Source organism: Pezoporus flaviventris, unplaced genomic scaffold (genome assembly GCF_033815535.1).
Source record: "Pezoporus flaviventris isolate CSIRO_AGI_PZ_B2104156 unplaced genomic scaffold, CSIRO_AGI_Pfla_v1 ptg000254l, whole genome shotgun sequence".
In the NCBI taxonomy this organism is placed as follows: Eukaryota; Metazoa; Chordata; class Aves; order Psittaciformes; family Psittacidae; genus Pezoporus; species Pezoporus flaviventris.
Window position 1 is genome coordinate 187658 of NW_026892801.1, and position 137025 is coordinate 324682.

Here is a 137025-nt window from a genome sequence, read left to right on the forward strand (position 1 = left end):
AAGCCCAGCTCCCCCAGCCTCTCCCCACAGGCACCCTGCTCCAGTCCCTGCCTGTCCTGAGGGCTTGTTGCCAAACCTACTCCTGCTTGCCAATAGCATTCCTGAACTGGGGATCTGAAACCTGGATGGAGTATTCCAGAGCATCCCTTCCCTTGTTCTGCTGTGCTCCTGCTCATACAGCCCACGATGCTGCTGTCCTCCTGTCGTGGTTTAAACCCAGTCAGGTAACTTGTTCACTCACTCCCAGTGAGTGGTGCCGAGCTGACAACAATCAAGGTCCGTGTCCCCCCCCCACCGGGGTTCTCCCCTTCCCCACTCCCGGAGGAACGGGGAGGAGGATCGAAAAAGTGCAACTCCCACGGGTTGAGACAAGAACAGTCCAGCAACCAATGTACACAAATCACCACCGCTACTATCAACTACAACAATGATAAGGGAAAATAACAAGGGAAGAGAATACGATACCACCGGCCAAGAAAACGAGTTCCACCCGGAAGCCCGTGTCCTTCCGGGTAACTCCCAGTCACCCCCCACCCCGGGCATGACGTGCTGTGGTATGGAATACCTCCCTGGCTAGCCCGGGTCAGGCGACCCTGGTCTCTGCTTCCTCCCGGCTTCCCCTCCTCCCTGGCAGAGCATGAGCCTCACAAAGTCCTTGGTCAGGGTAAACATCACTTAGCAACAACTGAAAACATTGACTTCACCAACACTGTTCTCAGACTGGAAGTCAAAACACAGCACTGCACCAGCTACCACAAAGGAAAAAAAAAAAAAACATGACTGCTACTGCTGAACCCAGGACACCTCCCTTGCTGCCAGGGCACACTCTGCCTCCTGTCCAGCTCCTGCCCACCCAGACCTTTCCCATGGGCTGCTCCCAGCCAGGCAGCCCCAGCCTGTGCCATTGCAGGGGAGTCCCCTGCAGGGACCCCTGTGTCCCCTGCTCCCCTGCCCAGGACACCCTGAGAGCTCTGCAGCGCCCACCCCCCCCCCCCCCCTCCCCCTGCCATCCCATCTCCCCACACCAGCACAACAGCCCCGGCCCTTGGGCTCCCCAAGAGCTCTTTCTGCTCCAGGCACACAGCAGCCATCCCAGAGCTGGAGCAGCCAGAAAGCTGATTTCATTCCCCTTCATTCCTGCCATGTGAAGACACATCACAGAGAAGAAGTTGCTGCAGGATCATTTTTTTGCCTTAAACAAAATGAGAGACTCCCAATGACATAAAGTCTGTGCGTCAGGCAAGGTGGGCAGATACTGAAGAAGCCTGGGATGAAAATTGACATGTCTTTGAAGACAGCAACATAACAAGTGGAAAAAGGAAAACAACTGGAAAGCAGAAAAGACAGACTTGGCCTGGCAGGACCTACACCCGCAGGTGCTGAGGGAACTGGCGGAAGTCATTGCTAGACCACTCTCCATCACCTTTACCAAGTCTTGGGAAACGGGAGAGGTGCCTGAGAACTGGAGGAAAGCAAATGCCACTCTAGTCTTCAGAAAGGACAAGAAGGAGGACCCGGGTAACTATAGACCGGTCAGCTACACCTCCATCCCTGGGAAAGTGATGGAACACCTTATCCTTGGTGCCATCTTAAGGCATATCAAGGATAAGAGGGTTATGAGGGGCAGTCAACATGGCTTCACCAAGGGGAAGTCATGCTTGACCAATCTCATAGCCTTTTATGAGGAAATAACACGGTGGATGGATGACGGCAGAGCAGTGGATGTAGTCTACCTTGACTTCAGCAAAGCTCACAGCTAAAATGAGGAAGTGTGGACTGGATGACCAGGTAGTGAGGTGGACTACGAACTGGCTGAAGGAGAGAAGCCAGAGAGTTGTAGTCTATGGGGCAGAGTCTAGTTGGAGGCCTGTAACTAGTGGAGTGCCTCAAGGGTCAGTACTGGGACCAGTATTATTTAATATATTCATCAACGATTTAGATGAGGGAATTGAGTGTACTATCAGCAAGTTTGCTGATGACACTAAGCTGGGAGGAGTGGCTGATACGCCAGAAGGCTGTGCTGCCATCCAGCGAGACCTGGACAGGCTGGAGAGTTGGGCAGGGAATAACTTGATGAAATATAACAAGGGAAAGTGTAGAGTCCTGCATCTGGGCAGGAACAACCCCAGGTTCCAGTATAGGTTGGGGAACGACTTGTTAGAGAGCAGTGTAGGGGAGAGGGACCTGGGGGTCCTAGTGGACGACAGGATGACCATGAGCCAACACTGTGCCCTTGTGGCCAAGAAGGCCAATGGCATCCTGGGGTGTATTAGAAGGGGGGTGGTTAGTAGGTCGAGAGAGGTCCTCCTTCCCCTCTACTCTGCCCTGGTGAGACCGCATCTGGAATATTGTGTCCAGTTCTGGGCCCCTCAGTTCAAGGACAGGGAGCTGCCGGAGAGAGTCCAGCGCAGGGCAACGAAGATGATAAAGGGAGTGGAGCATCTCCCTTATGAGGAAAGACTGAGGGAGCTGGGTCTCTATAGTTTAGAGAAGAGGAGACTGAGGGGTGACCTTATTAGTGTATAGAAATATAGAAATATATAAATATATAAAGGGGGAGTGTCACGAGGATGGAGCCAGGCTCTACTCAGTGGCAAACAATGATAGGACAAGGGGTAATGAGTACAAACTGGAACACAAGAGTTTCCACTTAAACTTGAGAAGAAACTTCTTCTCAGTGAGGGTGACGGAACACTGGAACAGGCTGCCCAGGGAGGTTGTGGAGTCTCCTTCCCTGGAGACATTCAAAACCCACCTGGACACATTCCTGTGTAACATTATCTAGGTGTTCCTGCTGCTGCAGGGGGATTGGACTAGATGATCTTTCGAGGTCCCTTCCAATCTCTAGCATACTGTGATACTGTGATACTGTGACAGCAGGCAGCGTATGGCTGCTGAAACACATCCAGTCACCAGCTTCCTCAGAGCATCCTTGAGCTCCTGGTTCCTCATGCTGCAGATGAAGGGGTTCACTGCTGGAGGCACAACCCAGTACTGCACTGATACCACCAGATCCAGGGATGGGGAGGAGATGGAGGGGAGCCCCAGATACTGCTGGCGTTTCAATATTCCAGTGCTCCCAGTCCCTGCTGCAGGTGCTCCCAGTATCTCTCAGTCCTTCCCAGTGCTCCCAGTCCTTGCTGCAGGTGCTCCTGCTCATCCCCCATCAGACCTCCTTGGTCTTTCTGGGGGGACACCCCAAATTAGGCACCCCTCTACTCTGGAGCTGCCCCCCAGCTCCCTGATACCACAGGGGAGCTGGAATGCCCCATGGGGAGTAGTTTGGGGGCAACAAGGAGCGTTTTGGTGCTGGTGGCTTTTTTTGCAGCTTTTTGGGGGCATCCCCATTTGGGGTGAGGATGTTTGGTGGAGCTCCTCCAGGATTTTGAGTCCCCTGGGTTCATTTGGGGTTGGAGGCTCTGGGATGATGGGAGGGTGCAGGTCACTTTTGGGTTACCCCACTTGGGGGTTCTGCCTGCTCTTGTGGTGCTTCAGGGAGATTTGAGGTACCCCCAGGATTTAGGGAGGCAGCACAATTGCTTTGGGTGCCTCCAGGGCCCTTTGAGGGGGCAACATGGTTTTGGGGTGCCCCTTTATTGTGGTGCCCCTTTTGGGGGGGGCCTCTGCCTCCCTGAATTCTCTACTGAATCCCAAGTGGATTTGGGGTCCCAGAGCATCTTGGGGGACCCCCAGGGTGGATGCTGGGGGGACCCCACTTTTTGGGACACCCTTTTTTTAGCAAGTCTGTGCCACTGTGCTGAGATCACAGCTTCTCCTCCCTTCACAGCATGCACCCACAATGTTTCAAGCCAACACCAAAACAGCATTGCAAAGTCAAAGAACACATACCTGGATGCGCAGGGCTGCCATGGGAGATGCAGCCTCCCAAGGGAGGGGTCTCCTTTGCACTGGTTACTGCAGGGCTCTGGCTCCTTAAATAGCCCACGCTCACTGTGGGGACCCCGTCACAGCTCCTCTGGGCACCCTGAGACAGTTTCCTAGCACCCTCACAGGTGAAGAACTTCCTATGATCTCATTTTGATCTCCCCTCGCTGTCAGGTTAAAGTTGCTCCCCCTTGTCCCATTCCCACAGGCCCTTGTTCTCCCTAGAAGAAATGAGGGGAGATCTATCTATCTATCTAATCTATTTATATCTATCTATATCTAATCTATCTATCTAATATATCTGTATCTATCTATATCTAATCTGTCTATATCTATCTATCGATATCGAATCTGTCCATATCTATCTATCTCTCTATCTCTCTATCTCATCTCTATCTATCTCTCACCCTTCTGCTGCAGCAATCGCCCGCAGGGCCCGCACCCTCCCCCCCCCCCCCCCCCCTTTTCAGTGGGACGGCTTCTGTGCATAGAAACACGCGCGCACCCCGTTTCGTTTCCTATTCTCCTTCCCTTTCTGCCCTCGGTTCCGGTCTCGCTCTCCCCATCCCTCCCTCCCGCTTTCCGTTACCGGGCTGTTTCTCGATCCTGTTTCTCGCCGCCGGGGGCCCGCCCGTCTCTCCTGTCCCGCAACGCTACGGCTCTGCCGCTGGGGACGTGGACGTGCATGCCCACGCCATGCGGGTGCGGAGGTGGGTGAGTGCTGCGGCGTCTGCGGCACCCCAGCCGCATCGGCTGCTGTATTTCAGTGTCAACATAACCCAGCCTCAATGACAGGACACGAAGGAGAGTGATGCGACGATGCGAGGGACCAACCTCGATCCCCAAAGCACGCTCCCCGCTGTGCACACACAGCCCCGTCCCACCCCTCCAACCCAGCAAACGAAACCCGCACCGCACAACCCCTATTCTCACGCCAGGGGCCACCGCCACTGCCCGGTCAAACGCCCCCGCCAAGGAGAGAGTGTCCCGGGAGGGAAGGAAAACCCAAAATCCCCCCCAAACACCCACAAAACCCTGAAGCAAAGAACAATCACACCCAGCAGGCAGTGAGGCTGTCCAGCCCGTATTCCTTTATTGCAGCGCTGGGGTTGCACTGGGATTTCTCCTCGCAAGTGCTCCCCAGTAATAGTCTATCAGTGCACAGTTTAGATTTTCTTAATACAGAACTATTACTTTATGCAGAAACTGTCAGAGAATTAGTTAGCATTCCCCCCTCCCCCCCCCCCCCCCCCAAGCACTGGGTACGTTAGCCATGAGGTTCGTTATTTCAGGGTCTCTGCTGCCGTCTATTGACCTGTTGCTGGAACTTCAGTCCCTCTGGTGGTCCTTTACTTCCTCAGAGGGGTTTTCCTTCATCACTTGGCCTTCAGTCACCTTTTAGCTTAAGCATGCACAGGTTCTGTTCTGATTATATAAGCTCTCTGGACTTGCTTCAGCCTTTGTTGTGGTTGTTTCATATGGACAAAGAGTCTGTTTTACAACATAGTTACATCCATCCTATTCTAGCAATGTGGTTACATTTTCCAGGCCTTCCTTACAATAGATTTAATTTGTGAACAACCAAGCAAACCAAGCAATCACTGGATCAAAATACAAGTCAACAAAATTAAAAGTCCAACAGTTATCACAAAGATAAAAAGTTGTTTTAACCATGCAAAAATTGGAAGCCAAGATGTGATTTTATCCCATAATTCTTTAAATCCCCAAGAGGCATCATCTTTAGTTACCTCATGTAGGGCCTTTAACGTGGTTCCAGATGTCCTCAATACCCGTGGAAGTTCTTTTGTCCTGATCTATATATGTACAACAGCTACCATTAATCACAGCACAAACTCCTCCCTGGGAGGCGTATAACATATCTAATGCCATCCTGGTTTGTATAGCTTTGTATATAGGAGAGACTTGTTATTTCTTTCTGTTGTGCTATCAGGGCATCCACTGTATTATTTATAACAATTCCTATGGTTGCTGAAATATTGACTAGTGCCTTTTCTAATCTCTTACTCCTAACTAAGGTTAAAAACCATCTGGCAAACCCATGGAAAACCAACAGTCTGTCTATCAAAGGGTTGAAGGTTCGTTTAGTATGTTTCCAAAAGGACCTAACCAATCTCACCTTTAACTGGGATTCAACTGATATATGGGGAAGAAGTGGCCCCTAGGCACATTCTCCTTTCCACCTCAGGGGTAAAACCTTTCGGGCCTTCTTGCCACATAACCAATACCATTCTTCAGGTCCTTCAGGTGCTTTCTTTACTCGAGAATAGTGTCACCAAGTCAACTGTTCTCCAGTCTTGATTGCAGTAAAGGTTGGCACCTCATAAGGTCCATTCCACTTTTCTTCCAGTGGTTGTCCTAAAAAAGTTTTAACATATGCCCAATGTGTTGATTGGTCCAAACCCCTGTTTCTAGTACTTAACACAGTTTTGTGGAGTTTGTTCAACTCTTTCCCTAAGGCTATTACATGCAGGTCCCTGATACCCGGTTCCTTCAACTCTCGTAGCTTTCTCCCAATATCCTCAGACAACTGTCCTAAAAATAAAGATCTTCCCTCCTCGTCAGAGCGATCCTGGGTGGTATCCCCTGGGAGAGATCCCATAGCTTCCCGTAAAGGGGCTTGTATCACCAGCCCCATCTCACTTCTAGTTCTTATCAGGGAGAACGTGGGCTCTTCAGGTTCTCCCACACTTCCCCCTTTGGGTGTTACAGACTCGGGGGTGCCTGAAGTGGAAGGCGGAGCTGGAGGGGCAGGAGACACATGGTCCTCCAACCTCTCGTCCCCTTCCTCTGATTTCTTAGACCCGGACTAGTTTACTTTTCCCCACTCTCTTTTTTCCGACTCCCTTTCCTTTTCTAATGTTAACACAAATGGATCCTGGGCAGCTAAATTAATCTCACATTCTTTTTGCCACCCTGGATGATTCCGCAAAGTAAAGAATATATCTGCATTTAACACTTCACCCCATTTGCGATCTCAGACGACTTATGGGGTGCCCCCTTATAGCCAACCTGGCCCCCTACAGATCGATCTTGCCCAAAACTCCATGTAGAATGCTTTTTTTCCTTACCAGAGGTCCTCGCGTTGCTTGTGTTCACAAGATTAATGCATATTCACTACAATGCTCGGAAGTCATTCCCACGAGCGTGCTGGTATCTCTGGGGTGCTCTGGGGCTGGTATTTCAGTCTTCGCTGCCATCTGGTGTCGAAATGATTTCTTCCCGTTCTACTTAGCTCAGCTAAAGCTCCTCCTAAGCATCTGTTGGGTTCAGATACCTTTAACCTAAGCATCCTGCTCTGCTTACTGTTGGCGTTGTACAGTGATTTATCTTATACAAAGTTCCTTATCATGTTCCTTGGTCACAGTTCACAAGACTGGGCAGCATCTGGAATGCAGTGTTTAAATTCTTTGTCTCACCGTGGCCACCAGAAGAGACAGGATGTTCCTGCACAAATGACTGCACCTGATCCTGGGGCTGACTCAGTGCTGAGAGCTCTTCTGCAGCCAAATGGGGATTGTATTTTACAGTCAGACAGTCACAGCCTGGTTTGGGGTGGAAGGGACCTCAAATCTCACCCAGTCACAACTCCCTGCTGCAGGCAGCACCACCTTCCACTAGAGCAGCTTGCTCCAAGCCTCATCCAGCCCAGCCCAGTGGTGCTGCACTTTGGCTTCATTCCTTGTCCCAGAAGCCTTGCTAGTGGGCATTAGGGCTGAGTTCCAGTGCTTTAGGAGTCAAACCCCTCTCATAGGATTCCTCCCCAAACAGCCTCTGCCCCGTCCAGAGCAGCATATGGCAGCCATTGTCAAAGACAGAAAAGGTCATTTTAATCTCAACAGCAACAGCAAAGCTGCAGTGGGTGGGTGGGCGGATGGGGGCAGCAGGAGTGCCAGGGCTTCAAAAAGCAACAGGAGGCTGGCACCTGCAATGAGAGAGTCAGAAAGCACTGAGAAATCCACAAAGGCAGGAACAGGCATGACTTGGTTCCCCTTTCCTTGGCCTTTACAAGGAATTGTGTTGCACTGAGAAGAGAGAGCAATTGCAGGCACTGGCTGGGGGATGGCTCTGGCACCTTATCCTCATGGGTGATGCACTTAGAGAGCCATTCCCATGCAGAGACACACAGTACCCCTGTGCCATGAAGCAGGGCTGGGTGGGGAGCCCCTGGGGAGCTGCCATGGCATTACTGCCAAACCCTGCCAGCAGCAGTCCCCACCATCCCTTGCCAGCCAGTTGGATGGACTCTTCCCAAATGGGAAGACTACCACCTCTTGTAAGGGGACAGGGAGAAAGAGGGTGAACCTTGGTGACAGGGCTTCTGTGGGCACTGCAGAACCTACTAGACCCTCCTCCTCACCTATCTCCTGCTCCTACAACTGGGATGGCAGCAGCACCTGAAGTGGAAGCTTTCCAGACAGAGTGGGAAGGTGACCTTACACTTGATCCGATGGGAATGAATCCTGGTCCGTTTTTACAAAAAGGAAGCAGAGCATTTTACAAGAAGGAAGTGGACCAGGACTAGAGGGGCCCTGCCTCCAGCCATGTGCAGGACAGGGACAACCAGGTTTACTGAGACTCCCTGATTCCCATCCATGAGCTGATCCATTGGTTAGAGAGCCCAGGAGTGACCAGCAGCACCCGCTCACCCTTTAATAGCCCCATGTGGCCAGTGCGAAAGTCTAACAGAGAGTGGAGACTAACAGTAGACTGTCGTGGCCTGAATGAAGTCACACCACCATTGAGTGCTGCCGTACCGGACATGCTAGAACTTCAGTATGAACTAGAGTCAAAGGCAGCCAAGTGGTATGCCACGACTGATACTGCCAATGCATTTTTCTCAATTCCTTTGGCAGCAGAGTGCAGGCCACAGTTTGCTTTTACATGGAGGGGCATTCAGTATACTTGGAACTGACTGCCCCAGGGATGGAAACACAGCCCTACCATCTGCCATGGACTGATCCAGACTGCACTGGAACAGGGGCAAGCTCCAGAAGACCTGCAATACATTGATGACATTAGCTTGTGGGGTGATTAAGCAGAAGAAGTCTTTGAGAAAGGGAGGAAAATAATCCAAATCCTGCTGAAAGCTGGTTTTGCCATAAAAGAGAGTAAGGTCAAGGGACCTTACACAGGAGATTCAGTTTTTGGGAATAAAAAGGCACCGTGACTCCTGGAGCACCCCTGTTTGCCCAGTGGCCATGGGCTCGATGCTGCCACCATCACAAAGCCATGGCTGTCGCTGTGGAGACGCCCATTGTGATGGGGCCCCCACGGCAAGTGTGGGCTATTTAAGGTGTGAGAGCCCTGCAGTAACCAGTGCAGAGGAGACCCCTCCCTCGGGAGGCTGCATCTCCCGTGGCTGCCCTGTGCATCCAGGTACGTGTTCTTTGACTTTGCAATGCTGTCTTGGTGTTGGCCTCAAACACATTGTGGGTGCGTGCTGTGAAAGGAGGAGAAGCTGTCAGGAGATGTGCTGGTGCCATCCCAGCTGTAGGAGCAGGGGATGGGTGAGGAGGAGGCACTGGGCTTGTTCATGTGCTTGGAGCTCACCTCTGCCTGCAGAGGTGCTGGGGACAAAACAGGAGCCTTCTGTGTGCAGGAGCTGCTGGCTCCTTCCTCTTGGGCATGACATCAGGTTTGGAGGGTGTGCATGGCTGGTGCTGCAGGAACCCGGTTGTTGTGTGTTCTGGACGCTGCTTCTTACTTAGGCGTGTTCTGCTTGGGCTCATGCAGTTTAGATACAAGTGACCAACTGCCCAGAAAGCCTTGGCTTTAACCTAGACATTGCACAGTGCCTGAGATTAGACGACACAAATTGCCCTCGCCACCAGGGTGTGAGATGAAGGCACCCTGCTGTTCAGATCCACTGCACTCTGTCGGTTCCCAGTTGCTGCAGATTCTCTTGGGAGTTCACTGTGACAGGAGCTGGTTTGCCTGAGGACTGCAGCCAAAGCTGTTCAGAGGCAGCAGCAGCTGTTTGCTGTATTAAGACTCCTGGGTGCATTTAAAGACATGACAGACTGGCTGTGGGGGTATTTGAGAGCAGGCACACTGCTGCGGGAGGAGAGTGTGCTGCTTTATCTGAAGAGCATCACGCTTTAAAAGCACCCCCTCCACTTATTCATGGCTCTCACCATCCGTGTGCAATTGAAGTGAGAAACTTAACAGATTTCTTGTGTCCAGGGAGAGTGTCATAAGGGGAGAGCAGGTATCCTCAGTACCCTAAGCAACATCCAAAAGCAAGCAAACCCCATGAATTGAAACATGAATTACTTTGAATTGCTTACTATTTTGTGCAATGAAGGCTCTTGAGTTTGGTTTTCCTAGGGGTGGCCAAAGGTGATGACAGGCTTGTGTGTCACTGGCAGCTTTTGCAGACCATTGTCTCCAGCTGTGTTAAAGGGGGCTCTCTTGTCCAGGACATGGATTCTGTTTCACTTTGCTGCTCCTGCATTCTGTTCCCTGGCTGGAATGTACCCCTGACTCTGAATTTATGGGCCCTGTGCCTTACTACTGGCAGAGCTGAGGATGTCATAAAAGGCCATTCAAAACTCTTCCCCAGCAGACAAATCCCTGCTTGTAGACCTGAAGAGGTCCCAATTGCCTTTTGCTATGAGCTTGACCTTGTGTTCCATTTCTTGTTGAAATGCAGGGGAAGGGAGAATTTGTGGTGCTCAGGGGCGCAGGGATGAAATTTGCACATCACTTACCTAAAGTATTCCAAGCTGAGTGGAACAGAGTGTTCTGTTTACCTGGGAAGAGCAAGGACCTTGAGTCTCCCCTGGAGCTTTCTGCCAGCCGCTCCTGGTAGGACCGTCTTTGCTGGCTGTGATGCAGAGCACACTTGTCACATCTTGCCTGGTCTGCACTGGTCCAAGGTCCTGTTTAGTTTGTTCAAAGGTTTGTTGTTACTTGAGACGCCATCTGAAACCGCTCTCTGGGTCGCTTGGCAGAGAGGGCTTACAATAGACTGATTTTGGATGTGCATTCTCCAGAACCCCACAGCACCTGCAGACTTTGCTGGTGTCCTGTTGATCCCCCAGTGACAGTGACATCCGTCTTGCCATTGCCATAGAATCATGGCAGTGTTTGGGTCGAAGGGACCTTAAAGCTCCTCCAGTTCTGTCTGCCCGCAGCGAGGGCTGGGGCGTCCGCGTCCCCACGGGGCACACAAGAAGGGTTCTGTTTGACCCTGCTTTATTGGTTGTCCAGAAGAGTTTGTGCGAGCGCGTTCTGTGACAGCACCGCTGCTGCCTTTGGATCCGTGCCGCCCATGTCCCTTCTCCCCACGGACCTGTGCCCAAGGCTGCAGCCCAGGGGCAGGTCCCCGAGGCTCCAGGCGGCCTCCTCCGCTGCCGGAGCTGAGCCAGAGCCCCCGGCCTTTGCTCGGGCCCTCAGGATCCCTGGCAGAAGACTCGCTCCGAGGCCCCCTCCCGCCACGGCCGTGCCGCGCTTCACGCTCTGCGCCTGCGCACGCAGGGACTCGGACTCGGGCGCGGCGCGCTGAGCGCAATCAAGCGCCGGAGCCCGGACTACAACTCCCGGCGTGCCCCGCGCGACGAGGGGGCACGCGCTGATTGGCTGCTGCGGCGGCAGAGAGCGAGAGGAGAGAGGGGGGAGGGAGCGGGGCGGGGCTGCAGAGGCCGGGAGGCGGGGCCGGGCGCTCCGAGGGGCGGGGCCGGGCGCTGGGGAGGGGGGTGCGGCTGCTTGGGCGTGTGGGGGGTGCTGGGAACCCACCCCGGAACATCCCGGAGGCAACTCGGGAGCCCTGAGCACAACCCAGAACCTCTGCGGGACAACGGGAACACCTTGAGAACATCCGGGTGGAGCTGGGAGTGAATGGGAACCCCCAAAAGCTACTGGGAAGCTTTCTGGGGCAGCGGAGGGTAACTGGGAACCCCGTGTGAGTCTATGAGAGCCTGGAGGGGGGAGGGGGGAGGGGGGAGGGGGGGGGGGGGTGCTCCTGGGAACCACTGAGGGCAACCCAGAACCCTGCTGGGGGCAACTGGGAGTAACTGGGAATCCCTCAAGAGCCTCTGGTGGCAACTGGGGCTAACGGGGCACCCCTTGAGAGCCTTTGGGAGACCCTGGAGGTAACTGGGAATCCCTTGAGAGCCCTGGTCAATCCTATGGAACACGCCTAATGCAGGTGCTGAGCCCTGCCTACCCCTGCTTGTGGCAGCCCCAAGCAGAGCCTGCTCCCCAGCCCAACCAGTTTGGAACTGGGCTGTTGAGGAGCTGGGCTGCCCAGGAGTACCGGTGTGACCAGTACCACTTCAGGCTTCTCCACGGCCAACATCCGACAAACTGGGGGTTAATGGGGTTCTTTATTCCCATCTTCCCCCAAGCAGGGAGCATTTCCTCAGTCCCGACTCTTTTAAACAAAATTTCTCTCCTTCCCAGCAAATCTCCATTAAATCAATGGCAAATCCGTGCAGAGCTGCTTCTCTGAGTGCCTTGAACCAGGAACGGACCTGCTGCAGGACAGATACTGAGGTGAGGGCTCCTCCTGGCCTGGCCTTATCCCAGCTTTATTCCCTTATTTATCACGGACCAAGACCCTGATCTGCTCGAGGCCATGGGGCACAGCCCATATCCCTGCACATGGCGACTCGGACATCACAATGACCACGGGGACCAAAGGGAACGCTGATTCTGGAACACCCCACATTCAGGTGTGCAAGGCCTCAGAACCTGTCACCGGAAGCAACAGGAGATGACAACTGCCCCATGGAACACAAGCTACCGCATGTAGGTCACCATGGAGGGCACCACGTGTAGGCAATGCCCAGCACCAGCTTTCTGTCCTGGTCCCTTGTGTGTGGGAGCAGTGGCTGGACGTTTGCACTTTGGGAGCTGGTTTGTGGGATGCTTCAGAGCACTGCCCAATAGGCAGTACACAGAGGGAGTTTTAGGGGGCAGAGCAAGGGTGGTTGGCCATGTTGGTGGCACTCTTCTGGTGCCCCCCTACAGCCTTGTTGCTCGTGGGTGGGGACAGCAGAAAGTGGCTTGTTCCTCCTCATGCCCTCCTCACACGCTTTCCAGGTGTTTGGGTGTTAAGAAAGGTTTTCTCCAGGCATTTGAACCCTTTTTTAAGGGAATCATTGAAGTGAAAGGGGGTGATTAACCCTGCTGCATGTGGGCTTAGGGCTGTGGTTTCTCATGGCCTTTCTCCTTCCAGAAAGGCCAGGCTGGAGGAGGTCACTGGGCAACAGCCAGAACTGTCCAAGCTGTGATTTATCAGTGTTCAAACAGCCCTGCCTCTTGCTTCTGTCCCAGCCTTGGCTGAAGTACCCCATGAGGCTCTAGTCATGGAGCAGCATCTCTATTTCCAGCCCTGGCTGCCCTAATCCAAAAGCATGCCTCTACCTGTGGCGTAGCCAGCTCCTTCATGTCACTGGCTTGGGCAGGATCTGGCATCTGCTCCAAGGGCCACAGAGAACCAGAGGGGAGATAATCCTTCTGCTCCTCTCCAGAGCTGATCCCGACCTTCCCAGCACCTGCCCAAGCCCCTTCCCAACAGCACTAGGGTTTCCCTCCACTCCCACCCGGGAAGGGGTGATGGAGAGAGGGGCTGCGCCCCAAAATAGCAACATAAGGTGCACATAAGGGCAAGGTGCAGGGGAGTGGTTTTGCCTTGCTCACTGTCCCATCTCGCACTGTCTGGGCTGGAGGAGGTGGGAACAGGCCCCCTCTGCAACCCAAGCTGTATATATATATAGACATATAAAATGTAATATGTATATACATTAAACCCAGCACCCCATCCTGCAGCAGGGATGCACAGACATGAAAGGAGACAACCCCTCCCCTGCACATTTGGTTTGCCTGTCCCTGCTAATCCTCAGCAATCCAACATGATGGGAGACCTGTAACCTCATCACGGTCCATAGTGGAGTTTAGAGATGAATTGCCAGAAGAACCAGCTACTGCTTGCGAGGCTGGAGGGGGAGGCTTCCAAGCTTGGAGGGTTTGGGTTCCCCTTTCCAGTGGTTGTGGAGCAGGAGCAGCTCCAGGACATGGTCGCATGTCCTGGTTCCTGTGTGTGGTGCTTTTCCCTGCTGTGCTGGTTTGTGCCTGTGGAACACCCTGACCTTGGCATCTCTGGGCTAGGGCTTGCATGATGCCATGAGTCCAGGAGGGGGTATTTAAGGAAATAAAAGCCCCAAACTTCTCCAGCCCTCTGTTGTTTGCAGGGGGTTTTGTCCAAGCAGCAGGACTAAAGACAGGGTGGGGTTTGGGACTCAAGCAATCCCAGCACAGGAGCACACAGGTCCTGCTGCTCGGCTCCTGAGTGTGTGATGGCAGAGCTGAGCTGTAGGGAGGAAGGATGGGAAGAAGGGAGGAAGGAAGGATGGAAGAGGAAAGAAAAGCAATCTACACTCATCTTTCCCTTCCCTCTCTCAGCCTGCAGGGGTAGTGGCCCTGCAGCACCAGTGAGCGCATCCCATGCTGTGGGATTGCTGACACCAGGACTCCCTTCCTTGTCAGATGGAAACAGCCCCTGGGCAGGGCTCTGCAGCCCTGCATGGAACTCCCAAGTACCACTGAGACCCAGTGACGTGCCCAGGGTGCCCCTGCCTGCTGCTGGCCCCGGCCCTGCTGACGTGAGGCCAGGCTGATGCTGGGGACTATATCAGTCAGTGACAGGCAGGAAAGGAATGCGTGGAGGGAAGCCAAGTGCAGGCTCCTCTCGGAGCTCCCTGTCGCCTCGCCTCTTATGGAGAGGAGCAGGAGGGAAGAGGGACCAGGAGCAGCTCCCGTTATGGAGAAGCCCCGAGGAAGCCCTGGCTCACACGGGCATCTAGTGGGGCCCTGGTAGGACACGGGGAGGGGAGAACATGCCTGGAACACGCCATGGGGACAGCCCTGAGACACAGCTTGGAGCTGCCCGACCATGGTGGGACAGGAGGTTGTGTCCCCACCACAGCTGTCAGGGGAGGTTGGTTTCCCCTGGAGATGCACTAATTCCCACCCGGGTTTAGGCTCACTGTGCACAAGCAGAGAGGCTTGTTGCACTAAAGCACACAGATTTAAAACCAGCAGGACCACAGGCAGGGCTGGCACCTTCACATTCCTGCTGGAGAGGAGGAAAAGGAGGAAGAGCTCACAGCGGGTGCTGGTGACTTGGCTGGGAACAGCCAGGCCATTAATCTGGGGCTTTCCATGTTCCTAATCCCCATTAGCACTGACCCTTGATGCTTGGGGTCAGCCAGCCTCTGCCAAAGCCCTCATGGGTGCTCAGGGCGGCTGGGGCCAGTGCTGGTGCTTCAGCCTTTGCCTTTTGTGCAGGCTCATTCCCCGATTCCCATGTTGTTTCCAAGACAAACTGAGTGGGTGGGAAATGTGCTGCTCCCTGAGCCCGGGAAATGGCTGTGGGGAGGGAGCAGCATTGAGCCAATGTCACTGCACTGGTAGTGCGGGGCAGGAGGGGTTTTTGGTTGTCAGCTGCAGGACAGTCTTGCTTCATAAGCAACAGAAAATGATGCTTTAAAGTACCATTCCCCATTACCCTGTGCAGCCACAGCGAAAAGCCTGAAGCCCTGGCGAGCCTAAAGAGTGGGTGGGAACCCCCAAGCAGAGGGGCGAGGGGCTGGGGGCAGTTTGGGTGTGCTGATGGCACCAGCAAGGATGAGCATCCACCATCTAATATTTAAAGCCCCTTTCCAACAGGTTGGTGCTGCCACCACCGAATAGTGCTCAATTTTATGAAGGATTTTTGGGTAGATTTGGGGTCCTTGCAGACTTCGAGCATCTTTGGCACAGGAGCAAGGTCCTGGTACCGCCCAGGTCCACCTTGAACACCAAGTGAAGTTTCCCGGGGCAGCTGAGCGCGATGCCCCTTTGCTGTAGTACATGGTAAAAGCCTCTTTGTGCAAAGCTGCAGAGCATGAAGAGGTTCAGAACCTGGGCAGCTCAGCACAGTGACAGGTCAGGGCACGGCTGAACCCCCCCCCCCAGGATCAAGTGCAGGTCCCTGGGAACCTCCCACTGGTGCCAGGGAAACAAGCACTCCTCTTTCCCCTCTGGTACTGCACTGGGCAAATATTTGCTTTGAGAAGTGCTGCCTTGCCCCAGGCCCCACAGCCAAGGCCAGCCCTGGCAGGAGAGCTGCTCACACGAGGCAGCAAGGCTGAATCCTGCTCACAAACAAACCGTGCTCCTTATCGAAGGGAAGCAGCCAGCCTGGAGCTGGCCCTGTGCTCCAGGGATGCTCTGCAGGAACGTGGGAGCCTCCTCAGAGCAGGATGGGGAGGTGCTGCCACAGCCCATGGAGCTTGTGGGCTCTGGGGAGGGGACACCCCTCCTCCTCCATCCCCTCCTCGGCCACCTGCATGGCCAGGAAATCATCCAGGGAAGGGAGACATGGGGCCAGAGGGAAGGTCTGCAGCACCCTGGGGTGCCAGGAGCATAGGAGAGGCATGCAGGGTGCTCAGGGGTATTGGGTGTCCATACTGGGTTTGGACGCCCCAGGGGAAAGGCTAGAGATAGACCTGCAGAAGGAAGAGCACTGGGAAGGACTGGGAAGCTGCTTGGAGGACAATCCCAGCCCTTGTTGGTTTTCAACCCCTAGAAATCCACTTTTGGCTGGCAAAGGGCAGGTGGTGGGAGCTGGGCAGGAGTTCAGGGCAGGAGCCCCTGCAGCAATGGTGGTTCTGGCTCTGCCCATGCTCCCCGGCCCTGGCCTCCGCAGTGCTGGGAGCTGGAGCAGCCCTCGGCGCCTGGGACACTGCCCTTTGTTTCAGAGAATAAAGTTAGTGCTGTTACTCAGCCTGTCGCTATCCCAGCAATTCCTGCCTCCACTCCCGCTCGGCAGCAGGAAACATTCCTGCCTGGGGGCTGCCAAGCAAAACATGCACCAGAGGGATGCAAAGGGATGGGGGCTGGCAGCACCATGGTGGCTTCCCTGGGATGGGCATCCCCCCCTGTCTCTGAGGTGGTGCCTGTTTTGCATCCCCTAAGATCCCATTCCCAGTGTGGGTCACTGAGTAACCCGTCCTGGGATAGCAATAATCCATCCCATCAGCATGACAGGTAACCTGTGGTTCCTTGGGTGACCAAACAGCAAGTGGTGGACATGGGGACAAGGTACGTCACCTCCAGCGTGTCCCAGCCAGAAGGCATTATCACCAATGGCCACCATGAAAAGTTCTGCTGATGCCAGTGGGATTCCACAGCCCTGCCCTGTGGACTGGTTTGGTTTTGCAGCCTGGTTTTGCTGGGAAAGAGGATGCAGAGCCTTCAGGATGCAGGAGCTGCCAGACTGGGGGGCTCCTGTGGCTCAGCACATCCAGCCTGGTGGTGGCAATTCCTCTTTCAGTTCTTGCTGCTGCCAGTGCAAAACATGAAACTGAAACCCAGCAGTGGGGGGAGGCACCGGCACCCTCCTCCTGCACCCATGTACAGGGGAGGCCCTGATGGAGGAATTTAGGTTCTACCAACCCGTGTCCTACCCAGCACCTCCTGCTCGTGCTGGACTGGGGCTCTGACACATTGAGCAAGCCCTGTTCCACCCTTCCTTTGGCATGGTGCTCTCCACTCCCACCACAGAGCATAGCATCCTCCCCCCCTTCTCTGTAAAGCCCCCAAGAGCAGACCCCTGCCACATGCATAGCCCTAAACCCCACTGCAAAGCCTTGTGAGCACCAAACCAGCTTTAATCCAGCTGAGCAAAGCCCAAGCAGAAAGCCTGGGGCAGTGCACCCGCAGCTGGGGCTCTGCGCCACGATGCCCAACCTGGGAACAAAGGGAGGAATGTCCCTTCCCAGCTCTGGGGACATTAAACAAACCCCAAGAGCCCATTCTCTCTCTGTCAGCCCTGCAGCTCACCCGAGCTTTGATCTACAGCCCAGCACAGCAGATGGAATAACTCCCAGGGAGGGTTTTGAATCTGGTTCCTGCTGTTTGCTTCTGGCAAAGCTGCTGTGAGAACCCCAAAACACTCTGTCCATCCTTTTGAAGCCCTTCTGAAATGCATCATAGGGTTGTGTTTTCCCCTCCTCCCTTCCTTCTGAAAGCTTTTCAGTCCTTCCTACCTCTGGAAATAAACATTTGAGGTATGGCTGCTGAAGCACAGACCAGCTCAAAGCCTGGACACAGCCTCAAGGTAAGCTCCAGGGCCACAACCCTTTGAGCTCCCATCACCTGCTGTGCTTCCAGTCAAGGATTCTAACACAAATCCCTACCTGCTGCCAACAGTTCCGCCAATGTGAAGCTGTATTTCCACTGGAGAAGAGCTGCCGAGGGCTCTGGGGAGAAAACCTCCTTTCTGCGGTGTCCCTGGGTCCTGGGATGCACAGAGAAACAGCCACATTATTTTCCTCCTGGCTTGTCAAAACACAACAAAACAAGTAAAAAGGTAAAAGCCTCACTTAGCTTTGCCTGACACAAGGTTGGCTGATCCTAAGCGAAGCACAATATTCACACTCACTGCAGCTGATGCTCTTCAGGAAGCCAATTTAGCCTTATAATTGCATTATAACCCAAAGTTATTTTAATGTTGCTCTCTCTCTCCAAGAGATAACCCCAAAGTTAGATATATATGTATATGTATGTATGTGTGTATATATGTATGTATATACACACACATGTGTTTAACACTAAATGGCTGTAATTTCCCAGACTGCACACAAAAGCCCACACTGGGAGAAAGTATCAGGATACAAAGGGTGCTGTAATCTTGAAAGACCAGAAGAACAAGGCATGGTGAAGGGAATTTCTTACCTGCTGCCTTGCTGTACTCCTGTCAGGCCTGCCCAAGCCATGGAGTCATTGGGATGAGTACAAACAGCACCTCTGATAGCAAATAACCCGGCCCTGCTGTGGCTTTAGTGCTGTGATGGTGGTGCAGATGATGCTGCATTACTGGGCTTGGCCTCAGAGAGGTAAGAAGGGGATTTTCTAGGCTCACCTCATCTCACCGTGCTTCATGGGATGGAGCTGATGCTGGCAGCAGGGTCACCAGCACTGGGGACAGCAGGATCCAACCTCTCCAGCATGCACATGTACACGAGGTAGCTCCATGCCATGCTGACACACCCGACAGACATGTGGGGTGATGGTGGGGACCCACATCTCTCCTTGGGTGGGCTTGTTTGGTCCTAGGGTAGGACACAACTCACACGCCTGTCTCAGAACACGTGTGTGCAGCGGGAACGCTTATCCCCTCTCCCAGGAAGGGAAAGGCTGGATTACCCCACCTCAGCCTGCGTTCAGCGTGTGGACACCAAGTCCTTACCCTGGCTGCCCCTGTCACAGCTGGGTACGGTGTCAACCACCACGTGGGGGACAGGCACACGCTGCCTGTGCACAGCTCCAGCCCCTGCGGCACTGGCTGCAGAGGAGCCAGGCAGATGGGTATCACAAAGCACCTCATCACTGCCTCTTTCCAGGCCATGTCCTACGAGGGGACAATTAAAAGGTCTTCCTTTGGTGTGACACATGGCGTGGGGACTCCCAGAGCTGCTCGGTCTGGTTCAGGAGCGTGATGCTCCCCTGACACCCCCAACCCTGCGACCAGCACCCCACTGTGGAGCCCTGGTCCTGCCCTGGCTGTGGCAGCAGGAGGGTGCCTGGGCCCCTCCAGCCCTTCCCAACACCCAAAACCTCATGCTGCCACTTCAGCTCTGCCTATGGCACCTTCTGCACCTCTTCATGACATGAAGAACCAGCCCCAGTGCTTCAAACACCTCCTGAGCTCCCGTGTGACCTGAAGTCAGCCTCAGGGCAGCCCTGGGTGCCCAATGCCCTCTCCATCAATAGTGCAGCTTGAAATCATTCTCCAGTTCTCACACAGCTGGTCCTGCCTGAACTCACCTCTGCATCCTTCTTGATGGATCTGCCCAGTGCATTCACATGCCTGTGCTGGGAAGCCCAGCTGAGGGCTCAGACCACTGGGGAGACCCTGGGGAGTGTCCAGCTCATGCTGGGTGGAACCAGCACATGCATCTCTCCTGTTGCCTCATCCCACAGCCAAGTCCTCCCTGGGAATGGCCCTGGGAGCACTGGCCCAGCCTAACCGTGCATGGGTGATTGAGCTCAACTGGCTCTCAGCCGCTTGGCTGAGATCAGGCAGGATTCCATTTCCCTTGCCATAAGGCAGGAGGATTGAGGTTTCCAGGAGAGCTCAGTGCTGTTTTCCTCATAGGCAGCTGTGCCACATCTGGACCTCCCTGGTGAAGGTGGATTCAGATCCAAGTCCCATTACAGGAATGCCCAGAGCCTGGGATAGCCAATGCTCACTGCTCACCAAGGGATGTCCCAGCATGGAATGCAGGAGCTGGGGTGCCAAGGGCCAGGCTCATCAGTGTCCACGCTCCCTTTGGAAGGCTGCAGGGAGGAGCAGGCTCTGCTGGCAGCTCCCGAGGGGAACGCTTTGTGCAGACGATTGATCTTTACCCCAAAGGCAAACGCAGGCAGCTGCGGTGAGAGCAGAGAGAACCAAATCCAGCCCAGCCCCGGGGATGCCGCAGCCTCCGTGCAGCGCTGGCGGCTGGGGGAACCCTGCGGCCCCACAGCAGCCTGCCAGGCTCCCCGGTCCTGTGCAGGGGCTGAGGGAGCAGGGGGCACCCACTCTAGAAGCAAGGAGGAAAGGGAGTGATGCAGCAGCCACCGATGGGGCTCATGTGAGGGTGGATTCCTCGGTGACAGGATAGCGCCAGAGATCCTGGCTTTCCAAGGTTCAGGCAAGTGACAGCTCCTGTGGGATGAGCCTGGCTCCCTCCCACCCACAGCACGGCCAAGGAGCCTGGACCCTTTGCAGTGCCAGGGAGTGGAGCAGCTCCTTGCCTGCCCACAAACACCAGCACCCAAACACCCTGCAGCACCCTAGCTATCAGCTATGAACCATCAACTGCCCAGGGCAGAGGGACCCTCCAGCCCATCCTGGCAGCTCCTAGCCACCAGGTTTTGCACCTACCTTGTGCTGCATGGAGCTGTTGAGGCTGTTGCATGGGGAAGAGCAGCATGCCCTAGGAGCTGGATGCATTCCCTTTAGTCCAGTCAAGAAGACACCATCCCTATTGCTGGGGCAGGATAGTGGGACAGAGCTCGAGGAGCACTTGTGGAGACAGATTTGAAACTGTTTTCCCCCACTGCAGCCCGCTGATCTCCCACAAAAGCCCGGGCTATCTCTTTTATTCTTCCCACCCCAAGCAGCAAAGAAAGAGATCCTTGGTGATAAGAAGCTGGGTGGATGGCTTAGAGATGAGGCTTGGTTTTGGCACTGGATAAATCATGCTCATCCAGCTGGGAGCTACTGGGAAAAGAGAGATCAATCATAGAATCACCAGCTCATTTGGGTTGGAAAGGATCTTAAAGCTCATCCAGCTCCAACCCCTCCCATGGGCAGGGACCCCTTCCACTAGAGCAGCTTGCTCCAAGCCCCTGTGTCCAGCCTGGCCTTGAACACTGCCAGGGATGGGGCAGCCACAGCTTCTCTGTTCAACCCATCCCAGTGTCTCAGCACCCTCACAGGGAAGAACTCCTTCCTACGAGGTCATCTCAATCTCCCCTCTGGCAGGTTAAAGCCATTCCCCTTGTCCTGCCCCTGCAGGCCCTTGTCCAGCTTCCTTGTTGGCCTCTAGTGCTGCTGCCCCAGAGCTGGATCAGGACTGCAGGGGGGTCTCCCCAGAGCACAGGAGGCAGGGGCAGGATCCCCTCCCCGAGCTGCTGCTCACACTATGGGGGTGCAGCCCAGCACGGGGCAGGGGGCAGAATCTGGGCTCAAGCGCACAGTCATGGGCCATGGGGAGCTTCTCATCCACCAACACCCCCAGGTCCTTCTCCTCAGGGCTGCTCCATTCTATGCTTGTGCTGGTCCCTGCACTCTCCTCACTCCCCTGCACAGCCCGGGATGGCCTTGGGCAGATGAGGTTGGACGTCAAGCAACCCGCCTGGATCAAACAAATCATCAACTAAATAACCACCAGGCAATTACTGCCATTAGCAATGCTGACCACCTTCAATTCCCTGGGCATTAATGAGAGGTGGAGGGCACCCAGCCGCTCCCAGGGCTAGGTCACCCATGACGTGGGATGGGGGCGAGGATGCTCTTACTCACATCTCCCTGTGCTCTCCATCACGGGCACCTACCGAGTATGAGCTGGAACAGCAGCATCCAGCCCCAAACGGGTTCAAAGGCTCTGCCTTTGGGAGGGCACATTACAACACTCCTGAACTGCTTGTGGTAGGAGCAATCTCGATGCTGCAGAGGACATTGGTGCTCTACATCCCTTGCAGGTGGGTGTCACCATAGGGAAGGGCTGCATCCCCTCCTGCCTTCCCACCAGGCACCATTAGAGTTGGGTCTTAGCCTTCCAAGGATGGCAGTGCTGCTCATCTCCTCACCCAGGCAGTAGATCACCTTTTCAGGGACTGATTCCTCTTGAGCTCCTTTGTGGTTGAGCAAACCCTTCTGTGAAGGGGGGATTCCTCCCTCACTGCTCCACCAGAGCATGCAGGGAATGTGTAGGGCTGCAAGGAAGGAGGAGGAGCAGGAGAAGAAACTGGCTGAACTCGTTACACTGGTGATGTTTGGAAAGGGTGGTAAGTGCTATGTTAACATTATGTCCAGTCTTTAAGGAATGCATCCAGGATTCACCAGGCAGCAGTAGTTAGGTGAGTCAGGCTGCGGACATGCGGATTTAACCAGGATTTCAAGCCCAAGCGACCTCTAATTGCATAGTAGTAGAGGAATGCTTAAAGTAATCAGCTGTTCCAGCCGTGCCGGCCCCATGGCTATGATGGGGGGGAAGGGAGGAGGGCTGGAGGGGTGTCCTGCATCCAGCCCCTCCTTGGATTACAAGGCAAAAATATAGGGCACGCAAATACCCTGGGGAACGCGATGCTTGGTGGCTTTCCCTTTGAAGGGAGGGTGACACTGCTCCTGCTGACACTGGGAGTTGATAGCAGCATGATAAGCAGGGTAAACACGCTGTGGTAGCAGGAGAGGGCAACCATCAACCACCCCAGTGCTGCCGGCTGAGAGCTGCCCCATCTCCATCCATCCTTCTGGCTGGGAAGGAGAGGTGGGTGGCTCTGGCGCTCTGGAGGAATGCTGTGAGCTGTTAGGATTGAGAACGCGTGTTCTTGCTTGTACACTGAGAGAGATAACCCATTCCACATCACCTGCACCTCCCCTGGCACTGCTCCAGCCTAACGCCTGTCTCCAAAACTATGGCCCCACCTACAAGAGGCGTTCTTTCCTGGAAATGCCCTTGGCGTCACCAAAGGAACGCACAGCGGGTCAGGGGAGGGGGTGCAGGAACACCTCATCCTTGGCTGATCTCACGGCTCAGATGTGCCGATTGACTTTTTTCCCTCCTTCCCCAAGAAGACATCCCTTAGCTCCAGTGGTCAGGCATCCCCAGTAGTACCTTGGGATGCCAGAGATGATTTCTATCACATTTGTCAGAGCCACCGAGTCTCTACAAGCTAAAATGGGCAGCCAAGCACAGGGATCCACCCAGGGGAGGGAGCAGCAGCTGGATGCTGGGCACACAGCCATTACCACCAGTGCTGCATCTCCCTCCTCAGAGCAGGAGCTCCAGAAGAAGAGGAGCAGGGAAGAGCAGGGAGCTGGTGTTGGCTTCTGCAGAAGCACAGAGGAGTTCTGGGGGGAGCTGCGCTGCTGCCCTGGGCAGATCAGGCTCTGCACAAGCCTCTGGTGATGGCTCAGGAGGGAAGGGAACACCTGAGCCTGGATGTGCAAAGTCACAGATGGGAGAAGGTGGCTGATGAAGGGGGTTCATGGAGCTTCCCACTGTGCCTCCTTGCCACCAGCGAACAGGTCTGCAGCAAACTGCCTTTGGAGCTGAGCAGTGCCAATGCCCCACGCACAGAGTGGGGGAAAAAAAAGCCTTTTAAACCCTCTTCCTCCTTCTCCAACATGAGCTGAAAGCCTATTTGTAATACAAGAGCCTGAACCAGAACCTTCAGCAGACAGCAGCCAGGAGATAGGGCAGGAGAGGTCAATGAGAGAGCAAGCTGCAGGGCTCTTCCCATCAACCTTCACCTCCCCAGGGCTCAGGACTACAGCAAAAGGGACCAAGTTGGTGCCATCCTCCAGCAGCTCAGCTCTGCCACAGCCCTCCTGGTATGTCCATATCAATGAAGCATTTGTCTCATGCTTGGCACAAGGCATGAGAGCACAAGGGTCCGTGCGCTGGATCGCCCAACACAGCTATAAATGGAAAGAGAAGCTGCAGACAGACTGTTCTCTCACCCTGCATCATCTCAAATAGCAAAGCGAGCACCCGCGCTGCCCCAGCAGCTCCTGGGGAGGAGGAGAAAACACAGGTGGACTACAAGAGAGAGACTAAATACACACACCAAGACACAACTTTGATACAAAGGCTAGGTCTAGCACTGTGCCTGCATAGAGATGGTGCCACCCTTTGAGCAGATTGAGGGAGATTGGAGCAAGATGCTTCCTGCATTACACAGATCCAAGACAAACTACTCCTGTTTCAGTGATCCTGCAGCACGGCTCCATGTCCTTCCAGGAGGAAGCTAACCATGGGCAGGGCCGCAGCTGTAAAATCTGCATTGCAAACCCTGGAAATGATCCTGCTGATACAACACCAAATGGTTTTGGCTGCATTTCAAGGCATCACCCCAGCAGCCCTTTGCAGGGGTGCTGCAGGGCACATGCTGTGCTCACACACAGGCTGCACTATGGGCTTGTTATCCAAGCTGGACACTGTCAATGTAACACAGACCATCCTCCTACAGGCACACCACCGTGGTCTATCCCAACACATGCCTTTCCTCAGAGCGAAACTCCAGATCCAAGGCTGAGAGCAGCACACACCAACACACCCAGCACTGGAGCCCAGATCTCCTCCACCAGATACTCAGGCACATCCCAACTTGTCCATCAGCCTCTGTTCAAAGAGAAAACAAAAGTGACAGGCTACAGGCTGTGAGAAGAGAGATGTTGGCTTGGTTTGGGTTTGTTTTTAATTGGCAATTAACAAAAGAGGGATCCAACTCCCCACTGTAAACATTGATACCTCCTTTCTGATCACTACTAGTACTTTCCACCAATGTCCTTTTGTAGCGCCTGATCCGCTCCAACAATGAGAAGCCGACTCTGTCAGGGCTTTTGCTGCTCAGGGTCACAAATCCAGAGGCAGTTTATGAGCATCAGCAGCACTGACCATTGGCACTGAGAAGACAACTGAAAGACTAAGCTGATGCTTTAGAGCCACGCTCAGGGAAGGCAGCAGCTTTGTGCTGTGTTGTAAGAATCCCCTCTCACTGCGAGCAGGTTGAGAGAAGAATCAGCTTGGCTAAAGCAGAGTCCTACTCAAGCAGGCGACCTAGACACGGTCTTACATGGTGCCAGGCACAGCAGAACAACCCAGACCTGTCATCAGAGCGAAGCTCAGCCCTCAACAGTAACCATCTGGAGATGCAGAGCCAGCAAGTTTGCTCCAGAGAGGGACTGGCACATCAGCAGTGATTGCTGCAGTGGAACCAGAACTGCCTGTAGCTTGACAAGGGGAAGTGAAACTTCATCTGAAGCTGGAGGGCAGCCAGAGCTGGAAGAGCGTGCACCCAGCTACAGGCAGGCAGCTTCCAGCTATCACACAAGACACTGGCCTGACCATCAGCAGATCCAAGCTCCTGTGGGAGACAAACCTTTCAAAGCCTCCCCTTTCCAAGAGGAACCATCTAGCAGGTGGGTCAGCTGCACAGGAATAAGCAACTCTCAATCACTCAAGCCACCTTCTGCTTGAGAACAAAGCCATAGGAAACACAAGTCTCCCAGTACCATTCCCAGCAGCAGGGCCCACAGATCACCACCAGCACCAAGCAGGCTCCATGTCAGGCTCCCTCCCCCAGCAGCAACTTGAGGAGCTTCCAGGAAAAGGGAAGATGCAGAACACTAAAGAACACCCTTATAAATAGAAACCTTCCTCACCATGGCAGTGACCTGCCAACAGCGACACCCTTCCCAGGCTCCAGTTCCTTCACTTGGAGGGACTAAGCAACCCCAATGCACTTGGCCAGGTCCAGAACCAGGCTTGCTCCTCTTGAGGCAACCAGTTGGTTCTCGGTGGGAGGAGGGTCAGCATCTCACACCACACTGCCCCCATGGACAAGCAAATAAAAACCCAACAGATTTGAATACACTGTATTTATTTGCAACAGATTCTAAAGAATCTAGTGAGTTTATGTCAAGCCCATCGCATGACAAGTGATACAGGTGTAGGGGAAAAGACATTTAAAACAAAACCCAAGCGTCATTCAAGTTACTGGAATCTTCCACTTGCCCCCTCGCAGGAGGCAGCACAGGATCACCGCAAGGTCTAGAAAAAACTCAGGTTCAACCCACTCATAGGAGTCCCACCACACACACACTGTAAATCAAAAGTGCAATCTCAACATAAGTTGCCCTTTAGGGAATCTTTCTGACATCTGAAAGGGAAGGAGGGAATCTGTTCAGTGTGTCCATGTGCCTGCAGGTAAAGCAGCCTGTAAAAAATAAGCATGCTACAAGTTCAACTGAGATTTCAAATGAAAGCAAAAGCTATCTCCCCTTGCAGCTGTGAAGGCTGCATCCTTTGGATCTCAAAAGCAGCCCTTAAACCAGTTTTACCTCGCACTGGACAAAGCTCAAGCTCCCACCACAGGGACCAGGCTCTGGGCACTGAGAAGTTCCTGGGCTGTGGCACAGCCCACACACCAGCCTGGCCCATGAAGGCAAAGCTGTTCCACGGGAAGGCAGTTAAACATATAATAACAACAATGTTAGTGACACTTCTTCAGCTCTAACTGAATCGGAAGCAAAGCTGGACCAATTTCAAACACGTTAGTTCATGGTAAGTGCAAGAGCCCCCAGATCGCTCCCCCCAACCCCTTATGCCCAATCCCCAAAGAAGGTAGCAATCTGGCTATAGACATTCCAAGGATCTAGTCTTTATTAGAGCATTCAATCTGCCCAGCTAGTACAGTTGTGTCACAACAAAACAAACCCCAAGATAAAGATACTCAAATACCTCGGAGGAAGCACCATGGAGTCACAGTGTTCCCAGAGCAGCATCTCTAGGGAACACCTGCTTTGCTGGCCCACCTCTCCCTCCATGCATAGTTAAAGCAGAGATGATGATTCCAGAGAATGGGCATGGCAATGCAGGCACTGCAGTGAAAGACTGTTTGATGCTCCAGACACCTGACTACTTCAAAGCCACGTTTGGCTGAGAGAGCCAAACCCTGAACACACAAGAGGGTTTGTTAAGACATACTTTTTCCCCTAAGGCCAACTGACCTTTGCATGCTCACCCACCCCCCCCCCAAGCTCCATTTCTAGCTAGGGAATGAATTTCAAATGCTATCAGTAGCTCACATGTGGAATCACATTGCTGGAAATCGTCTGCTTCTGGAGATAGGCCCCTGGCAGAGGGAAGATCCCCACCACAGGACACTGGAAGAGGTCTGCCTATCTCCTAGAACACCACTGGCTTCAGCCCCCAACACAGCAACAGCTGGAGATACCTGACTAGTGAACAAGTTGGTTTGTGCTTCAAAGGACAAGCCTCATCTCTCCAGATAACCCAGCTGGTCTCTGGCTTTGTGCATTAACACCACACTGCACGCCAAAAACCAAGAAAAATCAGCAGCATTTCAAATTCCCCTACAAAACACAGGATTAGGTAGAGGAGCCCGGGGCAGGCTCCTGGACAGATCGGCCTCATCGTTCCTGTACATGATTACACTTTGGCACTGCAGACTTGAAGTAAATTCCTATATGTATCTCCCTGCTGCCTCCTCTCCAGACAGCTCTGCACAGCATTGCCCACCATGCACTCCCCCTACCCCACTTCTATTTTGGCATTTACATGGAATCCAAGCCCACCCCTGTTAATACAACTCCACTTGGAGAGCTCTTTGCTCCAGCTGGCCCTTCACAGGCAGAAGCCATGCCAGAAAACCTCAGCAACACGTAACCTGCAGCCCCAGTCATGCTTCAGCAAGGTTACTAGAAATGATCTTATGACCCCCCCCTCCCTCCCCAGCAGAAACATTTGCCTCTTCAGACACCCCCACTTGAGCTCCTGGGATATCAGCCCCTGCAGAGGTTTACAGTACAGTTGTGTTTGTATGGTTACAGGCACTTAAACAGGATTCTTTGGTCCTTCAAAGGAATTCGCCACTCTGGCTCCTAACTTCAGAAGCCACAAGTCTGCACACCCCTAACACCTCCCACACTAAAAACCAGCCCCGTTCAGAGCCATTCCAGGGCAGTGCAGCTCTACCTTAGTGTAATTCTACAATCTCCCCTTGCACACACCCCCACCCACCCCCATGACCTCCACAATTCAATAAGCAATTGAGTCTTCCTGTAAACGTCCAGGTCATCTGGTTTCCATAGCACTGCACTTCCCATCACAGTGTACAGGCCTCATTCCAACAAACCCAGGAATGAGGCACTCAAGTCCAGGAAGCTTCTTTTCGTTGCAGTTCTAGGAAGGTTGGTTGCTTTGTCTCTTTTTCTTGCCCCCACCCTCCCCATTCCCCCCAAGGTATGGGATTACCTTGGAGGAAAGGCCCTGAAGTCTGTTCTGGCTCAGTTACAGGGAAGCCACGTTGGGTAAGACTGATTGCAAGGCAGGAAGGGCTGCACGTGGGTGACATAGTAGTTGAAGTTTATTTCACTGACGTAAGGGGCTGGCTGGTAGTAGCAGGTAACGTTTGTGACCGTGGGGATGATGTTCTGCTCAGCCAGGACTCTCACAGCCAGCATGGCAATGAGGTTCAGGGTCTGCCTCCTTTCGTGTCCCATAAGACAGACTGTGCTTTCATTGACCACCCTGTGGAGGGTCATCAAATAGTCATATCGTTTGTTCTCCATCCCCACAAAGTGGCTCTGAAGGTAGCACTCTAGCTTCCTCTGCTGCTCACCGATGTCAGAGAAGTCTATGAAAAACCTGGAGCACATGTATCTCTGGAGCGCCTTCATATCCACTTCTGATTTGGGCTTAAATCCCCTCACCAAGAGGTTGCAGTATTTCAGAAGCCCCCCACCTCTGATCTCCTCTGGGTTCCTCGTGGCGATGACCCTGTTCCGGAGATGGTCCATTGCCTCCTCAAAGTCCCCGTACATGCTCTCCCCAGTGACCGTTGGGTGGAAGTTCTCGGCCATGGGGTTCTCCGAGCACTCTCCGAAGAGCAGAAGCGAATCCAGGATGATCTGGAAGGAATCCACGCTGAACTCGAACTGCCGCCTGAGGGAGTCCACGAACTTGAGCTCCACGTTCTTGCCGCTGTTGTTGGAGAGGGATATGAGGCTCCAGCGGTCGGTCTCATTGCACACCTTCACCAGCTTCTGCACGTACGCCTCCTTCAGCGTCATGGGTGTGATCTTGTCTTTGTTGACACCTTCGGGGAGGAAGTCAAGCAGGCAGTCCATGACCACATCTTTAACAAGCTGGAAGACGTCTTCGGTCTTCAGATCCACACCAAAGATGAGATCCAGGTCTTTGTACCCCAAGCCACTGTCTTGATGTAGAACGTGACTAGCTGCTGAACCATTCAACCTGACGTTATGGACTGCAATTCCTTTCTTCTCCAGGCGACTACGGACAACCTGAGATATGGAGAGAGTCAGTGAGAAGCAAGAAAACATTCCTGGAGCAGCCTGGTTACAGCAGCAGGATTCACTCCCGTCACTTAATATGGGTCACTCCAGTGCAAGACAGTGAAATAAAGAGCTAATCCATCAGAAATAGGTCACTTTGGAAAGCATCCAGAGTTTTGCCAGCAGCCAAGGGGTGGTTCTCCTTTACTTTTTCCCTTGCAGTAGAGGTCTCCTACTGCACAAGTGGCTCTTTGCTCTTCCCCTCCTTCCCCCACCAAAGCCAGGTTACCTGCACTCATCTTTGGGGTGGTCTCTGCTCCCTTCATCCCCCCCTCCCCAGGTTGCAGCCTTTCCAAGCATCAAGAGAGCAGCCATTCCAACAAGGATTCCAACTAGAAGGCAGCAGCAAAGTCTACAGCTGCCCCTGGTGATTTAATGACAGTGGCTCACTCCTTTCAGCCATCCCCTTTGCCTGTCAAGATTCACTAAAGGCAAATCAAGATGCCAGAACTGCTCCAAAGCCCCAGCCAGGCACATGCAAGTTCATGTCCTAACTAGTAAGTGTATCCTAACAATTTCCAGTGTGTCAGAGCTTCGCGCTGCACTTGGCATGCTATCAAGCACAAGAGACGGCTTTCATCTTGCGGGTGTTACTCCAGTGATTTTAATGCTGCCTGCTCAGTCCTGGCACACCCACCAGTACCTCCAAAGCTTTGTTCCTTCGGAGCAAAGCTGAATCACTTGCCCGATTACTTAACATGCAAGAGGCTGAAATAACCCCAAGACCATAAAATAAACTATCTAGACACCAGCTTATAATTTGAGTTTAACTAAACTCAAAGATCCCAGGAAGATTAAGTTCACCTCTTCCCATCTCTCATCCTTTCATGTTCCTCTCCAGCAATTACCCACTGCCCTGGGAGCCCCAGCGAGCCAGCCAGCTCCCCCAGTGCCCAAAGCAAGGCTAGAGCTTGAAAGAGCAAAAGCTTGGGATACAGATGGACAAATCATATCACTGGGAGCCAGTGCGACCAGGCGAGCTCTGCCAGGCTGTCCTACTTTGAGAGGCCCCACTGAAACTCAAAGCTGGGAACCTGCTTGGTGGACACAGCCCTGAGCAGGTAGTTTGGGGGTCACCAAAGTGTTACAGCTCCATGGGTCTCAGCAGGTATCAAACTGCCCCTCAGCAAACAGCACATCTCTTGATACAAATTGAGGAGTGGTTTTCAACAGGGACTTGGTTAAATCTCATGATGCAGCTTCTCCACTGGTGTTTCCCTATTGCTCCCCGACATAAACCACTGCTGCTTGGTCCAGAAGTGCACCCAGGCTCTTTGCCAGCCCAATGGTGACAGCCACATGCCAGGCAACAGTTAACCAGCAAGCTCCCAAGTCCCCATCAGCACATCCAATCCAGCCATAAAAAGGGCTATTTCCAAAGGCAGAGAATCTGGAAACTGAATTTACCCCTGGAAGAGACACAGGGTTATTCCCCCCTATAGAACAAACATCACAGAGGCCACCAAGACAACTCCTGGTGCGTGTCTGGTGCAAAGTGATCAGCTGCTGGAGCTGCTCACCCAAGGCACAGCTCCAGCACTACTTGTGGAGTTGAGTGTTGTGCTATTGGGCTTAGAGAGAGAAGACAGAAATCACAAAAGTGCCTGCTGCAGAACTCGGGCCAGTGCTTTGAGAGGATCTCAGTCCACATTAACTTCCTAGAGCCAAAGAGCACCGGCTCAAGCCCTTTCTGGGCACAGCTCAGGACCAGCAACACCACAGACCCATAAGCTTCAGACTCATAGCACACCTATGAGAGATGTACTCAGAAAAGGTGGAACCCCCCCCCATCTGCTCAAACGTGCTTTGTCCCAAATCACCCCAAGGCAGCTCCAGCCTGCAGCCTCACCACTGCCCCCAGTTCTCCAGCCGGAGCACATCTCCCTGGCTGCAGGCAGTGGGCTCAGGTATGTGTCTTCCCCAGAGGGTTGGATATTTACAGGGTTAGGCAGCTGCTGACCTGCTTCCCAAAACAGCACCTCACGTTATGTGTGGTTCACATAATTGACTCTGACAGGCAGGCAGGAGCAAAGCCTGCCTGCATCCTGACCAGCCGCTTCCCACCTCCCACAACAACAACAGCAGCACGCAATAAAGAACTGCCTTTTAGGTTACTCGTTTCACATTAGTCAGCCCTAAATACAGGGTCTGCCGGTGTGGCTGGTCCGAATGACAGCCCTCAGTTATGTGGTGCCTGAAGTTGCCAGTAGCAACATCCTTTTCAGCAGCTCTGACAGCAAATGCCTTTACTTTGGTAGAATTAAGCAGTAAGACACTGTGGAACATCTGATGCTGCACCACGCCAGGCTTCGCTGGCCTTGCACAACCTGAGGGCAATGTCCTGACAGGAGCTCTCACACTCACTTTAAAGTGTCAGCAGCCAAGATTTAGCACTTCTGCCCCCACCAGATGCAGCAGGAACTCGAGGCATTGGGATTCACAGAGCAGCCTTTCAAATGTCACCTTCCCATTTTCCAGGCTCTAGCAGGAATATTTCTCAAGGCTTCAGAATCCCAACGATGGGTTTCTTGTGAAAGCCAGGCTGGGGTGAGCTTTGTGAAGAGCCCTTTTAATTAGAAGCCAACATGCCCGATTTTACATTTGATGAGTCATTACTGAGGCATGAAGTTGCCTCCCAAATATGAATATGCATCAGCTTATTTGAACTACATCCTTAGTTCAACATTAAACACAGTTATTACCTTATGGTTAAACTAACAGGAACTGTTTAGCAAGACAGTATTGGGCAGGCCCTGGAGGATACAGATGACAACCAAAAGGCCACTGACACTCGATCTAACACAGCAAGCAGTAACTGCTCCAAGACACCAGCCCAACAAGCCCACCAGCATGAAGCAATCCTATGGGAGCAGCTCTGGAGAACCCACTCTGCCTCAGCCACCAAAACAGCTCAAGAACAGGAGGGCTGCAGGGTGGGAGCAAGTCGAGCAGGATCAGGCATTAGGAACGCGTTCATTTTCCTATACAAGGCTATTTCAAGGTCGGTTTTCCTAAACTTAGGCATTACCGGGGAGGGGGCAGCAGCCACACCACCGACACCAACAGCACCGGGAAGCGGGACCCACCCCTCCCGCACCGGGAGCCCGGCCCTCAGCCCGCAGGGGGGGCCGGGCTGGCCCAGGGCCCGGTAACCACCGCCTCAGCACTTTGGCTCCTTCCCGCCCCCCGCCGGGACCGGGGCAGAGTCCAGCGGCAGAGCGGCTCCTCCTGCCCCCGCGGCCCCGCGCTCACCTGCACGATGGTGCGGGGTCGCACCGACAGCGTGGGGAAGTTGCCGCGGCCGTGGATGGGCACGGCCTCGCCCAGGATCTGGTCCAGCCGCTGCACCTGCTCCCAGGACAGGACGCTGAAGCGGTCTCCGCCGGGCTGCTCCGCGCCGCCCGGAGCGGGCCCCGCCGCCGCCGCCGCCAGCATGGCCCAGCCCCGCCGGAAGAGCCGCGCCGATCACCCGGAAGCGGCGCCGGAGCACGGGGGGGGAAGCGAAGGGGAAGCCGTGCGCGGAGCACAGCGGGGCCTGCAGGCGCCGTCAGTGCCCGGTGCAGCCGCAGCGCCCGCCCCGCCGCCGCCTGCCCCAGCACTGCGGGGCCCCCGCCGCGCCGCCGCTTTACATAGCCCCGCCGGCGCGGCACCCATTGGCCCGGCCCCGCCGCCAATGGCCGCCCCGCAGCGCCGCCTCTCCCGCGCTCCCATAGGCCCAGAGGGAAGGGTGGGGGTGAGCTGATGGCCAATTAGAGGAGAGGAGGGAGGAAAGAGGCGGGGCGAAAGGGGAGGGGGCGGGGCACGGTGGTGGGGCCCCGCCTTTCCGGCTGGCGCTGGTGCCAGCGGTGATTGGCTGGAGACGGAGCGCGGGTTACAGGGGCGGCGCGCTGGTGCCGTCGGTACCGGGTGGCACCCGCGGGTACCTCGCTGACGGCTGTTGACGTCTGTTGGTGTCCTGTGACACCCACTGATGTCCCGTTGATACCCATTGATACCCCATTGACTCCCCATTGATGACCGTTGATGCCCCACTGATGCCCTTTGATACCCATTGATGCCCATCGATGTCCCGTTGATAACCGTTGATACCCATTGATACCCCATTGACTCCCCATTGATGACCGTTGATGCCCCACTGATGCCCTTTGATACTCATTGATGCCCATCAATGCCCCATTGATGGCCATTGATGCCTACTGATGCCTGTTGATACCCGTTGATACCCATTGATATCCCATTGATGCCCGTTGATACCCACTGATACCCATTGATGCCCCATTGATGCCCATTGATGCTCCAAGGTCTGAAACCCCATTGCTACACCATGGCCTAGCACCCCCAGAGCCCAGTGCCCCCTGGCCTGACACACACACACATACACACCCCCCCCCAGCAGTGTCCTCAGGGACTCACTGCAGCACTGCAGCAGCTGCATGCAGGGGGCTGTGCTACCCAGGACACACAGGGAAGCATCCCCTGATGATGGGATCCACCAGCTTGGGATGCTGAGTAGCCCCTGCCCCATGGCCCTGCTGCGGGCCAAGCCCCCGCCTCCTCCTCAGGCCATCCCTGTTCTCTGCCACCCATTTCCTTTTATCCCAACAATTCCCATCCCTTTAAAGAGCTCATTTCTCCTCAGCAGTTAACAGACAGCTCCAGGAGGCACCTCCCTGCCGCGCTGCTGCCCTCGGGGAGGCTCTTGCAGAGCTCTTCCAAGCTGTCTCCAAAGCCCAGGCAGGTTTCTCCCCTTCCATATCCCAGGGGTCTGCCGCTGGAAGCTGCAGGAAGAGTAACTTAAGTGATGGGCCATTTGGGTTTGGGCGGAAATGAGGTGTTCAGGAGCACCCACAACTGGGGTTGGGGATAGAGCAAGCAAAAGGGTGCCCCAAGCCCTGGTCCCTTCTGAGATCCTCTCCATCCCAACAGCCTGAGTGGTCCCCAGGGGTTTCTGGGGTCCCCTCTACCAGGGTCCCCATGTGAGGATGTTCCTTGTGCCACCATGGTTTGCTCTCTGGCATTATTGTGGGGATCCATTCGAAACCTCCACCAGGATTAAATGCTGCTCCTGCTCACTGCCAGCAAGGCTTCAGACGGGTGCAAGAGGAGAGGATCCCTGCTGGAAAGTGATTTTCCAAGGAACTTAAAAAAACAGGAAGGCTGCCTCCTGTTGCAAACCAGTTTTGGTCCTGGCAGCAAGAGCTGGATCAGGAAGAGCTTCCCAAGACACTGGGAGAGGGCAAATGGCTTTAGGGATCTACCAGCCCATCCTGGAAGGACTGGGGTGCAGGAGGCTGGTGATGAGCTGGGCTAAGAGGGACTGGAGTGCTGAGGGCCTGTTAAAAGAGCTGCTCCTTAACATCCATCACCAAACCATTATCCCAAGGAGCCACCGGAGCTGGGAATGGCACTGAGGCTACTTCCTCCCAGCTCAGCAAGGGCTGATCCAGGCTTCCTTTGTTTTGTTGGCAATTAAGGACTAATCATTGTCTGGGGGTGACACTCAGGTGGTGCCCCTGGGGTGGTGGCACAAGGATTGCAAAGCCCCTTTGAGGCTGTTGGAGTGGGGCAGGGGGGCTGTGGTCCTGCTTGATCCACGGATGCAGGGTAGCATCCTGATGCTTGCATCACCCCACTGGGACATCAATGGGGTGAGCTGGGATGCCTGTGGGGAGGAAGGGGCAGCTCTGGCAGGGGTCTGGAGAGGGGCAGGGGGTGAAACCCAACCTGGAGGTGAGGAGGAACCTCAGGGACTCCCTGGCTCTGTCCCGCCCTCCATTAAGCAGGGTGTGAGCCAGCTCCCGGAGCAAGCAGAGGGACTGAGCCCTTCTCTCAGAGGCACCAACGTCACCCAGAGCACCTAAGAGAGCAGTAGGATGGGGTGGTGCCATCCTCCTGCCCCATTCCCATGGCATCGCCACCCTGCACACCCCAGGCTGTCCCCATGCCCATGGCTGCTGTCCCCACACATGCACCAGCCACCTCTGGTCTGTCTCAAGCCACACTGTGCATGTCCAGGCTGTCCCCATGCACCCCTGCGCACATCCCTGCCTCCCCATGTCCACTGTGGGTTGAGGAGGTGGAGCCCTTCTCCATGGCCACATCCAAACCCCGCTCCTGGGCACCTCCAGTGTCCATCCACCACCCAGCCCCGCTTGCTCGCACACAGCCTGTCCCAGAGGTGCCACCGCTGCTCACTGTCCCCACATCCTCACTGACAAGGCACCCATGGCCCTGGCTCGGTGCCACTGGCTGCCTCCATGGCCCCAGTGGTCACAGTTGCCCAAAGAAGGGGCTTCCCCATGGTGAGCCCTGGTGTTTCCTGCCCAGCATGAGGGATGCCCCCATTCAGGATCCCCAGGCTTCAGTCCCCACCTGGAGCTAATGACAAGTGATGCTGTTGGGACACCCTCGCCCTGGAGAGGAGGCACTGAGATGAAAGGGAGCGTAGGGTGTCATTACTGGAGGTGACACAGAGCTGGGGAATGGCCCCATCACCTCCCTGGGCTGCTGCCTGGGGAGCTGGGGGCAACATGCACTGCTGGGGCAAAGGGACAGGGACCCCTGTCCCCAGAGCAGGGCAGGGCAGGGACTGAGCTGTCCCCTCCAAGCTGCCCATGGTGTCACTGCTCCCATTCCCTGCTCCTGTGTCCCGCTCTCGGTGGCTTCCCACTGACCCCGAGTGCTTGGTGTGATTTGTGCTCTGAAACCCGTGGCAGGAGGTGACCATCTCAGCACCACTCACCTGAGCTGGGCACGGGCTCTCCCTGCACTTGGCACCACCAGGACCCTGACATGCTCGGGGGGGGGGAGCAGAGGGAGCCAAGGGGTACAGAGGGGAAGGGCATCACCAGCACAGGCTAGGCCCGGTCCTTCCCTCCTGCGTGTGTGTTGGCAGTTGCTCAGCGGTGACAGCCCAGCCCCGCGGGGATCATTACTCCTCCCTCATTACGAGGAGTTATTCACCCTTTGAGACAGAGACAGGAATACCCTGGAAATGCCTCAGTTTGTGGGTTCTTGCAGTAAAGGTGTGACTGGGACCAAGGGGGGCTGCACGTGATGCTTGCTGGCACGTGGGGGATGCGCGGGCAGCAGCCTCTGTGCCTGCACAGGGGCCATCCCCTGCCTCCGGGCTGCGCTGGCACCTCTTGGTGCTCCTGGCACTGGGATGGCAACGCTGCTGCTCCGGCACAGTGAGGACGGAGCCGAGGCCCATTCCTGACAAATCTTCCTGGCTCGGGTCCCCCATGCCCTGGGCATGAGCCTCCCACGGAGACTGTAGGGACGGCACCCACCAAACCAGCCCCACCATGGGCCATATGGCATCGCCTACCCCACGCTCCATCTCATCCTGCCCAGGGACCCCTTGGCAAGGGGGGAAGCCCTGTGCTGGGGTGGCCACGTTCTGGCCCAGGATCACGGGGAACCCTGGGCCTCAGGTATGTGAAGCACATGAGCATCACCAGCGCTGATGCTGGAGCTGGATGGCAAGGGCCTAAGTCACAGCCTCTGGAGTCAGAGCTTTAACGTGCAGCGATGAGACATGCTCCTACTGCAAGTGACAGCAAAGAGCTCCAGGGCACCCCCAGCCGGGGTGGAGGTGGGGTTGATGAGGGCTTGACTTTAGCCAAGGGGTCAGATGAGCCCCCTCCCCTGGGCACACAGCCCCCAAACCTGTCTGCAGTGTAGGCAGGGACCCCAGTGCTGCTGCAGCAGGACCCTGCCCCTTCAGCCACAGCAGGAAGGCGAAGGGCTAACACTGAACATCCCAGTGGGAATGAGGCCTCCCAGGATGCTGTGGCACAGGTTGGATCCCAAAGAGCTGGAAAAAACTCTGCTAAAAATTACCATTAATTTATTAGAATATTCATGATAAAAACCCAGATTCTCTTTATACGTGTTTGTCTTTCCTTTAGATACCAGAGAATCCGCATTGCTTTGTTTCCCTCCTGGACACAGAGCAGGGCAGCAGCAGCGCAGGCAGCAGGGGGGCTCTCGCCCTGGTGTGACAGAGCCACATGGACACCAGGCCCCCACTGTCCCCATTGGGACGCGGCGCCCACCAGGGCAGCGATGACATGTGGCAAGGCACAGCGTGGGGAGGGCTGGTCAGCACCCCACAGCACGGCAGAGGCAGCCCCATGGTGAAGGGTGGCACATGGGGGCAGGCTGGCACCACAGGGAGCGCTGCCAACACCCAGCCAAGCCATGTGGAGAGATGGGGCCTTCCAAGCTCAGGACCCCCAACCCCCCCAGCCTGACCGACCCCTCCTGCCACCCTCCCCAGTGGCCCCACCATGTCTCTTCCCCAGCTCCTCATGGCTGCAGGGAGCGATACAGAACCCCCCTCTGTAGTCAGCTGAACACCCACATGCCCCCTCCCCACACCGGGGAGCCTGGACCCATCTTTGGTTAAGGAGCAGCCAGTGCCGTGCAGGCACGGGGCGAGGGGCAGAGAGTCCCATGGGGACGGGTGGCAGCGGTTCCAGGAGGGATGGAGAGGCCCAGGCTTGCAGGGCCGCTCCGAGCGAGGGGCCCCAGCTCCCCCCTTGCATGGCTCTAGGATATCTATTGAACAAGACCTGGCGTGAAATGCAGGGCCAGAGGAGCTCTGGGGGGGAAGCGGCCAAGGCGGGAGTAGCAACGTGACCCTGAGGTCCCCGGGAGGGTCCCTGGTGTGGAGCCTGGCTCCTGTCCTCCTACCTCTGCTCCAGAGCAGGTAAAGCACAAGCCAGGGAGAGGTGAACCTGTGCCATGGGGCAGCCTTCACGGACACCCCCAACTCCCTGGCCAGAGCCCACCCTGTGGGCAGCCTCCAGGGAAGCCCCTCCAGGGCACCTGCAAATGCCAAAGCCCAGCCCTGGCGGGTGAATTGTCCGTCACCCCCAGGCTGAGGAGCTCAGTGCATCCCGGGGGCTCCTTCCCCTCTCCTCGGGGCCAGCCCAGGGCACGCTAGGCAGAGCTGTCCTGGCGATCCCAGTCCATCCAGGACAGTCTCCCCTTCCTGAAGCCGGTGTGTAGTGACAGAGGAAACCGAAAGGGAGAACAGAGAAAGATGAAATGAAGAAAGAGAAATGGTCTGGAGGCGCGTGAGACTTCACGCGCTGGCTACTGCCCCTTGGGGATGAAGGGCTCCCCCTCCTCAGGCTCTGGCCGAGGCCCTGGGTCACTGAGGCATCGCAGCATTCGCTGGTTGCTGGGGCTGTCACCGGTGCCTGGGGTGAAGACATCGTCAGTGCCCGGGGAGGAAGGCTCCTTCACCCGCATCACCAGCCCTTCCTCATCCTCCTCCGGCGAGGGTGGGAGCCCACTGCAGCCCTTGGGCTCCTCATTCATCAGGTCCACGGACTCCGGGGACTGCGGCGAGGCTGGGTCGATGGTGATGATGGGCAGGTTCTCAGAGTCTGCCTTGGGTTCATAGGCCAGAGGGTCTGGGGAGGCAGAGAGCGGTGTTACAGACAAAGGGGGTCAGGATAACCCAGGAGCCCGGATGTTTGGGGACTTCCACAGTCCGTATGGAGCGGTCCCAGACAGCCCCGAGCACCACTGGTGAGGGCTGAAGCTGCCCTCTGCTGATGAACCACCGGCTCTACAAGCACCAGCACCACACTGCCACACCCGACCCGTCACACCCCGTCACACCCCGTCACACCCCATCACAACCCGTCACACCCCGTCACACCCCGTCACAACCCATCACGCTGTCCCCAGAGCAGGAGAGGACACACGGGACAGGAGGAACCAAAGATGGCAAAGCAAAAATGGGTGATGGAGAAGCTGTGAGTCCAGGACTTGGGACTGAGCACTCCTGGTCTCCTCCCCAAAGCACGGCCAGGAATGTGGTTGTGGATGGAGCCAGCTGAGCTCTGGACAGAGCTACCAACCAGCCAAGCTGAATTCCCAGTGGGATACATTCCAGGAAGCAAGTGCTTCAGTCCCCTGGCCTGGTTGCTTTGCCCCAGGGGAGTGGGATGGGGATGATGCAGAGGAACTGAGTAGGTGCAGAACAATACAATCTCTGAGTGCTTCAGCACCCAAGTACTGGGGGTGCCCAGGAAGGCACTGGCAGTGGTGACCCCCCCTCAGTTCAGTCCCACCTACCTGAGCCTATGCGAGCCCGGGACATGGTGGGTGAATCCAGCCTGTGAGCCGGCACCGTCAGGTAGTTGTTCATCTGGAAGCAGAGCACAGGGATGTGTCCATTGGGGTGGCCAAGGTAAATGGGAAAGGGGAAGTGGGGAACTGACCCCAATGTCCTTCCCAGGATGGGAAGCCCCCCTCAGCTCCTCGACCTCCACCCCCTGTGCTGGCAGCCCTGCCCCAGCACCCCCTTGGCACCTTCTGTTCCAGCTGCCGGACCTTCTGCCTCCGCAGCAGCATCTGGTTCCAGGCCTCCTCATAGGGGTCGGCCACAAGCGTGTGCCGGTTGTAGGATCTCAACTGGGAAAAGGCCCCAAGAAAAGGAGACGGGTTAAAAAAGAACACATGGAAAGGCAAAGAAAGGTCCCCTTGGAGATGGCTCAAAGAGCCACCAGTGGGCAGAGCGCGTCCAGGGAACCTCGTCCTTTGCGTGCCCAATTCACCCACCCTGGCCCAGCAAGGGTTTAAGTGCTGGGCTTAGACACCAACCAAGCCAGCATCCCCTGCAGCACTATTCCGGCTCCATTCCTGGAGGAAAAGCCAGACCAGGAACACACAGGGCAGCAGGGCACAGGGTGAAGGGCCCTAAGAGCTCCTGGTGGGAAGTGGCTGTGGGCACCCCCGGGGAAGCAAAGCAGGCACCTCACCCTCTGCCTGGTTTTCTGCAGGTTGTTGCGGAGGATTTTCCGGATTTCCTCCTCCTTGTCCTTGGACAGGGCAGGAAGGGCGCGCTCCACAGGGAGCGTCTTGGGGTTGATGTTCCTGTGTGGACAGACAGGATTCAGCGTGACACTGCCATGGCCATGACAGGACAAGTGGCTGCTTGCCCTGCAGCATGTTGGGGGGGGGGGGCAGGCAGCCAGGGCTGAGGAACTCACTGGATGGACACAGTGGAGACAGCAGAGGGGATCTTGCCTATGCCCCCGCTCTCCACCAGCTCAATTGCCTGCTTCATCTCCATCTTATGGTAGAACGCGATGAGCTGGGGCTCCTTGGAGCGCTCCCCCGCGATCAGGCACTTCTTCACATACTTCTTGTTGAAGCGATTCAGCCTTCCCAAGCACAAGGGGAAAGGAGGAGCAGAGACATCAGAGCTCCCCTGACCCAGCACCCACTGCCTGCTCCTCAGCCCTGGCTCAGGCCAGCAGCAGATGTTTCAGTGCCCCCCAGCACAGGTCAGGCCAGGCTTCCCTGGGCAGCCTCCAGAACACCCAGCACCAGCTTGCACCCACAACGGGTGGTCCTGAGCTCCTGCAGGGACTGGCCACTGGCAGCTCCTGCACTGCTGTGGAAGTGCCATGGTGAAGGGGTGCAGTACTGCAGCCCCACCTACACACCCCAGGTGGAGTAATTCATCAAGGGGGGGGTGTATGTGGATATACAAGGCCAGGTTGGATGGGGCTCAGAGCAACCTGGTCTGGTGGAAGGTGTCCCTGCCTGTGGCAGGGGTTGGAGCTGGATGAGCTTTAAAGTTCTTTCCAAACCATTCTGGGATTCGATGATTACAGCCCAGGAAAAAGCCGGGCCAGGTGGTGATCCAGACACTTCCCCCACAGGTCCCTCAAGTCACCAAACCTCCACACTCACTTGTCCTTCCAGTGGTGATGCCCGTAGTGACCACAGATATCTTCGATCCCTGTCAGAAGGTGATCCAAAAACTGAAAGAGAAGTTCCAAGGTGTAGGAAGCTTGCGGGGCTGTTGCTCACTCTCTCCCCATCCCAAGACCCATGCTGACACAGGGGGGAGGGCACTGAGGGTTGTGGGTCCAGGCTGGGCCGGCCTCAGGAGGGCAGCACTGTCCTACACAACCGGGCTGCTGCTCTACCAGGTCCAAGGGAGGTTCTGGGTCACAGCAGGCACTGGATAACACAGACAGGGAATAGCCCTTTCTCCATCCCCCTTACCTTGGGCACTGATTTAGGGGCAGGTCCTGCTCTGTAAACCTGCCTGGTTACAGTGATGGAGGTGGCCAAAGCAGAGAGAAGAGGACTAAGGTGGTGGAGAAGGCCCAGCCTGTAGGTTACCTGCGTGTGGATCTCTTCGTTGATGGAGCGCTTTGTCTCCTGCTTCTTCTTTACAGCCAGCAGGTCCACCAAGGGCCGGATGGTCATGCCCTAAGGATCAGGGATGGTGGTCAGACCTCTTCCCAAGGCACACCAGTGGGAGTGGGATGGGTTCAGCAAAGCCAAACCACGGGCCTCCACGCTACCGGTGTCACTTGGCAGCCCCATGAGCTTTTGGAGAAAGGGACAGTGACAGTGTCTGGGATGAAACTGAAACAGGGGAAGTTCAGGTTAGATGTAAGGAAGAAGCTCTTCCCTGTGAGGGTGCTGAGGCGCTGACGCAGGGTGCCCAGAGAAGCTGTGAATGCTCCATCCCTGGCAGTGTTCAAGGCCAGGTTGGACAGAGCCTTGGGTGACCTGGTTTAGTGTGAGGTGTCTCTGCCCATGGCAGGGGGTTGGAACTGGATGATCTTAAGGTCCTTTCCAACCCTAACCATTCTATGACTATGATACAAGGAACAATCCCCTTGCTCTCTGAAAGCACACTGTGACCACTGCATGCCACCAACCTGCACGAAAACGGTGAAGAAGATGACTGTGATGATGGCTGTGAGGAACATGTCCCTCATGCCAAAATGCCTGTAGTCCAGGAGGTACCCGAGGGAGAAGGCGATGGCTCCCCGCAGGCCCCCATAGGCGATGATGAATTGGTCTTTTGGTGTCAGCTTCACAATTCGGAACTTGTTGATGAACCAGGTGAGGACCAGGACACCTGAGGAGTGGGACAGGATGGTGAAGGATGCTCTCCAGTCTCCCCTGAAAAGACAAACTAAGGCCTCATGCCCCCCAGAGCTGCCCATCACCCAGGACCATCCCAAAGGCCTTTGCCACCACACTGACACTCACCTAGAACCCTTGCAATGAGGCAGAAGAGCAGTGTGCTGATGACAAAGGTCCAGTTCCAGTAGTGGTGGCCAGCCACAGTGGAGACACCCAGGAAGATGAAGATGAGGGTCTCGCTCACACTGCTCCACATCTTGAGGAAGTACTTGATAGTGGTGTGGGACTTGTGGGAGATGTTGGCTTCTACATAGGGCCGCATGACCACACCGGAGGCGATGAGCCTAGGGGCAAGGTTGGGGCCCTCAGCAGCCATGGGAACATGGGGACAGCCCCGACCCCTGGCCCTGCAGCTCCTATACCAAAACCCAGAGCAGGACAGGGCTTGCAAGACACCAACATCAATTCAAAGCCTCCAGAGAAGGCAACAGGAGGTTTCTCCTTCCCTCTGGTAGGGCAGGAGTGACCACTGGAGCTCAAAACCACATTGTCTTGAGCACTCACCAGGCCTGCCTGTCACTGTGTGCCCAGGAGAAAGGGCATTGGGCTGATAGCACCCCACGATCTGTAGGACAACTCAAGAGAGTTGCTTCCCTCATGTGTCTCCCTGCACATCCTAGCTCAAACACACCTCTGGCCCTTACTGGGCATGTACTGGCCATGCTGAGACAGCCAGAGGGCTGTGGTTGCATCACCTCCAAACGGTCTTGGGGCCAGGAGGGCACCACATCCCACCCATGCCCAACTCACGCCATGATGCCAGAGAGGTGGAAGAGCTCAGCAGAGAGATAGGCCATGTAGCTGTAGAGGAAGACGAAGAGGGGCTCGATGACTCGGATGTGGGAGGTGAAGCGGGACGTGAAGGCAGCGATCACCCCATAAATGACACCCACGAAGACCCCGCCCAGCGACACCACGAAGAAGCTGAGGAAGCCGAGGATGATGTCAATGATGGTCACCTGCTCGAAGTTGGCAAACTCCTCAAAGAGGTGGTAGAGGACCTGGGCAGGAGAAGGGAGATGAGGGTTCAAACGGTCCTGCTGCCAAGAGACAACCTCACCTCAGAGGGGACCTGCATGGGAACACTGCATAGGGCCCATATGTAGGCCCATAGGGCTCACAGGGACACGGTGCCATTGGAGAAGTGTCTGGGACAGGTCTGCTCCCCAACACAGCTCCGACCACTGTCCCAGGGGCCTTCAGTCAAAGTGTGAACCAGTCAGAGCCTGCTCCTGTTTCCCAGTGAGTAGGTCAGGACAGATCCAGGCTGGGGGACACTTGACAAAACCAACATCTGCCCTGTTCAGCCCAGAGGACAGCCCAAACCCTTCATGCAGCTTTAGGGCACCCTAAGGGATGGCAGTGCTGGCAAGCAGGGAGAGGCCCAAGTGCCAGCTCCTGCCTACCAAGGCTGGGTCCTGGTACATGAGCAGGGACAGACGTGAGAGCAGAAGGCAAAAGCATTCCCTAGGGATGGGAGCAAGGACACAGATCCTGCAGGCAGCCCCTCTGGTGAAAAGGGCGGGGGGGGAATTGTCTGGGAAAAGCCCTGTGGTGGGACAGCGTGTTCCTCGTCAGCAGGAGCCTCGTCAGCAGCCAGCTCTGGAATGGACAGCTGGGATATGGGAGAAGAGCCAGGAAAAAGCCGTGGGCTAGAAGTGAATGCAGAGGTCAGCTCTGCAGCAGGAGAACGGCCAAGCCAGCACCTGCACGCAGATGTCCTTTGGAAGCGGCCTGGTCCCCAAACCTTCCAAAGGTCTGTGCTAAGCTGCTGCTCCAAGGCTGGGGCTGTGGGTGACCTGGGTGGGATCCAGCCTAGCCACAGCCCCTGGGGCTCCCCCCTTGCCATGGCTGGGCCATGTCCTGCCCTCCCACCTCCTTGGTGCTGCAACCGGAGGACAGGGAGGAAGACCACACGAGGAAGGAACAGGAGGGAGCAGCAGCTCTGTGGCAGTGCTGCCCAAACCAGCACCAGCCCAAGCTCCTGCTCGCTTCCCCAGGCACCAGCACGTCAGCAGGAGGCAACTCAAAGCGGGAGAACAGACTCCCAGGAGAGCAAGGCACCAGGAGCAGCCCTGCTCTGCGCTGGCTGAGCGCATGCTCCTGGTCAACCCAAACCACCAAGTAAAATGCTTCACCTCAACCAACCTCTGCAGTGCTTTAAGCCACTATATTTAGCTTTGCATCCGCAGAGGGTTAGGAGCAAGACGAGCTGCTGCAGTTTGGTTGGCAGGAGGCACCTGGAGGCTGGGAATGACCCAGTCTACAGCTCTGCCTACAGGGATTGACTGAGAGCTGCCAACCCTGGTGCCAGCACCCAGAGAGGCTCCACCAAAGCAAAGGCCATCCCCTTGGCCGATGCCCCTCATCCACTCACCACCGTGACGGCATCATTGAGCAGGGACTCCCCGAAGACCAGGATGTGGAGCAGCTCGTTGATGTGGATCTCCTCAAAGACAGCAAGCACGGCCACCGGGTCCACAGCCGAGATGATGCTGCCGAAAAGCAGGTTGGCCAAGAGGCCAATGTGGTTGAGGCCAGGGCCACCGAGCTGGCACACGGCATACATCAAGCCACCCAAGAAGAAGGCATTCCAGAGCGTCCCCACCACGGCGAAGATGAGGATGGTGCCCAGGTTCTCGGTGAATTGGCGCAAGGGGAGGAAATAGCCGGCATCCAAGATGATGGGTGGGAGGAGGAAGAGGAAGAAGATGTCTGACTTGAGGATGGGGGGCTTTTCACCCACCCCTTTGATGAGGCCCCCGACCAAAAGGCCCACCACGATGAGCAGGCAGCTCTCAGGAACAATGCTGGACACTGAAGGGATCACATGGAAGCCTGGAGAGGAGGAGAGAGCAAGACACGTCGCATGAATGGAGCATGCTCTCTGTGGGAGGACACCCCTGCAAGAGTCAGCGACCAGTCGCAGCCCTCCCTGCGCTCTTCAGGATCCTCTGTGTGCCTCAGTTTCCTCTTCCAAACCCCTTCTTCCTCATGCTGTAAAGTGGAAACTGCAGCCTCACCAGACCCACATCCCCTGGCATTGCTTGATCTCAGGCCAGAAAGTGAGACCTGGCACCAGAGTTTACCAGGCGGCAGCCACCCATGCCCAGTGCCCCTCCAGACTCCGCTGGCAGCTGTGTGCAGCACACGCAGTTCTCCCAGCACAAGCTGTTGCTGGCTCCAGCTCTTCCATCACAGCTCCTCATCCCTGGCACACGTGGGCTCTGGCATTTCCCTCCTGTCAGACAGCAGCCTGCCCACCGGCGCTGCTGCACCCGGTGTGCCAGGCTGGCAGGAGGCAGCCGTGCCCATCCCCACATGTCCCTGGTGCAGGGGATGGAGGGGAGATGGTGCTCAATGGGGCTGAGGATGTAGTTGGAGCTGCTCCTGCAGCATCAGGAGGTTTTAGGTGGCCACTTGCTGCTCCCAGGCATGGAGAAGGGACAGGACACATCAGGGCTGCTCCTCGGGGTGGAGGGTGAGAGGAAACTCATTTCTCCCTTTGGGAATCAAAGCACAACCCCGAACGCAGGTCTCTGAGCCAGCCATGACCCACTGGGACAACAGCCACCCACCAAGCTCCCCCTCTGCAACGTGGGCACCTGCCTGCAGGGCTGGGCGCGCTGCGTGATGACAACCACGAAGCAGCACTTCAGCCAACGCACCAGTGCCCACAGAAGGATTTTGGGTTCCCTGGATCCGCTCCCAGGCTTTATAATGATTATTTTGAAGGGAGGCACATTTGCTCCCTGGCAAGGGAAGCAGTTTAAAATAAGGAACCCTGCTTTGGCATCCCGTGTTCCTCTGTTCCTTCCGGCCTGTGCCATCTGTGCATGCATTCACTACAGATTTAACCCTCGCTCTCTAATGAGCCACCATCCTGTTGCTGGTATGGAGCTGCTCAGCATCAATCTCCAAGCAAACTGCTTGGTGGCCTTCTTCAGGTTTGGACATGAGAGGAAGCCCATGGGAGATGGGAAGCATTGAAGCTCTCTCCCAGTGCTCTCCCAGTGTCCAGCCACCAGCATTCAGGGACCTCCTGGGCTGGAAATGATTCCTGATCGTTCCTGTCTCTGACCCCTCAGCAGCTCACATAAGCGCTGAGCACCCCAGATCAGCCCTGGCACGGAGCTCCCTATGGGAGGGGAGTGATAATCCCTGTTCCAAGCACAGCTCATGCAAACACCAGGAACAAGTGTCCCGTTCCAGCACTCTGGGGCAATTATCCACCCCAGCACACACCAGCTCTGGGCCACAGTAAGATGGAGAGTCTCACAAGTAGGGAGAAGCCCACAGAGCAGTTCTTGCTTGCTAAGTAGGTTCAGTCATGACTAGAACACAAACGGTGCCAATTAAGCAGCTCTCACTCCTTCCCCACAGGGCCCAGGATGCCATTCCTTTGGAACATTTGTGTGCTGATGTGAATTCAGTGGCTTAGAACCTTCTTGTAGAGCCCTAAAAATACACTCACACGGGCTGCATTTTAATTATGCCTTTGATTTAGTTGAATCTCATCCATGTTTTGCTCCTTGCTTGCTCTGCTCAGTATTTTTAGAGCACTCGGAAGCTGATCAGTACCAAGCTGCTGCTGGGATCCTGCTGGGATCCTGCTCCGGGTGCTGGGCCAACATTCTGCTTTGGGGTGGGGGAGCTGGATCAGGACTGCAGGGGGGGTCTCATGACAGCAGAGTAGGTAATAGCCTTACTAATAATGCTAAGCCATAATAACCCCCAGGTTAAATCTCATGGGGGCCCTGCTGCAAACTGGGAGAAGCGCCCACTGGGCTTTGGCTGGTTTCTCATGGCAGAGAGGTCCCATGAGACCCCATTTCCATGAGGGCCCCCCAGAGCCCCCAGATCACCAGCACAGGCACCCAAGCTTCTTCCTCTGGAAAACAAACTCCATGGGAGCAGTTCCCCATCAACAGCATGACACAGCTCCCAGACTATTAAAGGCAAGACCAGTTGAGTAAACACCAGCACTGAGAGCTTGAGCAAACAAGGAAAAGGGGATTCAGAAGTGAAGAGTTCCTATTAAGATGGCTCCTTGTCCTCATCATGCATGTGCCCAACATGGGAATCGCTCTCTGCTGATCCTCAGCTAAGGCAGAAAGGTTCCCTACCAAGGGGGAGCCAGGCTGCTGTTCCCAAGGTGGATGCTGTGCCATGTAAATATTTACTCCCAAGCAAACAGCTTGGGAAAGCCTCTGACCTATGTGTGGTTTTCTCCTTCCTCAGCTGCTTGTGGGTTACTGCAGTCCCGGAGCATGGCTTGGATGCAGCGCCTGGCTTTTACATAAGCTCCATACAGCAGCAGCTGCTCCTTTGCTGCCTCATGACTCCAAACCCACCGTATCTGATCTGCTTTCATCCTCAGCCTGGGCAGGAAGAGCCTGAAGGGATATGGAGGTAAGAGAGGCAGATGGAAGGCTGCTGGGCACCCAGCCCCTGCATCCCACCCTGCTTCCAGAGAAGAGCTGGGTCCCACACAAGCATTTGCCTGCAGTGATGTTCTTGCAGTGGCCCCATGCCCTGAGCTGCTCTGAAGGCCAGAAGAGGAAGATTTCCAGCTCTCAACCCAACAGCAGCTCTCAAGGTGCTGGGAACCCACTGCACACGGAGCAGGGAGCATCCCCCTTTGCTCAGCCCAGCCTCATCCCACAAGAGAAAGCCCCAAGGCCAACAAGCGCCATGTCCTGCAGCATCTGAAGGTCTCTGCCCTCTCCACCCCACAGCATTTCCCCGTCCCAGCCATGCAGAACTCCTCCCCCCCCTCACACTGGCTGCTGCAATACAGCTCCATATGGCACGAGACCCAGGGTCAGGCTTAGAGCTCTGGCACTGCTCCCCTGGTTTTAAAGACCTCTCCCAAAGCACACAGTGTTAATCAAACACTTACAATGAAAGGAAGGAGGCAAAGCCTTCACACGCTGCCCTGCTCAAGGCCAGGTCATGGGGAGCTTCTCCTCAACCAACACCCCCAAGTCCTTCTCCTCAGGGCTGGAGCTGGAACTGTGAGAGCCCCTGCAATGTCCATGGCCCTGACAAACACTGCTGTCCAGGGGGGATAACTTGCTGCTGCTGGAGGCGGCCTGAACCATGAGACAGTGGCCCAGCCCTGGGGACTACAGGGTCCCCTCAGGGCCAGTGCCCACCACTTGGACCAGCATCACATCCTCCTTAGAGCTGCAGGTTGAATTTGGCTGGGATTAACGTCCCCTCAAAAGGAATGTGATGGAGGAGGGATGAAAACCCACCCAGTGCTTGAGCTGGAGCTGGGTGAAGAGAGGGAGGAAGGAGGGAAGGAGCACGTGGCATGGCTGGAGAGACCCAGCACATTCACAGTTAAGTGGATTAGAGCTTCTCCACCCCTGGAAGCCCTCCAGGTGATGCTCTCTGCAGCCCCAGGCACCCATGGGTGCCCGTCTGGGCTGCAGGGTGGGACCGAGCAGCCTCGTGGCTTAGGTACAGAGAGCACTGCGGTGCTGGAAAAGCCCTGGGAGAAGGCACGGAGTCCAGGAATGGGGAGCAGGCATGCTCAGACGGCTGCCCTTCTGAAGGACACTGCAGAGAGCAGGGCTGGAGGAGACACACGTGGCTCAGCAGCACCAGGGCCCCTCCAAAGGCCACTCTAACCCTTCAGGACACCAGGCGGGCAGGGTCTGGGGGCTGGACAGAGATGCTCTGTGCCACCAGCAAAGCTGTCACCCCCTTGGTGAGGGATGCAGGTGGGTATGGACGCCTGCCATGCTCCCGTGGGACACAGGGACCATGGGGAGCCCCGACAGGGCAGTGCTTTGCTGGACGAGCCCCAGAGTCACTGAGGTGGCACCAGCCATGGGGACGAGTCATCTGCAAAGCATTCCCCTGCTCCATCCCTTCCTCTTTCTCCAGTGAGAAGCAGCAGGCAGGGAGAAGGTCTGGGAATGGGCTCTGGGGTCTGCAGAGCACAGAGAGCACCCCCTGTGTTTTGGGGGGCTTGAGGATGTGGGGCTGAGCCCCTGGCAGGGGGCTGGGAGTGTGTCTCAGCCCTGCTGTGTAATGGAGCTTGTAAAATGGAGCTGGATCCATGGACCTGCCTGCACAGACAGGGGGCAAGGAGCCTGGGGAAGGGCACAGAAGGGAAGCAGTGTGCACCCAGCACCAGCACAGATGTAATGGGCACATCTCGAGGGAAGGGGAGGAACTAAACAGCTGGTGATTTACACCTAAAACTAGAGCGAGGCCAGGCTCCTATCACCCTGCAAGGGGAGGTGGGAAACCCAGGATACTTAAATTGCATCCACGGCATCTCACAAGCTTCACCGTCACCTCCTGCCACCGAGCACCAAGGCAGCCAGGGATGGCACGTGTGAGGCCCTGCAGCAGCTCCAGCTTTGCCAAGCTCTCTTCAGCTTCACCATGGAGCAAGTCCCAGTCTCCCAAGTGCTCTCCTGCAGCTCTCTTTGGGCTGGTGTCAGCAATGTGGCTTGGATGGGGCAGCCTCTTAGAGACACATCAGATGGCGTCAACGTCCAGAAGGGAATAACTTTGATTTTCCACCCCAAAAGTGACATTTCCTGCTTAGAACTCGACTTGTTTTGTTGTTTGGTTCAAAGACAGGTACAGAACAAGCTCCTACGCAAAACCATTTCCTCCAGATCAACCCAAATGCTTCATTCAAGCCTCATTATTTTCTTGTCACTAATTACAAAGCAAAGCCAAGGAGCGGGAAGGGAATTAATTACAACTGCTTTTTGTGACTCACTGAGTTAATGTAGATACCACACAGGGGCCACGCAGCCAGCACCCACCCAGACCTCGCTGCAAAACAAGCACAGGGAGAGAAGGGAAAAGCAAGACATCCAGCCCTGATCGGGGGGATCCCTCTTCTGCACCCCAGCCTCCCATGAGCAGGGATGTAGGCAGGGAGGGAGATGAAGCCACAGGGTCTGTGCGCCCTAATGCAAAGTGCCCAGCACAGCCTGGCTCAGCTGGTGCCCAGCCAGACCTCAGTGCTGAGCTGGATGCTGCAGTCAATAGCCATTAACACCCATTGCTAAAGGTACGGCTTTGTTTTCCTTGGTGCACCATGTCCCTTTGCTCAAACAGTGGGTCCCACCTCAGGTATTGAATTAGCCCTTGTTTCCCCTCTCTTGCCACCATTCTGCAAACAAAGCAGAAGCAAAGGGAAGGAGTTCCTTGCGATAGGAGACCCAGAGCCGCCTGGTACAGCCTCCAGCTCCTCAGTCTCACGCACTCAACCCCAAGGCCTGTGGCGAGGCAAGCATGCATGGGAAAGTGACCTGCCCGCACCCTGCCTGCTTTCCAGAGGAGAACAACTCCGATAGCACGGGGCCAACCCGCGAGGGAGTCAAAACCCAGCAGCTACAGAACAAGCAGCAGACACTGTCAGGTACAAGCATGCAGCTGAGCCACTCAGCCCCAGCACTGAGCGTGCATTGGCCTGACCCCTGCAGACCTGGCAAGCACTCCTGCAAGCCAGCTTGGCCAAGCTCTTGAAGTACAGCCATGTTAGCAAAAGCAGGGATCCTGCTGGGCAGCACCATAAGGGAAGAGCCCTCCATCCCAAGCAAAGGGCAGACAGCATCCCTGCATCCCTACCCTGTATCCCTGCCAGGAGCTGGCAGGGTTTGCAGCAGGGCTGCGACGTCTGATCCCTTCCCAGTTGCACCATCCTCCTGCAGCAGCATTTTGCAGCCTGTTTCAACTGGCAGACCCTGAATAAACCATCTGATGGAAGGGGAGACAAATCCAAACACCCCCAAGGCAGCTGGATAGAGCAGGCAGGCACTTGCCTTTCCCACTGTCCCCTAGAGACCTTTGGGGTGCAAAGCCCATGCCCCAGGATAGGATGAGCAGAGAATAAGCTGCAGCCAGAGCCTTCCTCCTCAGAGGCACGCTAAAGGCTCCCTGTGCACACAGGGCATAAGCAGGAGTGAGGCTGGTCTGTCTCTCTACAAGGTCCAGGGCTAAGGAGAGGACAGCTCAGAGCTGGTCTGGGGTACAGGGCCCTGCTGTTCCATGCCTGGAACCTTTCAGAGAGGAGGTGAGCAGGGGGGCAGAGTGATGTAAAGCAGGGCAAAGACTCTTCTGGTAACTCAGTGCCTGCAGCAGCATCATGTAGGAAAGTGCCTCTCATCCTCATCACTGTGCCAGAACCTTGCCTTCCCCTGGGAGCACCTCCCTGCGCCCCATGGGCTGCCAGCTCTGCCAAGAGCAGTCATTCGCTGGCTCCAGAAGGATGCAGGGGTGTCAAACATGACACCCCATCACTGCAGCCCCCATCCCAGGCATGAGCTATGTCACCCAGTGATGGTGATGGCACTATCTGGAAACCATGGGGTTGCTCCTTTCGGGTAGGGCTGGATGTGGAGATGCAGAAAGGTCTCAGAAAGAGGAGCAGCCTCGGGAACACAACCAAAGGCATTGCTGCATGCTGCAGCAGATGGAATGACGAGCTGCATGCAGATGAGCCCAGCTCTGACACCCCCCAGGAGCCAAACACTCCCCATTGAGAGGGAAAACCCATTTGCTCTGCCCAGAGCCCTGCTGGAAGGTGGCAGGGAAGGAGGCTGCTGCGCTTCAGGGGCTGGGGGCCCTCGGTGGCAGTGCTGCATAGCGGGAGGAGGATGCAACAGGAGAGCTCTGAATCATCCGCAGGCACCCTGGCTATCAGCCTGCCAGGACGGGCAGCCCCTGCAGAGAGCTGCACTTATAAACAGGCTGTTTACACAGAGCCACAGATCTTCAGTAGTAACAAGGAGAGAGGCCTTCTTGGGGCCCGGGGCAGGCACAGCACCAGCTCAGCCGTCAGCACAAAGCTGTTTGCCCACTCAGCTTCTCCCCCATGCAAAGGGGCTGTGTCCCTTTCTTCTCCCAGGCACCCAGCATGGAACAGCTCAGGCTGAGCTGAGAGAGCTCAGCCTCCCAGGAGAAGGCACCTGTATGCTCACGTAACACACTGCGGTGCAACCCATGGACAGGGGTGTAGTAGAAACACTTGAATACTCTCTTTCATTCCAAGAGCAGGCAGAAGCAATGCAGCAAAGTACACACCCTCATTTTACCGCCAAAGCACTCACAAGAAATTAACAGATCAATTGGGAGTCTTTTACAGAGCTGGTATTAATTTCCTCCCAGCTGTAAAAGGAAATGAGAGACAAAAGGCATTAAATGGATTTGCCCAAGTCCCCAAGTGAGCGGCACGAGAGCTGGCGTGAGAACCCAGCGGCTCCCCCTTTCCAGCCCTATGTTTAGATGTTTCTCCTTTAAACCAGAAGAAAAGCCAAGGACACACTGCAAGAGAAGGAGATACTAAGAAAGACCTATTAAAGACCGAGAAACATACAGTTTCATCCACAGCAACACCATATCAAGTAAGGAGGAGCTGGAGTCAACTGGAGATGCTGCTGTAGCAATCGCTGGTGGCTTGGGAGGCTTCAAGTTTGGTCCCATCACATTGTGAAGAAACCCCTTGCAGATCCAGCTGTGCTGAGCACAGCAGCTCCCCTCCACCCTCCACCTCTCTCCAGCTCTATAATGAGATGCTGCAAAACCCAATGTCCTCCTCTAGAGGAGCAATGAGAAACCCGTCGAGGGTTTGGCGCTACGTGGCCATTAACAACCTGCAGTGATTCCGGTAACCCCACTCCCTGCTGACTGCATTCCTCTAACGGGCATGGTACAAGGCTGCTCCCAAGCCACAGGCTGAGATTAGCAAACCTGTTGGAAGCCCTCAGGCATGCTCCACACGCAGGTTTTCTAAGGTGGGACCATATGGATCCTTACCAGCCTTTGGCAGTCACGCAGCAGGAACCGGGCACACAGGTATGGAGGCGAACAGGGACAAACTGACATGCAAATGTCCTGCTGCTGTGGCTTCAAGGCTCATTTTAACCTTTTTCCCACCATCTCCCATCCAGAGCCAAGCCAGCAAGCCTGGGTTCTTCCTGCCATAGCTCTTTTACCCCAGAAAACCCAGTTCTCTATGGCGCAACAGCATCCTCATCCTGTTTTATATCCTTCAGAAGTATCAGAACAGCGACAACTTGAGCATTTGGAGCTAATAAAAGAGTGTCTGGAAACACTGCTCCAGCACAAGGGAAAAGGGCCAGGAGCTAAACACAGCTCTTCCCAGGCTGCATCATCTGGATGCCATGAATAGCTGGGCTAGGAGAGGTCAGTGCAACACATCTGCCTCGAGCTGGGGGTCTCCTAGAACAGGATCCTCCCAGTTACTTTCTGCATGACGCAAAGCAAGACTGCACGCTGTTTAACTGAATACTGAACTGCTCTGGAGCAGAAAAGACTCCAGGCCTTGTGAAGAGATGATTCCTGCTCACCCAGAGTACGGCTCTATGGTTCCCCGCAGCTCCCTGACCTCAAGCACATGGCGCAGCACACACGGCTCCTGCTGGCCCTTGAAGCCTCGGGATAAGTTAAAGCTGAGCCAGCCCAAGGTGAGCAGGGTCAAGCTCCCGAGGCAGAGCAGTGCCAATCGCCCTTCCCAGGAAGGGCAGATTTCCTACCGGGAAGAGGGGCAGGAAGGACAAACAAAAGCTTTTCAGGAAACAACCTGTTGCTCCCCCCTCCACCAGGAGGGAGGAGGTAATTGCAATTAGCACTGATTACTACCGGGCTTTGCAAACCCAGACAAAGCAACACCGCTTGCAGCACCAGGTTGAGAGCCAACAGGAGCACCCAGGCACCTTCTCTTCCCCAGCTCCTGGCAGGAGCTGCCAGCACGAAGAGATCCCACCGCCTGAGGCACCCTGGTGAGACCAGGAGCTGGAGAAGCATCCCCATCAGATGCTGTTTCCAGCATCCCCTCTCCAGCCAAGCGAACAGAAGTGCTCTGGGAGCAGATGCTCTCCCCTCTCGGCAGCACTTCACAGAGAGAAGAGCCTGTACCTTGCAAAATGCATCCCCCAGAGACCAAGCTGCAGTGGGAAAAGTGCTCCCAAGGGAAACTGAGGCACTAGTAGGGCTGGATACACCAGCTCTTCTCTTTAAAGGTGTATGCACATGTGGCATTTGTACTCCAGCAGCAGGATGGGAAGCTGCCTTCTCTCCATATCCATCAGTAAGAATTTGGATGTCATGACTCCAAACTGCAGCAGAATTCCAGGCACTGGGAAAGGGAGTCTGCTTCTGCAGATTTGCATCTTGCAGCCTTGCTAAAGGGAGTGGAATGACTTCCCTGCCAGCACTCACTAGCAAGTGAATTTAAAAGCTGTCCCTCAAGGTTGATGTGTTGTGACTTTCTGGAGACAAAGAGCATCGATGCTCTGACATGTATGAGTCACTCTTGGGCAACCCAAGGAAAGCATTTGTTCTCTTCCCGTTACAAGAGGTACTTTGCATTCTCCAACCTTCCACTCAAAACATCACCCCAGCTTCAAACAAGCCTTTGGTCTGTCATGCCCCTCTCAAATCCATCACCAAAGGGCATCCCAGCACCAGATTTATTCTCACTACTCTCCTCCAAGCACTGATCAATCTTTGATCACACCTTTTGTGCCAAACACACAGCAACGTGTGCGTGCACGCCCGCCTGCAGAGCTCTGCATTTCAGGTCTTCCTTCCCAAGCACAAACACGTGTTCTGCCCCAGGAAAGAGCAGGAGAACAAAGCATGCCAAGATAGGCGTCCCTCCATTAACACACAACTGGAGGGTGTTGGGAAATTAGAGAGAAGAGCAAAACATCAAGTGCCATGTAGAATGGCAAATGCAGAACTTGCCTCTTTCTCATGGAGTCACATAATCCCAGACTGGTTTGAGTTCAAAGGACCTTAAAACTCACCCAGCTCCAACCCCTGCCACAGGCAGGGACCCCTTCCACTAGAGCAGCTTGCTCCAAGCGCCTGTGTCCAACCTGGCCTTGAACCACGAAATGAGAGGAGCAAGCCTGAATACTTGGTTCAAGTCAACCCTTGCCACAACCTCTCTTCCCTTTGAAGGCAGCCAGCCCAGATTTCAAACCACTGAGGCTGTTCTCAAACCTACCCCAGCAGCTTTGAGTCCCAATGGGTGAGAAGAAACTGCTGACAAGCCAGGCAAGGCAAGGAAGCCAGCACATGGGAGAGGTGTAACCCAGCTCCATCTGTGTTTTCACAGAGCATTCCGGATGGATTTCAGCTTTTATTTGAACAAACGAAGCTTTGGGGAGCCAAAAGAGAGAAATAATGCAGAAAATCAAATGTTTACAAGGCAGCTGCAGTAACTCATCCTCATTATTGCTTAAAGTTTCCTCTCATACCCACAACTCAAATGCTGCTCTAGTAAAGGCCTCACTCCTGCGTGACTCCTACAGCCCCATCATCTTTGCAGTGTACAGCCAAATCGCAGGGCTTGCAAGATGGAAAAGGGAAGGGATTATGTGAATGAAATACTCTTTCGAAGCCTAATGAGCTTCTGGCTTATACAGGAGCCACTGAGATGCCTGTCATGTCTGCAGAAGGGCTCCAGTCCCTTGGTACCACAGGTTTGTCACTCACAGAACTACTCTCTCCCCTTCCCTCCACCACTGTGTGGCTTCCCCTTCTCCCATGTGTGATTCTCAATCCCTATTTAGCCACACTAATTATGGACAAAAGACTGGTAGACTGGTTCTCCACCCCACTTACTCCCAAGGGAGCTCCAGCACCTCTGGCTGTCGTGGATAAGCCGTGGTTGGATGCCTGGGCAATGCGGGATGGAGGACATGAGCCAAACAGTGGTGTGTTCTGCTCCTACCCCACAAACCAGCCTGGCTCTGTTGGAGAACTCAGGGGAGGGAGAATGCCACAGCATCTCCCTGAAAGCCAGACCAGCACCCATGTGGGCTCTGGCCACTACAGGACCTGCAAGTCAGCACCCCCATCCCACCCCTGCACTGGGTGTCCAAGCCTTCCTTAATAAACGGGATGAAACAACAGTTTCAGCTCCTGAGTGGCCTCAAGGTGCAGAAAGCAGACCCAGGCATCACTGCAGGCCTGAGGGTCCCCGTGGGGTGCAAAGCCAGGGCTGCAACCCAGGGTAATCATGCTTTAATGGACACTAGGGCTCACCGGGGAGGTAGCAGCAGTGATTTCAGACATCTTCAGCTTTTCCCACTCCATCACCACCCTGTACTTCACAGCAGGAATCTTTCACTTTTCCAGCCCTAATTAATGTAATGGTTTTCTCAGATCCATAGAGGGAACAGTTTGGAGGGTTTTTGCTCAGGCATCAACAACGGGCAGAGCAGGGAAGGGGAAAAACATGCCATGGCTGTTCTTTCTGAGATGGCAAAGCAGAGAGAAAGGGAAACCACAGCATGTGTTTGGATTATTCCCCAATAAGGAAGTGGGAATGCAACAAGTCTACATTAGAAGAGGTTGTTTAACTTCATTACCATCACAATTTACACTTCTGTAGCACCAGCTGCATGGGTATTTCAAAATACTTTCCTAACATCTATTCATCGAGCCTCAATTCCCCGCAGAACAGGCACAAGCTCACCAATACAAACCGGGAAGCATGTGGGGTGATCTCACCACACAGCACCTTGCTATCTGCACCCACACGTGAAATCAGCCATGGCTTTAAAACAAACATTCCCCACATCAACCAGTCCCATGGATCCAACTGAAACAACCCCGACACCTCCATTCCTTCCCACCAGCCAGGCTTTGCTGATGGCCATCCCCAGTACAGCCCAGAAGAAGCCAATCTTGTGGTGGCAGAAGAGAACCCCCGGTGTGCTCATCCCATCCACCAGACACACAATTCCAACACAAGGACAGTGCTGGGCCAGTGCACATCTTGGGAAGTTTCTTTGCTGTCCCCTTCCCAACCCTTGGAGGTGGCACCAGCAGCCATGTCCCTACACCCCACACCAGTGGCTCTGCTCCACATCCGGTCTCCCACATCCAATTCCTACATCCTGTGCCATGTTTCCTGCCCTACTTATCACATCCCCCACCCCAGCCAAACCAACCCTCGAGTCCATTAACCGACAGGTCCCTGTGAGACCTATGGGTTGGCCCTTCCAAAATCCAGGGTTTCAGGGGAGTGGGCTGCTTAAAGCATCCAGAAAGCACCCAAGTGTTTTAGCAGCCAAATCTCACTGCCAGCCTCTACACGTTTCTCTAGCTTGAAATCATCCCTGCTCCTCCACGAGGCTCCACAACCCCACTTGCACCCATCATGTTTCGCTCTTCTTTTCCCAGCTCCTATCACCAGCCCACAGGCCCTGGGAACTTCCTTCATCTTCTTCCTCCCCAGACAGCATCACTGGGGACAGTTGGTGAGGCCAAAGGCAACTGCCACCGCCAGAGCCTGACGCCGGGATACCCCATGCCCGAGATCTGTCACCAAACACCCCCAAAGCAGCAGCGCATCCCCACATACCACAGAGCTCCCTGCAGCTCTGGGCCCCCTTTCTGCTCGCTCAGCACAGCCCCTCCCAGCCCAACAATCACACGCAACAACCAGTCTGCAGGTACCAGTTTGGTGCTGGTTGGGAGGGAGGGAAGGAGAAGGAACACCCTGACAACAGCCTGACCCAGACACACACTGAGTGCTGTGAAGGGGGGAGAGACAGCAATGACTCAGTTCTTGCTACAGGCTCCAAGCCCAAGTGGGGCACTGCATCAGGCAGCGAGCTCGCGTCTAGCGCACATCAGTGAGCAAAAGTAGGGTAAGAGCTCAGCTCTAAGGCAGTGCCTCATGGGGACCCTCTGCAGTAACAGCCAGCATGGGCACGTAGGACATCAAGTCCTCATGTACTGGGATGAGATGGAGTTCGTTTTCTCCGTAGCTGTCCTCTATGTATTAGTTTTCCCCACAGTGCTGTGTGCTGGTGGCCAGGAGGAGAACACTCCAATCTGGCCACTGCTGAGCAGCACTCCACAACAGCAAGGCTGTCTCCAACATTCCTCCCTTAGCAGGAGGCTGGAGCTGGTCAAGATCTTGGGAGGGGACACAGCCAGGACAGCAGACCCCAACTGACCAAAGGGACATTCCACACCACAGGATATCTGCTCAGCAATAGAAGTAAAGAGAAAAGAGGAGGACCGGGGACATTCCTTACTACAATGTTTGTCTTTCAGAGCAATCACTGCTGCTTCCTGGGAAGTGGCTGGACATGGCCTGCTGATGGGAAGTAGAGAATGAATCTTCTGTGTTTTCCTTTGCTTCCATGTGTGGCCTTCCCTCTTTCCTTATTTATCTGCCTTTTTAAGAGTTTCTTCCATCTCATTTTCTCCCCACCCTCTCCTGCCAGGAGGGAAGGGACAGAGCAACTTGGTCGGCACATGGTGTCCATCCAAGCCAAGCCATCACATTTCACTACACACTTGAGCAGCAAAGTGGAATGGCCAGGATGCTCCGAGGATGCTTGGGAAGAGGCTGAAAAGTCAATTGGTGCAGACAGACAACAGGAAGGCAGCTCCTAATGCACTATGGAAATGACTGCTATGCTTTGCGGCTTTGGAAGATGTCCTTGGGAGACACAGGTAACCCTAATTCTTCTCCAAGAGCTGGTGCTCTGACCAGGAGGCCACAGCCAAAGGCGTGCTAACCACAATCTGTTATTTACATTCCTGACTCACTGCTTCCCTTCCGCCTGAAACGGAGAGATCTGAATTCCCCTGAACATCTCCTGGAGCCACGTCAGCTCCTCAGTGCCAGGAAATCAGGTTCTTGTGCCCTGGCCCCTTCCTACCACTCCTTGGGCACAGAGGGAAGGAAACCCTTACAATAGCCTTGCAAACCCTTGCAGACCAGCACAGAGGGCTTCAGGCCTGGGTAGTTTATGTTTTCTGACCTTGTGCAGCAGTGCAACAGGTTAAGATAATGTCCGGTTGCAACCCTCAGCCGGGAAGGCTTCTCCACTTTTGCTGGCCAAGTCAAGCCACCCCCAGATGTGGTCTGCACATGGCTTTGTAGAGGCACGGTTGTAGCTATCCCTCACCCCCTCTTCTCCTACTCAGTCTTAAAATACCGTGTGAGTATGAAGTGAAGCAGCCGGCACGAGCATTCCCCTTCTCATCTGGAATTAGCAAAGCTGAAAGAGCCCATGGCTGTAGGACACATGGGGGTAACCAGTCCCACTGTTCCAGAAAGCTAGCCCTTCTCACATGTGAATCCTCCAGGAATCAACAAAGACTGTGTCAAGAAGGGAAGGGCTCCACTCACACCTTTGATTCCCCAACCTAACTCACACTCAGGGCTGCTGGAGACAGGATAAATCCTCTGGAAAGGACTGTCTAAAGTGTCAAGAGTGATGAGGGGAAACTGAGCAACAGGACAAGGGTCAGGCTGTATCTCCTAGCCCAGAGGAGAGCCCTGTAAAGACTTCTGGGCTCCAAGTGGTCGTCCTGCACTGTGCGCAGTGTGTGGGTGACACCCCAAAGCCACTCACAGGGGTGAAGATTCACTTTTGCAGCAACATGAGGCTCAATGACCAGCACTAAGCCAGTAAAGGGGTGTCTGGAGGTTGGGGAGAAGTTGGGGCAGGTGGCAAGCTGTCATGCACAGCCCATGCTGCACACTTGCCCCTCTTGGAGTAAAGCTGTTCCCCCTTTGCATCAATGGTTACACATGAACAGGACGGGGGGAGAGAAGGCACTGCTTCTGCTCACCATCCCCCTTCCTCTCTAAATGGCAGCTGGATGCTCCAAACCCTGCCTGCTTTAGGGAGCCTGGAGACTTGTGCGTCTCATCCTGCCCTCACAGCTTATATCACACAGGCATAAGAGCTATCCCTGGGTGGAAAAAAAGGCTATTTTGCTGCTCTCAAACAACATCTTCTGATCCAAGGTGTCACTGATGGAGCCAGTATTTAGACAGTGAGCAACACAAGCAGAGCGAGGCTGACAGTTCAGCTGCACCAGCAGCTTGGGAACCCCACACCAAGACAAGGTGAACAAGCAACACTCTTCCCTTCACAACCCTGGAGAGGAGGCCAAGCAGAAGGATGCTCCAGGACTGCTGCTGAAGCCCCTGTGAAAGGGGTAGGCAACCCAGGGTACGGATTGTGGCATAATTCACATCCCTGGAGGGCTGCAGAGCACCTGCCATCTCCTAAGGCCCCTTGCCAAGTTCACAAGGCAGCTCCTCCTAAAATATACCCCCTCATCCCCTGCCTTGCGTAATGCTCATAGCACGGAAGAACCAATGGGGCTCAGCTCACCGCCAGAAATAACTTCTGCAGCACACCCAAGCCCTAACTTCAGGCAAGCAGCAGCTTCACGCAGCCTCACTGATGGAGGGTCCCCACAGGAGGGGCACAGGCAGCGGGCAGCGATGTCCCCAGTGTCCCCCCCCCCCGCGGAGCCGCTTTCTGCTGCCCATTCTGGCGCTTTCCAGCCGCGGTTCCTCGGAGCAGGGCGCAGGCCAGCGCCGCTGGCCCCTCCTTTCTCCACGAGCTTCCGCACTGATACTTCTGCTTCCATCACTCCCCGCGCTGCGAGGCAGGAGGACGGCAAGCGCAGTGCAATAGCCCCGAGCAGCTACCAGAGGTCGCTTGATCCGCGCTGGGAGAGCCCTTGGAAAGCAGATTGATTTGGCGGCTGCGTTTCGCGCGAGGCACCTTCCAGTTAAACGCACCTTAAATCGTCGTAGGCAAAGCTGGGAAGGGAGAAACCCACCTGGATCTGCCCCTGCCTTGCCTCCCAGACAAGCAGGAAGCCTTTGGCTCTGAAGCGTTCGCTCCCCTGCATGTAAATAAACCACCCAGGAGGGATGTGGAAATAGGGCTCTGCTGCCTCCGCATCCCCAGGGGGCTGGGAAGGGGATGAGGCAAAGCTGCGAAGGGAGAACTAAGCTGGTGGGGGTATCTCGTACCCCGCCAGGCCAGGCCAGGGCACAGTTTCCAACAAGCACCAGCTTCTGAAGAGTTCCCAAAGCAAGATTTCCATGGGCAGAGCTATCCTGAGCATTCTTAGATGGCTGGTGGTGATTGAGAGGCAAAATGAAGGCAGAGCTGCCTTCCCTCCCAGCACTGCGCTACGGCAGAACAGGCAAACGCTTCACCTGTCCTGGCTTTGTATGACCACTGGTGGGACCGGGGCCAGCCCAACCTCCCGGCTGAGATTTGAGCTGTATCCCAAAGTTACATCACTTTGGGATATTTCGGTTGCTATCGATTCAGCTGCACAAGTTTGGAAAACACTTTGTCAACAACCCCCACCCCGGCAGCCGGATGCTTGCCCAGAGAGGGGCATTGCAGAGGGTGACTTTTCCAGCCCTCTGGCCCCTGATGCTCCTCAGCTTTAAGGCAGGAATCCTCTGGATGCTCTGCAGCAGGGGCAGCTCCCCTCTGCTTTGCTATGGAGAGGGAGGAAGGGGAGGCTGGGGCACCGGGAGGTTTTGAAGTGACTTCTCCAAGGTTACAAAATCTATCTGTGGCTGAGAAAGGCAGGAAACAAACCGGATGCATCCTCCACAGTGCCAAAGGGAGGATAGGAAACCAAGCAGGGGAATGCTCAAGGGTTGGGGAGCATCTCCAGCCCTGTTCCCAGCCGGTGAAATGCGCAAGGCTGTGTTGAGCAAGGCCGGGATGTTGCTGCCCTGTCTACCAGGCCTTGACAGACCCAAGGTCGCGGGGAGAGCAGTGCCCACCCCTGCCTCAGGGTGCCTGGGGGGGATGCAGGGGATGCTCCGGCAGGTCCCTCCCTGGCGTGCTCTGGCAGTCCCACCCTGGGGTGTCTGTGCTGCCCAACCAGTGACTGCCGCCCTGGGATGCTCCAGGAGAGCCCTCCTTAGGATGCCTGGGGGGTCCCACCCTGGGATGCTCCAGGGGATGCTCAGGGTGCCTGCTCCTGGGGTGCTGGAGGCTCCCTCCCCGGTGCCTTTCCAACCTACCCAGCTTCATGAGGCAGGCCAGGAGGATCCAGAGGGAGATCTCGAAGGGGATGCGGACGTGGGTGTAGTCAATGCCCAGGACGGGAAAGGCTTTGCGGGGCTTGGCGTGCTCCTCTGCCGAGGCGTTGGCCGGCTGCCGGTGCAGCGGCATGATCTCCTGGGCAGAGCCGGGCGGCGCCGTGGTGAAGCCGCCGCTCTCGCCCGCGGGCAGAGGGGCCGGGTGCCGCTGCGGGGGCTCGGAGTTGGCCTGCAAGCCCTGGCCGGGCAGCAGCGGCCCCAGCAGCAGCAGGGCCCAGGGCAGGGCGCGCAGGGCCGCGGCGCCCATGGCGGCGGGCGCGGGGGGCGGCGGGGCGCTGGGCCCGCCGGCGGCTGGGGCTGGAGCCGCCCCGCCGAGCGCCGGAGCGAGCTGGGGCGGCCGCGGAGCTGGGCACATCCCACCGGCGGCGGGGGGCGGGCGCAGCGGCGGGGCGGGTGCAGGGCGGCGGGGAGGGGAGAGCGGGATGGAGGGGGGGTTGCTGCGGGGTAAGGGGAGCAGGAGCGGGGACTGGTGCAAGACGGGTGCTCTGTAAGGCCGGGGGTCCTGCAGAGGAACAGCGGGAGCGCTGATACAGGAGGGGAGCGATGCAAAGGGGATGCAAGGGTGAAGACGGGGTGCTTTACAAAGCCGGGTGCCCTGCATGGGAACGGGGGCTGCTGGACCTGGGGGTGCTGACACAAGAGGGGTGCAGTGGAGGGGGAGTGCAATGCAAAGGGGATGCAAGGGTGAAGACGGGGTGCTTTACAAAGCCGGGTGCCCTGCATGGGAACGGGGGCTGCTGGACCTGGGGGTGCTGACACAAGAGGGGTGCAATGGAGGGGGAGTGCAATGCAAAGGGATGCAAGGGAGGAGATGGACTGCTCTAGAAAGCCAGATGTCCTGCAGAGGAACGGAGGGGTAGGAATGGGGCATGCGGAACCTTGAGCTGCTGATACAAGGGGGGTGCGGTGGATTGGATGTGATGGAAAGTGGAGATCAAGGGAGATGGGGGGGGGGACACCTTGAGGTGCATGATACAAGGTGGGGTACAAAGCGGTGAGTAGGGGTTCCTGTGGAAGATGGGGTGCAAAGCGAGGTGCAACTGCAAAGTGGGACTGGAGCAGAAAAGGGGAACTTGGAGCGGTGGGTACTAATGGGAGAAGGAGTGCAGGGCAAAGGGGGTGTATGGAGGAGGAGGATGTGATGCAAGGAGGGGAGGAAGGTACAACACAAGGTGGGTGCTCCTGCAAAGGGGGTACAGCACAAAGGGGAGCAGAGAAGCAGGAGGGTGCTCAGGCAAGGTGAGATGCATCTGGAAAGGGGGTGCACAGAGTAGAGGCAAGCAGTGGGTGAGGGTGCAAGCCTCAGAGGGAGATGCAGTGCAAGGTTGGGTACAGGGAGACAAGGGGGTGCAACACAAAGAGGATGCGCATGGAGGCAGAAGCTGCTGATGCAAGGCTGGATGGAACGAGGCCCTGTGGGGAATTACAAGGAGGTAATTCCAGTCATGGAGATGGGTGGGGTGCAAGGAGCCAAAGGAACCCTAAAGAAAGGGAGGAAAATGCGATCTGCAGGATGCGTGGACTGGCCTTGTGGGTGCTGGCTGCTGGAGGGGTGCACTGGGGTGACACCATGCCCAGCAGAATGGGCCTGGCAGGGAGATGGTGGGTGCATGGCCCAGGTACCCTGGGCCACTGGGGAGAAGAGAAGCCACCGTGTTTGCTGCTTCGAGAGGGCCAGCCATGAGCTGCAGAGCCTCATCACAGGGGAGAGCTCTGGGTGGCAAGAGGTGCAAAGGGATGACTTCCAGGGGTATAGGATGTGGTGCTTGTTGGTACTGCCATGCCCTTCGTCCCAGTCACCGGCGAAGTGTGAGTCACCAGGAAATCTGATGAGGCTCCAATAAAATCACTGGAGTAGGGAGGGGGGGGTTGCTCACACTGTGCAGCAGGGATCAGCCACCCTTGTTTCTTGGCTCTGCTCCATCCTCACATGTGTGTGACCGGAGCAATCAAAACCAGTTCTGAACGGATTGATTTGCTCAACTTGAGGGGCTAAGAACCCTTTTGGTAAAGGTGCAGCCCTTAATCCTTGGGGGCCCAGGGTGTGGGGAGGACATGAGCCCTTGACATGCCACATTGCAGCTAAAACCAGAGCTTTGGAGGTTACACTTGCTGGTTTGCACCAGCTATGTTATTGGTTTAAGATGGTATCAGCTCCTAAAGCGCGGGTGGTTGGAGTCGCCCCGGGAGGGCTGCAGGGAACGTGGCCCCTTGCCTCCCCTGCTACAGGCAAAGGGCACAGCAGCCTTGCTGCTTCATGGAAATCATCAACCAATGTGAGACATCCACTAAAGCAAGTCATTAGGCTGAGCAGGAACCAGGTAGGTGTGTCAGTTCCTCTCTTGGTTATGTTCTGCACACTCAAATTGAGCTGGTTTAGCAATTAAGCAAGAAATCCTGAGCATTTCTGGCTTTGAAAGGGCTTAGTCATATCTGGGTGAGAAGCTGATCCTGGCTGACAGCTTCAGCTGAAGCAGGACCATGCTGTGGGAGACGCTAAAGACTCAGGAGAAAAAGGGTACAATTCACCTGTACCTAACAGTGGCCTACAGGAAAGCTGGAGAGGGGCTTTGGACAAGGGCCTGTAGGGACAGGCCAAGGGAAATGGCTTTAACCTGCCAGAGGGGAGACTGAGATGAGCTCTTAGGCAGAAGCTCTTCCCTGTGAGGGTGCTGAGGCGCTGGCACAGGGTGCCCAGAGAAGCTGTGGCTGCCCCATCCCTGGCAGTGTTCAAGGCGAGGTTGGACACAGGGGCTTGGAGCAAGCTGCTCCAGTGGAAGGTGTCCCTGCCTGTGGCAGGGGTTGGAGCTGGATGAGCTTTAAGGTCCCTTCCAACCCAAACCAGGCTGGGGCTCTATGAAATAACCAGGTCAGGTTTCCTTAGCTCCTCGTGCCTGGGTCGGTTGGCAGCTTTGGTGGGTCTGAGCTGGGCAGGAGCTCACTGCTGGATGTTTGCCAGTGGTGGATGCAGCATCAGATGAATCTCTTGCTCCTTTGGTACCATCCGTTCCCAACTCACTTGGCTGAGCGCCGTCTGTGTTCCTGAGTTAATCCATGAGCACTGCAGCTCTCTGGTGGTGGAAATATCCCCACCAGGATCTTGGGGCTCGAGCTGCCTTGCATCTTTAGTTATTTGTGTCTCCTGTGTTAGGCTCCAGTTAACTCCAGCTTCTCATGGCCCTGCTAGAGATCCCCCCTGTGATCCATGGAAGTTGACCATCCTCACACTGGGAGGGAGCATAATTAGGATTAAGCTTCTTAGCAAAGGGAAAGCAGGATAACTGTATGAATGGGCAGAGGGAGCTTTAGAAACATGCCATCAAGCAAATTACTTAAATTCTAATCCACCAGAGCTTATCCTGTTGTATCTTGGGGTGCAAAATCAGACACTGTTCATATCTGAGTTTGGAATTGCTTTCCTTGGCTGCTGGAAATACTTCACACCTCCTGCCTCTGAGCAGCTCTGCAGTGAGGCACCTTCTCTGACTCATACAGTGGTGTTCCTCCAGGCCCACAGGTGTGTTTCCATATAAATCCCACAGAATTCAGCCCTTGTACTGTGAGAATCCTCCAGGAAGCTTTGATATTCTATAGCAGCTTTGGTCAGAGGCTCTAAATATTCTCCAGCAGATGTTAATCATCAGCAGGAGAACATCATGCACATGGTGCACAGAGTCAAAGCCATGTCACAGAGACCAAAAGGGAAGTGTTTTCTAGAGTCATGCAACAGATTGGCTCAAAGAAGAATGGACTGCAGACTCTGCTGGCTCCAGGAATGTTTCTATACATTTATAGTCCATTTCTGTATGACACCCAGCTCTTTCCTTCTGCATTTATTTGCTGAAGATGAACTCAGCACCACTACTTCCCTCTCTGCTTCCACTTTGCTGCAGTTCCCCCATCCCCATTTTGCCTGTGCAAACTGGGTGGAAGTCTGGCTTTGTGTCTCAGTCAAATGATAGTCTTTGTCTCTGCTCGGCTTCAACAAACAGCACAGCAAAGTGGCAAGTAAAGGCTGTTTTCACCCTCCAAGTTCCCTTTGAGCCTGACAGCAGAACCAGCAAGCACCTCCTTAACTTCAGACACTTTTCTGTCTCGGTTCTGTCTGTCACCAGCTCAGAAAAGACCAAGCTCCTGTGCCCCAGTTTTCTTTCAATCAGCACGTAAAGCTTCCATGTCAAGGACATCCGAAACCTGCCTGATGTTCTGTGGGGAGCTTTAGATCCACATGAGTACAGCATCTGAGGAAAGATAAACCCTGCTGTAAGGTTGACGCTGATAGATCCCCATTATTATTTGTTCAATTAAAGAACTCCAGACAGATGCAGAGGCAACAACTATGTCCCTTAAAGAACTTTGACAAGAGCTGAATGAGTTAATGGCTTATGAGAAGCAGACAAACTATCACAGCTGATGGTTGGGCTGTCATTTACGAGCCTGGGGTATATGGAAGTAACCATTGACAGACCAGAATGTGCACCACATAAGGACCACAGAGCCCATATAATGTCAGCTTTAAGGGGCTTTTTGCTCCTTCCATTAACGCAGAGCAGGCAGGCAGCAGTTTCCTTCTGTCACAAAGGAGTCACGGAATGAAGCTTCATTCAACTTAATTCATTACACTTTATCAATAGACTTCGGAATGTTTAATTGTGGAAATATGTTATATTTAAACTATATTTATTTCACACACCCCGTTTTCTGAGGCATGCGTTGGGATAACGGGGACTGGTGGAGATGCCACTTGCCTTGGACAGACAACACGGCCACCACCCATTCCAGGCGGCCGGAAAGTCAATGGGAAGCCTTGCAAACACTGCCACCCCCTGGCTCTCCTTTACATCCCCCAAACCCATCCGTGCTGCAGTCCATATCCCCGAATTCCACTGGGAAACCCACCGCGCGCGGACAGGGATCGGCTCTTCCGCACCCTGCTGGAGGCACGGAGCGCTGCGGCCTGCCACTAGGCCGCCATGGCTCCTCCTCCGACTACAACTCCCAGCAGCCCCTTCGCGGCGCTGCACTCCCGCCTCCCCTCCGTGATGATTGGTAGAGCCCGCAGCGAGGCGCTGTGCCCTTTCCCATTGGCTTGCAGAGCTGTCAGTCACGAGGTGGCCGGCCGCCCGGAGGGCAGGCCGTAGGACGTATTCTCGAACGCGAATTACGCCATTTGCGTGGAGTCGGGTTAGCTGCTGGTGCGATGGGGGTGGTGGCGCAGTTGGCGTGGCGCATGCGCAGAACCGAGCGGGGCGAGCGGCGACGGGGGGTGCTGCTGAGCCCCGGACAGCTGAGGGGGTAAACAGGGGCCGGGCCGGGGTACGGCGGGGCCTGCGTTGGGGGCTCCGTGGGACGAGGTCCGGGGCTCGCGGTGCTCCTCCGGCTGCTCCTTCCGCGTGTCCTGCGCTGCCCCCTGCATGGATGGAGCCTCGCAACTTCCAGTGCCCGCGGCGCTCGGGAGGCCTGACAGGTAACGGTCCCAGGGCCGGCCCGAGCCCGCGCAGCGCCCCCCGCCCTGTCAGCGGCCCCCGTGCCCGGGGCGGGTGGGTCACCGGCCCCGCGTCCCTTGTGTCCCTTTCCTGACGGTGCCCCGCTGCTCTCCCTCTCTTTCCTGGCGGTCACCCCCAGCCCAGCTCCCATCCCAGGCACTCCCCACACCTCTGTTCTAGGAGCCTGAGCCCATCCCCATTGAGACCCCCCCGCTTTACCCATCCCCCCCATTATCCTCCCCTTTATCCCCCCATTTATCCATTGCTTCTCTACCCTTCCCCTCCTTTATCCATTCCCTCTTTATTTCTTCCTCCCCTTTATGCAGCCTCCCCCTTTATCCAGCCTCTCCCCCTGCTAACAAGCACCTCTTTCCCCTTTAGCCCTGATGATACCTGTATCTTCTGGCTGGTCCTACCCCCTTGCCAGGTTCAGCCTCTACTTCCTCACTCCTCATTCCCCCTCCTGCATCTGGTGCTGCCCTGTCCTCACTTTCTCCTCCCCTTTACTAAGGGCTGACTCTGCCCTGCTTGCCTTTCCCGTGCTAAAGTCTTCCCGTGGAGCTTTCAGTGAGTGTCCTGCAGCCCTTTCCCTTGGGAAGCGGATGAGCCTTTTCTCTGCCAGCGTCTGCTGCCTGAACTCCTTCCTGCAGCTCCTGGACCATGTGGGTCTTGCCATTAGCCTGTTACTTGTGCTGGGCTGGTGAAGGGTGGCTGGAGGATGGCTGAGCTATAACCACCCCATGGGCATAGCAGAGTTGTCTGGACCCGGCTGTCCTCTTCTGCTGGCTCTGTCAGCTCTCAGATCTACCTCTTCTCCTGCCCACCTCTGTTGTAAGCAGCTGCTTCCTCTTTTGTTGGCTGGCTCCATCTGTCCTGAGGAGTGACTGCTGCTCCTGGTGACTCCTTCAGCCATAGCAAAACCTTGTTCTGAGGTGTCTGCTGCTCACCAGGTCCTTGCCTCTTCTTTCTGAAGGTTTGTTAAAACCAATCTCTATGTATCTCTCTTCATTTGATCTGTGACCTCTTGGAAAATCAAGGTAAAGAGGAAAGGGAAAATAAGTGGTGAGGTTAAAGTTGGGGCTTAGGTGGTGTTTGAATGGGTGATGTCATTTGTGGATGCTTCAGGGCAGGGTCAGAGCAAGCTTCCTTTGGGATAAGCTGTGTGTCTGCAAGGCTTGGAGCATGCAGGGTGCTGCTTTTTTCTTCAATGACCTTGAGTTTGGAGACTGGGAAACTTGGGCTCATCAAACAGTGAGGAGTTGGGTTGCTCATTTAGTGTCGCTCATTCAAGAATGATCGCCAGAACTCCATTTGGAAGTGGACTTTTCCAGGAGCTGAAAGGGCTCGGAAGGTACTGTCAGTGTCAGCCCAGAGCTGGAGCCTGCAGAGATCTCTGCCTTGTTAATTTTTGACTGCAGGTTTAAAGGCCGAGTGTTGCGAAAGTTCTTCTGCCTCTGGAGCTTTGCGTTACAGGAGCAGAAGAGGCCAGGAGTGACCTGCAGCTGACTGCACCTCTCTGTGCTTCTGGGTGCAGTGTGAGGACACTGTCACTGTGGCTGAGGTGACAGCTGGAACTAGAGCCCAGGTTTTGAGTCCTGCCTGGGTGTTCCAGGCAGGTTGAGAACAGTGAGGGATAACAGAAGGTTGTCCTGCCTTGGAATTGAGTGCAGAGATGCCCTTGAAGGGGGAGAGAGAAATATGCTCCAGTGTCAGCTAAGGGTCATCATCCCTTATGTGTAGTCAAAGTGAAGCTCCTTGTGGGGTCATCACTGGTAGCAATAGTGCAGATTGATCCAAAATTGTTCTGTGTCACTGGGACTTAATCCTCTCATTTCAGCATGAGTTGGTTGAGCAAGTTTTGTTCAAAGACAGAGAGCTGCATGAATGGGTTAGGAAACAGTATGTCTAAAAGTTAGGGGTTTTGCTGAAAGAGGAGCATCCTATGCCAATTTACATGCCTTTACTGATAACAAATGGCCAGAGGTTTCAAAGGAGCTTTGTGAAGCCTATAGGTGGATGAGAAATTGGAGTCACAGTTGATTCTTGTCAAAATACTGATGTGTATTTTCCAGAAGACCTACAAATCTTGGGGCATTTTATGCTTTATGCCATGGTCAAGTCATAATGTAATTAGAAACTTGTTCTACATGTACAGTGGTGTGGTCAATATAGTCTTTAGCATTAGGAGCAGCCCTGGGAGAAGGACTTGGGAGTGTTGGTGGATGAGAAGCTCCCCAGGACCCATCAGCGTGGCATGAGCCCGGGACCCCCCCATGTGCTGGGCTGCACCCCCACAGTGTGAGCAGGAGCTCAGGGAGGGGATCCTGCCCCTCTGCTGTGCTCTGGGGAGACCCCAGCCTGCAGTCCTGATCCAGCTCTGGGGCATCAGCACAAGAGGGACGTGGAGCTGCTGGAGGGAGTGCACAGGAGGCCACGGAGCTGCTGCGAGGGCTGGAGGAGCTCTGCTCTGGAGCCAGGCTGAGAGAGCTGGGCTGGGGCAGCCTGGACAAGAGAAGGCTCCTGAAGGGGAGTCCTTAGAGCAGCTCCAGTGCCTAAAGGGGCTGCAGCAAACCTGGAGAAGGGCTTTGGACAAGGGCCTGTAGGGACAGGCCAAGGGGAATGGCTTTAACCTGCCAGAGGGGAGACTGAGATGAGCTCTTAGGCAGAAGCTCTTCCCTGTGAGGGTGCTGAGGCGCTGGCACAGGGTGCCCAGAGAAGCTGTGGCTGCCCCATCCCTGGCAGTGCTCAAGGCCAGGTTGGACACAGGGGCTTGGAGCAAGCTGCTCTAGTGGAAGGGGTCCCTGCCCGTGGCAGGGGTTGGGGCTGGATGAGCTTTAAGGTCCCTTCAACCCAAACCACTCTGGGATTCTATAATGCTTGTTTCATATAGGATCTCTACATGTGTTAACTCAAGAACTAAGTAACTGTCATATTCATGGTGTGCGTGAGTCAGGGATTGCGACCACTTGTAGCTAATGGACAATGTCTGATGTGGAAAGAGACAATTTGGGACTTCCTGTGATGCCACGATCATTTCAGGTTGCCAAAGTCTTTGCAGTGGTGGAATACCTGTAGAGCAACAAAACCCCCCAGCTCTGTGAAGGCAAGAAAGGCTCTTAGAGTCTTCTCAGCCAAGCATATACAGCACAGCCTTGGATGCTGGTATTGGCATCTTTAAAGTCAGTTTTGGTTTAAACTCTGGCTTATTCCACTTTGTCAAGCACAGGGTTGATTTTGTGGATGATCTTCTTGATCTATATCTTTTAAGAAATAAAGTTAAGATGTGTTGATGAGCTGTTCAGAACACCTCTGAGTTACTGACAGTGACCTGTCCAGAGAGTTGGGAAGCTCCACAACACATCTATAACCCTAAAACCACTCGTATGTGCTTTGCTGCACTCCCCTGGCCAGTGGGAGAAGGTATCAAATGCTATGGCAGAGGAGACCTGGTTGACAAGCAAGAGAATTTGAGTCTTTCTTCAGGAGTGGTAGGTTTTGAGAGGGTTGAATGTTTGAGGTCTCTTTGGGGTCTAAAGAGCAAAAGAAACCCAAACTGCTCTTACAGAGGAAGACAAGCGGGCCCTGGCAAGGAAGAAATCAGCTGGATGCTGCCTGGAGAGGGGGACTGCAGATGGTGGTTGGAAGTGTTGTAGGGAAGCTCTAAGAAGAGTGAGACACTGAGATCTGCTGGAATATTGTCCCTCATGTCTCTTGACAGTGTACTTTGTAATAATGGGTCATTCACTTCTCTGGGAAAAGTTGGTTAAGTGTCACTAGTCACTGATCACAGGCAGTGGGGTTGGGTGGCTGATGTGTTTAGTAGGGCTACAAAGAGGGAGGGGAGTCTTGGGATATCAGCTTAGAGGTAAGAATTTCTTAGAGTCCTTGGCCTGAGGGCTGAACTGTCAAGGTGTCACAGTGATGGAGGGTCTCTCTGCCCCGTTGTAGCTATGGATGGAGAGAGCATCTCTGTACACTGGAGGGTTTGGTAAGGAGGGCAGTCTGTGGGGATCCAGCCCAGGAGAAGGGAAGGTAGAGGCTTTTTAGCTGGAAAGGATATCTGGATTCATACTGTTGTGGTTTAAGCCCACCCAGTAACTGAGAACCATGCAGCCACTTGCTCACTCTACCCTTTCTTCCTTCCCCTGCTCCCAGAGGGATGGGGAGGAGAACCAAAAGAATGTAACTGCCTTGGGCTGAGATAAGAGCAGTCCAGTAACTAAGGTATAACACAGATCACTGCTGCTGCCACCAATAATAATAATGATAAGGGAAATAACCAGGGAAGAGAATACAACCGCTCACCACCTGCTGACCGGTACCCAGCCTGACCCAAGCAGTGATCTAGCCCTTCCGGGTAACTGCCCCCAGTTTATATACTGGGCATGATGTGCTCTGGTACGGAATACCTCTTTGGCTAGTTTGGGTCAGGTGTCCTGTCTCTGCTTCCTCCCAGCTTCCCCTCCTCCCTGGCAGAGCACAAGACTCAGAAAGTCTTTGGTCAGAGTAAACATTACTGAGCAGCAACTAAACATGAGTGTTATCCGTGCTGTTCCCAGGCTGAAAGTCAAAAACACAGCACTGCACCAGCTACTAAGGAGAAAAATGACTGCTACTGCTGAACCCAGGACACATCCCTGCATGCTTGGTCTATCCAAACCTGGAGCTGCTTTTTTGAATTAGCAGTTCTCTGTCTTGGAGAGCTTGGCAGAGAATTGTTCCTGGAAAGCACATCCTCATGGATATCTCCAGCAATGGAGCTTATCCAGCCCAGCTGGCATGTGTATGTAGATTTGGCCTTGGAAACAAGCAGCAAGGGGTCTCCCCTGTGCTTACCTCTGTGCTGCAGAGTCCAGAGGATCCATCTGCCCTTGTGCTGAGGTGCTCTGCTGCTTCCTCTCCCTCCCATGCTTGTGAGCTCTTCAGAAGGCAGTTGGTGGTGTCTGCTTATAGACTCCGTCTCCATGCAGAAGCAGAACAATACCTATGGAAAACCAGAGGCCAAGTATCAAAATCTGACCACTTCATCATCTTACTACAAGAATTAGCATGAAATACTGATGATCAAACACAGTCATGGTGCTGCAACTTGCTGTTAACCCTGGGAGGGAAGCAACTCTTGCTTACCATGAGAGTGAGTGAAGGTAGAGGTGCTTAAAACATGAGGTGTCCTCCTGGTGTCTTTCCTGGAACTACTTCTGGAGTAAAAAGAATATGGATTAAATACACTTGTGATGAACTAATATGTAGGGAGTAGCTCAGTTTCAGGCTGACCAGTGGATGCTGGGGGAGTGTGCCTTTTGTCTGCGTTACATTGGATTGATCCTATGGCTACCCTGAAAGTCCTGCTTGGAAGCCCGCTGCAAGAAACCTGGCTTTTCTGTTTGTTTGGATGGTGGTTCTTGCTGTCTATAGGTCTAACAAGGTTTCTGTGTTCATGGAGGAGCCAGCTGTGTTAGGAAAGCAACTGAAACTTCTACCTGGAGCAAACTCTGCTGTCAGGAAGAATGAACTCCTGGTGCTTCCTACCCATGGGGAGATGCCTGTGTATGCACACTAGCAGGTTTTGGGAAGCAAATGGAAGCTGAAGCCCAGGGCTTCGGAGCTCCTGGGATGCAGGAACTTCATGGTTTCGCTGTGCACAGCAGGTCTGCCTCATTCTACAGGCTTTAAATTATTTAGCTTAGTGCATTAAATATGGAATTCCATTAGGAGGGTGGCAAACTCTCATTCCTCCTGGGTATACAACTTTCAATAATCACCCCTTTCCTAGTGCTAATGTAATTGGGTGTCCAAGGGATGGCACTTGATGGGTGGCTGATTCCAAAGACACACTTAATGTCGTTTTTGGGGGGTTGGTTTTTGGCTGATAATCAAACGTAGTAAATGAGAGAGGAGAGGTGGCCACAAATATCAATGCCTTCTTTACTCACGGTGTAAGAGGTGGTGAGGCACTGGCACAGGCTGGACAGGGGTTGAACCAAGCTGCTCTAGTGGAAGGTGTCGCTGCCCGTGGCAGGGGGGTGGAACTGGATGAGCTTTAAGGTCCCTTCCAACCCAAACCAGGCTGGGATTCTATGAGTGGACACAGAATGGTTGGAGGCAAGCTGTGAACCAGATGCTGCCCTGGACTGGCAGGGTCTTTGGCACAGAAACATGGCTTTTCTAGGCTGAGTAATCCTGGAGTTCTGCTTGGTGGGTATTCCTCTGCAAACTCAGGATGTTCTTCAGTCTTGCATTGCTCCTTCTCATCCTCGAGTTTCTTCAATGAGACTTTATACAAAGCTTTTCACTTCTTAGCCACTGCTACTGAAGTACTTGACATTGTATATGACTGGCCTAAGGTTTGTATGCCTGCCTTTACTTTCTTCCTGTTCTGTCCTGCAGGTAATTAAATGCCCTCTGTGTGGATCTTTGCTCTGGTGGCATGCTTGGATGTACAGCAGCTCTTCCGATAGCTTCTTTTTGTCTGCCCCATCACAAGAAGATGGCAAAAGCAAACATTACCAGAGACATCATCCACAGACAGATCAAGGTATGTGTTAGCCAAGTGTTGCTCCTGGTGAGTGGACAGCACGTAGAGGATTGGTGTTCATGGCCTGGGAAATACTCGTGGTGTTGCCTTTACTTCTGAAAAGACCTCTGCTCTTTACATATTGATAAGCTGTGTAAGAAGCTTAAGAGAACAAATACATAGGACTTGTTACTATCCTTAATGAAGAGGTAGGCTGAAGTATGGCAGAACAGGAATATAGCCCTTCTCCCTAGCAGGAGCTCCCTGTGCTAGTTTGACATCAGCAGGTACGTTCCTTTTGAGTACAAGGATGAAGAGAGGAATACAGCTACTTGTGTTTGAGCACCAAAAGGACTCTTAGCTCCCCACATGAGCTTTCTGTCTGCTGCTTTCTGTGTTCTCTTTGTGTGATCTTGCCATCAGAGGTATTTTCTGACTGCAGTAAAGCTAATGATCTGTCTCAGTCTTCTGGCTCTCTTTCTTCACAAAGTGCTGTGTTGCTTCCTCTGTATAGAGAAAAACTTGTCCTGTGGTCGCATCAGTCATCTGATGGCTGCATTTGGTGAAAGATCTCTTAACATGAAAGGACCAGCTACAGCAGACACAATAGACAATTATTGCTTGGACTCGGAAGCCTTAAATCACTTGCAGCTTTGCTGGTAATCAGCATTCATGCAAGTGGGCTGGTAGTGGCCAGAATAAGGAACTAGGAACTTGAATTCTCTCTCCACTTTGCAGTTTGGTACCACACTTTGTGGTATAAATTTGTGATTTAATCCATGTATAGAGATTTGTTTTGCTGCTCTAACAAGGAAGGGATGGGTCTGTGCTTAGAGCCTTAGCCTGGCACTCTTTCACACTCTCTGCTCTCTTAGACTTTGATGCCTGACCTTGGGAAGATTTCTAAGTCTGACACTTCCTTGTAGGAAAAGCAGAATCCCACAAACCTTAAAGCCACTGGGGTTGCCGTAACAAGGCAGTTAGAACTGCTGCACCTTGCACTGTGCCTAGGAGTGTTTTGGGAATGTTATCGTATAAAAAGTGATTTGTCCTACAAAAAGCCTGTTTTGCTTCTCCTTTCCCCCTTTCTTTCTGTCTCCATTTTGTTTTCCAGTAGCTTTTGCTGTGTGGAGTTCATTACTTCATATGGGGCTGCAGAGCTGTAATGTGGTGTGCCAGTTCTCTGTGACTGCTAGCATGTTCCTAGTCCCTAATCTAATGTTTAATGCCGGTGCTCCCATCTCTAAATGGTGCTAATGAAGACTTAAGTTATCTTCACCTGAGTGTAGCATGGCACGAGATGAGACCAAGGAATGAACCTCCTTGGACATTATATGTTCCATTCAGAATATGACTTGCATTCCCTGTTCCTCAGGCCTGCCTCTGCAGTTGGCCTTCTTTCATCGAAGCCATCTGCTCATGCATCTGCAAAGCCTGTGAGATCACAGGGGAAACAACTGCCCTGCTTTTCTTCACCTTCATTTGTACTGACGCAGTCCTGTGGCAGCTGCTCTTCTCCCTGTAGAACAGGCTGTGCTGTGGCACTGCAGCTACGTGCTCCCACTCCAGTCCTGCTGAAAGAAGCCATCTCTAAAGGATGCTGTCCAGTGATGTGCCGTAGTATTTGCCCTGTGGTGGTGGTGGTGCTTCAGGGCAGGATCTGTGCAATGACAGACGTCTCCTGAGCAGCTGTGCTTTAGTACTGCAGTGGCTGCTGAAATCCTTGCCAAGAGATAATGACAGGCATTGCCAAGCTCTTTTGTATCTCCTGGTTATAGCTTGAAGTAGGCACAGTATTCTGGCCTAGTGTGGGCATCAAACCTTGTCTTGGCCACACAGCTGGAGCTTAGCAATGAGAAAAATGTCACTTTAAACCAATTCAGGAGCAAGAATTACACACTACCTATGTGGAGATGATGCAAATGACGTCTCCTTCCTACTGGACAGGTACTTGATGCTATGGATACCCCAATACTTGGCAAGGTCCCAGCTTGAGTTTTGAACCTTCTTTTAAAGGGCAAAAGGAGTGTTTTGTTTGCTGTAGTGAGTGTGCTGCTTGTTTGCCTCCCAGGAGAGGGGTGCGCTGGGCTTCGAGCGACACTATCATGTCACCGACCCTTTCATTCGACGCCTGGGCCTAGAAGCAGAGCTGCAGGTAAGTGGGTTGTGCTTAAAGAGCAATCAGGGCTACTTGTACAGCAGGAGTATATGAAATTCTCTCTTGTATGGGATAGATGCTGATTACTTAGTCCCCTAGACTGCATTAGAGCCAAGAATAGCTCAGTGAGAGCTTGTATGAGCTTTCTGCATTACCTAACACACACCTACAAGAGCCTTTAACGAGTGTGTAGCAGCTAATCCCAACAGTGGTGCCTGAAGAAGGCAACTGTCAACTGTTCAAGACACTCAGCTGGAATGTTGAAGAGGGTAATGTGTTGCCTAAAGAATAGGTTGTTGTATTGCAGTCTGACACGGCTTAAAAAGATCTTAAGATTCTCTTGGTTTGGGGGAGGATGGATTCTTTTGTTCCCCTTTTCAGTTGCATCTCCTGTGTTAAACACTGCTCAATGCTCCCTTAGTCTTCCCTGGGACAGCTGTTAGTTCATTTGGATGGAGATGGGTTATACAGTCACCCAGCAGCAAGGTGCATCTGCAGGAGTTACCAGAAGTGCATTTCCCGTGCATTTCCAGAGAACCTGTACATGTAATTTGTCAGCCTAGCCAAGGGCTTTGGAAGCAAAGTCACCTTTCCATGTGTGCAGCAGGAATTTCTCTGTAGCCTCTGAGATTCAACTGCCATTTTATTCAACACTACCTATTTTTGGCTTATTTATTTCATTTTGCCTGTTCTAACCCAACTGCTAGAGCATGACTTGAGGTGCTTATCTGCTATGTGGGTGGGTTTTTCCACATTGGAACAAGCTGTTATGTGTGGGGAGCTCTCTGTGTCCTTGTCTTGGAGCAGCTCTGTTTGAGAAGTCTGAAGTTTGTGTAATCCTCTCTTCCCATTATGTTTTCTTCCTCAGGGTCACTCTGGGTGTGTCAACTGCCTAGAATGGAATGAAAAAGGAGAGTAAGTATGTGGCGTGACTCAGGGGATCAACCAACTGATAACCGCAGGTTCTCCCAGGAGTAAGATGCTTCCCATTCCTAGTAAAGCTCCAGCTCCAAGTTTTGAACTACAGTAGAGCTCACACTTCAAAAGCAGTTTTATTTTGTTAAATAGATCTGTATATTATTAGAAATGCCCTTTTGGTGACTTCAGAAGGGAAATGGTCAGCCTAAGAAGTGGAGATTGAAGCCTGCTTCTCTTCTCTTAAATGGTATTATGGATTAAAATGGAGCTTTAGGATTTGCCCAGCTGGTGGTGACCCCACCCCCTTCCCAATGCTCTTAAAAGCTTCTGCTGGGGGACAAATACATAGGGAAGTGAGGAAGAGCACTTAGTCCTCTGCAGTTTTAGAGGGAAACTAAATACAAGAGCATTATCTGCATGAGAAATGACTGGGTGTAAGGAAGAGCATGTATTTCTTGCTATGCCTCTCACAAGATCCCAAGTCTGATGCTCTTTAGAATGACTTCCCAGTAAAAATGTGTTCTTGAAAGAGATCTGGCTACACGGAAGTAAGTTTAAGCAAGCTGATGGTTGGGGATGTCAAATGCTTTTGCTTCATTGACACAGATGTAAAAGCAAACAGTGCCTTGTAATGTCACTGCCACACCCTGCACTTATTGAATCACTACATGAGCCCTGGCTTGGGACTGCTTGGGCCCATCCGAAGTCCAGGAATGAATGCCTTGGCTTGGGTTTGGGGATGATGTGGAGCAGTTCATGCAGCCAGGCTAATAAGCAAAAAGGAGGCTCTGCATTTTGTTGTTGACCAGATGCTCCTATTGTCTTCCCCTGTGCCACTGGAGTCTGTGCTGAACCAAAACCCACTGACTTTATTATCTATGGAGTTGCTGTTTGGCTAGTTTAGCTCCCTAAACTGGCTCAGTGGATGGGTGCATGGGGAGCAGCAAGAACACATAGCTGAGAACAGAGAGGGGAAGTGGGCTTCTTAGAGCTGAACTAACTTACTGGGTGCCTGTGGTCAAAGCACTGCAAGAAACTGGTCACAGCGTAGAACAGAAGAATACATGATGCATATTTCTCTTCTGCTTCTTTTAGCTTGTTGGCCTCTGGCTCTGATGACCAGCATACCATTGTCTGGGATCCTCTGCACCACAAGAAGCTCCTTTCTATGCACACAGGACATACTGCAAACATCTTTTCTGTCAAGGTATATCATTAGATAGAATGAACAACTACCAAAATGAGCAACCTGAGCAGCAAGAGAACAGATCCTTGCTGGGAAACATTTGCCTGCAAGCAAATTCCCCCACCCCAAAAAACTGGATTCAGTATTGCTAATGCTAGCAAAAAATACCTGCACTTCTTAGGTTGTGCAGCTCCCACGTTTATCTCATGCTCCCTATAAAGGCAAAGGGAATGATTGTAGCAGATTAGGATGTGTGATGTGATGAAGAGACTGTTTTGTGTGCTGCTGTAGCTGGTGCCTCCTGAGTGTGGGTGCGTTGCGACGTAGGTAAGAACCCAGGTCATCCTGTGTTCCGAAACCTGTGGGAACAGGCTCAGCACTTCAGGTTTGAATGTCAAATGTGTCTCCCAACAGTTCTTGCCACATTCAGGGGATCGGATCCTCATCACGGGAGCTGCAGATTCCAAGGTGCATGTCCATGACTTGACCGTCAAGGAGACCATCCACATGTTTGGAGATCACACCAACAGAGTTAAGAGGATTGCCACAGCTCCCATGTGGCCTAACACCTTCTGGAGTGCAGCAGAAGATGGGCTCATCAGGTACAAAACTCTTGTTGTTCTACCCCAGAATGAACTGGATTAGTCTCCACTGCAGTATACGTTATGCACACATCTGTCTCTCTCTGAGGAGCTTAAGCTCATTTCTCCCTTTTCTGGCACTGGAAGGATTCATCTTGAAATGTAGACTCCTCTGATAAAGACTCTCCTCAGCTTCTCTGTTTTCCTCTACTGCAAAGGGAGGCCAAGAAAGGAGCAGCCACGTTGAGTGGAAGGGAGATGCAACACTGAGCAATGTTTTTCTCCACAGTCATTGAGACTCTTCAAAGAGTAAAGTTACTATGAGATTCTGTTCCACTTTTCATACAAGCATACACCAAATGACCTGAAGGACACACATGGAGAAATGCATGTTCATGCCTCCCCATACTCAATAGACAAGCTAAGCCCTCTCTTAGTGCTGATTCTGTTACCTGGTGGCACGGATTGACCCTCTCTTCCCTTTGCAGACAGTACGACCTGCGAGAGAACAGCAAACGTTCAGAGGTCCTCATAGACCTCACAGAGTACTGTGGGCAGCTGGTGGAGGCCAAGTGCCTGACGGTCAACCCGCAGGATAACAACTACTTGGCAGTGGGGGCAAGTGGCCCCTTTGTGCGGCTCTACGACATACGCATGATCCACAACCACAGGTATTGGCTCTTCTGGGCAGACAGGAGTGGTCCAGGGATCTGTTCAAGGCTTTGGTGGGAAGGGGAAAGACAGGGAGCAATGTCTGGGGCTCACTGTGAAGTTCTGCCCAATCTGTGTGGTGTGGAGCAGGCTGGTGAGCGCACAGCTGTATAAGCAGGAGGCCTTGCCCTTGTGTGTGAGCAAGAAGTGTCAGTCTAGACCAGGCTTCCAGCAGTTGAATGCTGTGGTTATAAGGCTGTTCTTCTTTCTGGCTAGGAAAAGCATGAAGCAGAGCCCTTCAGCTGGAGTACACACGTTCTGTGATCGACAGAAACCCCTCCCGGATGGCGCAGCACAGTACTATGTGGCAGGTACTGGCTAGGGGGACACTGATGGGACTTAATGCCTGAAGAAGTGGAGTTCTACGCATGACAGAAGCACTGCTTGGAACAGTTCTCTGATACAGGGATGGTCCATGGAATAGCAGTTTATTTCACTTCTATGCTGTGAATTCTTGCTTATGATACCTACATAACAGGTTACCTGCATATGTTACCTGCATAACACTCCCTGATTTGGCAGTGGTGTGTGGTGGTGAGCTGGCCTTACTTCTTGGATAACTGGGGGGCTATAGGTTTCTTCCTGGAACTGGTCCCAGTAAGGCTGCTGTTCATTGTCATCACTGTCTTTCTGGCACAGAAGATAAGTGGATTGCCCTCATTCTGCAGGTGAAGCATCAATGCTGCAGTATCTGGGCAACAAAGGTGATATTCTCTCCAGTACTTGTTATTTACTACCTTTTTTTCCCAAAAATGTTTGGTTTTTATCAAACTCTTAGACCAGCATGTTCAGCAGACCAATTCTGACAGTCTTGCTGCTGCTGAGCCCCGCTAGAGGATTTCTTAGGTCTCCTGAATTGGTCATGCAACACATCTGCTGTCTGAAGCAAAAGAACTTGCGTGTGAGCTGAATATTTAGGAGCTTTGGGTTGGTGGTGCTAAGGGCTCTATGAAGGGAGTCTGATGAGAGGGTTGAGGATGGAGGTATTTGCTTGCAGATGGCCATGAATCACAGAGGCCAAATCCAAAATGAATCCCTAAAATTGAGATTTACTGGGTTCTGCAGGCTTTGTTGCTAGCAATCTAGTTGTAACCCAATCTTCATATGGAGATGGCCTTTCAGAATTGATATCTAGAGTTTGTGAAAAGGCAGCTTTGCACATTTGTGTGTTTTCATAGAATCATGGAATGGTTTGGGTTCAAGGGACCTTAAAGCTCATCCAGTTCCAACCTCCTGCCATGGGCAGGAACACCTTCTACTAGACTAGGTTTCTCTAGCGTGGTCTTGAACACTGCCAGAGATGGAGCAGCCACAGCTTCTCTGGGCACCCTGTGCCACTGTCCCACCACTTCATGGCAGAGGATTTCTTCTGAAGATCTAAATATGGTGGCTGATGGAAGGATTCAGTAAACATCAGGAGGAAATGGAAAATCACTTCATACATTGCTCTCCTACCAAGCCCCTGTAGAAGGGAGCAGCTGGGGTGGGACAAAGACAACAGTTGCAAGTGAAGCTTACGTGTATGGACCATTTCTTTCCCCAGGGCACCTTCCAGTAAAGCTTCCAGACTACAACAACAGGCTGAGAGTTCTCGTGGCCACATATGTCACCTTCAGTCCTGATGGCACTGAGCTTTTGGTCAACATGGGAGGGGAGCAGGTAAGGAGGCAGCTGGAAAGCTTCATGTGGGGCTGTGTGTGTTGGGTCACCACATGTTGTTGTGTGTTTAAAAAGGGTTGTAGCCACTTCTCTGTGAGTCCTGTGATTGTTTTTTAACCTGCTTTCTGATTCATTCAGCCTAAATGCCTAGTGTTAGGGATTGATTTGTTGTGCTGCCACTGATCAGACTTGAACCACATTCTCTTCAGGTTTCCCAATTCCCATTTTATCTTCTGAAAGAGGGAAAAAAAAACAGTTCTGGAACTGACCCGTGCAGTCCTAGAGAAGATTTCATAACTCATTCCTGAAACATCAGACTGCTTCTGTAATAGAATCTAGTAAATTAAGGAACTTATGGAAGCAAAGGCCTTCACCTGGAATCTTGATTGCCTTAATTAGAAGTGATATTCATGGATCTTTGTAAAGCCTATCAATGAAATGAGAAAATCCTCCTGCCAGCATTCATCCGCATGGATGAAGTAGGACCTTCGCTTGTCCTCAACAGATCTTTCTCACACGTGCGCTCATTCTCTTTGAGAGAAGATGCTGGGTTAGATGAGTTGCAGCTCTGAGCTGAGCTCTCAATTCCTATCCCAGTGCTACATTAGGGCTTTGCAGGGCTGCTTTCCAAGCTTCTCAGGAAATCCTGGTTTCGTCTTAGAGACACTTTTGCCTTGGTTTAGGGTTTTCTCACCTCTTCAGTAAGACAAGGCTCCTGTTTTTCAATGTTCTAGTTTCTGAAGCCATTGCTGGAGTGAGACACACCACTGGTGCTGCTGTCAGCCTGTGTGTACCCAATCTTTAACCAAGGTTCCCAGTTAGAAAACTGGAAATAGTAGAATGCAGGGTGGAAGTGAATACCCAGCCAGCCCTGTGTTTCTGTGACTTGAGCAGCTATGTGTCACGCACTTTTGTCTCATTCTTTTTCTTCATTCCTTAGGTCTATTTGTTTGATTTAACATACAAACAGCGACCGTACACTTTTCTCCTCCCAAAGAAGTGCCACACTTCAGGGGGTGAGTATGATGCTAGCGTGGAAGTGAGTGAAAGGCAGAGGGAAATGGTGTACTACACAACTCTTTTCAGGGGTCAGCCCAGTCTGGGCAGGAACAAGGAAAATGAAGCAGGGGTTGGCTGTTGCTGGGTTGTTTCTGCAGTGCAGTTCATACCCTGGGTTCTAAACCCCTTCTGGAGAGTGACAAAATGTGTGTCTTGAGGGGAGAAGTGAGCTGTTGCATGTGTGAACTAAGGAGAATGCTTAAAGCTGCACACAAAGAATAAAGTAGACTTCATAGAGGGTTGAAGACCTCAGGGGGAAGCTTTGTGGACAGGCAGGGAAGTGGTATATTGTTTAACCTTACTAGTAAAATGTTATCCCCTCATGTCTCTTATCCCCTCCTTCACCCATTAGGAAGGAAGAGAGAACAATTTCTTCCCTAGTCTAGGAATTGAGGGTTGGAACTAAGTGATCTGTAAGGTCCCTTCTAACCCAAACCATTCTGTGACTCTCTGAATCAGGCCTGGCACCAACATCCCTCCTGGTGCTGAGACAGTTGAATCAAAGTAATTTATTTGATGAGCAAGTGTATCCAAAAGCCTTTTTATTCTTGGCCCTGTTTCTTCCAGGGCCTGTTTGTACACACAGATACTGCAGTGCTCAGAGCACTCTGGCACAGTTTGATCTGTGTACTCAGTGTGCTTTAGGCCTTAATCTAACCCTCACATCCTGGTAGCAAACACATGCCCTGCCTTTCTCTTATGTCTTGAATGCGTGTGGGTGATCTGGACTGTGGTATCTGGTGAGGTCAGGCTTCCACTGGTAGGACAGTGTTTGAACAGGCTCACAGGGGTGCAGCAAATGCTCCTCCCTGTTGGGCACAGAAAGTTCAGGTACAGGCAGTGGGAGTACAAAGGCTGAGGTTCATGTGCATGCATGTCTGTGCACACTGCAGTCACTGAGCAGTGCAGTGCATGGCTTGGAGAGTGGCCCCAGTTTTCCAGGCTGTGAAGCTGCAACAGAAATGCAGGTTGTAGCCATTTAAGCTGAGTATTTTGGGTAGAAATGGCAGATGATGTGGCTGCACGACCTTCAGAGGGTTACTTCAGCTTGTAACAGCTCCTGGAGCAGTGGGGTAAGGAAAGCACAGAAGGCAGAAAGCATGTAGAATTCCTTTCCTGAATTCCTCCAGTCATTCTACTCCTCCTTGTTCTATTAAACATAGCTCTGTGATTCTTTATCTGAGTGAATCTAAACTAGAAAGTTACTGATGTTAATAAACAGTTCTGCAGTGTTAAATATCAGGCTCTTGGTGATTACATACTAAAGACTCAGTCTGAAGGCAGTTCAGTTCAAGCTGCCCTCTCTGTACGTACTTTGTTCTATATGCATCTATTTTCAAGCATTAGCTTGTATAATCCCCATTGATGCATAGCATGGCTGTGTATTTTTGGTGTCTTTCCTAACCTTCAGAAGTGCAGAATGGCAAAACCTCTACCAACGGAGTGTCCAATGGCATCCACCTCCACAGCAACGGCTTCCGCTTGGCTGAAGGAAGAGCACATGTGAGGTAAGGGGCATGAAAGCCCCTACTGGTTGTTCTTGTCCCCCTGTATTGGAGGGAGCTATTTGATTCTATGGTTCTTCCTCTTGCCATGGTTAGGTGCAGCTAAACAAGGGGTGATGTGCGGATTCACTCGGTGTGTTGACTTGATTGTTAAGTTGCCTCTGTCCTAGGAGCTGTATTTGCTTCTGGTGTGAACAAGAGTCAGATCAGCCAAGAGTGGCCTAGGAGAAATGTTGTCCATGAGGATTTTTCCCCTCTTTATAATGAATTACTGCGGACAAAATGAAGACATTACTTTTCAGGCCTGGAAGCAGAGTGTTCTTAGTTGTTCTGACCTGCAGAAACTGTGTCTTGGTAAATGGGAGAGGCTGTCAGGTCCAAAGAGCTTTGCTTCCATTTGCCATTGTTTAGGGGCATCTGCCTGCTGCAAACTGAACTGAAGCAGCCAGAATTGCTTTACGCCAATGCCACTGGAGTCATTACTCCTGCAGTCTGCATGGTTGCTAGGAACGGGTGGAGAACCCTCCTCTATTGTTCCTGGGGCTCTCTTTTAAGAGCAGAACGCAGCTGGGTGAAGCAGCAGCAGACTGGAAGCACATCTTGCTGCCTGCTTTTCCTCCGGCTGATGAGCCACAGTTAAAAGTCAAGACACAGTTGCTTAATACCATATATGGGTAGTCTGGGTTCTACAAAGTCACTTTGTTCGATGTTTTCAGCTTGTTTCCTCTAGATGGCCCCTCCAGCACAGCAGCAGAGATGTAGCTGGAATGGTGGGCTGCTGAGCATGGGCCTTGTGCAGCTTGGGATGCCTGGTTTCCTGCTGAACTGGTGTTCTGGGATTGGCGATGTTGTTTATCCAGTCAAAGCAAAGCTGTCTGAGGGATTAGATGCTTATAATACCCACTGTTCAATTGTGGGTATATGTCTGTCATATAAATGATGGTCAAAAAAAACCTTCCTCCTAAGTCCAGTTTATGCAGGTACAGGATATCTTCTGCCTTTGTCTGACATTTCTGGTATTAGCTAATGCTTGCTGGGACTTATTAAGCTAGAACAAAGCACTGCAGACAATTAACTGGAGTTCACAGAGCATGTGAGACTTACCTGTGCTCCTTCCTTCTTTCTCTTCAGTCCCCAAGTGGAATTACCTCCATACCTGGAGAGAATCAAGCAGCAAGCCAACGAGGCCTTTGCTTGCCAGCTCTGGACTCAAGCCATCCAGCTCTACAGCAAAGCGGTCCAGAAAGCCCCCAACAATGCCATGCTGTATGGAAACAGAGCTGCTGCCTACATGAAACGCAAGTGGTAAGGAAGCAGTGGGTGTCAGAGGTGACAGAGATCTGGGCAGCACTGATGCCTTATCCACTGTACAGAACCTTTGTGCAGAGCAGGGTTGGGGTTTTTGGATCAAGTGGGTCACCTCTGGCATAGAACAAGGGGATTGCACAGCCACAGATACTGCACAGGCAAGTACAGCTGGTAGTAGCTCCTCATTTTGCCTACTGGCATGCTGAGTAATGTTCTGTTCCTTTCCTGTTTCAAAAGAAACCCAAAATCCACTTCTGAGTAACAGCATTATGAGTGTCTGAAAGGGTGTTTGCATTTCTTTGGATAGTTCTGATCTGCATTAGAGTATGGCTCAAAATCTGCTGGCAACAGATGAGGTAATGGTTATAGTGTTTTCTGACTTCATCTCTCATGATAGAAGATTGTTGTAGGGCTGCCTGGAGTTGCTTTGCTTGCTGCTTTATCCAGGTAACTAGTACTGCAGATGATCAGGCGTGACCTGGTGGTTCCTGTGTTAGCCCAGCTAACCCACCTTCCCCTTTACTGAAAGCAAACCCCTCTGAGGGATGTGGGGAGGTGGCAACTGGTGTCTCAGAGTCTGGGGGAGGTTCTGTCTTTACTGTTGCAAGACACACTGTTAGCCTCTGCAGTAGGTAATGTCTTCTCTGACCAACAGCCAGAGCTGCATCTGCAAGGTACACCTGACTTATTTTAGTGTCTGTCCCCTTGAGCAGAGGAAGACTGAGCAGAATGACTTGCTATGAACATAGTTAAAATAGCTGTGGTCCTTCATCTCCATTTGCTTTGTGAGGATATCCTTCTCCTCTCCCTGCTGAAATCCCCAGGATGAATTCTCCTCTCTTCTTGCCAAGATAAAGAGCAGCCAGCAGTTGTTGTGACTGTTGGTAACTGGCCTACTCGCTGTTTTGCAATAGCAGAGATTTGGGAGCTGCCTCAAAAAGACCTCGGTGTTCAGAGGGAGAAGAACAATAGGTTGGGATTAAGGAATGGAAGGCAGAAGCTGAGTGCTGAGCTCATGAATGACGTTTTCCTTATAGGAATTTTTTTTCCCCAAGGATTTTGGCAGATCTGAACCTTTCTGTGTGTCAGCCCCTGCTTTGCTACAGCTTTCAGTAGCAGGAAGATATGAAAATGTATGCACGATGGGTTTCTGTGGTGGGCAATGATTAGAATTTAAATAGTCCTGAGCTGGAATCTGCTCGGGTATAGGAAAGACTGGACAGTTTCCTGCTGCTGGATGGCAGAAGGTGATGGGATGTTGCTGAGTAGCTGGACAGTGACCCATGCTGAACTCCTCTGTGTCTCTGAGGTGTGCTTTGTGTTCACAGCAGGAGCTGTGCAGGATGCTGCAGGTCTTGCTTTGGCCTCATTCTCTGAGTAACACAGAGACAGATCTCCCCCCTTGCTCAGCTCCCCTAAGATGCTCCTGGTATCTGCAGCACTTCTAAAGCTGTCCTCTTAAAATCTGCTTCTAAGAGCCAGCTCCATCAGTATCCAGCCCTGCTTTTAGCTGTCCATGTTGACAGTACTTAGCTGATTCAAACCTATAACAGTGGGAGAAGTCAGGTCCTGCTTTACATCTCAGTGTTTCTACACCAGTCTCTTGGGCTGGCTGACACTGGGATTCAAGGTTGGAAGGGTTTTGGGGGATGGCAAAGTAGCTAATAGTCCGTTCTGCTCTGAACTGATGAGACGCCCATCTGTGTCATCCAGTTCCAAACCCCTGCTACAAGCAGAGACCCCTTCCACTAGAGCAGCTTGCTCCAAGCCCCTGTGTCCAACCTGGCCTTGAGCACTGCCAGGGATGGGGCAGCCACAGCTTCTCTGGGCACCCTGTGCCAGCGCCTCAGCACCCTCACAGGGAAGAGCTTCTGCCTAAGAGCTCGTCTCAGTCTTATGACGGCTAAGAATAACAACGTTCCACCAGCAATGGTGATCACTGGTCAGCAATAACAGATCCTGTGGAGACCTGGCATTCTCTTAAGAGAAGGTCTTCTCCATGCTGCCTCTGGACAGTTGAGGCTCCGTGCTGGTGCAGCAGGCGTACAGCCCTGCCTGACTTCTCAGCCTCTGTCAAGCTGAAGGGAATGCCAACATGCAAAACTCAGCAAGTCTCTCCTGCTTCCAGAGCACAAGCAGAGGCGTTCTTATTCCCACAGCTCTGGAGCTTAGGGGAATCAAGCATAGCCTCCAGGAACTGTACCCAGGATATAAATATCCATTATGATCCCAGTCTGCTGTAACACTTACTTCCAAAACTTAAAGCTTTTTCCTCTAAAGGTGAGAAAAAACTGCTGCAGTAGAGATTTCTCCGTCAGGGTGCTGAAGTGTGCTTCTGTACCTCCTTCTTGAAGCCTACAAGTGATTGGGAGTGTGGGCAGCAAAAGATGCTACCACACTGTGTGTCCACAAAGGGGCACGCGTGAGCTGCCGTGCTCCGAGGAGGCCCTGCTCTCCTTGCAGAGAGGCCTTGTGTCTGCTTGGCCAGAGGGCTGGAGCATCCTCCATCTTCAAAGGACTTCCCGAAATGTGTTCTATCCGTCAGCTCTGCACAGTCGGTTCTAAAATGGCAGGTCAGGACTTGCTGGGTTTCCCTGTGTGCTCACACTGCAGTCAAGGATCAGATGGGGCCCCTGAGAAGCAGTAAATGGTATTAGCATCAGAGGTTGTGGGGTGTTTGAGTGCATAGAGAGAGCTGGAAACAACAAGCTTTGAAGTGAAATGAGGGCTGGGAGCAGTGGTGGGAAATGTGTGCTGGGAATGCTTGGGCTGTCTAATCCATGCTCCCTTTTCTTCAGGGATGGGGACCATTATGATGCTTTAAGAGACTGCCTGAAGGCCATATCCTTGAATCCGTGCCACCTGAAGGCCCATTTCCGCCTTGCCCGCTGTCTCTTTGAACTCAAGTACGTGGCAGAAGCACTGGAGTGTCTGGATGACTTTAAAGGGAAGTTCCCAGAACAAGCACACAGCAGTGCCTGTGATGCACTAGACAGGGACATCAATGCAGCCCTCTTCTCCAAGAGCGATAACGGTGAGTGCCAGTGCCTGCTGTGGTGCTTCAAGGTTATACTGCAGTCTAATGATGGGACAAGGAATGTTCTCCTTAAACTGTCCTTCTGAAGTAAAACTCCAATTGGAGAGAGAGATTGATTGTTCTTGTGCACAAAAACTGGCCTGAGCCTGTTCTTTCCTTGTGCCTGGGCCTGGTTTGCTCTTGAGCAAGACTGTGATAAAAGGAATCTGATGTACCCAGGAGATAATGCGGAAGGAAGCTTGTGCTCTAAGCCCTGCTCCCTGCTGGAGTTGTCCTTAACTCTCCTATAAAGCTCTTGGGGTCTCCTGGAGTGCTGTTTGCTTTGAACATGTTCCTCCCCCAGTTGTGATGAGGGAAATCTGTTGTCCTTCCAGCTGAAGACAAGAAAGGGGGTGGCCCCATCCGGCTGCGAGCCACAGGCCGCAAGGATTCCATCTCGGAGGATGAGATGGTGCTGAGGGAGCGCAGCTACGACTACAAGTTCCGATACTGTGGCCACTGTAACACTACTACCGACATCAAAGAGGCCAATTTCTTTGGCAGGTATGTGGCAGAGTGTAGGAGGGATGCAGCAGCAGAATGAAAATGCTCCCTTCCGTCAGGTAAAGCCTCATATAGCCCCATGTGACTGTTCATAAAGTGATGCTGACACTGGTTTGCAGGGTTGAGAAAGATGACAGAAACCCTCCTCTCTGTGTGGTTGCATGAACAACAGGTTCAGTAGCAGACCCATAGAGGACCCAGTTGGGGTAGCATTTCAGACAGTCCATTTGGGATTGAAAACATGAATCCCAGGGATGGAGGGAACCAACACAGGAAGCTTTATGTGGATCTGTGAGTGTGAGGGGTGGCAGCCTGCTGATTATAGAAACCAACTGAGATTCTCATGTCTGCTAGAGACTAGCTGTGGCTCTAAGCTGTGATCTCCAGCCTCTGCTCCTCTCACCCTAGCAATGCGCAGTACATAGTCAGTGGGTCAGACGACGGCTCCTTCTTCATCTGGGAGAAAGAAACCACCAACCTTGTTAGAGTGCTGCAGGGAGACGAGTCCATCGTGAACTGTCTCCAGCCTCATCCCAGTTACTGCTTCCTGGCTACCAGCGGCATTGACCCGGTTGTACGACTGTGGAACCCCAGGCCAGAGGTAAGAGCTGTGCTTGGTAAGGTAAGGCTGTCTTGGTGTCATGAGATGTAACACACACTGGGCTTTCCCACTGGGATCTCTTAGGAGCTGCAGCAGCAGTAACCTCTTTAGCCCCAATTTGGTGCTGGCATTGCCTTGCTGAGTTCTCTCCCTTCTTCTGTTGCAGAGTGAAACCCTGAATGGCCGCGTGGTGGTGGACATGGAAGGTGCTTCCCAAGCTAACCAGAGGCGCATGAACGCAGACCCACTGGAGGTGATGTTGCTGAACATGGGGTACCGGATTACAGGACTGACCAGTGGTGGGGCTGGAGGCTCAGATGATGAAGACAGCTCAGAGGGGCAAGTCCAGTGCCGGCCCAGCTAAAACAGAACTGCCTCTCCTCCCTCTTAACTGTCTGGCTGAAAGGGAACCTAGTTTCCTTGGTCCTGGACTTCCTCTGATGAATGACTGCACTGTTTCGCACTATGCACAGAGTAGGACAAGCTGGCAGGGGCAGGAGCGGCCATCTCTAAACCATCACCACCACCTTCTCCTCCTCCCCTCATGCTACTGAGCAGCATGGCAGTGCAGTCCAGGGTTTGCCTTTAGTGGAATTTAGTCCCAACAGGGGTCTTTGAGTTGTCTGTAAGCAGTGTAAGCTGGTGATGTTGTTTTCCAGAGTTGCTGTATGTTCTGGTACAGGGTTGGCTGCATTCATTCATTTGCAGGGGGAATGTGAAATTCCTGAATAAAATACAAACCTAGGGCAGGGCTTATGGAATGAATTCACTGCAGTGAGCTTGATCTTGAAAGCTTGACTCTGCTTTTGTGCTGCCAGCCTGTTTAGAGGCCCCTGGTTTAGGGTTGTTGGCCATAAAACACCTCGTATGTCCCATAACATCTTTCTTCTGGCTTTCGTCTCTTAACATTTTGTCACCAGATGTAGCTGTGTTGTGTTAAGGACTGGATGTTGCCCATGTTGTCCCTGGGCATCTGTCTTAGTTGATGGATCAGTGAAGGCACTGAGTATGCGCAGCTCAGCAGGGCAGGGGGTGCTTGCCATGGAGAAAGGTGACAGCAATGAGAGTAGGTTTGAGCAGAGGCTTAGGACTCATGTAGCTGAAGCTACTGAGGAAAGGGGCTGGTCTCTCCATTGCCTAAAACGTGTGTACCTGTGTTCATCTCCTCTCCACATCCCCTGTCCTGGAGCTGAGAACGTTGCCACAATGTACATGTATCTAAAGTGTCAAGCTTTTAGACGGCAGCATGTGTGTGCAGTCAGCTGTTCTGTCGTGGCCAAGGTGGGCCTCATTGGGCTGGCATCTGATGGGTTAGTGGTTCTCTCAGGAACCCTCTTCCTTCTTCCTTCTCTCCCGACATGGCTGCAAAGCCAGGAGTGCACCTAGAAATACAGCACTGCACTTCCATCCTTTCCCCTGTCATGTCACATGCAGCCCTGATCTTCCCTCCTGCAGTTGCCAAGCACTAACTATCAAACAGATCTTCCACAGCTGTGCTTACAACCGGATCCGAAGAGGTTGTTTTTTCTAGGACTATCAACTAAGACCAAAGAGCCCCTGGAGATCTTCACTGCTCTGTGCTGTCTCATATCTCTTCCTGCTGAAGGTCTGAACATGAACCCCTTGGTCCCAGGGGTGTGAGATGTGTGTCTGGGAGTGTGTGCGCATGTGTGTGTGCTGCATTAGGGCTGTTCTTCCATGTGGTGCAATCCCTGGTCTTCCTGTTGCTGCTGTGGATGAGAGGCCTCCCTTTCCTCCTCTGGCTGCCAAGCACTGATGAGAGAGACTGCACAGTTCTGGCTGATCGAGGTAACTGCTTCCTCTCCCTTCCAGAGCAGTCTTGGACATAAGTGAGCCTTTTACAGGAGGGAAAGAGGCCACAGAGCCTCGTAGCTGCAGCATCTCTCCAAGGACACTGCATCCTGCACAGAGAAATCCCCCAGTGGAGTTAACCAGGACCAGGTCTCTACCCCTTAGACAAAGATGTCTATCTGCTCTGTCCTGGGTGGCACTGAGCCCTAGTGACCCCCAGCCTTGTGGGAGCATGGTCCTTACCATCTGGGCACTGCTGAGCTGTGAGGAAGGCTGAGTCAGCCGTTCTTTGCTGGAGCAGAGCTCTCCTGGGACAGATCCAGATCCTCACTTGGCTCTGAGGGCATGGTGTAGGTGTGCCTGCTCACTCCATGTACCTGTGTGGGGTTCACAAGGTGTCCCAGGTGTACTCCAACACTCGGTGCTCTTCCCAACCCAGAGACAGCAAAAAAACTCTTCTCACTTGGGTGGCTCTTTGCCATGGTCTGGCCTTTTCTTTCCTTGCTTCAGGCTTCCCTCTTTTTTTTGCAGCCTCTTTTTTTTCTCCTCTTCTCCTCCCACTCAAACTTTGTTTTCCCAGCTTTCAGGAGACAACGTCTGCACACTTTGATTTCTAACCGGAGACACCAAGATTGGAAAGCTCTGAAGAGAACAGGCCTCTCCCTCCCCATTCACCTTGTGCTGTGGCAGCTATTTCTTGTTGGGTTTCCCCTTGTGAGCTGTGGGAGAGCTGGAAGATTCCCTGCCTCTGCAGTGGGTTGCTTGTTGTTAATGGCTGCTTTGGTTTAAAGATGAGGAATGATAATGGGAGAGAAGGGGAGAGAACAACCTTTCTGCCTCTGGCCCCTTGTCCTGGGCAGATTACCTGCTCTGTCACTTGATAATGAGGGCTTTGTATTTATTGGTGAAGAAATAAAACCCATGCTGGGGAAGTAGGGAGAAGATGTTGCTTTATTGACCTCTGCTGTTTACTTCAACCCCCTCTTTGGGAAAGCTTCTTCCTGCTCTATCTGGTTAACTCTTTCTAGGCTGGGATATGCAGGGATGCCTCCTCTATTTTTGTACTCTAGCAGCGAGCTCTCTGTAAGGAGAGCCCAGGATTCTCTTTAGTAGTGCAATGACCATTGCTTCTCGCTTTTCCAAGTACTAAAGGTGATCAATCATCTCGTAAACTCTGCCCCTGCAGTTGTAGAAGTAACACACAAGCCTTACTGCCCTCGTTAGAAGGAGCAGAACACTTGATTCTCTGGTCCTGGAAGAGAAAGGGTTAAAGAGATTAAACAATTCTTTCTTCTAGTTTTTTCTTGGTGTCATTTTGTTTGGGGGATTGATCTGCCTTTGTTCTACCTTTCTGCTCTCTGGAAGTGGATAGGGAGGGAGGAGGGAGGCCTGGTGGGGCTGGGTGTTGTCTACTCAACAGGGCTTCATGGGAAGCTCCAGAACTCGTTTGGAAGCTGTGGTGGCTGCTGGGTTAGTGCTGATACTGGTTTATCAGGTGTGGGAGCTTGGCTCTGTCAGTGCAAGGAGGCTGGGGTTGCGTTCAGGAGCAGAACCCACCTCTGGCTTGGTTCAGAGCCAGAGCTGCGGATGTTGGGGTGAGGAGGAACAAGCTGGGGCTTGCTGGGGAGGGAGAAGTGACGCACATGTCTGACAGGGAGAGGAGTGGTGTAAGATGGGGCTGGTTTCTCTGAGTCATGTCTTGTCAGGGTGGGGGATACATCTGATCAAATCCTCATGGAGTCCCTGCTGAACCCAAGAGTTAGAGGTGAATAAAGGGGAGGCAAAGAGCCAAGGAGGGAAAATGGTCCCATCTTGCCTTGTAGCTCATCTCAAATAGCCTCATGCCCTGAGGAACAGAGCCCTGGGGACTTAGGCTGTGGGTCACTGGCCTGAATCACCACATAAGTAAGAGTTTGAAACTCACTTTGCTATTTTCAGCATCCGCTGGAACTCTTCTCTTTAAAAGATTCCCATTGGACATCTTTCAGCTGTAGGTCTTTGGAGGCCTCTTCATTCCCAATCCTGTCTGAATGAAATGATGGGTTTAAAAGGCAGCTCTGCTTCTAACAAAGCAATGTGCATCCACAGCTGGAATTGGCAATCAGCTAATTGGGTCAGATCGTGGAGTGAATGGTTGGACAAAGAGGAAGTGGGGAAGGGAAAGCCGAGTGGTTAATTTGTGGGTAGAAATGGGTAGAAGGACCCAGCAAATGAGTTTTGGTTGTGATTTAGGTAAAGGAATTGGGTTGAGGAGGGTGAGGAGGGACATGTGCTGGGATGTGGGGAGAGGAGCAGGCCCAGCCGTGCTGATGAGGTCACTTTTCTCTGATGTAACACTGCCCAGTGCCAGGAACACATCTGCAAAGGGCTCGAGATGGTTCCTGTCTGAGCAAAATGGGAGCAGGATGTCGGGAAGCTGCCTGCTGTTGCTGCAGTGAGGAATTCAGGCCTCTGCCTGTTCTTCTCCTTGGAGCTGATTCAGGCCTTGCTGCTACAGGAGGTGAGGCTAATCAGGACCCCCTCTGGGGCCAGCAAAGAGAGAAGACGGGCCTGTAGCTGGATGTGGTAGCTAAGGAATCCTTGTGAACTGCATTTGGCTCTCTGTGCTCTTCCACTTTGTCCCCGAGAAACTGGTGGTTTTTCCTTTAACCAGAGAAGTTGACTGTGGATGGGCTGTGTCACTTGGAGAGGGAGAGGAGATGCAGCTTTCAAGTGCCAGGGAAGCAGCGAAGCCATGCAGCTTAGAGCTGGGGGGTGCAATGGCTTAGGGGCATGCTTTTGGGGTGGGTGGCTGAGCTTGTGACTGTTCTCACCCTGTTGAGGAGCAGCCCCATCAACACAGCTGCAAGTGACTTCCCTGGTTCCTGCTGAGCAATTTGAGGCTGTCAGATTGCAGCAGGCACAGACCACAGGAAGGGAACAACAAACCAGCAGCCCACCCCAGCATCACCTCCAGCACGGGGAAGGACGCCGCGGTGGTGACATCCTCACTAGGCTCCTGTACGGTGGTGCTGCTGCTGCCTCTGCTGTCAATGTCAGCAGGGGGAGGGGATCTCTTCCTTGAGTGGTTTGGTTCTGGCAGTCCCTGCAATGTTTGAGCTGTCACAACAGGGAAGGTTCCCAAGGAAGCCGCTCTCTGAACAGGAGCTGGCTGGGTGCCTGCTATTTGCAGGCTCTGCGATGAGCTGGGGTGGGAAGGGGAGGTAACTGCATCCCCGCAGGCTCAGCTCCAGCTCCAGCCATGGTGCTTCCACAGACTCACATGGGTGCTTGGTCTGGGCAGAGTGGATGGACTCCCCTTCAGAAAGACTCCTGTGTGCTGGCACCTGCACTGAGCAGGCAAACGTTTTCTGTGTCCTGAGAATGCTCTGGCCCAACAGGAGGTAGAGCCGCGTCCTGGCAGACAACGGTGGCAAGTTGCTGGCAGAAGTGGGAGTGAAACCTTTTGTTTCTCACATGAGAGATTGCAGAGGCAATGATGGCAGCATTCCTGCTCCCTCCATCGATCCAGCCTTGGCGGTAGGCAGGAGAGCTGCAATCAAAAGCCCGACCTTTCATTTTATGCATGGAGAACTTCTTACCTGCTCTCCCCTCCCTGTCGTGTCCACTCCCCCACCACTACCCCCCTAGCCCCCCCGCAGTTCCTTTCCCAACTGCAGCTATTTTTCCCTGCTGACTTCAGGTGTTTTGTATTCTGCTTCGATCAATAGGCACAGAGCAGCGGCAGCTTCCCAGTTGTCACTAGGAAGACCCTGCTGGCAGCTACAGCTCACCCCTTTTTTCTGCCAGTGCGATGCTAGGGATGGAGAGCCCTTCTGCTCGCCTGACAAACAAAGCTGTGCAGTACAGGAGTGCTGCAGTGGTTTGTGTTATTGCTATTTGTATGATTTCCTGTCATTCGAGCCTGAGGAAGTGTTCTCCCTGTGCTCCAGCAGCTGCCTTTGCCTTCCTGCCCTTGGCTGAGGAGGGAATGAGCTGCACTGCCCCTGCCCATGCAGTGAGGCCGCACTGCAGGGAGACGTGTCCTGCTGTGGCTGTTGGCATTGTCCTTGCTGCATGGCTTTGCCAAGGGAGCTGCTCCCTGGTGATAGGCTGCTGAGCAGCCTCCGAAACACAAGCAGGAAGAGCAAATCCGTTGCCTAATCTGAGGGCCGTGCCAGGCCCACATGAGCTGATGTGAACATTGGCCCCATTCATGGGTTTTTAACAGTCTCTGATATTTATGTTAGCCCCGAGCAAATCAATGTAAGGATTTTTCCTCACCGAACAGAAAGTGTTCACTTGAAATACAAACAACTTCTGTGTGCATCTTCCAGCCCAAGTGCCACAATGGGAAGTGTCTATCAGGAGCCAAAGCACCAGGCATGGCTTTGTGCTCAAGTGCCTGCCTTTCCTCAGCGTTCTCTCCTTTGGAACTGGACTGGTTTGTGCGTTCCCTCATGCTCCCGTTTCCAGGAGCACAATCTCAGGCTCTTGATCGATTCTTGATGCAGTGACAGGTCCTGCTGCAATGATGCCCGTGCTGCAGCTGGACCTGGGGCACTCATGGCTCTGCTTCCACCCAGCAGCTCCTTCCCTCTTGGAAGCACTGTCCTAAAACATGGGCTACACTAGGAAATAAAGTGGGATGTTAGGAAATGTCATCTGCAGTGCTTTACTAAGCCAGTTGTGTTGAAGCCTGAGTACTCCTACAACAGACATAGTGTGTATTGAGGGCGTGCAGGCCACCTCTGGCCTGTCAGCCAGCCCTTCCTACTGCCATTCCCAGCTCCACAGGGGCATCCCCTTTGAGGCTTTCGAGCTGGAAGCTTCACTGGTATGTAATGCAGCCTCAGAACAGCGAGTGCGTTGATGAATGGGGACGGGTGGACTTGGTTTCATCATTGAGCAAAGGCAGGTACGGGAAAACAGAACTCTTGGCTGAAGGAGCTGCATGGGAGGAGAGCCCGGCCGTGTGTGGGAACCAGCCAAGGCGCGGGTGAGCAGAACCGCTGGGCTTGGCGCTGGGAACTCCACAGCCATGGCGGAGCTGGGCACTGCAGCCCCAGGGCTCCGGGCAGAGGGCAGGAGCCAAGGAGCGCACGGCAGGACGCGATGGGAGCAGGGGCCGTCCTCCCTCTTCTTCCCCCTCCCGCAGCACGTTGTCCCTGCTGGGTGAACCCACTTCTCCCTGCGCAGTTTGACCCCAGCCACCAAAGCAACGGTTGCGTTCCTAACCCGCCTCTCCCTGCCCTCTGCGGTCCCCTCTGAGCGGGTTCGTCCCCTTCGGCTCTACGGAGGAGCCACGCGGAGCCGCCCCGCGGGGCAGGGGGGTCCCGGTGCTGCCCCCCACGGGCCGGGCCGCGCACTTCCTGGTTACCGCCCGTGCCCGCAGCGAGCGCGGTCTCCAGGAAGTGACGGCCCGCGGCGGGCAGGGCCGCGCCCGGGGATGGCGGAAGCGGAGGCCAAGATGAAGCAGTTCGGCGGCGGGGCCGGGGCCGGGCTGGAGGCGGAGCGCGGCCGCTTCCCGTACTGCGTGGTGTGGACCCCGATCCCCGTCCTCACGTGAGTGCGGGGGTAACCGGGGAGCGGGGCTGCTGGGGCCGGTCTGAGCGCGGCACTCGTGAGGGGTCAGGAGGCGCCTCGCGGAGCTTCCCGGTTCCCTCCTGCGGGATGACTCGGGTGTAAACCGCGGCGTTGGGACCGAGAGGCTCGGGTTTGCCCTGCCTCTTGCCCTCCGGTGCCAGTGAGGTGATGGAGTTGGCTGAGCCAGAGAGGGAAGTCAGGTACGAGATGTGGTGTGTGGGTGCCAGGGTTGGGAATGGTGCTGTTAAACCGGGGGGGGGGGGAAGCTGCAGTTTCCCTGTTGGTGTTTCCCATCCGGCCACAAACCAGCTTTGTTTTTACCTCTTTTCAGTGGCTTAGGATTCCCACCTTGGTCTGTTTTTCCAAAGCTTTTATCCCTGCTGGGACTGCTGAAGAGAGCTGTCCTGCTGTCATTCACATGGCATCGTGTCTGTGGGTTCATCCCCTGATGAATAGGGGCATCTTCTTCTTGATACGGTTTTGCAGCAGGAATGTCAGTGTTATACTCAACAAGAGCTCTGTTTTCTCCCTCTGGCACTTCCTGGCATCCTTGGAGACTTGAAAGAGTGTTGAGAGGAGAGTTAGGAGAAGCGAGAAGTGTCCCCTCTGAAGTGCTGTAACAGTATTATATCCAGCCATGCCTTCTTGCACAGGTGGGGAGGAGAAAGTCTGAAACAACGGGATCATTTAGGGGAGGGAATGCTCTCCCTGGAGCCAGGATCCCTGGTTTCTGCCTGGGGCTCTTGCATCTGGTTTGCTGTTCGAGCTCTCAGCCACACATAATGTGTTAACTGGGCCTGTCTGTGCCATGCCATGCGGCTGGGTGTGCTCTGGGCACCAGCTGCATGCCCTCGGTGTGATCGGGGGGCACACACCTCAGGTGATGGTTGGTTCTTGCTTCCACAGATGGCTCTTCCCAATCATCGGCCACATGGGGATCTGCACATCCACTGGAGTCATTCGGGACTTCGCGGGGCCGTACTTTGTCTCAGTGAGTAGGTGATGGATGCTCAGTGGGTAAATGATGGATGCAGGTGCTCAAGCAGAAGCTGTGCTTGAGCAGCTCCTCACCTTCACTGGTGTAATTACAGTAACGTGAGGAGTAGAAGCCACCTTCCAAATTCCTCACCGTAGTAACAATCGTGCTGCTTGGCACCAGGTATGTGCTAATCCTCGAAGCTGCTTTGTAGTCCAGTGGACTTTACCAGTAAGGTTATAGTTCAGTGGATTTTAAAAGTAAGGGAGTTTTAATTTGGGATAATTAATGCTCTGAATAACTTGGGACATTTAACAAAGCATTAACAGTTGAAATCAAGGAAAAGTTAGGGAACAAAGCATTTCTACTGTAAAGCTAGGTGGTGTCACCATGTCTAGAGTATAAATATACTTGTGCCCAGGAGTATGAAAGCAATTGAAACCTAAATCCAGACACACAAATGAGAGGCTGCTGAGGCAATGTGGCAGCTTCCTCACTAAGTGGTGGTGGGCTGGGATATGGGCTTCCAGCAAGAGGCATGCCGTGGATCTTGTGCTGCCTTCTATCCTCTTGAGACGGTTTTCCTCTTTTCTAGGAAGACAACATGGCATTTGGGAAGCCAGTGAAGTAAGTGCTGCTGTTGGTTCTCATCAAACTAACCAACTAACCTGCAGAAGTTAATGGGCTTTGGGGGGAGGTGAAGAGGTACCTGGGTTTTGTGTGCCTGTCAGAGCAGGTTTACACTTTGAATAGCCAGAAGGTTTCCTATGCTGGGATGTGAAAGCAGTCCAGAGCTTTGTCTGCGCCCCAGAGATCTGAATGTTTTCTCGGCTACAAAGATGCTCCAAGGACTAGGAGATAGACAGAGAGCTGAGCTGGGGCAGCCTGGAGAAGAGAAGGCTCCTGAAGGGGAGACCTCAGAGCAGCTCCAGTGCCTGAAGGGGCTGCAGGAAAGCTGGAGAGGGGCTTGGGACAAGGGATGTAGGGACAGGCCAAGGGGAACGGCTTTAACCTGCCCGAGGGGAGACTGAGATGAGCTCTTAGGCAGAAGCTCTTCCCTGTGAGGGTGCTGAGGCGCTGGCACAGGGTGCCCAGAGAAGCTGTGGCTGCCCCATCCCTGGCAGTGCTCAAGGCCAGGTTGGACACAGGGGCTTGGAGCAAGCTGCTCCAGTGGAAGGGGTCCCTGCCCGTGGCAGGGGTTGGGGCTGGAGGACCTTTAAGGTTCCTTCAATACAGACCAGGCTGGGATTTGATGACTCTTGAGGCTGTGGATTTCTCTTAAGTTCATTGAGCATCTTCCTGCTGGGGAGAGCAGGAAGTTGTGAAGGTGCAGCACTGATGTGAAGGGATCTGTTCTCATACTTCCAGGTACTGGAAACTGGATCCCAGCAAAGTATACTCCACCGGTTCCAATGCCTGGGATACGGCTGTCCACGATGCCTCAGAGGAGTACAAGCACCGAATGGTACGGCTCTAAGTGATGATGTCCTGGCTGTTTGTGGAGGGAAGTCTCAAGAACGGGGTTTCTAATGCTGTGCCCCTTTCTGTGTTCCAGCACAACCTCTGTTGTGATAACTGCCATTCTCACGTAGCTCTGGCCTTAAACCTGATGAGATACGATAACAGCACCTCCTGGAACATGGTGAAACTCTGCTTCTTCTCCCTGCTCTATGGGAAGTATGTGAGGTGAGTGGAGGAGCAGCCTGATTCAGCAGTCACAGGAATTGTTTCTTTCCTTCTTCCAGGCCCTGTAAAGCATCAGCCTGTCCTGGGGAGAAGGGAGAACCACCTCTCCCCACAACATGTGGAGGTGTTGCTGGTAGGTGATGCTGTCACTGCCAGTTCTTAGGAGAAGAACCAGGAGTGCACCAGATGCTGCTCCCAAAATACTGTATCTTGCCGCTCATTTATGGCACTTGGAATTTGGGAAATGCTCACTAAAGCAGATCCTCCCCTTGTGTTGTCCCTTGGCTGGGGTAGGTCAGAACATAAGGTCACAGCATAGTTTCTCTCCAAGGGTTACTGGTTTCTCTTCCCTGTTGTCTTGGTTAAATACAGCAGCAGTCACAGGGCTTCATGTTTGGTGCTCTTCTGTCCCTGCTCCTGTCCACAGGTTTGAAAGGTGCTGGTCTCTGCCCTGAATTGAAGCTGGAAGCTCCCTTTTGTCTTTCTCTGCTCATTTCCCATGTTTAAACACTTCTCCTCTGTCCTGTTTTGCAGCATAGGGGGATTTGTGAAGACCTGGCTGCCCTTTGTCCTCTTCTTGGGGGTGATTGTGACCGTGGTTCTCACTCTTCATTTGCGGTGATGGCAGCTCTGAACTCCCCATTCCATGGGCACCCAAAGGAAGAGACTGACCAATGCAGAGAGGTGGAGGCCTGGCACTCTGGGAGGAGTTTTCCAGGGAAGGTGGCAGCTCCACTCTGTTGTAAACAGCTCCTCTTGAAGCTTCTTTTTCCTCCTGTTTTTGTTCTGTTGGTGGCATCTCCCAGCGGCAGGGCTTCCGCAGCCGCCTGCTCTCTCTCTTGCTGCAGTCTGGTAGGTAGGGACGCAGCCAGGAGAGGGGAGGGATGTGTGGGCACCTTCCTTTCATCACCACGTACAGCCACAAGGCAAACCCTGCCTCCTGGTTCAGGAGCACAAGATGCCCCTTGTAAGGTTCTCTCTGGTTGCTTCCTCTGAGCAGAGGTCATCAGATGCTTCCTCAGTCTGCACCAAGGAGCTGTTGTCTCCCTGTTGCACATTTACAGGTGGAGGTGTGGGGTTCCTCCTGGGGACGTGTGGTGCTGCAGCACCCCACTGGTGACAGGAAGGTGGTGATGCTCCTCTGAGGAGCACTCTGTGGCAGGGCCAGTTCATCTCGTCCTGCTGGGGAGCTCAGGAAGGCAGCAAAGTCCATCCACCAGCTTGGTACGGTGCAGGGCAGGCTGCAGGCTTCCAATGGCCTCTTGCAGAGCTGGGAGCCTCCTGCTGAGTCCCTTTTAGCTTGTGCCAGAGAACACAGAGCATCCCTGCTTCTCCCTGTGCTCGGGGCAGCTCAGGTTGTCATTACACTGCTCACCAGCCACTTTCCTTCCCTTTGCTCCCCTGCCCTTTGTGTGTTGCAGCATTACTGAACCTGCAGAGGCGGCTGGAGCAGCAGGTACATGTCTCTGGGAGGCTCAGGGTAGGGGGTTTGAAAGCATCCTGAGACCTGGGGCCATCAGAGCTTAACGGAAGAGGTGAAGGGATTGGAAGATACCCATGTTCTGGTTGGGTTTTGCAGCATTAAACTGGGGCCCTGGGTTCCTTGTGACTGGTTCCAGGGTGGTGCACAAGCTGTGAAGTGCTTTGCAGGACTGGCTTTGATGTGAGAGATGCTGCTCTGGCAGCATCAAGGGGCTGATGGCCCTTTGAAGCCCTGGATGGGACAGGACAGGTAGTAGGGGTATAGCTCCAGGTCTCCTATGGAGAAGTTCTGGCCTCAGATGCTGCTTTTTGGGGGCTCTGAGCCAGGCAGCCTGTTACAGACGTGTGGCTAAAGGGTGATGTGCAGTTGAGCAGGGCCCCCAGAATGCAGAGAGAAGAAAACAGCTTTCCCAACTCCTCCAGCCCTGTGGGAGGGATGGGAACCCCTCTTTGACTGCTCCATCCCTGCATTTCCTCCTTTTTCTCAGTCACCTTCACATACCCCCTTCTCCTCAGCATCCCGCTGTGTCACCTGGTGCTCCCTGTTGTGGAGTGGGTGAAGATGCACAGACCTCACTGCATGGACCTGGAGCTGAAGCAGAGGTTGGTGCCTGCTCTGTGCAGTCATGCCAAGCCTGTGTGGAGAGCAAGCCTGAGGGCACTGGGCCTAGCGCTGATGAGGAAGCCAAGCTCTTGATCAAAGAGAACCTTGTGATGAAAGGGTGGTGTCTGGAGGTGTCTCCCAGCTCCCCTGCCTCGCTCTGGTAAAGCACCCCAGGACGAGCCAGTTGAACAGGAGGGATTGGTCCTTTGCCTCTGCTCTTGATGTGAGTCTGATTCCTCAGTGACCTGCCAAGGATGTGCTCAGAGCCCCTGGCCCCAGGGCTGGAGCCTCTTACACCATAGCAATAACCTCGAGTCTCAGTGTCTCACACGTGGGGTCAGTGTGGTATCAATGCGAGCGTTGCCAAAGCTGAGACCTGGAGCTGAGACCGGGGCTGCAGCCACATTCCCGGCTCCTGGCATTCCCAAAGCTGCATTCAGTGCCATTCCCCACCTCCTCCTTTGCCTCCTCATGCTTGAACCAGAGCTGGGTTCCATTGGAGACTCCTCGAGCAGCAGCAGATGGGCTCGGAGCAGGATGGAGGCTGCTGGGGAGGAGGGCAGCGCTTCACCCATGTCCTGGCTCTGCAGCCATCCTGCTTCCAGCAGCAGAGATGGAAGGAATGGCATCCAAAGGGAACACCAAAGCCCAGAGCTGGGGTACCACAAAGCGCTTGGGCTGGTTGGGTTCTTCCTGTCGCTGTGACTGTGTGGGGAGTGTGCCGCTTCCTCTGGTGCGGGAGGTGGATGAGGAGCATCTTCTCCGTGCAGCTCCCCTCATCTCACCACTGCCTCCTTGCAGTGCCCCCCCTGCACAAGCCACGTTAAAGCTTCCCGCTGTCCCTCCTCTCTGCCCGTGGCTGTTGGGCAGAGCTCTGGCCTTGTGGTTGCCCTCCAGTCATTCCCTCCTCCTCTGTTCTCCTGCTGCCTGCGGGGCGCTGGATCCCTCTGTCAATATTGAAACTGCTTCTGTGCTTTCAGCATCCGGGGTGGGGAATAAACTCGTTTCTGTGATGTCTCCAAGTGCTTCAAGACTCTTCCTCCTCCCAGCACTCAGCCAGGAGCAGGGTTGATGTTCCCCCTTTCCCATTCCTCTCCTGCCCCAAGGAATGGAGTCTGGGGACAGGAGGGGCCCAAGTGCCACAGTGCAGGGGCTCTGCACTGGCCTCCCTGTTCTGTTCCCTGCCAGCACAGGAGCAGGAGCCAGGCGGGATGTGCAGATCCAGCCCTGTGTTCCCTGCTCCCAGCAGGATACCCCTGCCTGGCCTGGGAGTGCGGGAGCTGGGCCTTGGAGCACTGCACTGATTGCTGCTGCTGCAGCCGCGTTTCTGTTCCGACCCATGGCCAGAAGCCAAAGCTGTGCGGAGTGGGAAGAGCAGCCGGGAATGGGGTTGTGGATAAGGCTCAGGCGTGGAATGGAGCAGCCATGTCACAGCCACCACCTGGATCCAATCCTGCTCAGCCCCTCCCTGCATCCGAACCACGCTGCGGGTTACACGGAAGCAGCTGGGATAGTCACACTCAGCACCCGGTTGTGCCCGGGGCCTGGGACACGAGATCCTGCTCCTCATTCCCTCTCCTACAGCCCAGACTGGGAGGACACTGCTGGGAGCCAGGGAGGAGGCCGGGACGCGGGATCCATCCCAATGTGCTGCAGGGAACCAGATCAGTGCGAGGGAGCCTTGTGCCCTCCACATGCGATGGTGCTGCCTGACCACCCCCCCGCTCCTGTGGGCTGGGGCTGCTTTAGCACAGAGAGAGGGGCTGGGGGTACCCATGGGATAGGAGATGTGGGGCTGGGGGGTACCCATGGGCCAGCCCATTCCAGCCCAGTTCAGCTCATTCCAGCCCAGTGCAGCCCAGTGCACCATGGCGGGGGGGGGGGGGGGGGTAGTTGGGGGTCTGTCTCCTCTCACCCTGCCTGTGGGGGGGCTGCATTGGATCCCTCCATGGTCCATCCCCCCCATCGCAGCTCGCTATTGCAAAGCAGGACGGTCCCCCCTCCCCCCGCGGCTCACGGGGAGGTTGGACTGGTTGGACTGGTGCGGGGGGGCCGGATGCAGCACCCTGCCGCCTGCACCCACTGCTGGTGCCGCTCAGTTCCGGGGGGGGAGCACCCCCAGAGCGGGGCCGGTGACCGGAGACCGGCGGCGGCATCGTCCCAGTGACACCGGTAACGTGTGTGTGTGTATGTGTGTATGTGTGTGTGTGTATGTATGTGCGTGTGTGTGTGTGTGCGCGCGCGTGTGTGTATATATGCGTGTGTGTATATATGCGTGTGTGTATATATGCGTGTGTGTATATATGCGTGTGTGTATATATGCGTGTGTATATATGCGTGTGTCTGTATGTGTGTCTGTATGTGTGTGTGTCTGTATGTGTGCGTGTATGTGTGTGTGTGTCTGTGTGTGTGTCTGTATGTGTGTCTGTATGTGTGTGTGTGTCTGTATGTGTGCGTGTATGTGTGTGTGTTTCTGTGTGTCTGTATGTGTGTGTGTCTGTATGTGTGCGTGTATGTGTGTGTGTGTCTCTGTGTGTGTGTGTCTCTGTGTGTGTCTGTATGTGTGTGTGTGTCTGTATGTGTGTGTGTGTGTGTATGTGTGTCTGTGTCTGTGTGTGTGTCTGTATGTGTGTGTGTGTGTATGTGTGTGTGTGTCTGTATGTGTGTGTGTGTGTCTGTATGTGTGCGTGTCTGTGTGTGTGTGTGTATGCGTGTGTCCGACCCCCCCAGTGCTGGGTGCAGGGTGTGGGTAGGGACATGGGGCGGTGCTCCTGGAAGGGGCGACGGGTACTGTGGGCACACCGGGATGGGGAAGGGGGTCCCGGGGGGCACACAGGGATGTGGGGAGGGGGATTGGGGTGTCCTTGGCAGCGCAATGAGATGGGGTGGGGTGGGATTGGGGCGTCTTGGTGGACAGGCACGTGGGGGTGCTCCTTGGGAGATACGGGCTGGGGTGGGAAGGCCGCGGGGAGGGTCTGGGGGTTCTCTACCTGTCCCTGTGCAGACACGCCAGTCCCGCTCCCCAGGGCTGGGGGAGGCGCACCCATGGGGCTGGGGACCCACAGGGCTTAGTAAGGGCAGCCGTGGGGCTGGGACAGGACCCTCTATAGGGCTGGGGCCGCTGGTGTCCAAGCCCCATGGTGACAGTGGGTGCTTGCAGGGTCCCCAAGGAGCTGTTGAGTGGGGGGGGGGAGGGGGGAGGCAGGACTGATCCTGCCCCACCGCTGCTGCAATATCCTGCCCTCATTGGGCAGCACTTCCCCAGCGCTGGGGACAGGAAGGGCAGCAGTGGGGTGATGCACGACCCCCCTGGCACCCGACACCCCGAGAGCTGTCACGAGCTGAGTCCGGTCTCAGCCTGGTTCGGCCCCAGCGCCCTTTACCCGTTGTGGCGTCCGAGGGGACCCGTGGGAAAGCAGCAGGGCCGGAGCAAACACCCTTGGCAAACATGGGCAGATCCTGGCACGGGGCCTGGCAGCAGGAGGAGCTCCCTGAGCTTTCCCATGGGATTGCTCCTGCTCTTGGCACTCTCCGTTTGTCCCAGCTGGGGGTGTTTTGGGGCGCAATGTGAGTGTGTTCATGCCAGGTTCTCCCCATCTCTCTGCAGAGGGTCAGGATGGTTCCCACCCCAAAGCATCCCCAAGGTCTCTCTCCAGATGTTGGCATCGCTGGTGCATGCCAAGTGCACTGAGTGCCCCACATCCCAGCACCCACCCAGGCCAGCACCCCGGGGTGCCCCCATCCCCACCATGGAGCTGGGTGCTGAGCTGCTGCTGGACCTGAGCTTCCTAACGGAGGAGGAGCGCTGCGCCATCGCCGAGGTGCTGCGGCGGGACTGGGTGCTGCGCCAGCGCGAGGAGGGGCGCATCAGGTGAGGGGGGGTTCCCTGCCTGTGTCACCCTTGGGGACACCCCAGGAGCAGCCAGGCTGGAGAAGGAGGCACCCATTGATCCCATCGGGTGATGCTATTGGGGGCCCCAACCCTGGACCAGCCCTGGGGGCTCCATCAGGTGAGGGGGATGGTGGGGATGGGGATGGTGGGCATGGGGATGGGGATGGTGGGGATGGTGAGGATGGTGGGGATGGGGTCCATGGCAGCAGTGGGGGGGGCCCAACGCTGCCTCTGCCAGCAGTGAGCTCCGCAGGTCGGTGTCAGACCTGTCACAGTTGTGGACCCTCACTGGGGACTGGTTCTGTGATGCCCGTGCCCAGCGCCACCGGCACCATCACCTGGGCTCTGACCTCGTCCATGCCTCCATCCGGCGCAGGAGGCGGCCCCAAGGTCAGTGATGGATGGGATGGGATGAGATGGGATGGGATTGGGTGGGATGGGATGGGATGAGATAGGATGGGATGGGGTGGAATGGGATGGGATGGGGTGAGATGGGATGGGATTGGGTGGGATGGGATGAGATAGGATGGGATGGGGTGGAATGGGATGGGATGGGATGGGGTGAGATGGGATGGGATTGGGTGGGATGGGATGGGATAGGATGGGATGGGGTGGAATGGGATGGGGTGGAATGGGATGGGATGGGGTGAGATGGGATGGGATGAGTTAGGGTGGAATGGGATGGGATGGGATGGGGCAGGATGGGATGAGATGGGTGAGATGGAGTGGGATGGGATGAGATAGGGTGGGATGGGATGGGATTGGGTGGGATTGGGTGGGATGGGATGAGATGGGATGGGATGGGATGGGATGGGATTGGGTGGGATGGGATGGGATGAGATGGGACGGGATGGGATGGGTGAGATGGAGTGTGATGGGATGAGATGGGGTGAGATGAGGTGGGATGGGATGAGATGGGATGGGATGGGGTGGGATGGGTGAGATGGAGTGGGATAGGATGGGATGGGGTGGGATGGGATGGGACGGGATGGGGCAGTATGGGATGGGGTGAGATGGGATGGGATGAGATAGGGTGGGATGGGATGGGATTGGGTGGGATGGGATGAGATGGGATGGGATGGGGCTGGATGGGATGAGATGGGTGAGATGGAGTGGGATGGGATGAGATGGGATGGGAAGGGATGGGATGGGATGGGGTGGGATGGGGCTGGATGGGATGAGATGGATGACATGGAGTGGGATGGGATGAGATGGGATGGGATAGGGTGGGATGGGATGGGGTGGGATGGGATGAGATGGGATGGGATGGGATGGGATGGGATGGGATGGGGTGGGATGAGATGGGATGGGATGGGATGGGGTGGGATGGGATGAGGTGGGATGAGATGGGATGGGATGGGATAGGATGGGATGGGGTGGGATGGGATGGGATGGGGTGGGATGGGATGGGATGGGATGAGGTGGAATGAGATGGGATGGGATGGGATGGGATGGGATGGGATGGGATGGGATGGGATGAGATGGGATGGGATGGGATGGGGTGGGATGGGATGAGGTGGGATGAGATGGGATGGGATGGGATAGGATGGGATGGGGTGGGATGGGATGGGATGGGATGGGGTGGGATGGGATGGGATGGGATGAGGTGGAATGAGATGGGATGGGATGGGATGGGATGGGATGAGATGGGATGAGATGGGATGGGATGGGATGGGGTGGGATGGGATGAGGTGGGATGAGATGGGATGAGATGGGATGGGATGGGATGGGGTGGGATGGGATGAGGTGGGATGAGATGGGATGGGATGGGATGGGGTGGGATGGGATGAGGTGGGGTGCGATGGGACAGGATGGGGGAACACTGGGGCCGTGTCCATCCCTCTGAGGTCCCCGATGTCACCTGGAGCAGGGGAACCGGAGCACGGCCCCAGCCTGGAGGCCATTGCTGAGCCACTGGTGGAGGAGAAGGAGGATGATGATAGTGGGGGGGAGCCGGAGGAGAGGTGAGAATGGGAGCTCCTATGGGTACCGTGGGGTGCCTGGGGGGATCTGGAGGTAGGAGCAGAGCCCACAGTGAAGGGGGTGGCTCTGGTGTCTGTCCGCTGTCCCGGTGTCTGTCTGCCCTCCACGTGAGGGGGGGTGTCTCTGGGGATGTGGGGATGGGGGGGGAGCTCTTTAGCCTCATGCCTTAATGAGAGACGCTAATGATGGCCTTTCCTCACAGGCCCCTTACAGAGGTGCAGGCAGCAGCAGCGCCCCAGGTTGGTGGCTGGGGGGCAGGGGGTACCTGATGCCCTGGTGATGGGCTCGGTCAGTGCCTGGGTCAGCCTGGTGCCATAGCCCTGGGGCTGCAGCGTCACTCAGGAGGGAGCTGCCTTTGGGGTGTCCCATGGGATGTCCCTCATGTGATGTCCTCAGAGACCCAGAGGGGAGCAAGGTGGGGAGAGGTGTGCCCATTGTCACCATGTCTGTGCCATCCCGCAGCCCAGCCCCACAGCCCCAGCTCTGGAGGGGACCCCAGGGCCGCTGCAGCAGGGAGACAGCCCCCTGCGGGAGCAGCACATCCCAGCCCAGCCAGGTACCTGTGATGGGGGCAGCCCCTCCCAGCCCCACATCATCACTTCCTCTTGCCAAAAGAGGGGACCCCCTCTCCTATCCATGGGGGAGCTCCAATCCACCCCATTCCCTTGCAGGTGACACAGTCAATGGGAGACCCTTGGGCACATCCAGCACAGAGGAAGATGAGGAGGAGCCCCACTCTGCACGCTGTGGCCTTGATGCTGGGGAGGTGGGATGGTGGGACTTGGGCTGGGTGTTTATGGGACTATATAGGTCTCTATGGGGCTGAGGAGACTGTCTGGGGGTGCAAAGTCAGCATGGCACGGGTGCTGGGTGCCTTCAGGAGCCCAGACTGAGGATGGACTGCAGGGGGGGGCCCTCACCCCTCTTTGTTTTGCATTGCCAGGGGCTGGGGACCCCCCTGACGGTGTCCCCACAGAACGGCCACGCTCCCCGAAGCAGCCTCCTGAGCACCAGCTCTTCCGTGTCCAGCCTCAGCTCCTCGACGGTATGGGGCTGGAGGGGTGGTGTGTCTGTATGGGTATGGGTATGGCTATGTGCATGTGCATGTGTATGGGTATGGGTATGGGTGTGTGCATGTGCATGTGCATGGGTATGTGCATGGGTATGTGCATGCATATGTGCATATGTATGGGTATGTGCATGCGTATGTGCATGTGTATGGGTATGTGCATGGGTGTGGGTGTGGGTATGTGCATGTATATGGGTATAGGTATGGGTATGGGTATGGGGGGAGTCACCTCTCCAGCCCCCTCGCCCTGTCCCCCGCAGCTCAGCAGCAGCCTGATGAGCCTGTACAGCGAGGGTGAGCTGGGCAGGGTGCCCGTGAGGGGCTGTGTCCAGTTCTCCCTGCGCTACGACCCGGCCAGGACGGAGCTGCAGGTCCATGTGCTGCGGTGCCGGGAGCTGGCCGAGGCCAAGAAGCAGCGGTCGGACCCGTGAGTGCTGCAGCAGCCCCCAGCAGGGATGCCCGCGGGGGGGACCTGGTGCATCCTCACCTCGTCCCTTGGCTCCAGGTACATCAAGACGTACCTGCTGCCGGACAAGTCCAACCGCAGCAAGCGCAAGACCACGGTGCGCAAGAGGAGCTTGGACCCCATCTTCAATGAGACCCTCAAGGTTTGGGGTGTCCCTGGTTTCGGGGGGGGTGCATGGCTGCAGGGGGTGACCTCACCCTGCCTGTGTGTCCCCGCACCAGTACAAGCTGGAGAAGAGGGACCTGCAGGGCCGGACCCTGAACCTCTCGGTGTGGCACCACGACAGCCTGGGCAGGAACCTCTTCCTGGGAGAGGTGGAAATCGCTTTGGGCACCTGGGACTGGGACAACACCGGCCCCGAGTGGTTCAGCCTCCAGCCACGGGTGAGCCCCCAGACCCTCAGTCCAGCACCCCCAGACCCAGACCCAGCCCAGCACCCCCATCCACAGCGCCCCATAACAGCCCCATCCTCCCCAGACGCCCGTCTCCTCGGATGGCCTCGCCAGCCGGGGCAGCCTCAACTTGGCACTGAAGTTCATCCCTGCCGGCTTGGAAGGTGAGAGGGGCCCATGGGTGCTTGGGGCAGTCAGGACCGGCGGGGGATCCCTGACCCCTCTCGCCCGTAGGCAGGGGGCTGCCACCCACAGGTGAGCTGCACATCTGGGTGAAGGATGCTCAGAGCCTCGTCCCCCTGCAGGGCGGCACCGTGGATGCCTTTGTGCAGTGGTAAGGGGATGAAGGCGCCCTTGAGGGGCACCTCTAGGTGCTGGTGGGGTGTGTGTGTCCCTCACCCTGCTGTCACCCCAGCTATGTGCTGCCAGATGACTCCAAGGCGAGCCGGCAGAAGACGCGGGTGGTGAAGCGGAGCCTCAACCCGCTCTTTAACCACACCATGGTGTACGATGGCTTCCAAGCCAAGGACCTGGCCGAGGCGTGCGCCGAGTTCACCCTTTGGCACCATGAAGCCTTTGCCAAGCGCCAGCTTGGTGGCATCCGGCTCAGCCTGGGCACCGGTGAGCAGGGAATAGCTGTGGGTGCCCGCCGTGCTGTGACAGGGGGTGACACGGTGATCTCTCCATAGGGAGCAGCTATGGGCTACCCGTGGGCTGGATGGACTCCACAGCGGAGGAGCGGGGGGTGTGGGGCCGTCTGCTGCAGCAGCCCGGGCAATGGGTCGAAGCTCTCCTACCCCTCCGGACCAACCTTGTCCCCAGGGCATAGCCTCCGGCCCCACGGTGGGGGGCAGAGCTGAGCCCAGAGCATCACTGCGGGGCTGGGCTCTGTGCCCCATAGCAGCAATGAAGTGGCACCGGAGGGCTCATGTGGTGGCTCTTTATTGCAGTGCGAACCGGACCCTCACTTCTCCCTCCAGTGTGGGGCTGGGGACACCTCCTCCGCGCCCCACTGCTGCCGCTGCGGGGCTGTCCCCTCCACCACTGCCCCGTGTGTTCCCCACGGAATGGTGCTGAGCACCGGGAGAGGCGGTGTCCTGCGCTGAGCTGCCCCGTTCCTTGTGGGGAGACCCCGCACCGGGCTGCCCCGTTCCCTCCCGGATTGCTTCCCACCGGGGCCGGTTCGCACCGGGCGGGTCCGTCCCTTCCATGGGGCTCCGCTTCCCCACGGCCGGGCCTGGGTCCGGCCTCACCGCATCCTGCGCCCCAGCGGCACGGGTGGCAAAGGGCCGGTTGTGAAACAGGAGCGAGGGGAAGGGGAAGCGGTGGCACCCGGGGCATGTCCCAGCTTCTGGGCGGGGTGAAGGGCCGGGCAGCACCCCCGTACCCCCACTGCATCCCCCTGGGCATGGTGAGCCCTGGGAAGGGTCCCAGGGGACAGGGACAGGGATGGAAGTGGCCGGTGGGACCAGCGGGGAGCACAGGAGCTGGACATGGGGCTGTGACCCGTGGTCCTGAAGGGAAGGACTCGCTCCATGGTGACGTGCAGGGGACACGCTGGGGCAGCACATGCAGCGGAGGCACCCTCCAATGTCCCCAGTGCAGGTACAGGTTTGGCACCCACTGCTCGGGCTCTGGGGGTGACAATGGGTGACAAGGACACGGACACCAGGAATAGGAGGAAAATCCTTTATTGGGTCTCTGTCCCCTCTGTGCCAGAGTCCCCCTGCTGCCAGCCATGGCCGTACGCCCTCTGATGCCCCCAGGGCTTGGATTTAGGGCTGGATGGAGCCCCTGTGCCTGGCTGCACCCCCCTACCGACAAGCCTGGAGCACCCACTGGGTGATAAGTCCCACCCTGGTGCCTCCCAGGGCAGAGCCAGTTGCATAGTTGTGATGTGGAGCCCTGTGGGGCCCTGTGCCTGTGGACGGGGACAGTCCTGCAGCAGCAGGGATGCAGGCAGCAGGCAAGGATGCAGGCAGCAGGCAGGGATGCAGGCAGCAGGCAGGGATGCAGGCAGCAATGCACCGGCCTCTTCTCTGCCTGCCCCATGGAGGACGAGGGCAGCACCTCCCCAGCCCGATGGCCTCAGATCCTGGTGCAGTGGACAAAGAGCAGGCAGCAGAAAGGGCCCGGGTGGATTTGCCGGGGGGGGGGGGGATGCGGGGCCAGGGTCCATCCCTTTGCAGCCCCCCCAGGGAGTGGGATGAAGGGAGGGTACCAAAGTGCGGTGGCAAAGCCATGGGGAAGGGCTGGTCCTGCACCGAAGAGGAGCGATGGGGGCACTTACTGTACCCCCCCCCCGGCTACACCCCCCGGACATGAGACAGACGCCACCTCACAGAGTTTAATTGGGGCAGCCCTAGCTACAGGTGTCACCCCACAGCACACAGCACGCACCCCCCCAGACAGCACACAGACACGGGGGGACCCCCCAAACACCCCACAGCAAGATAGAGGCACAGCAAAAGCACACAGCAAGACCCCTCTGGGGTGAGCCCCACGGCTGAGGGGAGGCAATGGGGCAGGGGATGCCCAGGGTGGGGAGGGGACACAGATGTGCCAAGGGTCCGGGCACTGGCTCCATCCAGGCGCTCCATATGGGGGGGACAAGGGGGGGACCCCCTTTTCCTTCCTGCACTAACAACTCCCAGGAAAACAGCAAACGAGTTGGGAAACACCCCCCATGCACACCAGGAGAGGGACCACGACACCCCCCGGCTTCCCCACAGGTAGGGGTGAGGGAAGGGTGAAGCTCTGCGGGTGCAGGTCCCCATTGCCACCAGCACCCAGGACCTACTGGTTGTCCTCTCTGGCAGCGTGAAAGGAAAGAGAGATGGGGCACGGCCCCCCCCCCCACTGTTAGACATTAGACACAGTGAGCCCCATGGCACAGGGGTGAGCCCCCCACCTTGGCTCAGCCAGGGTCCCCGCACTCCCTATGGGGCTCAGAGGCAGGATGTGGCCAGGCAGCAACAAACTGAGGACACCATGGAGGGGACAGGCAAGGGAGGATGGAGCCCCTCAACCCCCAAAATCCCCCCCCCCCCTCCCCCAACACAATGGGGATGGACACAAACAGCCACAGGAGACACCACTGAGGACACGGCCACAGACCCCCCCAGCTGACCCCCACTTTGGACCATGTGGGATCCCCCCTCCATCCCCGAGGGCCTTACAGTGTTTGGTAGGTGCTGTCCTTGGACTTGATGAACTTAATGATGAAGAAGACCACAGCCTGGATGCTGAGCACCAGCACAATGCCACCGATGAAGCTAGCCGTGTCGAAGCCAGGAGGGTGGAACTCGGGGCTGCCCGTCAATGGGGCGCTGGTGCTGGTGGTCCCTAATGGACATCAGGGATGGGGGGGTTATGGGTGCTGTTGGCATCCATGGGTACCCATGCTCCTGCCAAGGAGAGGGGATTCGGGGTCCATCTGGACCCCAGTGGCTCCATGGGGAGGGATGGTCCCAGCACGTGGGCGCAGGGACAGGCTCAGCCCCTTCCAATGCTGGAGCAGCACACGGGAGAGGAGCCAGCGGCAAAAGGAGCCCGGTGGGATCAATAATTCAGAGGGCTCCGGGCTTCGGTTACCGGCTGTAATGAGCCCAGTGCTCTCCAGTTCCCATTTCCTGGAAGAGGCTCCTGCTCCATGCCCAGCCCCTGCTCCAGACGTGTGTCTTCCCAGCAGGGCTGGTTCCTGGTGGGCTGCAGGGTATGACACCCCTGGCCGCATCCTGCCACCGCTGCAGCATTGCTTAGGGCAGAGGGGGGCGCAGGGACAGTGCTGTGACATGGGGGCAGTGCTGGTACCTTGAAGCTCCGTGGATGCAGCTCCAAGGGCGGCTCTGCTCATACATGGAGGGAAGCAGCTTGTCCCATCCCACTGTCCCCTGGGGCACCCGGACCCCCCAGCCCAGCCCAGCACCCCAGACCCACTCACTCGGTGCATGTGTCGTTGTTGGCTCCTTGCCATGGGACCGTGGAGGCTCTTCAGTATGGGACTTCAGCGCTGCCGGAGAATGGAGCAGAGGGAAAAGGATGTCACGGGGTATCGCTACATCCCATTTCCTTGTGCCAGGGTGGGATCTCATCCCCACAGCCCTGGCACCCCCAGCAGCAGGGTGCTGCTGGGTCTGGGGGTGCTGCTGGGGTTACCTCGGCACTGGGTGCTGGTGTTGTAGAGCACACAGGTTTCCCTCACGGCCCCCCCTCTCCGCACGCAGCTCCCCTTCTCTGCGGGAAGAGGAGCAGGGTTTTCCTAAGGAACCCCCCAGTGAGGGTTTGGGATGAGGAGAGCACATTCCCAGGGGTGGGCACCCATCTGGGAGTCACCTCCCATAGGGAAAAGCCCCATAGAACGGCTTTGTAAACAGCTCTTTTCCCCCATCTCCATCACTTGGTGCTGCTCCACTCACATCTCCAGGGAGGGGTCCCAGAGCTGTCCCAAGCCCAGCATAGCCGCTGGATCCCCTGCTCCCACAGGATGGGTCAGAGGAGATGAACATTGACCATGGGAAGCAGCGCGGCCCAGCCCAGCAGCAGGGGCTGGGGGAGCCCCTCAGTGCCCCAGCCCCAACCCAAGCCCCTCACCTGGCTCCTCGGGGGTCGCACAGCGCACCCAGACGCAGTCGGTGCTGTTGTGTGAGCTGGGGCTGCCCGTGCAGGTCTCACAGAGCTCCAGCTCGCTGCACCCTCCTGCCAAGGCCAGGGGAAGGGGTGAGGCAGGGCCAGCACCCGTCCCCCCTCAGCCGGGATGGGGCTGGACCCTCTGCTCCATGAAGGAAGACTCCTTAGGGTGCAGCCGGAGGGATGAGGACACCTCTCACAGCATCAACCCCATGAAACTCATCCCAGGATGAAGGTGCATCTGGAGCACCTCTACAGAGGGAGTACCATGCACCCCACAGCACCCAGGGCCACGCAGGGCTCACCCCATCGCCCCAGCCATGAGTCACTTGGGTGCTCTGAGGTGCCCTGCCTTGTGCTCATCATTAATTTACAGCGCTGTCACAGGGAGGCTGCAGTGGGGAGCTGTGCCCGGGCCCTGCCTGCACCTCGCTGCATCCCACGCCTGTGCTGGCACCATCCTGGAGTCAGCTGAGGTCCATCCCCACCCTGGACATGATCCCCCCCGCCCAGGGCTCGCACCCTGTCCCAAGGGGTCTTTTGCCACACTGGGACCATCCCAACCTTGTTCTCGCTTCCCCCCATCCCCTCCATGCAGTGAGTTTCCCACCACACCACTCCTTTGGGGTGCACAGGTCCAGGCCCCCCCCCCCCCCCCAGCCGGTAGGGCCATGCCCACTGATAGAAGCCTTTGCCTTCTCCCAAAGCAAAGGGGGTCACTGGTGGCACAAGGCATGGAGTGGGATGCTGCGGACACAATGCATGGTGGGGGGCACAGCGCGGGTGTCCCCCCCTCAGCATTGCCGGGAGCCAATGGGGAAGTGGGACTTTGTTCACGCGGGTTTCAGGCAGGTTTGGGATTGAAGTTATTTTTATCGTGGCAGGCGCAGGAGCAGACGTTGGAGCCCAGCGCTGGCAGCTCCCGCTCCTGCCCTCAGGTGTGGGGAGGGAGGGGAACGAAACGGGGGCAGGCGAGGGCAGCCCCGGCCCGGGGGTGCGCTGGGACACGTCACGGTGGAAATGCCCCCCCCGAGCAGCGGGAGGATGGAGCCGGGGGGGGGGTGTCAAAGACAATTCCCACCCAGAGTTACCCGCACCCGGAGCAGGAGGGTGCTGGCTCTCAACCTGCCCACAGCCACGAACCCCCACCCCCCGCACCCCGCTTGTCCCTCACTGGGGGGACCCCTCCAAGCCCTGTGGGGGTTCCAGTTCCCCGAGTTCCCTCTCCTCAAACCCGGAACCAACCGCTGGAAGGGGGCTCCCCATGGCGGATGGGGGGAGGTCCCGCGGGGTTGAGGAGCGAGGGGAGCAAAAAAGACCCCCCCAAAAAGTTCATCTGTCCCAAAGCTGCCAACTCCTCCCGCTCACCCCCGCCGCCCCGGCCGTACCTGCGCGGGAGGGCGCTGGGCGCTGCGCCCATAGCAGCGCGCACAGCAGCGCGCAGCGCAACGGCGAGGCCATGGCCAGCGGGAGGTGCCGGGTGCGGAGCGCAGGGAGAGCGGAGCGGAGCCGCGGGAAGATGCGCGCCCGCGGGAGGCGGCCCCGCGGGAGGGGAGAGGGGGGGTGCGGGAAGGGGCGGCCCCGTCCCTCCTGGTCCCGCCCCGCTCCGCCCCGGGAGGCCCGGGCACGGCGAGGGGAGCTCCGGCCGTGCCTCCCCCCGTTATCCCCCGCTGTCCTCCCATCATCGTCCCGTCGTGTGCGCGCCGCAGTGACCGTGGGGAAGCCCCTGTCCCGGGGGGGCTGCACCCTGGGCGCGCAGTGCACGCACTGCACTGGATGCACTGCACACACTGCTCACTGTGCGCGCACTGCCCTCACCGCACGTGGTGTGTGCCCTACACACACTGCTCACTGCCTGTGCACTGCACTCACTGCATGCCCTGCACACTGCCTGTGCACTGCGCTGTGCTCACTGCACTCACTGCATGCCCTGCACACTGCCTGTGCACTGTGCTGTGTTCACTGCACTCACTGCATGCCCTGCACACTGCCTGTTTCTGCACACCCTGCGCACTGCACACCCTGCACACTGCACTCACTGCATGCCCTGCACACTGCCTGTGCACTGCACGCCCTGCGCACTGCACACCCTGCGCACTGCACACCCTGCACACTGCACTCACTGCATGCCCTGCACACTGCCTGTGCACTGCACACCCTGCGCACTGCACACTGCCTGCACACTGCATGCACTGCACACCTTGCACACTGCCTGCCCACTGCACAGCCTGCGCGTACTGCACGCACTGCCTGCAGGCTGCACTCAGTGCAGTGACCGAGCACTGCACTCACCGCATACGCCCCCCAGAGCCGCTCCATCTCTCTCCGTGCCCGGGGCACCGCGACCCTCCCAGCGGTGCCTCCGCCGGTCCCACCCGGAGCTGCGGGTGGGAACCGGGCGCGTTCAGCACCGCGAACAGCTCCGGCCGGGCCGGGCCGAGCCGGGCCCCGTCCCTCCCCCGGCGGCTCCCGACCGCCGCAGGGTCCCGCCCCGGTCCCATCCTGCTTTGGCAGCGGGGCCGGGCTAAACCCGCCCCCCCCAGGGATGCTCAGCGCCGGGATTCGAGGAACCGAAGAGGGGGGAAACGTCCCGGCACCGTCCCGGGGGTGAGGACGCCTCTTCCCCCTCCTCCCCCTCCTCCTCCTCGCTGCCAGCCGCCTTCCCGAACCAACCCTCCCCCCCCCCCGCCCCACTCCAGCCCTTCCCGCTTCTCCCGTCCATGAATTATTTATCCCCTCATGGGAAAGCCGCGGCGGAAGGTGGGGGTGGTGGTGATGCTGAACCCCACTTTGTGCTGGGGCGGGGGAGCCCCCGTTTCTCCCCGGGCCGCCCCCTTCACATCCCGTGGAACCCCCAAACCTCTGCAGCGCGGGGGAGGCACAAGGGACGACCCCTCCTCTGCATGGACGCGTCGGGGGTCCCCGGGTGGGCCGGTGGGGGACAAGGGTGGACGTAGGAGGGACGCGGGGGCGGCGGGGGGCCGGGGGGGGCTCTGTTTTTATGAATGAGCTGCTCCAGCCCCGATGCGATTACTATGCGGCGCACCTCACAGAGCGCTGATTGGCTCCGGCGCGTCATTGACGTCACAGAAGGAGAACGGAGGGGGGGGGGGCGATGAGTCAACCCCCTCCCCATCACCCCCAATTCGCCCCCCCCCGGCGGGGCTCGGTCACTATAAGTCGGCAGCGCCCATGGCAGCGGCGCCCGGGGCCGGGCTGAGCATCCCGGCAGGTGAGTGACCGGCACCGGGATGTGGGGGGCACCGGGGTGTGGGGGGCACCGGGATGTGGGGGGCACCGGGGTGTGGGGGGCACCGGGATGTGTCCAGGGAGGGAGTAAAGGGGGATTCCCCCTGTTGGGGGGCTGATGGTGGGGCTGGGATGGGGCCGATCTCATTCAGCTGCTGTTAGGGTTTCCATCAGTTGGGTCCCAAAGCCCCAGGGATGGGCAGTGGAGGGGTGTAGGTCCTGTGTTTATCCACCCAAACCGTGCAGTGCCCAAGCCCCTGCAGGCAGAGCGCTCGGGGGTAGGGGGATGTGTTGTGCCCCCCCCCCCCAGTTCATATATTGGTTTTATTTGCTTGCAAATGAATTAAAACCAACCAGACGCCCCCTCCAGGAGTGAACACCCCTCAACACACAGCGCTCTGTCCCCCTCCTGGGGACAACTTGGGGGGGGGCACCCTGGGTCTGGTGTCCCCCCAGAAGTTGGAACTAGATGAGCTTTAAGCTCCCTTCCAACCCAAACCAGTGGGTGGCTCTATGAAAGGACCCTGCCTGGACGTGGGGTGACAGCATGGGCACACAGTGGGCCGTGGTGTGGGTGGTGGGCACTGAGGGGCTGCCCTTGTTCTCCACCAGCATGATGGGGGAACAGCCCCCCAACTCCAGCGAGAGCCATCGAAGCTGGTTGGTGGCCAAGAACAGCAGCAGCAGCTCCTTGGACTTGGAGTCTGTGGTGCAACCCCTTGCCTTGAACCCGTGGGATGTTGTCCTCTGCATCTCCGGGACCATCATCTCCTGTGAGAACGCCATTGTGGTGGTGGTGATCTTCTACAGCCCAGCTTTCCGGGCTCCCATGTTCCTCCTCATCGGCAGCTTGGCCACAGCGGACCTTCTGGCTGGGTTGGGTTTGATCCTGCACTTTGCCTTTGTCTACTTCATCCCATCGGAGGTGATCAGCCTGCTCACCATGGGGCTCCTGGTCACCTCCTTCATTGCCAGCGTCAGTAGCTTGCTGGCCATCACCATCGACCGCTACCTGTCCCTCTACAATGCCCTGACCTACTACTCGGAGAGGACAGTGACCAGGACTTACCTCATGTTGATCCTCACCTGGGGAGCCTCCATTTGCTATGGGCTCCTGCCCATCATGGGCTGGAACTGCCTGAAGGAGCCCTCTGCCTGCAGCATCGTCAAGCCCTTGACGAAGAACCACCTCATCATCCTCTCGGTCTCCTTCTTCATGGTGTTTGCGGTGATGCTGCAGCTCTACATGCAGATCTGTAGGCTCATCCGCCACCATGCCCACCAGATTGCTGTCCAGAGACACTTCCTGGCCACTTCCCACTATGTCACCACCCGGAAGGGCATTGCCACCTTGGCCATCATCCTGGGCACTTTCGCCTCGTGCTGGCTGCCCTTTGCCATCTACTGCCTGCTGGGGGATCACAGCTACCCTGCCCTCTACACCTATGCCACCCTCCTCCCCGCCACCTACAACTCCATGATCAACCCCATCATCTACGCCTTCAGGAACCAGGAGATCCAGAGAGTGCTGTGGGCCGTGTGCTGCGGGTGCTTGTCCTCCACCGTGCCCTTCCGCTCCTGCTCCCCCAGTGACGTCTGACACAGCCCGGCCCTGTCAGCCCCCTTCTCACCCCCTTGGAATCAGGCAGCTCTTCACAACCCCGTCCTTTTGGGCTTCTCCTCTCCGATTTCCCCACTTTTTGAGGTGACCAGAGAGAAAAGCATATTTTCTAGCCATGATATATATATGGAGTGGGGGAATCCTCATAGTTGCTTTACATCTGTTGATGATGCTTTATTTTTCTAAGGGGGGATGCTCATTCACCTCTTGTTTTACAGCCTCGTTTTCTACATCAGAGAATGAATCTATTTTGTACATATGGGGCGTCTCAAACCCACCCCATCTCCCATCCATCCGCTTATTTATCAGCTTTAATTAGCACCCAATGTGATTTGAACACCTCCCTCCTGCTGGCTCAGCGCTGCGGGCTGCTGCCCTCTAGTGCTCGCTGCCTTTGGGTCCCCCCCCTCGCAACGCTCCCCTGCCAGTGCCTTTGCACTGGGGCTGCATTCGCACATGGGGGTGATGGGGACCCTGCGGTGGGTGCTCACAGTGAGGGGGGGGGATGCTTCTTGTTTACAGCCGCTGGGGATGGGGGGAATAAAAGTGCTTTGGGATACGAGGAGCTGCTGTTGCTGATGGGATGGGGGGGGCTTCGGGGGGTGAGGGGTCCTATGTTGTCACCCCACACCCAGGAAGTCTTCACATAGAGCCATAGGTTCGGGGTGAAGGGAGCTTGAAGGTTTCCTGCAGCCCCTTCAGGCCCTGGAGCTGCTCTCAGGTCTCCCCTTCAGGAGCCTTCTCTTCTCCAGGCTGCCCCAGCCCAGCTCTCTCAGCCTGGCTCCAGAGCAGAGCTGCTCCAGCCCTCGCAGCAGCTCCGTGGCTCCAACAGCTCCACGTCCCCCTTCTTTTCCTTGCTCCTGGTTCAGAAATCCCAAGCGACAGCACTTCCCCCTCCCATCACATCCTGTTAGCAGGAGCCGGCCCCTGGGAAGCCTTTGCCATCCTCATCCTCATGGCACCCAGCAGGCAGAGGGGCCGCATCCAGCCTGGGGCTGTTAGTGCTGCCTCCATCACACCCCAGCCCTGCTCCCGGTGCAAGGATCCCATGGCTTATGCTGCAGGAGGCAGAGCTCAGATGAGATGTGAGATTCCCATCGCTGCTGCCCATGCCACAAGGTTAACAATGGCAAAGCTAATTAGGGCAGCTCAGCCTCTCTGTGCCCCACAGCCCCCCCACGCCCCTGCCCAGCCCATCAGGAAGCAGAACTGAGTGCTGTGATGGGGTTATGGCAGCAAAGCATCAAGATGGGGAGATGGGGCTGGGCTCAGCGCTGGGAACAGGGAATTGGGGGGTCCCACAGTCCCCACTGAGGCTGAGTCCAGGAGAAAGAGGCAAAGCTCAGGGGTTGAAGCCCCCCATGTCCTGGGGCTGAGCTGAGGCCCATCCATCCACCCACGAACCCATCCATCCCTCATCCCTCTCTCAGCAGTGAGAGGTGCTGTGATTGATTCCCAGCCCTGCTTTAGTCACAGGCAGTTGGTACCTGCCACCTCCCATGAGCACTGGGCGACACCGGTGCTGGCTGCAGGCATGGGGGTGAAGGCAGCACCATGCATGGCTGCTGGTGGGATGGGATGGGGTGGGTGGTGGCATGGGGTCCCCAAACTCACCTGGGGGACAGCCCGGCATCAAAAGCCCCCCCAAACCCCAGCCCTGTGTCACATCAGATCGAGGGGCCAGGGCCCCTCATACCCATCTGCTTGGCTCCCTGCTGCCAACAGCCATTGTGGGGCACATCCTGGCTGGAGACTGCACCCTTCAGCTCCTACCTGTGTCCAGATCCCTCCTGCCAGCACGGATGAGGAAAGCCAAGCCTGGATGAAGCTGGGACCCCACCACAGTGCTGGATGCTCTCCTGTTACAGCAGTGAATCCAGAGCCATTCCCGGCTGCTCCAGGCCTTTGGGGAATGCAGCAGGGATAACAGCCCACAGCAGGGCCCAGCCTGCTCTGCTCTTGGGTGGAGAAAGATGCTGAAAGGCATCACCCAGCTGTGAGACACATCTGGCAGCCCTGCCCAGCACATGCTGTAAGCCATAGGAGCCTCCTGCCTCCAAGCTGGGGGCTTTGGGCAGCCCTTGTCCCTTTGGTCACAGCCCTTTGCCCTCCTATCAGGAGCAGCGATGTGGGGCAGAGTTAAGCCCCATGGCCAGGCTGGGAATGCTGGGCTGGGAGCTCTGGTTCTGGGTTCCATTGAAATGAGCAACCTCAGCCCTGGCTTTGGGGGATTTGGTTTCCTTGGAAGCGGGAGCAGGCAGGAAATGAAGGGAAGGCGGCCCCGCTCCGAAGGGCTTTACCAAATGCCGAAGGCAGCGGGAGGCATTTCCTGGTGCGGGCTGTGGAGCATCATTCCTGGCCCCCACCAGAGCTGCGGGAGGCATCGCCGGTGCCTCCCGGGATGGGAGCCTGCTCTGGGTGGGAAGCGGGCCGCCCTCCAGCACCCTGCAGCAGCACGGGATGGAGAAGGTGCCACAAGCTTAGGGGTGCAGGGCTCCAAGGCTGGCTCTGCCGCCACGGGCAGGGAAGGACGGGCACGGCGCTGGGGCCCTGTCCAAGCGCAGCAAGGCAGGGGATGCGGGTGGGGAGCGCGCTCTGCCTGGCTGCGGCCCCTTCCCGTGCTGGCTGCCTTAAGCCGTCTCCATGCAATCCCTGGCCTTTGCGGAGCCGCTGCCCTGCCAGCCTGCAGCAGCTCGAGCTCCAAATCCATAATTCCTCTGGCACCCTGTGGTTATTTGTGAGCTGCTGTGAGCAGATGGAAGAGTTCTAGATAAAGCCATCCGCAGCACGGGAGCCGGCTGCCTTCCCCACACAGCCGCGTAGGCACCGGCAAAGGCAGGGAGGAGGAAAGGAAAGGAAAGGAAAGGAAAGGAAAGGAAAGGAAAGGAAAGGAAAGGAAAGGAAAGGAAAAAGAAGAAAGGAGAAAGGAAAGGGAAGGAGAAAGGAAAGGAAAGGGAAGGCAGAAAGAGCGAGAAAGGAGTCAGCCATTTCTGCCAGGCCGAGCTCCATCCCCGCACACCCACACGCGGGCGCAGGGTGACATTGGCGCGCCGGGAGCGCGGGCTGCAAACACTGATGCGAGCTGGCAGCGCTGCGCTCACACGGGTCCCACAGCGGGGATGCAGGGAGAGGAGCTGACGGCAGGGGTGGAAAGGACACGCAGCCCACCCGGCCCAGGCCGGCACCTCCATTAAATAGGGCTGGGGACACAGGGCTGCTGTGGGGCTGGACCTGAGCCCTGGGCCAGGGCACACAGCAAAGGCTGCGGCCAAGGCCCGGGCCCCAAGGTGCGGCAGAGACCTGAGGCTCCCCCGGCTGCAGCAGCTCCTCCGTAGGGATCTGCTGGGCTCAGGACTCATCTCAGAGCATCCCTGCTGGGCTTCTCGTCCCTGCGCCAAGCTGAACCCAGGGAGCAGCAGCAGGAGGAGGAGAGAGCTCTCCCCATCACCTGGGGGCAGATGGGCTGCTAAGGAAGGTGGATCTGGGACTGCGATTTCCCCTTTAGGGGAATAAACCAGCACAACACTCCCCAATCCCCCCCCAGTCTCAAAGGCTGGTACCCCAAAAGCACTGATTTAGCCATGAAGGCAAAGGAGCTGGGGTGCCGGCTGCTGCCCCAATTCCAGATGGATCCAAGAGCTGCAACACGCAGCACTAGGGAGCATGGAAGCCCAAGAGATCCCTCCTTCCCCTGCCCTCAGTGCCCCAGCACGACTAAAGGGCTTGCTTGTTCAGAAGCTGGCAAGGCCAATTAATCTAATGAGGTTTTGCAGCCAGGGACTATTGTCAGCCAAGAAAGGCAGAGCGCTGCAGAGCGAGCGCACGGGTGGCTCCTGGAAGCCAAGGGAATTTGGCAGAGCAGAGCTCTGCACAGGCAGGGATGAGGAGCAGCAGGGATGGAGCCTTTTGTTGCTCTGCACCAACTGGCAGTGCAAACCCAAGCCCAGACGCGGCACCTGAACACAGGGCCCGGAGCCATCGCTGCTGCGGCTGGGGCCAGGCAGCTTCACTGCAAAGGGACCCTGGGAGGCTGAAAGGGAAGCAGGAAAGCAGCAGGAGCAGCTCCCTCCCACCCCAGCTGCAGTGGCTGGAGCCCAGGCTCATTCCTATGGCAGGGAGCACCCCCGGCAAACCGGGACCTCCTGCTTTGGCACTGCTGCCCACCGCAGGCAGCGCTAAGCACCCCCAGCCTAATCCTCAACCCACCTTGGCACGGTGCTGGAAGAGGCTCCAGCAGGGATGGTGCTTGCAGGACAGCTCTGGGACCTGATGGTGGACGCAGGCTGGGTGCTTGATGGAACACTGATTGCAGCCGGGCTGCCCAAGTGATGCCATGGAGCTGCTGCGAGGGCTGGAGCAGCTCTGCCCTGGAGCCAGGCTGAGAGAGCTGGGCTGGGGCAGCCTGGAGAAGAGAAGGCTCCTGAAGGGGAGACCTGAGAGCAGCTCCAGTGCCTGAAGGGGCCGCAGGAAACCTGGAGAGGGGCTTGGGACAGGACCTGTCCAACCTGCTCTTGTGGAAGGTGTCCCTGGATGAGCTTTAAGGTCTCTTCCAACCCAAACCAGGCTGGGATTCTATGGAATTGCAGCAGCCCCTCAGTCCAGGATCTGACCCTATCCACATGTCCAAGAGCACAGCAGGGTCCTCACCGTGTGCCTGCAGTAACAGACCAGGCACTGGCTGGATCGAAAGGATTTATCAAGTTTATAGTTTTTAAAAAAGGATCAAAAAATTATTAATTTCTTTTTTTTTTTTTTTACATGTACATTACAAAAATCTGCAATCGGGAATCTTCATCCAGGGGTTTCTGAGCTGATTATGGACACCAAAGCAGCAGGAAAAGCCTGGCTTACCCAGCAACCGACAGGGAGAAGCACAGACAGCACAGGGGAAGTCAGGAGGCAGTGAGGATACAGATATGGACACAGGCTGGGCTCTGCTCCCGCAGCAGCTTTCAGCTGCATCTGTGCACATGAGGCAGCAGAGCCCAGGCATCAGTGTTTGTCTGCAGGGGTAGAAAAACCCAACAGCTCTGCTCAGGAGATTGGTTTCTCTGAGCAGATCTTAGGGTTGAAACTCCTCTGGTGCCATGTGAGGAACCCCCTGCACCCTGAGCGCATCCCTCACTGCATTCGACCCCCAGCCTGGCTGGGTCCTCCAAGGGCACTTCCCATCTCTTCTCCTGCCTTAGCTTCTGCTCAGCAATCAACCCCTAAGATACAAGTGGAATAATTAACTCTTATAAATATATTTATATCATGTAGGAAAATAAGGCACTTGAGGAGGGTTACAGCTCTATGTCTAAGTCTATGGCATTCTAACCGGGAAGGAAAAAGGGGTTAGTTTCTGAAATGAATTAAAATGAATGTTAATACAGGAATAAACACATCGGATCCACTTCCCACTTCAAGGCTGTTTCAAAAGCAAGAGGAGAAAGCACACCCTCCCCCCCCCCCCCCCCAAATCCAACAGGAATGAAAGCTGGCCTCTGCCCCCCACGGAGCCCTGCCAGGCAGCTCCCGTCAAGGACAGGTAATTCCCAAAGAGGCACCTTCAGTAAGTTCATGGATTGAATGATAATAGCGACCACCACATCCCTTCCCTGAAACAACATTCCCTGGTTTCTGGGCCGTGTGGGACCTCCAGGAGCCCCTTTCCTGGCTCTGCTCTGGTGCTTGGAGCCTGATAAGGAGAGGAGAACGCAGTGAAGGTCACCGGCTGTGGAGGAGGCTCCAGGCTGAGCCCGCGGAACTGGGATGAGGTTTTCCCTGGGAAGGGGGGTGGCGGGGGAAGAGGCTGCTGGGAGCAGCAGCCAAGCACTGCGGGCGAGGACACCGGGAGAATGTTTAACCAGGAGCATGGAGCCGGGAAGGGGAAGGCAGCAGCGGCCTGCCCCGACCTGCACACCCTGAGCAACCAGGATGGAGGGAACGGCTGCTCTGTCTGCATATCCGTGCGGATACAGGTCGGGATGACATGGGAACAGGGGGGTCCTCCTGGGGAGGCAGAGAGGAGGGAGGATCCCAATTGCCAGCTCTTGCTTTTGGCTTTGTGAAATGCTTGAGGCTCGCCTGCCACAGGGAAAGGAAGAAGGAAGTTCACATGGAATGACATGGATTGCAGGGGAGCCCAGCACAGCCCCTTGGTCAACATGGGGCAGCAGCCCTGCAGTTTCAGCACAGCTTCTGTGTCTTGCAAAGGTTGTTTTTGGCACCTCTCCTCTTCCCCTACCGCTTTCAGAACTATTCAGCTTACTTGGTGGCCCATTTTGCAATGCTCCTCAAAGGCAGCTGCTTTAAAGCAGTTGTTTCTCAGGGATCACCACACCAGGCTCCTTGTGCAATCAAAAGAGATTTAAAACCCAACAACCAGCCTTCCCTACCTGTCCACAAGCCAGCTGAGCTCCAGCAGGTCTGATTCTGCCAGTCTGAAAGCAGAGGGTGGTAACCAGCAGGCTTGCACGGACAAAGCAGTGTCCCTCCTGCTGCCAGGAGGGCCCTGCAAGCGAGAGAAGCAGGCAGAGAAGCCAACTCCCCGCTGGATCGCCCACACAGCAGCCTTGTGCAACAGGAATCGTGTCCCTACCACCCTGAGGCCCGGCCCTGCCTCACAGACCATCCATCTGGGGCATGGAGAGTATGGCACTTGCCTGGATTTCCCACGACAGGAATACTCACTCCCCCTATCTCCACAGGGATCGAGGCTCTAGTTAAGGCAATTTAAACTGAAGTCAGGTTTGGCATTGGCAAGTTCCTTGCTTCCCTGTGTGCTAATGCTGTCAGCCTGGGTTAGCTCAAAGGTCTGTTTTCCCCAGGAACCTGTCTCCAAGGGAAGCCAGAGGAGGATGCTTATGGAAAGAGCAGGAAAACAAGAGGCAGCGGTTCTCCTCTCACCCCCCCTCACCCAGCTTGCAGCAATCAGCACTTTGCATTGCCAAGTCTCTCTCACCAGCACCCGAGGGGTTTGTTCTCTCTTCCAGAACCTGGAACTGGTGCTGCTCACATGTTCCCAGCCCATGGGGATGCCTCGGAGTCTACGCCCTTCGCATCCTGCCTGGCTTGACAGGCACAAGCTCCTGCTTTAGCAGTCCTGTAAATCTCTCAGGGTCACACTGGATCTCAGCTTGATCCACACCCCAGAAAAGCCCATCCCCTGCTCTGGCAAAGACACGCACACAAGGCATCAGTAAGAACACAATGGCATGAACTGAAGGCATCAATCAAAGCCCAAGAAGGATTTGCAGCAAGCTGGCAGCCTCCAGCTGGGCCTGGCATTCCAGGTATGAGCAACACCATTAAACCAGAGGAGAAGGAACAGGCACAGGCTGGCAAAATACTTGACAGTAGGAAAGGCAACGAGGTTGGAGGAACATGCAGCTGGTCCCACCCCACCACAGCTGGACCCATGATCTTCAAAAAGCTTTGGAATTGCTTTCTGGCATGAACTCGACTGAAGGAGTCATGTTCAGATTACAATACACATCTGTGGCATCAGGGGTATTTGTTTCTACATTTCCAAGATAGGCTTATATGCTATGGAAGGGAATATAAACCAGGAACAAAACCTAGGTCAAGCCCACCATTTTCTCCCCTTGCCAGTCCTGGATCCATAGTGAGCAGCCTGGGAATCCACAGGGTTAGTGAGGAGGAGAAATGTCTTCTTAAAATTAACTAACGAATTAGAATCACAAAATTAAAGGAAATGAAGTGGGTTAGGTCTGATGGGCAACTTAGTTCCCACACAAGATGTTTTTAGGCACAGAAATCCCCCTCCTTTAGAGTAAAGGAAGAGGAAGCCAAGGGAATACGAGCGTTTTCTGCTCCTCAAGTCCCTGTGTACATGGTCACCCCATTAGGAAGCACCTCTCCAAACTGCCTGCAGCATTGCCAAAGATGGCCCAAGTGTCTGCTGCTCAGAGAACTCCTCCCCACACCATTACCCTGCTCAAGGCACCTTTTTAAACACTCAGCGTGAATTGGAGGCATCAACAGAGCAGTTTCACCACAGATGTGTCCCAGAGGGACAGTGGCTCTGCTCTCCTACAAGCCCCAGCTTTGCATCCCTTTGGGCAAGTCTCCTTTGGCCAAGCAGGCTAGGAGGCTGGAGGAAGGTAAAGGCAGCTTTTACCATTAAAGAACTCCCTCCTCACATTGCACCCTAAGCGTTCCACAGCCCTGGAGCGAGGAAGCACACCCCAAGCAGGGCAGTCTGGAATTAACACTAGGGGGTCAGAGGGGAAAGAATTGTGCGCTATTGCCAAAACCTGATGATTTGACAGTGGGATGCAGCAGAGAACTGACATTTCAAGCCCATTTTCTTGCAGCACTACCAGTGTTCACTGGAAAGGGAGAGCCATCAGATCTGCTGTTGCCATGAGAAAACTAGCTGAAAATGTCCTTCATCTGAAAGGCCACCCGGCCGCACCAGGATCATCCATCTTTACTTTCAAAATCCCTCCGGATGGAGGGTTTAGATGTGCTCTGCCTGGTGGTATCGAGAAGCTGGAGGTTTAGCTCTCTTTTAAATAAGCAACCGTTACACCCCCTCCAGCTAAATCCCAACACCACCTTGGCAGTGTCCATGAGGAGACCTTTGGAAAAGGCAGAGCACAAAGCACTGCCAAAGCTGGAGGGGGGAGGGAGAGGGGAGATATGCTGCTGGTTCTCAAAACCCTTGGCACATCTTTGGTTACAGGTTGAAAAGGGAAGTGGTGGAAGGTTTGGCCACCTGATTCTTTAAGAAGAGGTTAACTCAGGAGAGAAGGGGAAGGAGGGGAGTGGGCTGTGGTTAATCCGACCATTCGTCCTCATCGAACTCGGAAGAGTCGTCCTCAGAGTCGCTGTACTCCACAGCGATGCGGCGCGACAGGATCGTGGCCACATCATTGCCCACAACGTCCCGTTTCTCCTGCTCCCGCTGCTCCTCCACCTTGCGAAGCTGGAAGCCTGTTGGGAAAGAAGGCAACGGAGGGGATCATGCAAAGGCTTTGGTCACACAGAGATCTCCAAAGCAGCCATCCCTGTGACACAATCCTCTGGGCAAGGCAGCCCGTCTTGGACACGCTGCGGGATAACACTGATGGTTAACGACAGGCAAGACAGGCTGGGTGGGCAGGTGGGAATTGTTTCCATGCTCCTCTGGGGGGTTATCACCACTAACCCACTCACAAAACCGGACCACACCAATCCCAGCACTGCTGTCTCCAAAGGTGCAGCTGGAGTTGTGAAACCTAGTGAGGTGGTCAGACAAGGAGGGACCACAAGGGACAGGTCTCGAGCAGTGAGGCACTCACACCACTGCTCAGGGGATGGCTCCCAGGGGCTCTTCACATGGGTATGTGAGTTTTTCCAGAGGCAAAGGAGAGAGCACTGAAACAAAACCTTACCCTGGCGAATAGCTGAAAGCAGATCACTCCTGGCATCGCTAACCGCAGGCAAGGATGACTTGGGCTTGGAGGTGGAGGTGTCTGAGGGCGGAGGGGGAGGTGGGGGGCCATCCAGGCCACCAGAAGATAGAGGGGGTGGGCCAGGAGGCGGTGGTGGTGGAGGGGGAGGTGGCGCACTCCCACTGCCCGCCTGCGGCAGCGGAGGCGGGAGCACGCTGGCATACTCGACTGCTGGAGGGGGAGATGGTGGTGGCGGGGCAGCAAACTCGGGGTGAGGAGGGAATGAAGGGGGTGAGGGGGGTGGTGGTGTTCCCGGTGACGGGAATCCCATGGGAGGTGGTGGAGGGGGCGCGCTCCCCATCAGTGGTGGTGGCGGCGGTGGCGCCGGAGGGGGAGCAAAGCCCGGCCTGCTGGTTGAGGGGGATCCAATGGGAGGAGCTGGTGGTGGGTGACTGGGGCTGACCAGGCTGGATCGTTTGGTCCCTCCAGAACCAGAACCTCTTTGGCTGTCTATAGGATAGCTGTTGGAGCAGAGAGAAAGAAGGCTATTAGTTACATAGACTGTACAATGTCAGTGCTAATGCAAATCATGTGTTTGTTGCAGTGCAGACAGAAATATCCAAGTTCCAGCTTTAAGTGGTGTTTCCAGGAGCCCTCACTCCTTGGTTTTAATTCCCTTGCAGTGTTTCTCTTGGCCTACACCACCAGAACAAAGGAAGGCTTCTGCGGACTGGCAGGAATGCTATCACCCATCCCATCTCTCATGCTGGCAAGAACATGAGCCATCCCACCTCCATGCCAAAGGCCAGGCATCAGGGCTGAGCTCAGAGAAGCCTCCTGGCTTAAGAGCTCCTGTAGCAATGCAAGACACTACCCCTTGAAGCTGAGGTCAGCCTCCTGACACCCCGAGCAGGGATGTCTACCATGATAAATCATACAAAATATCCTGATGGGAATGCCAGGAAAGCATATGCTCTGAGCACCTGCTGGGAACAGATCTCCACACCGGATTCCATGGCTCAGAGCTCGAGTGCAGCAGCCATGACTCTGAGCTTGCTGTGGGGAGTGAAGATGTGGTTACCCAACATGCTCTTAAGAGATGCAGGAGTGCCTAAATCTCCCATTTAGGGAAGTACCAAAGAACAATACTGCCCATAAGACACTATAATATCCCATGGATGTGTAAAAGAAGTCCTAAACTGACATCTCCTTCCGCAGTAAGACAGTAACAGTGCTGATCTGAGACAGACTACTGGGGATCAAACCTCACTCCTGGAGTTCTTTATAAACAAGCACCAAAACAAAGCCAGGGAAGGGAGAGTTCTGTGGCTAGGCAGAGATCTAAGCAACTGCATAAGGCAGCATCTGAAAGCTTGTTTCTGCTCTGCCCTAGAGGAACACACTGCTTGGTCTCTCTGACACATCAGAACAGCCTTTTCTGCAGCACTGCTGCCTTTGGATAAGATGGAGACAAGCTAAAACAGTCCTGTCTACCTGACATAGCCCCTCCTGCTACTCTTGACTGTTTTACTGCCTTAGATTTACTCTTGTTCCACCCTTTGTGTCCTGAGCCACTGCTGGACCACAATTCCCCTCTCTAGAGGTGACTGGAAGTCACCATTTCATCTGACACAAAGCAGCTGCCCTGAACTTGCACCGAAGTCTCTGGGAAGAAGTCAGCTGTGTGCTCGGGTCTGTTACATTTAACTACATCTACATCTTCAGTGCCCACGTCAAAGATCACAGGGCAAACAGTAACAAAACACAGAGATGAAAGGAGGCTTATTTGCAAAGCTCTATCAGGAACTACAGGGTCTGGAACAACTGCACTTGAAAACCAACACAATGGAGCCAGATCGACTGGGACCCTGGTCTTACGGAACGTGAAGTAAGTCTGCTCTAGCTCTGCCCAAGCACATTCTCCCCTTCTCTATGGGAACAAGGAGAGTGGTTGGGATTTATGGGTGTGCTGCCTGTGCCTCTGTCCCTGCCTGCAGTTGCACATCCCCTCAGACAGGAGCATTCTGATTCCCATACAACACCCGTCAGGAAGTTATGCTGAACTATCTCAGCCTGTCTCATGTCATCCTTTTACACCACCTACTACTCCTCGGTGACAGAAGGGATCCCGTAGGCTTACCTAAATTCCACCGGGGGTGGAGGCAGGCTGTCATCTGGGAATGAAGGAGGTGGTGGCACAATAGAGTCAGTCTGCGGCGGTGGCGGGTAGCAGTTCACGTCCATGCTTTCGTTGGAACCGATGCTGCCGTTCTGATACACCATGTTAGAGGGGTACCTGGGTGGAAGCAAGACAAGCAAATGTGTTGGAAGAGTTCAAGGCAATGTCTAAAGCTCGTTTTCCCCCTCACTAACAAGAGGTTTGCCTCCTGGAAGGGTTACAACAACCAACCATGCAGCAGTTCAACCACCAAACAGCAGTGATATTAACCACACGGATGGCTCAACCTTCAAGATGTACAAATGAGCTTTTCCAGCAGGAATAGCTTTTTCCACCACAGTGGGACCTGCCTTTAGGTGGGACCTTAACAACCACCACAACAGGACACACAACACAAATCCTTAAAGAAACATAAGGGAAAAAAGCCTCTGTTTCTCAAAGCATCCTACGTGATGAACTATGCAGAGCTGCATTGGTTTGCTCTGCATAATTCTTTGGCTAGAGCTTGCACAGATGCTCTTCTGTTTGTTTGTTGCTACCACACAGCACAACAGCATGAAGATACAGTTCAGAGAGCAAGAAAACACTGAAATAAAAGCCATTTCTATTAACATTCTTAACAACCTGGACTTGAAGGACTCCCAGTGACACTGGGCATCCTTAGCGTCAAAAAGAGATACTCAAAGATGCTACACAAGTAAGCTGGAGAATAGAATATCAACAAGAAGCCAAGAAACAGCAATGCCATTAAAAGCAAGGATCCAAAGCTCTTCCTTTGGTTTCAGATGACTCTCCTGCTCAGCTTTCTCTGAGCTCATTTCACTGTGGGGGGGTGAAACCACCCCGTTTCCTGGGGTTCTGGACCTCAAGCAAATTCAAAGGCACAAACATGCTTCCATGTGAAAAGAGGAGCAAGGAAATGGTGCTGTTGTGCTGCTCCATTCCTCTGCTAGAAACCAAACCTGTTCTCCTATTAAACTAAAAGCAAGTTTTATTTTTAGCTGGAAGAGTGTGATTTAAAGAGAGATTTTTCTCTTCTATGAAAGGAAGCTGCAAGGAGCGAGCAAGTGAGCAGTGCATTGTGGGGAATTCGGTCTGCTTCCAGCCTTGCTGGTGTCAAAAGTTAAATGAATTCCCAAGCCAGAAGTGCTAAAGAGAGATCTGGAGCTTGAAATACTTGGATGGGGACAGCCCCCGCTCCAAGTTGAGGGTGTGAAGAGCCATTTGGGAAATGTAACAAAGCAATCACACAATGCCACCATGATGCCACCCTGCTCCCAGCGTAAGGCCCGGGGCATGGCGATGGGGTAGGGAGCCAAAGCTCTCAACACTTCTGTGCCCACAAGACAGGCAGCTGAGAGCAGACTTGCTACCAAAGCTGTTCCTGCCACCTTGTTCAAACCCTGCAGCTCCCTGATTTATTTAGCAAATCTTAAAATTAGCAGCCACATTTACTTTGGAGAATGTGATTAGTGGCAGTATCGATCCGCAACGCACAGCTGATCTGGAGGAGCTGCAGAGCAGGGTGTACTGCATCACAATCAACCTCAGCAGGGAGCTGAACCAGAGAGCCCCACACTTGCTTACCCAGCAGGACCATGTTTGTCCTTTGACTCAACAAATTCTTGTCCCATTTTCAGCTTCTCCCACTCTTCTTTCCGGGTTTTGATTTTTCGTGGATTCACATTCCCTCGATTCGGATTCTCCTTTTTCTCTTTCTAAGGCAGAAGGAAGCAAACAGAAGCTTAGGAAGAGGGAAGGATACAACAAACCTGCAGCAGTTTCAAGAAGAGAATATGCTCAAAGAGGGATGGGATCTTTAATTTACTTTCCCCATCGCTGCAAGCTCCAAAGATCTCCCACACACAGAGGCTGGAGCATAAAATGAGATAGACAACAGCAGATTTCCCCAGTGCAGCCTGGCCATGATGCCATCGTTATTCCCTGGCACCACCACCTCGAGGACAGAGGGAAAGCTCAGTTTCCCACAGCAATTCAGTTTCTGGCCTCTGGGTCAAGCCTGCCGAATCTCACCATCACCTTGGTGGTGTTGCTTTGGGATGCAATACGGACACTTGCCCACAAAGAAGTGGGCTTCAGCAAGCCTTACTCTGCGTGTTCTACCATGTCCTACACCTTTCCTTTGTTATTCCCATTGAAAAATCATCTGTTTTGATATTTAAGACTCCAGTTGCTCAAAAGCTACATAAAGTATGCTCAAACTGGTTCTTTTATGGTCTTTCAGTGCTGGTAAAACATGGGTTCAAATCCCCAGGCAAGCCAACCAGAAGCTTCTACCTGGCATCTGCAGCTGAAGTGGTTTTGTTAAGCCTCCCACTTACCCCCATTTAATATCAGGGCCTGGTTTTGTGCTCCTGAAGGGACATTCTCTTCTTTCTTTATTCTTTCACAGCAGAATGTATCACAACACTCAGCACACTGCAGTGCTGGGGCAGGGGGATTTGCAAAGCTTCACCACTGGACAGACCCCCTCTGCAACATGGGAAGTGTTGGAGGACTACAGATTAAGCCCTTATAACCATACAAAGACAGTGGCATTTGGAAAACCAAATGAAGGGTATCTGTGTTCTTTAAAGCAAACCAGATAAGCTCAATTCAGGGAAGTCTTTAAGAGAGCAAACCTGACTTTTGGATAGCAACTTTGAAGTCCAAGCTGTATTAACACTTCCCACCTCCTGTTCCTCCCTGACACACCTCTGTTGGCAGAGATCTCCCATTTCCTCACCCTATGTTTCCGCTTCTCTTTCATAATATCCTTCGTGTCCTGGAGCATTTTCTCTTTCCAAAGGTCAAAGAAATAGGAAGGATCCGTGTAGAATTTAAGTGCCTCCTTGCCATCGTCCCTAGAACAGGCAGGGGGGGAAAAACCAGCACACACAAATAAGGACCAAGTCACACATTTGTTTGAAGCCCAAAGAAAACACAAGGCACAAGCCCAGAGGACAGTTTAGAAGGTCAAACATCCTGCTCTCACCTCCACCCCCCATCTCAGACCCACAGCCTTCCTTGTCCTGGCTCTCCCCCTTGCTTTTACCCTCACACCATACCTCCATTACGCAGCACCTGAAGAGCTCAACTGCTCTGAACAATCACCAAGAGAGCAGCAGGTCTCTCACTTCAACTCCCAGTTGTTTGTGTTGTATTTCTGATGTGGAAAAACAACCAACCAACCCTTCTCCAGCTCAGGAACCCTAAATCAGACCAGCAGCGTCCTTGAAACTCAGGAGTGAGCACACACACACACTCTCCTCCTCCTCTGCAGTGCAGCCATGTCTGGCAGAAGACAGCTGCCTCCAGCTATCTGTAATTACTTTTTACCTGCTCCAAAGATATTTATGGATGTGGGCTAAGCCTCTGGATTCTGACCCCCTTTCCTTCTACCACCTACAAGATGAAATCAGAGGGAGAGTGCTCAAGAGAACTGGTTCCGCAGCCGGTGTAGGTCACATTCCATGTATCAGACCAGGCACAGAAAGCATCTCCAGATCTATAGGAGTCTGCTGCACCCACCTGGGTGAGAGCCATTTACAGATGTATGCTCTGCAGTTTGCACTGCAGCTTTCTGGAAAGGAGCCACAGGGCTATGGAGAAGCACAAGGAAAATGCATCATCTGCACAACACCTAGCATGTTTCTGCAGTGCCAGCCAAGCCTTGCCCCAAGGCAGTCACAAATGTGACAGCAGGTAACCAAATCTCTCATTTTCTAGCTATGCTCATTTGTACAGCCCCAAAAGCAAAGTTTCACATAATCCAGAGAATGGGATTTCCTGATGGATCTCAGTTTAGCAACTCAATTTCCCATTGGAAACAGTTACTTCAGGACGGAACAGGACGGGAAACGGCCTCCTTGACAGACTGGGAGGCAAAGCTCATTCTCTGCAAGGGAACGAAGAGCTAAGGAGGTGTTGCAACCATACCTGTAAGGTGAGAGGATGTTGAGAGGTGGAGGAGTATTGCAGGTCCTATAGGTTTCAAGGACAGGCACAGGGAGAGAATCCCTGTCAAAGAGCTTCTGGTCCTGAGTAGTGGAGCTTTTGAAGGCCTTCCTGGTGTTAATGCCTTGCAGGGAGACTGCAAGAAAGAGAAGAGAGCAAGTGAAGAACAGCTTGACCCAGGCCAGTGACACTGCAGACCATGTTCACTGCAGCAGTGAACATCTGATTTCAGCTGGAGTTCTTGGCATGCTTTGCACTCTTTAAGGTCAGGTTCCTTTTCCCATAGATCCCTTGGGAAACCCAGCAAATCTCAGACGATGCTGTGCCAAGATCCGCTACTTGAGCTGTATCGACACAGCTCTCTTGGGAGCTGTTGCTGTGGTTTTGAACCCCCACGACCAAGACTCAAGCACCACGCTGCTATCACGTTGCTGAAAAGCGAGTTTCCACATGGACACTTGCTAAAGCGCAAATCTAGGCTGGGCCACAAAGGCTGTCCACACCAGCCGCACTGTAGTTGTTCAGGAAGGGAGGGAACAGTCCTTGAGTCCAAAAGAAGACATCCCACCACCCATCACAGCATCATTTTATGGCTGTGAAACAACCATGCTGATTCAAGGAGAACCTTTATCACGCTTGGTCTGCAAGGACCGTGCTCCACTCTATTACCTTCCTCCTCTTTGGGATCCAGCTGAGTGACTTTGACTTGCAAGCGGTCAACTCTCTCGACTAGAATGCTCACCCGAGAGGCAAAGGTGTTGGCTTGAGTAAACAACTCTCCAAATATGTCTTCTGCAAATTTACCTGGAAGAGCAAAGTGTCCACATTACAAAGCATCCTCAGGAGCCACATCAGACCATATTCAGTCTCCCAGCTTGTTTTCTTGAAGCCAGAACAAACCAACCATGCTTCTGTTCAAGTTTGTCAAGAGTTGAGCTCAACATAGAATCATAGACTGGTTTGGGCTGGAAAGGACCTTAAGATCATCCAGTTCCAACCCCCCTGCCATGGGCAGGGACACCTCACACTAAACAAGGTCACCCAAGACTCCATCCAACCTGGCTTTGAACATTGCCAGGGGTGGAGCATTCACAACTTCCTTGGGCAACCCATTCCAGCGCCGAACCACCCTTACAGTAAAGAACTTCTTCCTTATATCTAACCTAAACTTCCCCTGTTTCAGTTTGAACCCATAACATCCAGGCAGAAAACTCCCTGTTCTACCAAAACCTGACATTTCCAAGGGACCTTCAAGCAATAAAGAAACAATCCAAGACATACTTCCAAGTCATTATTAAAGTAATTGAATAAAGAGGGCTGAAACTGGATGAGTCTTGTAGTTCCTTTAAGATTCTCTGCTCTTCTGTTAATTAGACAAGCCAATGCAGTTGGATTTGTATTGCTCTGGAGAAGCTCAAAGGCTCCCTGTCTCCAGCAGGCCTGCCTCCAGGGTAACTGCCACTATTTACAAGCTCAATGAGAGAGCAGCCCCAGACCTCGAGCCTCAAGGCTGAGCTCTAACCACAGCCGACAGCACTGACCCTTTTGTTCCTTCAGGTGGCAGTGTCTGAAAAATTGATGCATTCACGTTTCTTCTCCATCAAACCCAAAGGGGAACTTCTCAAAGAGGGATATTCTCTCTGTAACAGCTTGGCTTGCTCAGTGGGCTGCTCTGACAAACATCATCCATCGCTTGGGCTGTGAGAGTGCCCAGGGGCTTGGAGCAGGAGCTTGCTGAATCACTTAGAAGCACAACAAAAAGCTATGCCCTGTCCTTAAGAGCTTCAAATCTACGTGTGCATCAAGAGGTGACCACAGGTAGACAGAAACGAGAGAAGTGGAAGACAACCAAGAGCTTCCAATGAGTAGTGTCTTTGTTCTGCTCTCAGGCACAATCCAAGCCAGGGAGCCCAAACCACAGCGAGGACAATGCTGATCAGCAGAGACTTGGCACTGAGAGCAGACATAGGCCCATGGAGTTCCCACTGATGGGAAACATTCCCAGCCACGGCTGGTGAGTACAAGGCTGCTCCCAATAAGCAGTCTGATTTTGAAGTGCATCATCATATGGTCAACAGTTTGTTCTGGAATCTGTTACTCTGAAAGATCCTCACCAACATTCAGGAAAGGATAACCAGTTGGAAGCCTGACTTGAACAGCAATTTGGGAAAAGCTGGTTGTCTGCAATGAGTCACTTCAGAGAGACAAGAGCCCGTTCCCCAAAGCAACGTGAGGACATCCCCCAAAACCCAGCTGCACAAATACTTTCAGCTCTCTGAAGTGACATATCAGCTACTTGTTCATACTCCCATGCAGTTCTCCTTACGCTGCCAAGCATGGGGAAGCAGCCAGGTTAAAAATCAACCT

General features: G+C 54.8%; 8 protein-coding genes across 14 annotated transcripts in view; 4 read left to right on the plus strand and 4 right to left on the minus strand.

Annotated features, from left to right (window-relative positions):
• Positions 1–26035: 26035 nt before the first annotated feature.
• Positions 26036–33054, minus strand: TENT5B (terminal nucleotidyltransferase 5B). The gene is made up of 2 exons (XM_061442872.1): positions 32804–33054; positions 26036–29500 (listed from the first exon to the last, which is right to left on the minus strand). Exons 1-2 carry the CDS (start codon positions 32984–32986, stop codon positions 28481–28483), a joined length of 1203 nt encoding a protein of 400 aa, XP_061298856.1. The 5' UTR covers positions 32987–33054; the 3' UTR covers positions 26036–28480.
• Positions 33055–37760: 4706 nt separating this feature from the next.
• On the minus strand, positions 37761–62725 carry SLC9A1 (solute carrier family 9 member A1). Of its 2 annotated transcripts, none has more exons than XM_061442859.1 (12): positions 62370–62725; positions 44910–45370; positions 43283–43533; positions 42599–42816; positions 42262–42464; positions 41714–41803; positions 41276–41346; positions 40567–40740; positions 40336–40450; positions 39908–39988; positions 39650–39722; positions 37761–38979 (listed from the first exon to the last, which is right to left on the minus strand). In XM_061442859.1, the coding sequence occupies exons 1-12, from the start codon at positions 62692–62694 to the stop codon at positions 38657–38659; spliced, it is 2385 nt and encodes a 794-aa protein (XP_061298843.1). In that variant the 5' UTR covers positions 62695–62725; the 3' UTR covers positions 37761–38656. The 2 variants fall into 2 exon arrangements, with proteins under 2 accessions (XP_061298843.1, XP_061298842.1); XM_061442858.1 differs by having other exon boundaries at positions 39887–39988; positions 62370–62724.
• A 4791-nt stretch (positions 62726–67516) lies between these two features.
• WDTC1 (WD and tetratricopeptide repeats 1) lies at positions 67517–92821 on the plus strand. Of its 2 annotated transcripts, none has more exons than XM_061442867.1 (16): positions 67517–67642; positions 74321–74468; positions 76519–76602; positions 77474–77520; positions 78619–78730; positions 79124–79311; positions 79779–79961; positions 80218–80312; positions 81545–81660; positions 82601–82676; positions 84131–84227; positions 85356–85529; positions 88331–88566; positions 88944–89112; positions 89521–89713; positions 89880–92821. In XM_061442867.1, exons 2-16 carry the CDS (start codon positions 74361–74363, stop codon positions 90075–90077), a joined length of 2076 nt encoding a protein of 691 aa, XP_061298851.1. In that variant the 5' UTR covers positions 67517–67642; positions 74321–74360; the 3' UTR covers positions 90078–92821. The 2 variants fall into 2 exon arrangements, with proteins under 2 accessions (XP_061298851.1, XP_061298850.1); XM_061442866.1 differs by lacking the exon at positions 67517–67642 and adding an exon at positions 67694–67914.
• A 3999-nt stretch (positions 92822–96820) lies between these two features.
• TMEM222 (transmembrane protein 222) lies at positions 96821–101577 on the plus strand. The gene is made up of 6 exons (XM_061442860.1): positions 96821–97069; positions 97997–98081; positions 98662–98693; positions 99435–99531; positions 99622–99752; positions 100287–101577. The coding sequence occupies exons 1-6, from the start codon at positions 96954–96956 to the stop codon at positions 100372–100374; spliced, it is 549 nt and encodes a 182-aa protein (XP_061298844.1). The 5' UTR covers positions 96821–96953; the 3' UTR covers positions 100375–101577.
• A 3869-nt stretch (positions 101578–105446) lies between these two features.
• Positions 105447–110566, plus strand: SYTL1 (synaptotagmin like 1). The gene is made up of 14 exons (XM_061442857.1): positions 105447–105709; positions 105972–106120; positions 107601–107694; positions 107916–107952; positions 108176–108269; positions 108385–108479; positions 108657–108758; positions 109043–109209; positions 109288–109390; positions 109470–109631; positions 109726–109804; positions 109875–109974; positions 110056–110261; positions 110330–110566. The coding sequence occupies exons 1-14, from the start codon at positions 105495–105497 to the stop codon at positions 110467–110469; spliced, it is 1743 nt and encodes a 580-aa protein (XP_061298841.1). The 5' UTR covers positions 105447–105494; the 3' UTR covers positions 110470–110566.
• A 1052-nt stretch (positions 110567–111618) lies between these two features.
• Positions 111619–115777, minus strand: CD164L2 (CD164 molecule like 2). Of its 2 annotated transcripts, none has more exons than XM_061442865.1 (6): positions 115658–115777; positions 114234–114338; positions 113799–113876; positions 113584–113652; positions 112820–112985; positions 111619–111735 (listed from the first exon to the last, which is right to left on the minus strand). In XM_061442865.1, the coding sequence occupies exons 1-6, from the start codon at positions 115728–115730 to the stop codon at positions 111729–111731; spliced, it is 498 nt and encodes a 165-aa protein (XP_061298849.1). In that variant the 5' UTR covers positions 115731–115777; the 3' UTR covers positions 111619–111728. The 2 variants fall into 2 exon arrangements, with proteins under 2 accessions (XP_061298849.1, XP_061298848.1); XM_061442864.1 differs by lacking the exon at positions 111619–111735 and adding an exon at positions 111826–112452.
• A 1616-nt stretch (positions 115778–117393) lies between these two features.
• On the plus strand, positions 117394–119399 carry GPR3 (G protein-coupled receptor 3). Of its 2 annotated transcripts, XM_061442863.1 has the most exons (2): positions 117394–117501; positions 118131–119399. In XM_061442863.1, exon 2 carries the CDS (start codon positions 118132–118134, stop codon positions 119116–119118), a length of 987 nt encoding a protein of 328 aa, XP_061298847.1. In that variant the 5' UTR covers positions 117394–117501; position 118131; the 3' UTR covers positions 119119–119399. The 2 variants fall into 2 exon arrangements, with proteins under 2 accessions (XP_061298847.1, XP_061298846.1); XM_061442862.1 differs by lacking the exon at positions 117394–117501 and having other exon boundaries at positions 117885–119399.
• A 7844-nt stretch (positions 119400–127243) lies between these two features.
• WASF2 (WASP family member 2) overlaps positions 127244–137025 on the minus strand; it is a 27782-nt gene continuing 18000 nt past the window's right edge. For all 3 annotated transcript variants that reach the window (XM_061442869.1, XM_061442868.1, XM_061442871.1), the window contains exons 3-9: positions 135328–135462; positions 134641–134794; positions 133448–133565; positions 132289–132419; positions 130663–130818; positions 128523–129043; positions 127244–128082 (exon numbers count right to left, since the gene is read on the minus strand). In XM_061442869.1, the coding sequence (XP_061298853.1) occupies positions 127925–128082; positions 128523–129043; positions 130663–130818; positions 132289–132419; positions 133448–133565; positions 134641–134794; positions 135328–135462 (1373 nt within the window). In that variant the 3' untranslated portion in view covers positions 127244–127924. The remainder of the gene's footprint in view (positions 128083–128522; positions 129044–130662; positions 130819–132288; positions 132420–133447; positions 133566–134640; positions 134795–135327; positions 135463–137025) is intronic.

Excerpts from the sequence above, each read along its gene's own strand:
- WDTC1 (XM_061442867.1), top strand. The coding sequence starts at position 74,361 with ATGCTTGGATGTACAGCAGCTCTTCCGATAGCTTCTTTTTGTCTGCCC. Across the intron at positions 79,962-80,217 it reads CGCATGATCCACAACCACAG|GAAAAGCATGAAGCAGAGCC; the intron begins GTATTGGCTCTT and ends CTTTCTGGCTAG. Across the intron at positions 89,714-89,879 it reads TGTGGAACCCCAGGCCAGAG|AGTGAAACCCTGAATGGCCG; the intron begins GTAAGAGCTGTG and ends CTTCTGTTGCAG.
- CD164L2 (XM_061442864.1), bottom strand. The coding sequence starts at position 115,730 with ATGGCCTCGCCGTTGCGCTGCGCGCTGCTGTGCGCGCTGCTATGGGCG. Across the intron at positions 114,339-115,657 it reads CCCAGCGCCCTCCCGCGCAG|GAGGGTGCAGCGAGCTGGAG; the intron begins GTACGGCCGGGG and ends TGGCCTTGGCAG. Across the intron at positions 113,877-114,233 it reads TGCGACCCCCGAGGAGCCAG|AGAAGGGGAGCTGCGTGCGG; the intron begins GTGAGGGGCTTG and ends CTCTTCCCGCAG.
- TMEM222 (XM_061442860.1), top strand. The coding sequence starts at position 96,954 with ATGGCGGAAGCGGAGGCCAAGATGAAGCAGTTCGGCGGCGGGGCCGGG. Across the intron at positions 98,694-99,434 it reads GCATTTGGGAAGCCAGTGAA|GTACTGGAAACTGGATCCCA; the intron begins GTAAGTGCTGCT and ends TCATACTTCCAG. Across the intron at positions 99,753-100,286 it reads CTCTATGGGAAGTATGTGAG|CATAGGGGGATTTGTGAAGA; the intron begins GTGAGTGGAGGA and ends CCTGTTTTGCAG.
- SYTL1 (XM_061442857.1), top strand. The coding sequence starts at position 105,495 with ATGTTGGCATCGCTGGTGCATGCCAAGTGCACTGAGTGCCCCACATCC. Across the intron at positions 108,270-108,384 it reads GCACATCCCAGCCCAGCCAG|GTGACACAGTCAATGGGAGA; the intron begins GTACCTGTGATG and ends ATTCCCTTGCAG. Across the intron at positions 108,480-108,656 it reads GTGGCCTTGATGCTGGGGAG|GGGCTGGGGACCCCCCTGAC; the intron begins GTGGGATGGTGG and ends TTGCATTGCCAG.
- SLC9A1 (XM_061442858.1), bottom strand. The coding sequence starts at position 62,694 with ATGGGCGCCGCGGCCCTGCGCGCCCTGCCCTGGGCCCTGCTGCTGCTG. Across the intron at positions 41,804-42,261 it reads TCTTCACCGTTTTCGTGCAG|GGCATGACCATCCGGCCCTT; the intron begins GTTGGTGGCATG and ends CCTGATCCTTAG. Across the intron at positions 40,741-41,275 it reads CATCACCACTGGAAGGACAA|GCTGAATCGCTTCAACAAGA; the intron begins GTGAGTGTGGAG and ends GTGCTTGGGAAG.
- GPR3 (XM_061442862.1), top strand. The coding sequence starts at position 118,066 with ATGGGCACACAGTGGGCCGTGGTGTGGGTGGTGGGCACTGAGGGGCTG.
- TENT5B (XM_061442872.1), bottom strand. The coding sequence starts at position 32,986 with ATGCTGGCGGCGGCGGCGGCGGGGCCCGCTCCGGGCGGCGCGGAGCAG. Across the intron at positions 29,501-32,803 it reads GACCCCGCACCATCGTGCAG|GTTGTCCGTAGTCGCCTGGA; the intron begins GTGAGCGCGGGG and ends TCCATATCTCAG.